The sequence below is a fragment of the Cololabis saira genome, chromosome 12 (genome assembly GCF_033807715.1).
Source record: "Cololabis saira isolate AMF1-May2022 chromosome 12, fColSai1.1, whole genome shotgun sequence".
In the NCBI taxonomy this organism is placed as follows: Eukaryota; Metazoa; Chordata; class Actinopteri; order Beloniformes; family Belonidae; genus Cololabis; species Cololabis saira.
Genome location: NC_084598.1, coordinates 15883853 through 16015408, shown reverse-complemented (window position 1 = coordinate 16015408; position 131556 = coordinate 15883853). Strand labels below are relative to the sequence as shown.

General features: G+C 45.0%; 7 protein-coding genes across 13 annotated transcripts; 4 read left to right on the top strand and 3 right to left on the bottom strand.

Annotated features, from left to right (window-relative positions):
* Positions 1 to 8076: 8076 nt before the first annotated feature.
* Positions 8077 to 26615, top strand: tfe3a (transcription factor binding to IGHM enhancer 3a). Its single transcript, XM_061735713.1, has 11 exons — positions 8077 to 8260; positions 12312 to 12410; positions 12551 to 12616; positions 12691 to 12847; positions 14702 to 14881; positions 16157 to 16243; positions 20072 to 20186; positions 21648 to 21704; positions 21963 to 22038; positions 22201 to 22348; positions 23316 to 26615. Exons 1-11 carry the CDS (start codon positions 8133 to 8135, stop codon positions 23664 to 23666), a joined length of 1464 nt encoding a protein of 487 aa, XP_061591697.1. The 5' UTR covers positions 8077 to 8132; the 3' UTR covers positions 23667 to 26615.
* Positions 26616 to 32554: 5939 nt separating this feature from the next.
* zgc:113363 (uncharacterized protein LOC791449 homolog) lies at positions 32555 to 44473 on the bottom strand. The gene is made up of 5 exons (XM_061735712.1): positions 44408 to 44473; positions 43200 to 43339; positions 42293 to 42415; positions 41848 to 42039; positions 32555 to 34161 (listed from the first exon to the last, which is right to left on the bottom strand). Exons 2-5 carry the CDS (start codon positions 43324 to 43326, stop codon positions 33887 to 33889), a joined length of 717 nt encoding a protein of 238 aa, XP_061591696.1. The 5' UTR covers positions 43327 to 43339; positions 44408 to 44473; the 3' UTR covers positions 32555 to 33886.
* A 4229-nt stretch (positions 44474 to 48702) lies between these two features.
* Positions 48703 to 61882, top strand: cxxc1a (CXXC finger protein 1a). 4 transcript variants are annotated; one of them, XR_009783830.1, is made up of 15 exons: positions 48703 to 48833; positions 50811 to 50941; positions 51028 to 51128; positions 51353 to 51489; positions 51641 to 51796; positions 52607 to 52789; positions 52862 to 52990; positions 53061 to 53278; positions 54013 to 54220; positions 54298 to 54408; positions 57828 to 57877; positions 58184 to 58280; positions 59829 to 59981; positions 60068 to 60659; positions 60716 to 61882. XR_009783830.1 is itself a non-coding variant. In XM_061735710.1 (15 exons), the coding sequence occupies exons 1-14, from the start codon at positions 48831 to 48833 to the stop codon at positions 60212 to 60214; spliced, it is 1824 nt and encodes a 607-aa protein (XP_061591694.1). In that variant the 5' UTR covers positions 48703 to 48830; the 3' UTR covers positions 60215 to 60216; positions 60248 to 61882. The 4 variants fall into 4 exon arrangements, 3 of the variants coding, with proteins under 3 accessions (XP_061591694.1, XP_061591692.1, XP_061591695.1); XM_061735710.1 differs by having other exon boundaries at positions 60068 to 60216; positions 60248 to 61882; XM_061735708.1 differs by having other exon boundaries at positions 60068 to 61882.
* Positions 61883 to 65476: 3594 nt separating this feature from the next.
* Positions 65477 to 83500, top strand: hdac6 (histone deacetylase 6). Of its 2 annotated transcripts, XM_061735706.1 has the most exons (29): positions 65477 to 65690; positions 66576 to 66662; positions 68057 to 68185; positions 69092 to 69177; positions 69677 to 69761; positions 69841 to 69881; positions 69983 to 70079; positions 71094 to 71191; positions 71379 to 71483; positions 71767 to 71835; positions 72501 to 72627; positions 72726 to 72791; positions 72869 to 72928; positions 76361 to 76450; positions 76606 to 76712; positions 77666 to 77733; positions 77827 to 77977; positions 78055 to 78183; positions 78255 to 78423; positions 78500 to 78705; positions 78781 to 78973; positions 80930 to 81079; positions 81148 to 81325; positions 81444 to 81565; positions 81640 to 81822; positions 81889 to 81993; positions 82103 to 82249; positions 82327 to 82455; positions 82812 to 83500. In XM_061735706.1, exons 2-29 carry the CDS (start codon positions 66591 to 66593, stop codon positions 82878 to 82880), a joined length of 3231 nt encoding a protein of 1076 aa, XP_061591690.1. In that variant the 5' UTR covers positions 65477 to 65690; positions 66576 to 66590; the 3' UTR covers positions 82881 to 83500. The 2 variants fall into 2 exon arrangements, with proteins under 2 accessions (XP_061591690.1, XP_061591691.1); XM_061735707.1 differs by lacking the exons at positions 65477 to 65690; positions 66576 to 66662 and adding an exon at positions 67326 to 67450.
* Positions 83501 to 83923: 423 nt separating this feature from the next.
* lhfpl4b (LHFPL tetraspan subfamily member 4b) lies at positions 83924 to 89978 on the top strand. 2 transcript variants are annotated; one of them, XM_061735705.1, is made up of 7 exons: positions 83924 to 84286; positions 85936 to 86156; positions 87231 to 87435; positions 87831 to 87910; positions 88826 to 88965; positions 89044 to 89125; positions 89211 to 89978. In XM_061735705.1, exons 2-6 carry the CDS (start codon positions 85938 to 85940, stop codon positions 89078 to 89080), a joined length of 681 nt encoding a protein of 226 aa, XP_061591689.1. In that variant the 5' UTR covers positions 83924 to 84286; positions 85936 to 85937; the 3' UTR covers positions 89081 to 89125; positions 89211 to 89978. The 2 variants fall into 2 exon arrangements, with proteins under 2 accessions (XP_061591689.1, XP_061591688.1); XM_061735704.1 differs by having other exon boundaries at positions 88818 to 88965.
* Positions 89979 to 97798: 7820 nt separating this feature from the next.
* Positions 97799 to 105816, bottom strand: pcsk1nl (proprotein convertase subtilisin/kexin type 1 inhibitor, like). The gene is made up of 5 exons (XM_061734799.1): positions 105713 to 105816; positions 100490 to 100745; positions 100161 to 100401; positions 100008 to 100085; positions 97799 to 99642 (listed from the first exon to the last, which is right to left on the bottom strand). Exons 1-5 carry the CDS (start codon positions 105764 to 105766, stop codon positions 99243 to 99245), a joined length of 1029 nt encoding a protein of 342 aa, XP_061590783.1. The 5' UTR covers positions 105767 to 105816; the 3' UTR covers positions 97799 to 99242.
* Positions 105817 to 106989: 1173 nt separating this feature from the next.
* On the bottom strand, positions 106990 to 125993 carry sypa (synaptophysin a). 2 transcript variants are annotated; one of them, XM_061735702.1, is made up of 8 exons: positions 125850 to 125993; positions 121333 to 121398; positions 117983 to 118107; positions 117626 to 117824; positions 116120 to 116311; positions 114813 to 115025; positions 111325 to 111393; positions 106990 to 108911 (listed from the first exon to the last, which is right to left on the bottom strand). In XM_061735702.1, exons 1-7 carry the CDS (start codon positions 125865 to 125867, stop codon positions 111340 to 111342), a joined length of 867 nt encoding a protein of 288 aa, XP_061591686.1. In that variant the 5' UTR covers positions 125868 to 125993; the 3' UTR covers positions 106990 to 108911; positions 111325 to 111339. The 2 variants fall into 2 exon arrangements, with proteins under 2 accessions (XP_061591686.1, XP_061591687.1); XM_061735703.1 differs by lacking the exon at positions 111325 to 111393.
* Positions 125994 to 131556: the final 5563 nt, after the last annotated feature.

Sequence of the window (131556 nt, the reverse complement as noted above, 5' to 3'; positions counted from 1 at the left end):
AGCCTCAAATTGTTGAAAATCTCTTTTAGCCACAGTGTATGTGATGGTGGTGTTGGTGATTTCCACCTCATTAGAATAAGACGTCTAGCCAATAATACATCCAATGAGTGCGGTGAACAACTTTACATTGGATCAACCCATGTCGGGCGCAGACAGAAGAGGTATGTACCCGTTTAAGAATATCCTCCCACAGCTCACCAGAAATCATCTCCCCCAAGTCGTCCTCCCAAAGAGCCTTCACAGAATCAATTTTTTTTTTTTTTTGGGGGGGGGGGGGGGGTGACATCAGTTGCTAAACCAGGAAGCAACAACACACATGGAGGCACACGTCGAGCACTGGAAATCTGCAACAAAAACCAAAAAAAAAAGAAAAGAAAACAGACACGAAACCGACAAGGGAACTGAGCCAAAACATGAGCAGCAACCGCCCCAAGTCTCGAGATCCAATCACAATCTGAGCTAAACTACCGCGATTAACTAATCCCAAAAGGTACAGAGCAGGCATGCAGGTGAACAAGCCTATGTATATGTCTATGTTCGTGTGTGTGTATGTATATGTCTGTGTAGCTGTGTGTGTGTGTGTGTGTGTGTGTGTGTGTGTGTGTGTCTGTGTGGCTGTGTGTGTGTGTGTGTGTGTGTGTGTGTGTGTGTGTGTGTGTGTGTCTGTGTGTGTGTGTAATAGTCCTGTCAAAGCTCCACCTGAAGTGTATCTATAGTGGGGGAGGGGGCAACGCCACCACCTGCGAGACCAGAGGCCGACAAGGAAGAACCCAGAACCCAGGCCACCAGCCACCCCACAGAGGGCGAGAAGAGGGTGGGAGGCAACCCACCGCCAGCGAGGCCCATCCCCCCCCAGCGGCAGCAGAGGGGACCCGCGGGCGGGGCCCCCACGACTACAGGAAGAGGCAGCCAGGGATCCCGCGGTGGCGGACCGCGACCCAGGCGAACCCCGGCCACCCGGTCCGGGCAGGACCCTCCGGTAGACCCACCAGCCGAATATTATTTCTCCTGGATCGCCCCTCTAGGTCCTCGCATCGGTCATCCAGGTGTTCGACTTGAGCCGTCAGCTTGTTAACTGTAGCCTCTAACTCCGTGATGCGGTCACTGTGATCTGTAGCAGCCAGCTCAAGCTCTTGCCTAGTTTGTCCGTGTTTCTGGACCTTTTCTTGCAGCGGTTCTATCGACTCTTTTAGCTCCTTTCGGACAGAGGAAATGTCGGAGCGGAGACTGGAAGATAAAGAGTCAATTTTCCCAAAGATGTCGTCTTTCAGGGAGTCCATCATAGTTTGCACGAGTTTTGCATTGAGCGTGCTATCAGCATCAGCCTCATCCACCTGCCGAGCAGCCGGGTCAGGAACAGTCGGGGCTTTACTGCGGCCCCCTCTCGATAGTTCGGATTTTTTGCCAGCGGAAGACATTTTGGTCTTTTGTCTAATAAAAGTTACATATAAAGAATCTTAGGCGTGTGTTCTATGTTTTCCAGCTATAAGTGACCAAAAAATGTGCAGGAGATTATCAAATTAAGTCACATCCTCAGGAGCAACAGGGAAATGCGTCTCACTCCCTCATCGCCAGCGTCCCCTCCCGCCGCTAGGTCCATCTTAGATGATACATCTCATCCATTACACGGGGAATTCCAGCATCTCCCTTCTGGCCGTAGGTTCAAAATGCCTTTGTGCAAGACTAAAAGGTATAAATGTAGTTTTGTCCCCTCAGCTATTAATGCCCTAAATAGGACATGATTTCCCATCCTCCATCTAGGTCTATTTATTTATTTATTTATTAATTTATTTATTAATTTATTAATTTATTAATTTATTTATTTATTTATTTATCTATTTATCTATTGTATTGCTTATTCAATATGGAGCATTTGTTTTGTTTGTACGTCAATGTTTTGTTTTGTTATTCTCCTATTTGTCTTGTGTCACTATCACTGTACTGTATGGTGTTGTTGTAAGCACTTTTTACCTGCAAACAAATCTATCTTCGGGTATCAATAAAGTTACCTTACTTACTTACCTTACAGATCAATGATCCAGGAACACGCTGTAATCGTTGTCTGTCGGGGCCCTTAAATTTCAATAGCATGCATTGACTTCAGTTGCTTCACCTGGAAAAGTGATGTTCAGTCTGCTTCATATAGCTGCTGCAGATATGCTCACAGCAGGAGACACAGTGCAGATCATAATCTTCCTGATGTAATCAAACTTCACAAACGCGGCACACCATAAAATATGTAACATTCCTACTTAATTTAATAAACTCATTGGGGCACCACCTTTGATTACAAAGGAAAAATAAATTGTATTTAGCAATCTCTCATCTGAAAGTAATTTCTAATTTGAATTGATCCGTCATGTTGTTTATTTGATGTATTTAAACCAATCCAGATCTATAGTACAGAATAAAGTAGTTGTACTTTAATCTAGTTTTAGGTAGTAAAGTTGTACTTTAATATAGCGGTAGGATATAAAAAATTGTATTTTAATCTATGGTTAGGTAGTACAGTCGTACTTTAATCTACTACTACTACTACTACTACTACTACTACTACTACTGCCATTTAGCAGACGCTTTTCTCCAAAGCGACATACATCTGAGACACACACACGCCATTTGTGGAGCAATTAGGGTTAAGGGCCTTGCTCAGGGGCCCAAGGCGGTTCGTCTTGGTTGAACCTGGGTCTTCCAGACCCAAGCCCACCTCTGTAGCCATAGACTACCACGCCCCCATAATCTAGCATTAGGTAATACAGTTGTACTTTAATCTAGCGGTAGTTGGTACAGTTGTACTTTAATCTAGTGTTAGGTAGTACAGTTGTGCTTTAATCTAGTTTTAGGTAGTAAAGTTGTACTTTAATATAGCGGGAGGTAGCAAAATTATATTTTAATCTATGGTTAGATAGTAAAGTTGTACTTTCTAGTACACTAATCTAGTGGTAGCTAGTACAGTTATACTTTAATCTAGTATTAGGTAATACAGTTGTACTTTAATCTAGCGGTAGGTGGTACAGTTGTAATTTAATCTAGTATTGGGAAATTCAGTTGTACTTTAATCTAGTGGTAGCTAGTACAGTTGTACTTTAATCTAGTATTACGTAATACAGTTGTACTTTAATCTAGTATTAGGTAATACAGTTGTATTTTAATCTAGCCATAGGTAGTACAGTTGTCCTGCTGAAGGAACCATCTACTGCTAAACATCATCATGCTGCTGAGGTTGGATATGCAAGATGGTCAACCAGTATTGATCAGTCCAGTGATTGATAAGGGTGCATGTTGCCAGCCACTTCCTGTTGTTATTCTGACCTGGCTGTGTTTCTGTGACGTCAGCGCGCCACTGACGTAACCATGTGTAATCCAAAACAACCCCCGCAGTTTTTCTGTCGCTCTCATTGGAGTAAACCATGGAGTAAACCTGACACTCTGAACCTAGCAGATTAGTGAGGAGAGGGCGACGTCAGCCGGGAATCCCCGCACCCCCTCCACTTTCCCGTAACAGCAGGAACAGTCAGAGGATGGACTCTGATCCGGTTTCTGAGCGGCAGCGCCGGCCGCTGATTGGCTGTCACCTTGCAGAGCGGCTCTGCTATTGGCTGGTGGCGAGAAAACAGGCTCCTCATTGGTTCAACAAGGATCAGTCCAGGCGCTTAAGCCCGCCCCCCGCTCGTATAGAAACAGAGCAGGTAGACGCTGAGATTTACTGCATTATTTTTTAATTTATCTGTTTATTTTCTTCATAAATTGTATTATAGAGAAGATTAATACATGTTGGATGTAACAAATATAAATAGTGAAATTCATTCATTTAATTTTAATTTCATTATAACTTCTTCCCTTAATTAATAGTATTAATTCAAAACAAACAAACAAAAAAAAACCCCACATCTATGTATTAATTCAATACATAGATGTGTTTTTGTTTGTTTGTTTGTTTTGAGGACACGTCGCTCACCACCTGGTATAGACTGGTAGAACCAGGACTGGGAGGACCAGGACCAGCCCCTACACCAGGGGTCTTCAAAGATTAGGCAGGGGGCCACATCTGCAAAAAGACTGTATGGAGAGGGCCACACTGTGTTCGCGCACAAAGCACGCAGGCGGAAAATTTGGGGGTTTTCAAAATGTATTTTGCACTAAAAGACGAAGATTTATGTATATAATACATTTGTGCTCATGAATGAGCAGGAGAATATATCTATCTAGTTTACATATGAATTATGTATTCATTGTCTCCAGATTTAGTCATTGTGAATGTTAAATATAATATTCAGATAAGGAAATATTATTTTAGATGCAAGTTCATTTTGAAACCATGCATTGTGCAAAACTTAATGAAGTTGATATTGGCCTACTTTTAATAAAACACGCCATAATGATAAAGCACCACTTTCCACCGAGATTTCATTATTTGAATATTATATTAAGCATTGAGCACAAGCATTTCAGTCCATAGTAGCCAGTTTGATGTTATAAATAAGGAACCAAAATATTAACCATAAGCTCCTTTATTTATGACACATCTGTTCTGGCTTAGAAATCCATCTGAAATGCAAAGTCCTCATTTAGAGATTAAAATGAAAAAAAATTCAGGGCAATCCTAGAAGCCTAATGATGTAAAGTCCTCTATAAACGGAGGCTAATAACAAATAATGTGACAAACATTATCACTGTGCAAAACTGGCAAAAAATCCGAAGTAGTAAAAACATCTCCAACAGAGATTAACATGTACAAACACTGTCCAATGAATCATTAACCAACTGAAAAGGCTACCAAGCATCTTAAACTTTTATTAATTAACAAAATGCGATGTAAACCATGTTAGTTTTGCTTACTTCGTCACTTCCGACCGCCGACCGGAAGTGACATTAAATGCAACGATATATAAAACGATTTAATATATATTAAAAACATTCATAACTAGGTATGAATTATGACCAGGGGCCACATAAAAACTCCTGGCGGGCCACAAGTAGCCCGCGGGCCACCAGTTGAATATCCCTGCCCTACACACTATGCTGAGCAACATAGCATGTAGTAGGTTAGTAGTCCAGATAGTAACTTTGAAGGGCCTAAAATGATCCAAGTTGATTCTGGAGACGGTCCTGCTGGTGTCGTCTCGTCCTGTTATGAGTATTCAGCCACTGGTGAAGATAGTCTGCCTGCTTTGCGGACCCTGAACCCTTCCACACCAACCCAGAACCGGTCTCAGCTGACTCTTAGCACAGCTCACTGCACAACACGCCAGCTTATCTTTGAACTCAGAATGATTGCCCCCCAGGTGTTTATTTACAGCTCAGACATCAGGTCCACCAGCGTCGCTACTGTTGCTCTAAAAACACGAGCACGAATCACGGGTAACTTTGTGGTTTTAGGTGATTTCACTGCAGGAAGTCCGCCGCATACTTGTCACTGAGCAGAAGTCTGGTATGAACTTTGTTCATACCAGACTTAAATATTGGTCATGTGTTAATTTAGCGGGTTGATCTGAGCGTCTCTTCTGCATCACCAAGGTCGTTTTACATCCGGGCCATCCCGGGCCACATCAGCATCAGCTGTCTTGTTCCTGTGGTTAATCAGATTACACGAATGACTGCAGTCCAAGAGCCATATAAGCATATAAACATATTATCACTTTTGCTTTTGTAGACGTGTAGCACACTTGACAGATAGATTTGCCTTCAGTCCACTGAAGAAACGCAGCGTTGTCTCTATCAGGCAGAACTGGGTTTTTGCTTCCCTTCTATGTTTACATGATCATTTGCATTTCCTCAGATCCAAAACCGAGCCACAAACCGTTGTATGAAACAGCTTAATTAATCAGATCTCCAGTGTGTGGACGCCATCGTGGCCTCGCTGTGCTGCGGACCGCGTCCTTGAGGTTCATGTATGTCTTCATGACCGTCTGGGATGAAATTAAAGTTGCGTTTCTCAGCCAGACCAACTGAAGTGGTGGAACGGATCTGGGCCAAAGACCTTTGGTTGTCTGGTTAAAAGGGTTTCAGGTCCAAAGTATGGACCTTTACAAAATGGAAAGCAGACCAAGTGATTGGTCTGCTTCTATTCTACATCTATGTATTAATTAAGGGAAGAAGTTATAATGAAATTATGGGAATTATGGCCTGGGAATGCCTCGGGCTCCCCTCGGAGGAGCTGGAGGAAGAGTCTGGGGTGAAGGAAGTCTGGGCATCCCTGCTGAGACTGCTGCCCCCGCGACCCGGGAACGGATAAGCGGTGGAAAATGGATGGATGGATGGATGAATGGATGAATGACTGGCACTATTTATATTTGTTACATTCACCATGTATTCTCTATAATAAATTTCATGAAAAAAAAACAGATTAAATTCAAAAATAATGCAGTAAATCTCAGCGTCTTGGTTGTACCTGCTCTGCAGCTGTCCTCGTCAACAAGGCCCCGGACCCCCCTCTCCCCCGTCTACCACAGACTGTCCACCCACCCCACTCTACCTTACATTAACGTAAAGACTCCACTGACCTTATGCGTCACATTAACGCACATCCTAGGTCACCTCTGTACAGACTCATTATCCCTCATTACCCATTACCCCCTTATTTTTTTTAACAACTTGTGCTTTTTATTATTTTACCTCTTTTTATCAATTTATTTCATTTCATTTGTTATTTAAGCATACTCTTAAATTAAATACTTTTTGAAAACCGCATGAAGTTATGATAAGCCCCTAATACAGGCATTGTGACGTACAATTGTCAAATTGGTTTGATTCACCACACGAATCGGCACAGATTACTTTTGTAATACTGTATTTGACCCGGTCTTTGTACGTTTTTACCGTATAGAAACGTAATTCTTGTTAGTTGTGAAACAGACATTGTGGCATAGAATTGTCAAATTGGTTTAATTCACTGTATGAATTGTTACAGATTACTTTTGTAATACTGTATTGGACCCGGTCTTTGTACGTTTTGACCGTATAGAAACGTAAGTCTTGCCATTTTAAGAATGTGATGTGTACCTGCTGTACTCTACTGCCCTTACTTTTAACAACTTGTGCTTTTTATTATTTTACCTCTTTCTTATCATTTTATTTCATTTTATTTGTTATTTATGTTTTAATTGTGTCTTGCCGCTTTTAATGTTGATGTAAAGCACTTTGAATTACCTTGTGTAGAATTGTGCTATACAAATAAACTTGCCTTTCCTTGATTTACTCCGGCACTTTAGAACCAACATGTTGTACATTTTTTCTTTTAATATTATTTGTTCTTCTGTATTGCACCAATCACCACAACAAATTCCTTGTGTGTGTTAAACTACTTGCTTGGCAATAAACTTATTTATGATTCTGAAAAGAAACCCCCCCCTACGGAAGAGTATAAGGGCCAGGCAGGAGAAAAATAAAAATAATATTTTAGAGGAGGAAGATTTTTTTTTTTCATTACCTATGCACTTCGAGAAAAAAGTTGAAATGTCGAGAAAAAAGTCGAAACGTCGAAATTAATGTTGAAGTACAATTTCGAGAAAATTTGACTTCATTCACAAAATTTCGACTTTTTTCTCGAAATTGTATTTCAACATTAATCTCGATATTTCGACTTTTTTCTCGACATTTCGACTTTTTCTCGAAATTGTATTTCAATATTATTCTCGACATTTTGACTTTTTTTTCGAAATTGTATTTCAACAATAATCTCGATATTTTGACTTTTTTCTTGACATTTCGACTTTTTTCTCGAAATTGTATTTCAACATTAATCTCGTTATTTTGACTTTTTTTCGACATTTCGACTTTTTTCTCGAAATTGTATTTCAATATTATTCTCGACATTTTGACTTTTTTCTCGAAATTGTATTTCAACAATAATCTCGATATTTTGACTTTTTTCTCAACATTTCGACTGTATTCTTGAAATTGTATTTCAACATTAATCTCGACATTTTGACTTTTTTCTCGAAGTGCACAATAAAAAAAAATCTTCCTCTCAAATATTTTTTCTCCTGCACGGCCCTGATACTCCTCCGTACCCCCTCTCTGATCTGGTTGTTGTATTTCTATGCTCCCTCTCCCCCGCTACTGCTGGTCTCGCGGTGGCTGCTGGGACGTCCTCTCTCCTCTCCGCTGCTTTCTGTCAGGACTCTCCAGAAATGTCAGCCGTCAGCGCAGACCAGCAGGTCCGGCCCGGAGCGGAGCCGGGGCCGCGGGGGGACGGGGCCCTGCAACCGCAGACCGTGTTCGTCATCCTGGACTCGGCGGAAACCCTCAACCTGGTCCGGTGAGGAAGAACGCCGGAATTATGGTCCTGCGTTAAATCGACGCAGAGCCTACGGCGTAGGTGTTACGCGGGACCATAGATCAGCATACTGCGTAGTGATGCGGGTCGCCGCGTAAGCTACGGCGTCGGCTCTGCGTTGGTGTAACGCGGAACCATATATCAGCCTTGACTCGCCGTTATTTCCGCTCAGAAATCAGTGCTGAATGCTTCGGTTTCAGTGGTTCCGACTTCACTACAGGACACGAACTACAGGGTTCAGTTCTGTTGGGTTCTTTTGCTGAAATCGTCTCATCACTTCACATAAACTCAGTAAACCACGTTTTACTTTGAGCGTTGCCGAGTTTCAGTGAGTTTTAAAGGTGTAACTTTTTGAATGGAGTGTGTAGGAAGTGCTGAGCTGGTTGTGCAGCTGAGGCTCATGTTTGGGAGCATGTTAGTGCTGAAGATGTTGTTGTTACTGTTTTACTTCTGACTCCATCTGCAATGAGTCATCCGGCAGTAATCCTGCTCATCTGCTCCGGGAAAAACAGCCGAGCCGGTCCAGGCTCGTCCCTCCTCCTCCTCCTCTCCCGCTATCTCACTATCTTACATTTGTCCACATTTTCATCAGCATTGGGATTCACATGCTGTCAGTGAAGAGAGGGTTTCAGCCCTTGCTACGGGGATATTTTTAGATTAATTTGTCAGTAATTAGCAGAAGCATGTAATTAAATCTGGTTTTAAATGAAGAATAAAAAATGTGAAATTCTAGCAGAAATAAGTATACAGGGCTGTCTCAGAAAATTAGAATATTGTGATAAAGTTCTTTATTTTCTGTAATGCAATTTAAAAAAAAAAAACAAAAATGTCATACATTCTGGACTCATTACAAATCAACTGAAATATTGCAAGCCTTTTATTATTCTAATATTGCTGATTATGGCTTACAGTTTAAGATTAAGATTCCCAGAATATTCTAATTTCTTTAGATAGGATATTTGAGTTTTCTTAAACTGTAAGCCATGATCAGCAATATTAAAATAATAAAAGGCTGGCAATATTTCAGTTGATTTGTAATGAATCCAGAATGTATGACATTTTTGTTTTTGTAATTGCATTACAGAAAATCACAATATTCTAATTTTCTGAGACCGTCCTGTAAATGCATAAGATAAACGGCAGGAATCTGGCTAATTGTTCCTCTTATAGAGCTCATGGATTCATGGATTCCTGTAACATCTCCCAATCTACTGGACCAGGACCGATGTTCCTGATGTGGATCAGGGATGTTCACGACCGATTTTAGACAGACCTTTAGTCGCACCTGTGTCACTGAGGTCTATGAAACTGGTTTTAGTTGATATAAATGTCTTAATTCCTTTGTAACAGAACAGTTCTGGGTTTGTTGGTATCAGTGAGCTATTCAGGATGTTTTGGTACCTCTGTGTGGAGCAGCTGCTGAACAAGGACGTATCTCAGGAAGGATAGTGGACCTGGATGATTGACACCTCTGTGGAACCTTAACAGCCAATAGGATCAATGGTGGTTCTCAAATCCACATCACTGCGGGGATTGTTCAATCAAAACGAAGGAGGAGTAAAATCAAGCTACAGTAACATAGTAGATCACAAAGTAGGTGTAGATAAGACGATATTTAGATGCGCCAAGACGGCGTTCAAGTGCAGTTTGGGAAGTTAAAGGGGGAGCACAGATACCGACAGAAGGTGTTCTTGGAAGAGGCTGGAGCTGGAAGGCCTGATAGGGGAGCATTACAGCAGTGGAGGCGGGATATAACCAGGACCTGTGCCAGGTATAACCAGGACCTGTAGCAGGTATAACCAGGACCTGTAGCAGGTATAACCAGGACCTGTAGCAGGTATAACCAGGACCTGTAGCAGATATAACCAGGACCTGTAGCAGGTATAACCAGGACCTGTGCCAGGTGTATATCAAGTCAGATTCAGTTTTTAAATGTTGTAGAGAGCATTGCGGCACGACCGGGACACCAAGGCAACATGGTCATAGAAAGATAACTGGTCATCAAACGTGACGCCCAGGTTCTGTGTAGCCTTTGTGGGAGTGACGGGTGTAGAGGCAGTTTTTCCACAGGAATCTGGTTCCTGGCAGTGAAACGCCAGAGATCAGACTGGTTTCGCTACTGGAGTAGTTTTTTTGTTGTTGTTCTTCTAGCTGAGTCTTTGTGTCAGAGTGGTCGTCTTTACAACGTTACAGTCTGGCGTCGTAGCTTTAAACCACCAACAGTTGGTACCCCATACTAGGACCTAATCTGGACACTGTGGACACCTCTATGGCTTTTCTTGGCACAGTTACGGCACTGGCAAATACTATGTGGGCCAGATGTGTCCCAAGTTCATGAACTCTGCCACATTTGGCATGTGTTGCGTGAGCCAGATGTGTCCCAGATTTCATACATAGGGCCACATCCGGTGGACATGTGGTTGAGTTTAGGCAGTGCCGGCATTCAAAGCTAAATATGCACTGAAGAGCGGCGTGGATACCGGCCGAGTTTGGGCCCAGCGTCTGCTGCTGCCTGGTAGCGTGAGACCCGGTCCCGGGACGGCTTTGTTAAGCTGGACGTGGTCTCACGGGAGTCGTCTTGTTCGTTCGGTGTGATACACCTGTGGTTCTGGAGGATCACCAGGAACAGCTTAATAAAGAGTTTCTGGTAGCGGGGGGTTTGGACACTGCAGGGGGGAAGAGCAGGACAACTCGAGTACCGGTATTATAACTTTAGAGCAATGTTTGGGGTTTTCCATGACTCCAGACTCCTCCTACGTCAGGTAACCTGTCGCATCCGTGACATAAGAAGTCGTGAGAGTCGACGGTTAAAAACACTCGACAGGTCCAGGCGTGCCCCCCCCCCCCTCTTCCTCTGAAAACAAACATGAATATGAAGAGCGTGGGAAGTGAACGCCAGAGTACAGCCAGACGGAGTCATCGGAGGAGGGGGGGTGATGGGGTTGAAGAACTGTTTATGTTCATTCCCGTCACATCAGATCCACATTCTTTGAAAACTTAAATAGGTCAGAACCCGCAGAGACGTCCAGACGTCCCCAGGTCCTTGGCTCCATGTAGTCTCAGACCAGCAGGAGACCAGGGTGCAGCTACATGTGGACCACAAGGACCAGGAAGTGACTCAGCAGAAAACCCCCCACACACTCATGTCTATCTCAGACGTTGTGAGGACAAGAGTTTCACACTGCATTCCTGGGACTTCAGACCGGGATCCAGCCAGGACCAGCCCCCCAGAGAGACGGGACCAAAGAAAATGTTAACTTTTTGCTAGAGCTTCCTGAAAATGTTCCTAGTGTCCTTGTTTTGCGTAAATAGTTCACTTTGTAAAAGAGGCCCCACTTTGTCGAAAACATTTTTCTTATCAAACTTTCCCATTTTCTAACCATGTGCTCACAAAAAAGTACATTACGTACATAAGTTATTTAGAAATATCTTCACTTTCTATGATTTTCCTGGTTTCTTGTGAATATCCATCAAAAGGAGGAGTTTATAGTTTACATCTTACGTGGGTCCCCGTACAGCATGACACACAAGAACATACACACCCGCAGAGGAAGTGGCGAGAGCTACCAGCTGCCAGAGGTTGTTGCTCTTCGTTCTTCTGCAACGTCAAACATGAGAACGAAACATTTTAATTGTTGGACTCGCAAGGCTGGCGGTGTTGTAGTCATGGAGTCTCGGCTGAGGGTGGTGTAGTTAGTACTCTTCAGTATTCAAGTACGGTTTGAAGCAGTTGCCAGGATTCCTATGCTGGGTGGACCGACGTAATTTAACAATAATAACAAGCTCGCTCTCTCTCCTGTTAAAAGTTAATGTAACTCGCCCAGCATGCTGCCCAGAACTAGTCATCACAAGATTCTCTACAAAATGTATATTTTCTGAACAAAACAGTACTTTAATGAGTTGAAGAAAACTCCTGAACCAGCAGGTGTGTCAGCTCCTTCTATTGCCCACTGGTTGTTTCTGTCCATCGGGTTGCAGGTCGGTCAGGTCGGTCCATCAGGTTGCTGATCGGTCATTCTTGTCTATGTTTCAGGGTGGAGTCTGGGATTGTTGCTGACATCGAAGTCGACAATTTGCTTCCTTCTGACTGCGACACCTACTACCAGATCAAGAGTCAGCCAATCGGCATCAGGTAACACACCTGAGTTACAGGTGAACCGGGACATGGTACTGAAGAATGCTGGGAACCTCCACAGCCCACACTTCCTCATACTCTCTTTTTACTGTCTCTCTCTCTCTATGTCTCTATGTGTCTCTTTGTGTCTCACACAGCTCTGCAGCACCAGCCTCCTCCCCGGCCTCCTCTTCACCCTCGCTGGCATCAGTCATGTCGTCCAGGTAACAGCCGTGGTGTTGTGTCTCTGTCCTCCCCAGAGACACCGAGGATAACTTGTCCTCCTCCTGTCCTGCAGGGTTCTGATGCGACAGGATCTGATGCGACAGCAGGCTCTGCAGGAGGAGCAGAAGGAGGCGCAGCAGCAGCAGCGCTCCATCTCTGACTCCTCCTCTCCCATCTCTGTGTCTGTGTCCTCCTGCTCACCCGCTCAGGTTCCTGTGGAAGTTCTGAAGGTACGAGGACTGAACCGTCAATTACAGTTCATCGGTAGACACTGGCGGAGAGGTGGAGGTTCCTCTTCCGCCTCCACCCTCCAGCTGTGCCCTCACCATGATCCCCTTGTCTTTGTCCTCGCCATCCACATCCAGGGACAAGTCTCACCTTTTCACCGAGGTGTTTCCAGCTACGTCAGAACCATAAATGTGGCTTTGGTGGTACATCAGATGTTCTGGGTTCTGCTATCCGTTCAGGCTACCTGCTCTTAGCCGGTCTTCCTCCTCGGACCACTAGTCACATTAACGACACCATGAAATGTGTTTTCGTTAGAATGTGAATGAATTTACCCTGTTAGGTCAGAGGTCAACACAGCGCCAGCCATTTGGTCCACTGGCGGCCAGTCAGGACCGACCCAACCTTTGGTGCCGGTCTCTGGGTCAGTAAAGGAACTTTGGCGACTACAGCAGAGAGTGCTGTCTGCGTCTGGACTGCAGTGACGGGCAGAACCGCACCGGCCATGCAGAGGTGTCAAGTAACGAAGTACAAATACTTCGTTACCTTACTTAAGCAGAAATTTTGGTTATCTATACTTCACTGGAGTAATTATTTTTCAGACGACTTTTTACTTTTACTCCTTACATTTTCACGCAATTATCTGTACTTTTTACTCCTTACATTTTAAAAACAGCCTTGTTACTCTGTCTCATTTCGGCCTTTAAAAAAAAACTATCCAGTTAAATTTGGTTGTGGTTGTGGCACAGATGTTCTTGTCCAGTTTTGTTCTTACATCCGTTGCCTCAGATTCCTGCAACTAAACTTGGATGTACATTCCAATAAAGGTTAAGATAAATGATAACATGCCTCTGAAGTTTGACTTTTTGCACCATTACAATACTTATAGGCAACTAGTCATCATATCTCCTGCTCTCTGAAACACATGTTAATGCTCAATAGTACACATATATGCTTCTTTAATATATTTGCATTATACTAAGATGCATTAATTTTCAATGGCTTTTTCCCCCTTACATTACTTTTACTTTTATACTTTAAGTAGTTTTGAAACCAGTACTTTTATACTTTTACTTGAGTAAAAAACTTGAGTTGATACTTCAACTTCTACAGGAGTATTTTTAAACTCTAGTATCTATACTTCTACCTGAGTAATGAATGTGAATACTTTTGACACCTCTGCGGCCATGAATGACGTTGACTCGGTCGTTACTGCATTTCCTGCGTGTGAAGGGTCAGGAGGTCGCTGGGTTTGCTCAGTGTTACGCCCAAAGCTTCAGAACTTTGACATGTCCAGAACACTCCAAGCGCCACAGAGGAGCAGAAGCGGGTCTCTGAATGCCGCCGTAGACACTTGTGAACTCCAGCAGGTTCTGTCTGACGGGGGGGGTCACCAGGTCCAGGTGTCGGTGTGACCCCCCCCCTCAGGGGTAAAACCCCAGAGCCCCACTAGACTGGACTCAAACACGGGGCTGTCGCTCTCCGTCTCCCCAGCCCGGTCAAAACACCTGGACACACCCCCTGTGACATCACCCGCAGTGCTTCTGAAGAGCCCCCCCCCCCCGTTCACCCCAAAGGGGGACAAACGGGCAGGAAGAAAAACCTGGTACTTGACTGGGACACGCCCACCTTACAGTCCCACGAGCTAGCGACTCATGCTAACCTGTGATGCTAACTGACAGTACTTTGACTTCGTCCAGAACGTCTATCCTTCCTTGTTTCTCTCGCATCGTGACGTGCGTTTTTGCTCCTGACATGTTTCTGTGCTGGTTAGCAGTTCTGGTCTGTGTAGATAAAGATGACCTTGTTACCTCGTCTTTCTCACTATCTGTCTAACACCTCCTGCATGTGTCCGACAGGTGCAAACTCACCTGGAGAACCCCACCAGGTATCACATCCAGCAGGCTCAGAGGCAGCAGGTGCGTCAGTACCTGTCCACCACAAAGACGTCCAATCAGATGCCGAATGTGCAGTCAAGCCCGTCCCCTGAGCCGCGCTCTGCTCGGGAACAGCCAATGGACAGCAGCCCCAAACAGGAGGTGAGAACAAACGCAGATGTGATGCACCTGTGCAGGTGTGACCCCCCCCCTTCTGACTTCATCATCACCTTGATAGTTTGCTAGAGAAAAAAAACAATCGAACTATGTTCCTTTTAATAAATTCTTTATTTTGTTCGAGAAAAACGAGGATTTTACCTTGTTTTGACCTGCAAGATTTTCAAAAGAAAGTTTAGAGATTTAGTTACATATAAAATCACAAATTTGAAAGTAAAGTTATGACTTAATGAAGTTCTTTTTGAGTTTAGAAGAGCAAAAGTGATACATTTGGACTTCAGGACTAGACATTTTAAAACACTTCTCAGATATTCTGCCCATCACACTGGCAGTTATGGGCTGGACCTGGTTCTGGGGAGCCCCCTAGTGGCTGCTGTGGCTCGGTACATCGGTTCAGCTCGAATGCTGAACTCTGGCAGGGAAGCGAGCATTCAGATGAGCTGGACTGAGAGCAGCTGAGGGCAGCAGATGGAGCTGAACCTCCTGCCTCTCGTCTGAGTCACATGACTCCATCATGGCTGATGGGACACGGATCAGAGCTGCTGTTTGTTCCTGTGCGAGTGCTAAGTCGGCTGTTCGTGGATCCTGAGTCAGTTTCCGGTTCGGTTACATGCAGGAGTCACTGTATGACCTGGTCAGGCTGCTGGCGCTGCACCCAGTCCCTGCTTCTTCCTTTAATCTGCACGTGTCTGCATCCAGAACCACTCCATCACTCGTCTCGGAGTCTCTGGACCAGTAGCTTCAGTGGTTTTCTACCCACAGTTCAGTTCAGCACTGCCCCTCTGCTGAGACTTCTTTTCATCCATCTGTTAACTTCCTCTTATTTCTGTTTATCACTTTCAGCCTGACTAACACAGAAACTGGTCTCAGCAGTCTCTTAGACCAGTTAACAGTGTGAGACGTGTTTAAAATAAGAAACCTGCTGTTAGATCTTCACATCGCAGATGTTAGGAGGTCAAGCGCTGTCGGTGGAGGATCTGCGGGTCTGGATCTGGTCCCTAGTGGTCGCTAGAGGAACTGCATATTTAATTTTTTTATTTAAAAAAAGGGATTTATTAATAAAAAAATAATAATTACAAACAACATCAATAAAGTATTAACGCTACAATAGAAGCTGTTTATCTTTTTCTTTTTTTTTTTTTCATTTCTACATTTATGCACCAAACAAATGTGATTTCTCGATCCCTAACGTTTCAGACCAGTACCTCCTGATCATAACTTGGTTCTTAGCTTGACGAGAGGTTCTGATTCTTCATTCAGATGGACGAGGCCGTCATCGATGACATCATCAGCCTGGAGTCAAGTCTGAATGACGAGTTTCTGACGCAACTGCAACTCGCCAACACGGTAATGAACACTGATGCAAAACACCCAGGTAACCCTGGGAACTAACACACTGACAACACCTGGGGCCTCATGTACAAAGAGTCAGTGGATTCTCAAATCCACGCTCGTTTCTTTGAACATCACAATCAGCGTGGATTTAAGCGCAGATGCAGGAGCACAACTCTCCGCCCTGTCTCCTCCCTCAAGTAGATATATTTGAATACGATAATGAGGATAACTATCCATTTAAAAACCGCTCATCCTAACAAGGAACTTGCAAAAGCAACTAAAACAAATTTAAAAAAACATCGGCTGTGAGCTGGAGACAGTCCTGTCAAAAGTTGAGGCCTGGAAAAATTATTTATTTGGGGGCATTTCTTCCGATTTAAGCTGCATTGCATTATGGGGATTGTATTATGATCGTAAGGGTTTGTGAATGTTTATGGGCAGCGTTAGTGCATCATTATACTCTCCTTTTCTTGTTTGTATTTTAAGAACCGATACCAGAACTTAAGTTGGTGGATGAAAAATGGATCCTCGTTCACCTTTATTGTCACACGTGTTATATACTGACGGATTAAGCCCAATGTACACGTTTATTGAGTCCTACAAGTGGATGTCCGCGATCACCACTATCATAAGTATAACAATGTGAACAATATAAACTTATATTTAAAACATGAAGCATCACGATCTGATTCCTCCGCTGCAGAAATAAAGGCAAGTTGTTCCAACGGGATTATCGAGGTGCAAACGTGAGAAATAAAGAGCAAAGTTGCTGTAACTCGAGTGTTGCATCCGCAGGAGGAGAGACCGGTCTAGATCCCGGTCCACCAATGGAGAAACACTTTCTGGAGTCCTGCAACACCTGCAGCTGACTAATATCAGACTCTGAAAGTCACGTAAACATTCAATAACAACTTTATTCATTCAACTTCATTCATTCATTGCTGAGTCACATCAGTTTGTACAGTTTTCTCCTTCAGAAACTACATCTTTATCTTGAGATTTTAGCTGTAAAATTGACGTTTTCTGATAAATAAGACTTCAGTCACTTAATATGAGGAACTTGTATTCTTGACGCGTCGGTGCAGATGAACCCAGAGGTGCCGCGGCGGCTTCAGATTCACACTTCTACACTTCTACACTTCCTCCTTTCTGTGGGCGGAGACTCAGCGGGGGGGTTTGGGGGCTGAAGCACTGGGAGTTTTCTTTCTTAAAGAGGCGTTTCCTCATTTTTCAACAGTCATCTGGACAGAAAGAGGAAGAGAAGCAGCTCTCTGTGTGTGTGTGTGTGTTAATATGAATGTGTGTTACTGCTAAATCAGAGAGGATGAGGATTGTGGTGTTACTGCCAGACCATGACAAGAGGAGATTTAAATCGGAGGTAAAAGCTGCAGTTTATCTTATTGTTGTAGTTGAGTTGGAGGAACGGTTGTTATGTTGAGTTTGTTTTTGTACGACTCAGCTGGAAGCTCCCGGCGCCGGCGCCACTGAACTTCCATGATCTGTGCTTCAGTGTGTTCAGAGGTGGTTGACAAGAGAGGAAGAAGAGCCAAATATCTGCATTCAGAGTATCATATGAGAAGCTTTAGTGTATATTTACTTTTAGGTGTGAGGTTGATCTGTTTCTGACAAGTGTCTCCGGTACCGGTCCCCGGTGACTGGGCTTGAACCACTTCTATCTTATTCCAAGATGCCATGACGCCTCTCAGGAATTGTGAACTCTGTTGCTGGATCAAACAAAATCCAAAAAAGGCATTAAAACAAAATAACGAGTTAGCAAACGTGTCAAAAGCTTCAAAATGTACCTTTTTTTTTAAAAGATGGCATGTACTGAGGTGCAGTTTTGGCAGCCGGGTCAGAACACCGAAGCCCACGCCTTCAGTGACCTGTACCAGCCACACCTCACTCATACCCCCCGCCCCGAGGGGGTGAGGTGGTGGGAGGGCAAACTCCCTGTGTAACGGTGCACAAACATCACGGTTCAGTTCATTTTCGGTACAGTCAGGGAACAAAACTAGCTATGTTTTATACATTTTCTTATTAAAAATGAAACCTTAAGAAATAAAAAAATATAAAAACGGGAATAAAAAATAGAATACTGCTTAAATCTATTACCATTAAATACAATATTCTCAAATTAAACAAAATACATAAAATGTGTTTAAAACCTGTGTTCTCAACAACTGAGTGGTCGCAGATCCTCCGCCATAAAAACACCACTGGCGTTAGTTGTAGCTTCAGCTGAACTGGATTACTGGGAAAAGCCTGTTTAGCTACGTTGACGCGGTGCTGGTTTGTTTCCTCGCAGCAGCGATATTTACATCCTTGTGGTGCCGTTTCAAATGTGTTATGACAGGGGTTTTTAATTCCGGTGTCCTGCATGTTTGAGATGCTACCCTGCTTCAGCACACCGTGATACAAGGAGCTGTGTCATCAACAGAGTTATCCAGACATTGATAACAAGCTCATGAGGACCATTCATTAGAATTAGGTGTGTTGATGCAAGGAGACATCTTAAACATGCAGGACAGTGGTCTTTGAGGGACAGGGTTGGGAAATCTGCCCATGACCTCCCCGGTAAAGGCTGGAGGTGGTGACTTTTAGACCCTCCTGTCCAAAAAGCCAATGGATGGATTATGCTTCTATGTTTAACTGTTGACTTACAGCCACCATAGCTCTGCTCCATCGCAGAGTTAAAACCTTGGTGACCAACCAGACATTCACGAGCAGACGTTCAGGGTTAAAACCTTTACACCAGGTAACAGATTAGGTGCATTTTGGCTGAAAGTCACTGCTGCTTTAAGTTTGAAACATGTTGGGATCGGGGCTGCAGCACTGATCACAGATGCAGCAGTTAAACCAGGAAGTGCAGGTCAGCTGAATTCGTTCTGAATCTGTTCATGCTGCAGCCCATCAGGGTGTTTGTACTTCTTCCTTTGAATGAAACCGCAACTGAAACAATCAGTGACCATATTTAGTGGCTCTGATTCGTAGCTGCAGATGTGCAAATTGCAGGAACGTGAGATAACACAGGTCGATTAAAAACTAAAGACTGGTTCCGCTTTGGTTCTAAGTTCTGTGTTTTTGATATGGAACAGAATCACTGTAGATGCTCAGCAATGTGATGATCTGAACAGGATGTAGCAGTGTACTCTTAGATGGGCTGCAGTGACTCACATGAGGAGGAGGAGCTACACTTCCTGGAAACTGTTCCTGCATCTGACATCCAGCTGAACTGAAGATGAGGAAGAGCTCTGATGGGAAAAGGACCCATCAAGACGTAGTGATTAATCAGATGTGTGTGGATGAATCTTCTGCATGGATGGATCTAGATTTACAAAAACAAGAATATCAAAAACAAAACTGAGTTGAAGCAGAATTCAAATAGCAGAATCAGGAATTCAGATCCGGTGACTGGACAACATCTGGTGTCCTGGTCAACCACATGTGTCAACAGAACTGAATCCAGGACCAGTAGAACTGAATCAAGGACCAGAAGAACTGAAACCTGGACTAGAGGAACTAAAACCAGGACTAGCAGAGCTAGACAGACAGCAGACACCAGGCATTAACCACCAAACGGTCATTAGATATTGTACCCCCACCATATTAAAAACACGGATCACTGATGTTGCTCTGGATCCACATGTTCTCTGACATGTTCTCTTTTGGTGTCTGATTTGCTGCCTCACAAAAGTAAAATCCCTCTCAGGGGCGTCTGGGCCCCCTGGTTTGATGTGTTCCATGGAAGACCTGGGCCTTGTGCCCACTTGTTAGCACATGTACTTGTGTGTAGGAGTTGACCGGCTCCTCTCATCCTGTCCTGTGATTGGTCCATTGCAGCTGCCGGTGTCGGGGAAGGTGCTGGACTTGTACGGAGGCAGCGGAGCGATGACCACCATTGCCGTTAGCAACAGCTGCCCGGCCGACCTGCATCCTGTCAAGCAGGAAGTTGGTGGTAAGTGACAAACACGTGACCCTGCACACGTGACCTGACAGGTGAGCCTCATCGTTGGTGGTTGACCATCAGGAATCAGATTCCAGTGGAAACTCCTCTAGATTCATGAAATTAGACGACTCAGGTCAACCTGGATCAGTTTTGAGCTCTCAGCTTCTACAAGCTGAACTATGGAGAAAACCCAAAGAGATTTTTCTTCATCGTGATGGGGTGATGACTGAAGTGATGCAGATTAGTGAACTCTCCGTTCATCCTGTTGGGTGTGAAGATCCAATACAGGTGTCAGTCCTACGGATCTGTCCAGCTGTTCTTCAGCTATGTCCTTTGTTAGAATAAAACCACCATCAGTCAGAAACCTGAACATCAAGGATGTTTTTTTTGGAAAACTCTACGGACTCTTTGATTTGTTTTCCTCAGTTCTAAAGCGTGAAATCAGAACCAGAAGTTGAGGATACGAGCTGGTGAACATACAGGAAGTGACCTCACAGACCTGGAATACACCTGCTCTGTGTTTCTGGTCACATGCCGGAGGCTTTGCTGTGATTTGGTGCTGCTGCTCTGCATCAAACAGCTAACAGAACCACACCTGTGTTCAAGACGTCCTGTAGAGCTCTCAGCTGATTGGCCTCTGATGTCAGAGCTCCTCCCCCCTCCATTTGTGCTGAAATCTGTTCTCCAGAGTCAGCATCCCAACTTCCTCTGAGTGGTCTCTCTCTCTCTTACACACAACTTCCTGTTCAGTCAACATTTTTGTCCAAACTGAACTCTCAGCAGATTTTCTGCTGAAACACAAGCAAAAGTTAAAATCCATAAAGTTCTTGGAGACAAAAATAAGCTGTTTGATCTTTCCTGGACCACCCTGAACCTGGTTCTTGACCACACTGAACCTTTTCTGATTCCCGCTCCAGTCCACGACTCAGTACAGAGCTGTTCATTTACAGTCATTTATTCACTGTGTGTGTGTGTGTGTGTGTGTGTGTGTGTGTGTGTGTGTGTGTGTGTGTGTGTGTGTGTGTGTGTGTGTGTGTGTGTGTGTGTGTGTGTGTGTGTGTGTGTGTGTGTGTGTGTGTGTGTGTGTGTGTGTGTGTGTGTGTGTGTGTGTGTGTGTGTGTGTGTGTGTGTGTATATATATATATATATATATATATATATATATATATATATATATATATATATATATATATATATATATATATGATTTTCAGCTCATCAATACTGGTGATTAGCAGCACCTGGGTGTAACTTGCTATCCTAAATCCTCTGGCAGCAGGAAGGAAGGACTTTGAAGACCCACATGATTAGTTATTGTATAAATCAATAGTGACATCAGTTCTGTGTTCATTTCTCGGTCCGAGGTTCAGGTTTAAACGGGATGTTGTAGTTAGTTTTCCTGAACATTTATTCAGTGTTTATTTGTACAACGTTTATTCAGTCTGGAGCAACGTTGTTGTTCTCTTGTAGAAGTGGAGACCAAAGCTCTGATGAAAGAGAGACAGAAGAAGGACAACCACAACCTCAGTGAGTACTGCTACACCACTGCTCCATCAGATGAAAATATGACTCGGGTAGACCCGCACAGACCCGTTACCGGGTTCCGAAGTGGCTCAGCTGGTTGTTCTTGTAATCAAACAAATTTCCAGCTGAATGAAACATCCATCACACGTCTGTTGCTCAGTTCAATGAAGCTGCTGTTAGTGGAGGCTGCCCTCTGCTGGCCAAGGACAGTAACTTCAGTGTTTACTATCATCACCTGGCTGATGTGACTCTTTTTTTCAGTTGAGAGGAGGCGGCGCTTCAACATCAATGACCGGATCAAAGAACTTGGAGCTCTCATCCCCAAATCCCCTGACCCGTGAGTACCACTACTAATACTACTGTTATAGTACAGTGAGTACTGCCACTGCCAGTATACTAGTACTATTATTACTACTAAGACTTACAAGACTGCTGTGAAATGATGCAGAACAGGTGTAGGTGTGTTTGTGCTAGTGAGTGGTGTCTGGTTGGTCGTCAGGGAATCAAGGTGGAACAAAGGAACAATCTTGAAAGCGTCGGTGGATTACATCCGGAGACTGCAGAAGGACCAGCAGCGAGCGCGAGACATGGAGGAGAGACAGAGGATGCTGGAGAGCACCAACCGGAACTTGCTGCTGCGCATACAGGTGAGACACAGATGGGTGAAACATCTTCAGGGGATAGATCTACAGGTGGGACACGCTAAAGGTCAAACATGGTATTATGGCCAACAGGAACTAGCACAGACGTTAAGACACCACTGTCAAGTTATGTGTTTTGTGACCACAACTCTGCCCAAACCTGAAAAACTGCTCGATCAATTGTAGAAGGAAGCAAAGGACAACTCAAATCTTCTTAATCCAAAGTTTTTTTTATTTCCTTGACGATGGGATTGATTTGATGGTTTAAATGGGGATAAACAAATAATGGGATGGGATACAGAAGAGTAGGTTGATAACCTTTAAGATAAACATAAGACATTAACTTCTCAATTTCTTAACTTAACAATTTATCAAATGATCAATATTATCTAAAACATAAGTAACATGTTTAACTACTTTCAATAGAAAGTATTTTGTTTAAGCTTAAATTAGCATAAACAAATTAAGTCAACTTAAATTGCATTGGACTTACTAAACTAGAAAACCAATTACATCCACATTCAAAAACTGGTTCTTTACTACAAGTTGCATCTTCAAATCAATCAGGAGTTGTTACCATGAGAGAGCTTACTCAGACCAAACCAAGCTTTTCATGTCATGCCTTTTAGTGCACAGGTGAACATGGTCCCAGTGAGTGCCTTTCCTGGGAGCGCCAGCACTTCTGTGTGTGGTCGCCCTCTGCTGGCTTGGAGTATGAATACTTGGTATTTGACATAACAACCACCTTTTTTTTCCCTAATTTTACCAAATTTTTCTTAGTGGTATTTATTTGATCAAATGGTTCTTGGTCTGGGTCTTCTCAGGACCTTCTTGGGTTTGCAAACCCTGGATGTTTGCTTAATGTCATCTTTTTTATGTACCTGCCCAGTGGTTGGTGAAGGGGAGGAGCCAGCAACAGCTCATTTGCAGATTCTCAGGTGTACATTTTCCTTGTTTCTGTTTTGTGTTGCAGGAGTTGGAGATCCAGGCCCGCCTCAACGGCCTGTCCTCCTCCTCACTCCCCCCATCTGGAGGGTCCCAGACTCTGCTGTCCCCCCCGCTGCCCCAGCCCTCCCCCTCCCCATCCTCTATGCTCACCCCCTCCCTGGGTCTGGATGCCCTGAGCTTTGTGGAGCTGGATGAGCCGCAGAGCGCCCCCTCCGTCTTTTCCCCAGACCTGATGTCTGATGTGGAGCTGACGGAGTTGGGGGGGCTGCTGATGGAGGAGGGCGGGCTGGGTCCGGGGTCCAACCCCCTGTTATACCGCGGAGCCTCAAAGACCAGCAGCCGGAGGAGCAGCTTCAGCATGGACGAAGACGTCTGATGGCACCACAGGCTGGGATCTGATTGGTCAGACCAGGAGGATCCTAATCCCCCAGACTGGGGGGGCGGTCATCTTTTATTTTAACAGAACAGTTTTGGATCCGTGATATAAACATAGTACAAAGGTAAAGCGGTGTAACCACTACTACTGCTTTCTTTTAGAGGACCAATTTGCTTCCTGTTAGAGTCCGGGGTCACCATGGTAACCAGTCTCTTTGACTGTGATCTGTCTATTGGAGGCATATTAAGTCTAATGTGTTCAAAGGTGTTACCATGGAAACTGGTTCATTCTTCTAAACTAGTAGAAATCATCTGATCGCAGCGGGCCTTTGTATCAGATAAATGACAGGCGATAACACAATGCTAAGAGGGAAAGACATCAGTGATGTAACCATTGTTGCACATCCATCTGGAGGTTATGAAACCGTTTCCACATCAGTTTTCTGTGGTCCATCTGAAAACATAGTATTGAGTTCATACATTTTTTACTTCTTCCTTTTCGAACATGTGAAGATTGCTGCTACTACCAAAAACATATTGTGTCTCTTGCATTCATTGTTTAAGTACGTTCAAGCATGTCCTTTCCTTTGCACGGCTGTCATGTTGGAAATTAAGACTGTTGAATTGAATTGAATTGAATTGAATTGAATTGAGAAGGATTCAGGACGCTGGAGCCGTGTAGCTGTCCCAGGTCTGAACCAGCACAACAAACTACAAGAACAATGGACAACAACGATGGCTATGAAATACTTAAAATGAATAACTGAGACAGGAAAGAGGAGGGGTGATGGGCACTGCTTAGTGGATCATGTTGGAGTCCCCCTGCAACAGACTACTTTAGTCTTGTCCTGTAGCTGCAGCTATGACTACTGGCCCTAACACACTAGCGTTTACACTAACTAGAGGCTTTACTAAACAGAAACGTTTTGAGTTTGTAAATCAGGTTATATTTGTGTATCTTGTCCTACGCACGTGTGAATTGTCCTGTGACTATTGAGACTGTTCTAGCTCCATACATGAGCTAAAACAGCAGTTATTTAAAAAACACTGGGATGTTCACTACTGAGGAGACTGACAACATTCTTGAAAGTGAAATGGTTTTATAATTCTTTTCAAGTTGATATGCAGCAAGAACTGCTTCTGTACGACCATTGTTGGGGTCTTTCCCTTTTGGCATTGTTTTTCTAAATTGTGACATACTATCCCATCAGATGATTTTTAGTTATGTTTTTACACCAAAACCCAGTATTTATAGGGCTGCTAACTTAAACTTTTATGATAACCTTATGGTTTTTTATTGGGGTGACCAACCTGCAGGTTGGGATAGGAACCTGGGACCACAGGAAGGAGGAGTTTGACGCTGTGCAGCTCCAATTGATGACTGAGACTGCTGTTTTCAGAAGCATCCTTATGTTAGTGTTTCCATGGTAACATTGAACCTTTGTCAGGCACTTTGCATTCCCTTGTTACCATGGTGGCCGCTGGGATTTGTTCAGCATTGTCAGCATTGAAACACCAGAAGCTGATTTGGCGTCGCTGCAGTTTTTTTCATACCTCCTGACATGGTTTGAGCGGTCCAGCTGGTCCGAGCACCTGAGCAGGTGTGCGTTCACCTGAGCCATCGTGTAAATATAAATCTGTACAGGAACAAATCTAGAATCAGAACGTGCTGGAAATAAACGCAGGGTTTTTTTATTGGGAAAAAGAGATTATGCTGAACAACCAATGCTTTTCTTCAGGTTTTAGTTTTTATTTGTGTCGTACTGTCGGCTGAACCGCTCAACGTCACAAATCTGACTCGCCACACACATAAATGTCTGGGTGGTCATTATGGAAACTGGTTTAAGACAGGACAGGCAGGTGATTAGACTTCTTTCTTGAATGTGAAGTCATACGTTGGTAAAAGGGATTGTAAATATTCCTGTATGGACGGTTGTCCTCTACCAGAGGTCTGGGGGCTTGAGAGTTCTGTGCAGTATTATTGCTGTTTCTACAACGGTGATCTTCTGGACTGAGATCTCTGATGTTGTTCGGATCTGCTGGAGACACTTGGACGATACGGCTCCATATCCTCCAACTACCACTGGGGGCACTGTTTCTTTCTGCTTCCACATCCATTCTCCATCTTCCTTCAACCCCTGATAGTTCTTCAGTTTCTCATGTACCTTCTTGTTCCTTTAGGCCATCATGTTTAAACCCTCAGGTGTAACAAGAACGTTCAGGTTACTGCACCACCCGCTGTCATGGATTTTAAAAGTCTTGAACAATCCGAAGAGTCAGAGATATTCAGAGGGGAAAAAAACATATATTCCGCTTGATAAAGTCTATCTGGCTGGATAAAAACTCCTTATTTATAGCTTAAAGTTGGGAGGACTGGTGCTGCCAGACTCTTAAAAGCTGCTACTTCAGCATGAGCGTGAAGCCTTGTTAAATGTTTTCTAACATCAGATGTTTCAAAGCTTCTACCATTTAGCTCTCAGGAGGAAGCTTGCTCTGAGTGTGAGGGTCTGGGTCTGGAGAAGTGGAGCGCTGATGGGCAAAACTGACCCCAACCTCCCCTTAGCTAACCCCAAACTCCCCTAAACTAACCCCAAAATCCCCTAAACTAACCCCAAACTTCCCTAAACTAACACTCTGGAGATGGAGCTCATGTGTTCCTGGTGTGTAGCGGAGCTCCGTGTTCTCCCCACTCTGCAGCCAGATCCTGGTCCGGGTTCTGCTGGTCTGAGGTCAGCTGGTCAGCTTCAGAACCACAAGCAGAACAGGAAGGCTGGTTATTATAGCAATGGTATCCACATGAATACTGGTTGTCAGGAATCGGGAACATTTTCTTCCAAAAGGGAATTCTGTTTTCATTGAAGTTTCATTGTCCTTTTGTGATCTCAGTTAACTTCTTGTTTGTTTTTGTCAACTTTCATGTTGTTCATTAAAACTTTTATGGAACATTAAACATTTGCTGATGTTCATTCTGTGCCGTTGTAGCAGCTGCCTTCAGCCTTTACAGAAGACAGAGGAAAAGTTACATTGAACATTCATTTGGTTTGTTTTATCTGAACTTTTTTTTCACCTAGATGGATGAATAGTTATAAATATAAAAGAATAACAAGAATCTTTATTATTGATTTAACAATACCTGTTCTGAAACTTTGGTGATTTGGCAAAAATAACATTTTACAACTGAACGCTTTTATTTTAAAAGGTCTGAATGAAGATTTACAGCATTATTTAAGTATGTTTGTTTAAATAGGTTTATTCTTCAAAATAAAATAAAAAAAATGCAGTCACTAAACATTTAGTGTTTTTTATCATATTTATTTTCTTAATTTCAAATAAACATAAACGGAACATAGTTGATAATAAGCAGCGTACTAAGGACAACAACGTTTAACGTGCTGAAGGTGTTTTCACATGGACATGGATTCTGTCTTTCAAACTTCAATTGGACTTCTTTTTTTTTTTTTATATTTTTTTTTTTATCCCTGTTTTTTTTTCTCATTTTTACCACCCTGTGCTCCTACCTAAGTGACAGTCCTGGGCATTGCCATCCTCTACCAACCCCGGGAGGGCCCTGCACTGAGCTCAGGTCTCCTCCTAAACCTGAGGAGTGAGCAGGCCGCATCTTTTCACCAGACAGGGTGGGGCTTCTCCGGCCGGACGTAGCGCGTGGAAGGATCACGTTATTCCGGCCAGATCCTCCTCACCCCATCTGGCGCCCCGGTTGGCCAGAGGGGGCAGTATAGCCCAGGACTGTGTGCATGTTTTTGTGAGGGTAGCTCACATTAGCTACCCAGGGGAACACGGGGAGAACATGCAAACTCCACACTAACACGCACTTCAGCATCCACAGCGTCCCCCAGCGGGAATCGAACCCAGGAACTGCTGCACTACCAGCTGCGCCACCGTGCCCCCTTCAATTGGACTTCTAAGCTCAGAAAACACACCTTCAGATCTGAACGAGTCATGTCAAAGTGGAAAAAGTGAAATCCAGTAAATGAGCTATGATGATTCTGAGCAGATAAAATTTGAATTAGATCCAAAAAGAAAATCAGAAAACTGTCTCTGCATCCATTCATCCATCCATCCATCCATCCATCCATGCATGCATCACTCCATCCATGCATGCATCACTCCATCCATTCATCCATCAATGCATGCATCCATGCATCCATCCCACCCTCCATCCATCCATGCATCCACCTACGCCAGATCCGCATCTGGTTTAGGACATGTGACAGCGATCCAGGTCTCATGTGAAAGAATCAGATCTGGGTGACTTTAGGCAGCAGTGTGGACGTAAAGAGTCCATCCTCCCTGCAGAGTAAACCACGGAGGATCCTGGATCTCCTAAACCTCTTTAAACATGTTATGATGGAAATACCAAGTAAAAAAAAAACTGTAAAACCTAAAGATTAAACAATCTAGATCTACTGGTTTTCCTGTATTTTATGTTGAATGTGATGGCTCCTGTTTCAGCAATATTTTAAAGCTGTTATTTGATAGATAAGGTGATCAACTCGTTACTTTTTTGTTGTCCAGCAGGTGGCGACCTCCTCAATCCCCCTGACTGCAGGGAGCATGGCGCACTGCTGTGTGAGAGAGCAGGCTTGTTTCTGGTGTAAACACTAGTGTGTGTGTGTGTGTGTGTGTGTGTGTGTGTGTGTGTGTGTGTGTGTGTGTGTGTGTGTGTGTGTGTGTGTGTGTGTGTGTGTGTGTGTGTGTGTGTTCTCTCGTGGTGTTTGATGTCAGCCGTCCCACGGTTGAAGGTCAGGTGGCGTTGTCTTCTCAGCGACTTCCTGTTTCCTGTTTGGAAGTCCTGCACACTGTTACCATAAACACGCACTTCCTGTCAATGCAGGATCCACTTCCTATTCCAGCCTCGCCCCTGACCTGCCAGTCTCACAGGGGCATGATGGGATACAATTCTGAACGTTCACTCTGCTGAGGTCCAGGAGGAACTCAAACTAAACTAAAACAAGGTTCTACAACACACCTGGAGGTTGTAATGTGTCCTCAGTTCTTTAACCAGTTGGGTTTTTGTCAAAAAAATGTCTGGCAACAATTGAAATGTCTGTGTGGAAATCTATCCATCCGGCATCAATAGAGACAGACTTTTGAGTTCATTAATGACATAAAACAGTATTTGATATCATAAAGTACCACATAAAAATCCTCATTTAGATCAGGCAAGATGGGCACCACCACCTTTCTACCGACTGCTAGGGTCTGGATCCAGACCTGCGGTTGACCCAAGGCGGCCCACTGATGTAGGCACTGATGCATCCAGTTATGGAGTTGGCGGCGTACTGCTGCAGGATCAAATCTGCAGCGCTCCAACGCTCACGGGAGCAGACGGGGAGAGAGTGTGCGCTTCAGAGAGTCTTTGTCTGTGCGGTCTGGAGAGCTGAAGACTGCTGACTGATCGTAAAACCTCTGCTGATGCTCATCAACCACAGAGACCTTGACAGAGCACCCTTTGAGATAGTCGGTGACTTCCTATTCGTCTCATGAAGTTTAATTGTGGAGTTTGTGTGTTCCAGGCCAGAACCTGATTGTGCCTGACACCCTCTCGCGGCACCTGCAGTCCAAAGTGGATGACAATGAACTACATGAAGACGTTCAAGCATGTGTGGATGCTGTCTCTCCTGTTTGAGAAGCAGGAGAGACACAAAGCCGTGTTTTGGACAAGAAATGTCTCCAAGCTTGCTGCAGACTATTTCAGAGGGAGAGGTAGTTTAAGTGAACAAATGCTAATGAGAGCAAACCAGACAGATTCCACTAACCGTAAGATCCAAGACGCCGCTGGAAAGGATCCACCATGGGCTGAATGGATGTCCAGAGACATATATAGATGCCATTTGGTGGCCAAAGATCAGCCAAGCAGTGAGGGATGAGGTGCTGCAAAGAACACAAGCCAGCACTGAGAACCGCTCACCACCACACCACTGGCTGAGCCCCCTTGTCAAAGACCTGCAGCTGACCTGTGTGAGTCTAAGGAAAAAACGTCTTAGTAGTTATGGACTAGTACTCCAGTGGATGGAGGTCCTGAGCCTCACGAGGACCACAGGTCGCAAGGTTCTGAGCATATTTACACGATTTGGGATTCCAGCAGAAATGATTACTGATAATGGCCTTTGGTCCATACGATCCTCAGGCTAACGGACTCGCCAAGCGTGCAGTTTGCACAGCCAAAAGCACCATGAAAGAGCCAGACCCTCAACTGGCTCTTCTGCTATAGGCACCATTACTATGGAACCAACTTCCAATCTGGGTTAAGGAGGCTGACACCACCTCCACCTTTAAAACTAAACTTAAAACCTTTCTGTTTAGTAAAGCCTATAGTTAGTGTTTAGTAAACCTCTAGCTGGTGTTGGTAAATCTCTAGGTAGTGTAAACTCTAGTGTGTTAGAGTCAGTAGTCATAGTTACAGCTATAGAACAAAACTATAATAGTTAGTCTCAAATATAGCTTCGCGGTAGATATGCTGCTATAGGCTTATGCTGCGGGGGGCACTGACATGATCCGCTGGGCGGTGCCTCTCACCCTTCTTCTCCTCTCCTCTTCCCTTCCTCTCTTCTCCATTTCCATTTTTATTTATTATAAATATCTCATAGCTATCATTTTTGTCCATCGCTCCTGTAGTTTCTTGTGCCGGCCCCCCTTTTTTCTCTTTTGTGCATGTTTGCAGGCCGGAGCCTCGAGAGCTGCGTTCTGGCCTGCGGTCCCCCACCCCTCTGGTCATCCCGCTGCTGCTTCCACCTGCCTGCTGTGCTGCTGACGTCCCCGACCCCCCCAGTCTGCCTTCGGCAGGAGGGTCCCCCCTTATGAGCCTGGTCCTGCTCAAGGTTTCTTCCCTCCTAAAGGGCCTTGCCTCTGTTTGGCTTAAGGCTTTTCTCCCACTAGGGGAGTTTTTACCTGCCATTGTTTATGTAATAATTGCTCGGGGTTCATGTTCTGGGTCTCTGGAAAGCGTCTAGACACAACATCTGTTGTATTAGACGCTATATAAATAAAATTGAATTGAAATTGAATTGAATTGGGTTACAGGGACCCACCACTGCACCAAATAAAGAGAGTCCAGCTAGACTCCTTATGGGATGGAGATTACGGACCACAGCCCCGAAGCTCAAGCTCCTGTTGGTGCCAGCTTGGGCAGTTTGTTGATTGCGAAGCAGAGCGACGCCAGTATTCACGAGACAGCAGAAACCCAACCAGTTCTTTTCCTGGCGAGCTGCACTACAGCTTTGGTAAATGATTTAAAGAATGATACCTTAAAGCTGGTCAAATCTGTTGTTCAGGACCTAAAGTTGTCAGGTTGTGAAGAGCAGAAAAGACCTGCTGCTTCTGGAGAACATGGAAAGGAAATCCTGACGCAGTCGGACAATGAAACCTCGACGAGCTCGTAAATAAAGCAGCTGCCGGTTTGCTGCGGAATGAGGTGGAATGGTCCACATCCATAAAAGCTGCTGGCTGATGACGCACCAGAAACCAAACTGGTCCCGGTCAGACCTGATTGGTCCTCTCTCTTCACTACACACCTCCATATGAATCAGCTGATTCACAAGACTGGAACTGACTTTTTGAAGGTATGATTGAGAAATATTTGAATATTTCACACAGAATCCATCATCACTAAACCTGCACTGGTTGTTGTTATACTGTAAAACCCCAAATAAAGGCCAGGGCGTTTATTTGCTTAAATCGCTCAAATCAACTGGCGTTTATTAGGGACCTGCCTTTATTAAATGTGTGTCGCGTCATCCAAAAAATGGGTGGATGAACGATGCACTGAACCCAGACTGGCTGCAACAAGTTGTGGAAAAAATGTACTTTGGGCCCAGACGTCTTGTGTGGGATGCGTACAGGTGCCGCATCAGCACCGCAACGAAGGGCAAGATCAAACAGGGCTACAACATGACGGCGGTCATTCCTGGAGGTCTGATACAACTCTCTCCCCATTACTCATATCATCTTCCGCGACACACGCTGGGGTCTGTCACGCTTGTCCAAGCTACCACTTTAACCTCTAGCCCTTCTCTCCCTCCACCATGCAACCTTGTGCACTTTCTGATTTCCATAGCTAACTCTTGGAGTTTGTTTTTTTTCCCACTTTCTCACCCTTTACACGGCAAATTCTCTGGCTGCTGCTTCTCCGCTCTTTGCTCTGCATGTCGAACTACATTTAACTTAAATTGAACATCCTACAGTATTTCTTGTGAGAAGCCGTGATGCTCTCCATGGTGCTGAATACGCATTGCGCCTTTCTCTGATACACAAGCTGGTCAGCTTCATAACACGTCATCAGTGAGGTCTCTAAAATTAAATGAATAGTCATACACTTTTCAATTTGTTTAAGGTTATTTGTTTGTGTTTAGGTTGACTATATTTGCATATAGTTGAATATTTTTTGGCAATCAGAAAAACAATGTTTGACCTGGCCTTTATTTGGGATGGGCGTTTACTATATAAAATATTCTGCTACACCCGGCTCTGGAGAACTTTACCACAGCTTGACCCACAGGCGAGAACGCCCTCAGACACGGCGGTTTAATTGCCACGCAGAACCACTCAGAACAGAGCGTTCATAACTCATACGTTACGGGATGTGTTTTTAGCTGTTTCATGCTTTTGTACATCAGGTGTGCTGTAATAAAGTTTGTAGGTGAAAATAGAAGAAATTCTGAGTTTTATCTGGACAACTTCAATGTTTGCTTACAGGAAAACATGCTAAACTACATTCTGCACCACAAAAATCAAAGTTCAAACTTTAGGCAGAGCCGGAACCCATCGGGCATTTGGACCGTACCACTGTAGCCATAGACATGGGATCAGAACATAGGCTAGCTGATGACGTTTCACAAGAACAGACGAAAACACACCCTCAGAGACGTTTCCACAACTTTATTAAAGCACATCCTCAGAGACGTTCCCACAACTTTATTAAAACATGTGTTGAGAAATGTTCCCACGACTTTATTAAAACATGTGTTGTGAAACATTCCCACGACTTTATCAAAACACGTACTCAGAAAAGTTCCCACAAATTTATTAAAACACGTCCTCAAAGACATTCCCACAACTTTATTAAAGCACATCCTCAGAGACTTTCCCACAACTTTATTAAAACATGTGGTGAGAAATGTTCCCACGACTTTATTGAAACAAGTGTTGAGAAACGTTCCCATGACTTTATTGAAACAAGTGTTGAGAAACGTTCCCATGACTTTATCAAAACACGTACTCAGAGACGTTCCCGCGACTTTTTTAAATAACATTTGTTGTGAAATGTTCCCACGACTTTATCAAAACACGTACTTAGAGACGTTCTCAGGAATTTTTTAAAAACACGTGTTGTGAAACGTTCCCACAACTTTATTAAAACATGTGGTGAGAAATGTTCCCACGACTTTATTGAAACAAGTGTTGAGAAACGTTCCCATGACTTTATTGAAACAAGTGTTGAGAAACGTTCCCATGACTTTATTGAAACAAGTGTTGAGAAACGTTCCCATGACTTTATTGAAACAAGTGTTGAGAAACGTTCCCATGACTTTATTGAAACAAGTGTTGAGAAACGTTCCCATGACTTTATTGAAACAAGTGTTGAGAAACGTTCCCATGACTTTATCAAAACACGTACTCAGAGACGTTCCTGCGACTTTTTTAAATAACATTTGTTGTGAAATGTTCCCACGACTTTATCAAAACACGTACTTAGAGACGTTCTCAGGACTTTTTTAAAAACACGTGTTGTGAAACGTTCCCACGACTTTATTAAAACACGTCCTCAGAGAAGTTCCCACAAATTTATTAAAACACATCTTCAAAGACATTCCCACAAGTTTATCAAAACACGTACTCAGAGATGTTCCCACGACTTTATTAAAACATATGTTGAGAAATGTTTCCAACTCTTTATTAAAACACGTCCTCAGAGACGTTCCCAGGACTTTTTAAAAAACGTGTCGAGAAACGTTCCCAAGTCTTTATTAAAAAAACACGTACTCAGAGACGTTCCCACGACTTTTTTAAAACAGGTGTTGAGAAATGTTCCGACGACTTTATCAAAACACGTCCTCAGACTTTTCATAAATAATCAGAATCTCTGGTGACTGCAGAACTCGTGTCTGAGAACTACCAGAACCGGACCAGACTGGGACGGTCCACAACAACCCTCTGTGTTCAGCTGTGACATCACTTGGTCGTCCTTCTCTGTTGGCCGCTTCATGAAGGAAAGCAGATGGAGCAGCATTCCAGACAGATCTCCATGCAGTCGGACGAGCAGCAGCAGTCCTCCAGAAGACCGCAGTCCAGCGCCGCCTGACAGGCCTCCTCCGTGCAGGCCGCCTCCCCCGCCGCCTCCACACAGCAGCAGCAGCCGTCCGAGGCCTCGCAGCAGCCGGTCACGCCCACTCCGCACGCCATGCACTCCCCCAGGGCCGAACACATGGACAGCATCTCGCAGAACAGACAGGCCAGCAGGCAGTGGACACAGCAGTCTGTGGAGACAGTCCAGACGTCAGGCAGGTGACCAAACAGCTGATTTTTGTCTGTTCAGACTAAATAAAGTTATGGAACGCTTTTTATCATCAACTTCATTTCTACTGTGATTCACATTTGTAATCATAAATCATATTTTACATTTCCAAACTGCAACACATTCCGACATCATGTTTGGGACAATTTAAAGGCAGGAAGGTGGAGAGAGAACAACCACCTGTGCCATCAGCAGGTGAATGTGTGATGAGACGGGTCCATGAAAGATACTCTGAAGAGCTCAACTTTGTGAACAAAGGTGTGAGAAAAAATGAAAGATTAGAAGGATTTCTCCGGAGCAGCTTATGATTAAACCATCCTGGGAATCTGGAGAATTTCAGATCAAGGGAGAAGGTCTGGGCTGGAGACCTGAGAACCCTCAGACGACACTGCATCAAGAACCTTGGAGAGCTGATAGAACCACCAAACTATGGTGACTTGAAATGATGCATCTGCACTCACAAGACACGTTACCCAGACCTGCGGTTCCTCTACAGACCACCAGGGCCGGGATCCAGACCTGCAGTTCATTAATCATCCCGGTTAATACTGTCCATAAAGACATAAGAGTCAAGGGGAAAGAGACAATCACTTCTTTCTTTTTGTAGGTTAAAAGTATGAACTTATTGTTAAAACGCCACTTTGGTTGTGTGAGCTGCACATGCTTCATTTTCACGTCAGCAAATGATAAAAACCTTTTTCTGTTGAAGAGTTTCTGGTATCAGATCCTGACTCTGGTGTATCTGTGAGATGCAGCTGCTCAGGAAGACCTCCAGGTCCTGGTTTGTGTTCAGGAGGTAACTGCTGATCTGGACTGTGGTGGAGCAGGACAGATCAAAGCTTTCACTTTTCGCTTCAGGAAGTTCTCCAGAAAGCAGCTTCTGTGTGATCTGATTATGTTTCCATCATCTGTCGGGCTGCTGCTCCGGTCCGGTCTGAGCGGCTGATACCGGCAGGACTGGGCGGGTCTGCGTGTGCTCTGCAGAGATAAGGCCTCCTCCTCCTGCAGAGGGATTTGCCTGATAAACAGATGGAGGTGGTTCGTGCTCATCTGTTTTTGTTCCCTTCCACGGGCTGAAGGTCTGATCATGGCGCCGGTGTGACCGTTTCCGGCAGACCGCCGCCTTTTCCGTTAGCATATAGCATCACTTTAGCCAGAACTGCTTTCTCCAAAGACCAGCGCTGCAAAAACACAGGCCGCCTTCACAACATGGCTCCACCCACTTCCAGACAAAAACCTCTATGTTGTTCTTTACAGAGAAAGTGATCACTCGGTTCTCTGATCCAGCCGACAACAACCACGCCTCCATCACCTTCCCAGACTAGACATCCACCTTCCAGTCATATCACAATGTTTGTTCATGAAGGCGTGGTCTTCTCTCCGTTGTACCAGCGTTCACTCCTGATAAAAGCATCCCTGTTTAAACTTAAACTTTATTTATTTGTATAGCGCCAAATCATACAATATAAAATGCAACACATGGTGCTTTACATGCAGAATAAAATAACAATAAAAAACACAATTTAAAACATTCCATACGACCCCACGCGTACACACACACACACTCACTCACACTCATATACATGTGCACACACTCACACGCCCACACCCACACACACACACACAATAAGTGGACTGGTGACATGGCTTAGCACTAACGATCCAGGTGAGGAAAACACTACCTATGGGTGGCCGTCCACACTGAGAAGCTCCACCGACCACGACCACCAGAAGCATCGCCACAGAGACCCCCCCAACCCGGACAGACCGGGGCAGACCCCACACAGAAGGTGGAGCCCCCCCCCAGCTACCCAGACCTGAGGGATCCCCATGACGACACCCCCATGGGCGGAGCAGACACACCTCCCAGTGTGAACGACCCCCCTGAGGAAACACTGGAGCTAAAAAGTAAAAGATTAAAAGAAAGTAAGAAATGCCTAAAAGTGTAAAATTTTAGAGAAATCTATATAAAACTTAAGATGAATAATAAATAACATAAAGTAAAAAGTCACTAAAATGGATTAAAGTTTTAGAGATGATAAAAGAGCTAAAGAAGTAGACACAATACATAGCTAAAAACACTAGGTAAATAAGATCAGATAAAAGCCAAACTAAAAAGGTGTGTCTTGAGCCTCCTTTTAAAAATATCAACATTCTCTGCGGCCCTGAGGTTCTCTGGCAGGCTGTTCCATAAAGAGGGGCCATAATGGCTGAATGCAGCCTCACCGTGGGTTTTGGTCGCGGTTCGGGGAATGGTTAAAAGGCCGGTGCCAGAGGACCTCAGGGTCCGTGAGGGTTGATACAGTAAAAGCAGATCAGATAAATAAGATGGCCCAAGACCGTTAAGACACTTAAAAACCAGTAAAAGAACCTTAAAATCAATCCTGAAACGGACGGGGAGCCAATGCAGCGATTTTAAAACAGGTGTAATGTGCTCCCGCCCTCTGGTCCTCGTCAGCACGCGAGCGGCTGAGTTCTGTAATAGCTGTAGGTTATTAATACTCTTTTTAGGAAGACCAGAGAGCAGGGCATTACAATAATCTAAACGACTAGAGATAAAAGCATGCATCAGCACCTCCGTACTAGCCTGAGAGAGAAACGGGCGGACTCTGGCTATGTTCTTAAGATGGTAAAAACCTATTTTCGTAATATTCTTTATGTGTGGAATAAAAGTGAGCTCAGAGTCAAAAATAACACCCAGGTTCTTTACACGTTGCGAAGGTTTAAAATCTTGTAGTTTTGGTAAAAGTTTCTCTCTCTGGCCTTCAGGACCAATAACTAAAACCTCTGTTTTGTCCTGGTTGAGCTGTAGGAAATTATCTGCCATCCATGACTTAATATCTAAAATACAGTTAAAAAGGGCATCAAGTGGCCCTGTGTCATCAGGAGACACGGCGATGTACAGCTGTGTGTCGTCAGCGTAACTGTGGAAGCTGATGCCGTGTCTCCTGATGACGTCCCCCAAGGGAAGCATGTAAAGGTTAAATAGAAGCGGACCTAAAATTGACCCTTGGGGGACCCCACACTTAATTTCATGCATTCTGGAGGAACATGTATCCAAACTTACAAAGAAAGATCGATCTGTGAGATAGGAGCGGAACCAGTTAAAAACAGCACCAGAGAGGCCCACCAGGTGCTTCAGTCTGTTTAATAAAATGTGATGGTCTACTGTATCGAAGGCGGCACTAAGATCCAGTAGAACCAAGACTGTCAGTTTGCGGTTATCTAAATTGCACCTGATGTCATTTAAAATCTTTAAAAGGGCTGTCTCGGTGCTGTGGTTCATCCTAAAGCCAGACTGAAATTTCTCTGAAATATTGTTTCTTATTAAAAAATAATTTACTTGGTTAAAAACCAGCTTTTCTAAAATCTTACTTAAAAAGGGTAAGTTGGATACAGGTCTGTAGTTATTAAAAATGCTGTGATCTAAATTACTCTTCTTCAGAAGGGGCTTCACCACCGCCATTTTAAAGGCGGCAGGGAAGACACCCGTCTGAAGAGAGTAATTTACTATATTTAAAATATGTTCCATTTTTAGGTCTTTTAGGTCGTGTTTGCAGCGGCAGCCAAAGAGGCTTTTGTCAACAGCTCTGCACCAGAAGCCTCACAATTCTGGCAAGCATAGAGACTTCAGGAGGCAGGGATAGCAGGCCCTGGACGCCGCAAAGACAACGAGACCAAGCCTCTGATGTCAGCGACAGGTCTCTGGACAGTGCTGTTGAAGCTCCTGTTCAGGATCCTGGCTGAAAAGTTAAATTCATCCTCCCTCAGTTATTCCATAAAATCAAACCAGCCTGGCAGTTGGTTGGGACACGCCCACTTTACATTCACTGGGATGGACTCGCCTCCCGAAGCTGAAACGAGGACTCCTGGAAACCAGCGTTTCCGATTCAGCAGTGGAAAGACCTGATCCAGCTGAGCTGCCACCGGAGTCAATGGCCAACGAGCTGAAGCCACGTGGGCATCGGTGCTCCAGCTGGCCCCAGTCAACCAGTTAAGCTACTGTCACCCGGGTCAAGCCCAGTATCAATACAGAGGAAACACATGAGGATCACTTGGTCGTCCTTCTCTGTTGGCCGCTTCATGAAGGAAAGCAGATGGAGCAGCATTCCAGACAGATCTCCATGCAGTCGGACGAGCAGCAGCAGTCCTCCAGAAGACCGCAGTCCAGCGCCGCCTGACAGGCCTCCTCCGTGCAGGCCGCCTCCCCCGCCGCCTCCCCCGCCGCCTCCACACAGCAGCAGCAGCTGTCCGAGGCCTCGCAGCAGCCGGTCACGCCCACTCCGCACGCCATACACTCCCCTAAACAGGGATGCTTTTATTAGGAGTGAACGCTGGTACAACGGAGAGAAGACCACGCCTTCATGAACAAACATTGTGATATGACTGGAAGGTGGATGTCTAGTCTGGGAAGGTGATGGAGGCGTGGTTGTTGTCGGCTGGATCAGAGAACCGAGCCATCACTGTCTCTGTAAAGAACAACAGAGAGGTTTTTGTCTGGAAGTGGGTGGAGCCATGTTGTGAAGGCAGCCTGTGTTTTTGCAGCGCTGGTCTTTGGAGAAAGCACTTCTGGCTAAAGTGATGCTATATGCTAACGGAAAAGGCAGCGGTCTGCCGGAAACGGTCACACCGGCGCCATGATCAGACCTTCAGCCCGTGGAAGGGAACAAAAACAGATGAGCACGAACCACCTCCATCTGTTTATCAGGCAAATCCCTCTGCAGGAGGAGAAGGCCTTATCTCGCCCACTTTACATTCACCGGGATGGACTCGCCTCCCGAAGCTGAAACAAGGACTCCTGGAAACCAGCGTTTCCAATTCAGCAGTGGAAAGACCTGACCCAGCTGCCACCAGAGTCAATGGCCAACGAGCTGAAGCCCCGTGGGCATCGGTGCTCCAGCTGGCCCCAGTCAACCAGTTAAGCTTCTGTCACCCGGGTCAAGCCCAGTATCAATACAGAGGAAACACATGAGGTTCCAGTAGAAGTGTACGGATGGGTTAAAGCAGGCTGGGTTTGGCGGTTCAGAGCAGCCCGGACCTGTTCGGGGCAGTCCAGGCGGGTGTTCCCGGGCAGTCCGAGGCAGTCTGGAGTGGTCTGCAGCAGTTTTGGGTGCTCTTGGGTGTTCTCAGACAGCCCGAGGCAGTTTTGGCTGGTCTTGGGCTATCTGGGGCGGTCCGGGGCAGTCCCGGGTGGTCCAAGACAGTCTGGGGCAGTCCAGGGCTGCGACCCACCACCTCAGTGTGCACTCATTCACGTTTGATAATTTTTTAGTTGGGATCCACTCGGGTTCTTTTCACTCCACTCCAAGCGCTGAACCAGAACCTACGTGACAATGATCAGTGCTCATGATCATTGGTCAATATCGGTGATGGCTGACGATTGTGTTTCCAGGACAACCACTCTGAAGTGAAGCAAGGAAGTATTAGGTTTAACAACTACATTTCCTAAATGTATTGTTTATCCAACTCTAACAAAAAATATAGTTAAAAATCGAGTTAGATTTACAAATTAATTGTACCCACAAATGTAGGTGAGAGAAGCTAAAAGTCATTTATCCACAACGCAGCGTTACTTTATGTGCCGGGCTTCATAATGTTTATGTGCTCCTTCACACCAAAAGACTAGTTTAACCTCCACAACATTCACCCTGACCAACATTTATGTCTGGAGGCAGCGGGGCTGGACAACACACCTTGACAGGATCTCTGGGAATGCATGGACCAGAACATTAATTATGCCCAAACATCATGTGGAGCCAATCAAATCAGTCTCTCCTCGTGGAGAGAATCTGTGGGCACACACAAGTCTCCAGCTGACTCGTTTCGTTTTCTCTGACTACACCACCTTGTTTGTTGTTTTGATTGGTTATAGCGCTAACCAACTGCGTGCGGCTGGGGCCCATGGATCAGGAGGCCCCTTGTATGGGGAGGCCCCATGGATCGTTTTCAGACTTACATCTTTTTCGATGTGGCTCTGATCTATCAGGCTAACTAAATGTATTGATTCATGTCAAACAGTTTTGGGTTTGTTTGTATCAGTGAGCTCTTCAGGGTGCTGTAGCGTCTCCATGTGGAGCAGCTGCTGAGCTGTATTTGTACAAGGACGTATCTCAGGAATGATGATGGATCTGGATTATTGACACCTACATGGAATCTTTAAAGGCAATAGGATCAATGACAGTTCACAAATCCACGTCACTGCAGAATTATCCGATCAGAATGAAGAAAAGACGGCTTGTTTCCAGATAAGCCAACTCTGGATGCCCACATGTGTGAGGTTGTACCGCGAACAGAAACTGAGAAACCAAAACGGACTCAGATTTGTCTCAAAGTCTCGTGATTCCATGAATCTTCAGTTGGAGAGTAGAAGCAAGGTTGTTTTGTGTTCTTGAACTGCTGGCTTGAGATTGTGGAGTCCCCTGTGGTCCCCTGAGTTCGTGGAGTGAAGGTTGACTTAACCCGGTGCTAGCTGGAATGTAAGCTATTAGCTGTGAACCCCTTACAGGCGGGTGTTTTTAGCATGTAGAATGTAGCAGACAGAAGTGCAAACTGAAATCTTGTTGTCACCTTCTTCACAGGCCAATTTCACAATTCAAATATTCAGCTAGAAAATGATCCAGTCCCAGAAACTGCAACATGGTACGAAACACAAAGTGTTACACTTTCCACATTCTGCTGAGCTCAGGAACATCAGACCAACAACGCTGCAGCGCCATTGACCTCTGCGGGGATACGAAGAGGGAAATTTAGCGTCTCCTAATGATGGAAAGTCCCAGAGAGATGGAAATGCTGCATCCCAGGTTGTTTAGATGCCGGCACTGTCCACAATCTTCCGAAAGAACTGAACTGTCAACGTTAATGGCTGATGCCCAGATAACTTCAACCCACAATGGACTGTTCTAAAAATTTCACTCTGGACAGTTTCTCCAACCGTGGACAGTTTCATGGTTTTGCTCAGCAACTGATGCTCAAACGAGGATCTAATCCAACCACAGTGGCATCACCACAACCTGTAAGCACATAAACTATCAACCCAAGGCAGAGTCGGTTAGCTTGTGACTAAATCAGTCGTGTTTGAACACAAAGTTATGTAAACACCCACTTGAGTTTCACCTGGTGATCAGCTTCACATCCTCCTCATAGCAGGATAACCTGGTTTTATACGTCAGACAACATATCGACTAGCATCCATAAAATCCGCAAATGTACAAGAGACGTAGAAAAGAGCGAGAGTTCGGCTTAAATAGCCGACATTGGTAATGAACTTGAAAATACTTGTGTGCTACTGTGAAACACTCCCTTAGATCTGCTCCTCTCCCTCATCAGAATAGACTCAAACATGTAAGGCTGAACACCAGATGCCTCCAGAGTTATCCACAGGTGGTTCATTGAGTGACGTTAGTCGGTGTTGACCTTGGACCTACCTACCTCAGAATCATAGATTTGCTGTCAACCAACCACTCAACTCTTTCACACTGACAACAACCAATCAGTGCGTAGACCATTTAATTATTATTGTGTGCACCGAATCAGCTTCTTCTGATTAGAGGACCATTCACGAGGACATGCCCAGTCTGTAGTGGGCAAGTGCACCTTACAGTCATTGTTAATAATCAGTGTTGGAAAACTGCAGATCTTATTGGCTTACCATCTCCAGCAACTTCCTTAATTTGGGCGGCATCTGTCTTGAAGGAGGCATGGCTTTTTGTGGAAGATAACCGCTTGTGATTGGTGCTCTGATGATGATGTCTGTTAGAAGTGGAGGATCGAGAAGGTGGAAGAGAAGGACATGTGGACTGTGGAGGGGTACAGACAGGAGCCTCTGATGAGCTGGTCTCATCTGGGAGACACAGAGATGACATCACACATGACATCAGAGGTGGCCTGAGAGACAGGAACATGTGTATAGTTTTGGAAAGTGGGAGGTGGGTTCTTGCGGCCCACTGCATCAGATGTTTTTCTAGATGTAGCAACACCACGTAGATCATTTTTGCATACCACTTAGTACATTTAGCTCTTTTTGCTAGATACGTATTTACTTGTTATATTGATTTAGAACTTACTAGTACATGCGGATGTTTAGAGACACTCACCTTTCTGTTTCCAGTGAGCTGGCAGAAGTCGAGAGACGTCGTTGGTAGAGGAGCTGTCCGTCAAAGACTCATCACTGTTGTCAGTGTCCTGCAGCCTATCAGACAGAGGGGGAGGAGCCTCCCCTGCAAAAAAACACAAATGTAATATTCAGAAGCCTTCCGGTGAGACCAGATCTTGATGAGGACTTCAGAGACCACCTGAAAGGTCCTGGACCAGACGAGCTATGAGCTCATCAAGTCTGCTTGGGTTGAGCTTGGGGTAGATTTGGCTGTCACATGAGTGACGCCAGGAATGATGATGATTGGTTATATTTAGATATGAGGAACAAAACAGAGGCACAATATGATAATGTTTGCTACTTGCTGAAGAAGAAGCAAAACACAGCTCATTTAATGTGCCCCAGTCATAAGAGTGATTACCTCTTTGATTACCGCCGGATCACCATGGACAACGTGTATCTAAACAGCTGGTTTCCAGGAAAATTTACTCATTGGTTTCTGAAGAGTGGCTTTGAAGCCCATTTTACACAGGGCAAACTTGTTGTCCCTTAGTCCCCTCAACTGTTGGTCCGAGATCAGCTGGCCCCAGAACTCTTGGGCTGTTGTTTATTGGGACAGTTGGTTACTGGAACAGTTGATTTCTGAGACAGTTGATTTCTGAGACAGTTGATTTCTGAGACAGTTGGTTACTGGGACAGTTGGTTTCTGAGACAGTTGGTTCCTGGGACAGTTGATTTCAGGGTTTGACAGGGTTAGGTGTCAGGGCATGACCAGGTCATGGTCTCTCTTTATCCAGTCTTGATATAACATTGTTTGTCTACAAATTATTTCATTTTACTTGATCATCTAATTTTCACCCATGAATCTAATCTCATTTAATGTCATACCAGCTGCGTTTATCTCTTACCTGTGCTGTGATGTGGAAGTGTCCCATTGGCTTTTGGCTGGTTCAAGATGCATTCTGATTGGTTGTAGTCCTTGTTAGTGCTGGCCTCTGTGTTGTCGGAGGCATTGTTGTGTGATGTTAAATCCATCCTGTCTGTGAACCTGCTGTTAACCAGAAAAGAACAACATCTCTGTGTAGATAACACCACAGTCGAATGAAAACTCCTGGAATTGGTAACTGCGCTGACTGCACGTCAGAGTTAATGACTCTGTCAGAGTTAATGGCTCCACGTCAGAGTTAACGACTCCACATCAGAATTAAAGACTCTACGTCAGAGTTAACTACTCCACGTCAGAATTAAAGACTTTACATCAGAGTTAACTACTCCACGTCAGAATTAAAGACTTTACATCAGAGTTAACTACTCCACGTCAGAATTAAAGACTCCGTCAGAGTTACCAACTCCGTCAAAGTTAACGACTCCAGGTCAGAGTTAACGACTCTACGTCAGAATTAAAGACTCCATGTCAGAATTAATGACTCCGTCAGAGTTAACAACTCTACGTCACAGTTAACTACTCCCCATCAGCGATAAATCCTGGTATTCATGAAACAACTCCTCATGAGGTGAGGTGAGGCTGTCAGTGGTTTCTTATCTGTTTGGATGTCAGAGTGGGGATTTAAAAACCATAAATTATGTTTAAACAGCTTCAGTTTGAGAGCAGATGTTCTTCAGGAGTCAATTGGAGCTGAGTGAATAGATCCTGGTGATCCTGGTGGAGATCATTGACCGTGTGAAGGTCATCAGGATCTTCAGTCAACATAAACAACCACACAGGCGTCTGATTCACATTCCAGCTTTTAACTTTCCTGATCATTTCACGCTTACACATCAGATCAGCCGGTTGTTCTGAAACATCACGGTTCTGAACTCGAAGCATGCCATTGTTGGATTGTTTCTTTGTTTGGGCTTTTTCCATCATGTTTCTGACCTGCATCAACATCTCGTACACGTATGTTCACGTCCATAAATCTGTCATGGAGAAGAACCCGGCTCAAAACGGCTCGCCTCACGGAAAGTTTGACTAAACTAGGTTCTAACGATGAAGCAGAACATTCTGGCATATTTCAAACTTTAAACTTCTTGTTAAATAAATCAGTTGAAAGATTTGTAAAAAATGAAGGATAGTTTTGTTTGAAGGTGTAAAAGCAGAAAGTTAGTTTCTTACCTGCAGCTTCTATGTTGTTTCTGTCTCCTGCGTTCACGTTTGTGAAGAACGCAGCCTGCTGCACTTCCTTCTCACCCATACACACACACACACACAAACACACACACACACGCACGCACGCACGCACGCACGCACGCACGCACGCACGCACGCACGCACGCACGCACGCACGCACGCACGCACGCACGCACGCACGCACGCACGCACGCACGCACGCACGCACACACACACACACACACACACACACACACACACACACACACACACACACACACACACACACACACACAGCGGCAGCGATGGCAGCCAACACCATCAGTTGAGATCAGAGTTGAACAAAGACATTATTTTTATATTTTATCCTGATTTTATCCGTTCAGTTTTATGTGCATCAGATCACAAAGACAGGCAACTTGTTTCTTATTGAAATGAGTCACACATCTGAAACCTGACCAAAAGCGTGAACCAATGACACATTGGCTGATGATTGATGTCTGCTCTCATTTTGGTCACTGTTTTTTTTTTTTTTAGATGCGTCTTTGGTGCAGAACCTTGTGGAGTTATGGGAATACTCTGGGATTGTTTCAGATGTTCCAGCTAATGTGCAGCAGGACGTTTGAAGGTCTTTGATTGTTCTGGGCTGCCATCTGCTGGACACATCCAGAACTGCAGGAGCCGGAAACCCCTGTCCAATCTTCCTCAGGAGAGCCGGGAAACCCTCGGGGACCTGCAGACTGTGGGGGGAGAGGAACTCCTCTTTAAACTGGAAACTCAAGATCCATCAGTCAGTGAAACTTAATTTGTATAGCACTGTTCTTACAACACAGAGTGCCTTCCAGGTGTCATGGTCCAGGTTTCTAGGAGTGGAGGCTTTTTTGTGATTATTTTTGGGTTCCTTTCCAGCTTTTTGTTTTATTCAAGGACTTTGCTTTATACTCCTCCATTTGGGTCCTCACCTACACAAAAGGTTGGCTGGGGAAGACTCACCCTTTTACTGTATTTTTAAAGGATCCAGTAAACATGGGGATTGCGCCCTCGTCCTGACTCATCTTGGTCTCTGTTTGTTACAGGGGCCCACCTCCTGTCAGGACTGGACGAGTGGTCCACCCCAGACCCTCCAGCGTAGCAATTCTCTGTGGAGGCCCTGGTGGCCACAGCCACTCTCTGCCTTCACCTCGTCCTAAACCAGACCGCTACCCACACTCCCGTTCTGGTCTCTGATCCTAATCTGGACTCTGATCCTGATCTGGGCTTAGATCCAGTTCCAGCTCCGGTCCTGGCCGGTGAACTGTCTTTGTGGTCCTTCCAGCCCTGAGGCCAATACTATTTATTAGTAAGTGGTGAGGAAAGCCGGCTCTGTCAGTCTCGATCCTGTGGAGGTGGCGATGCGTCACTGAGAGGCATCGCAGGTCTTTCCTCCCCGCTGCCATCAGACTCCACAACCAGGCCTGATCACAGTAGCAAACGGACAATAACAACAAGATGTGCAATATCTGTCTACCTCATAAACATCCTACCCGCTTTTTTTTTGCACTACTTTTTTTTGCACTACTTTTATTTTTATTCCAATGTATATACTGTTTATATTTGTAATTATATATATATTTTTTTACTTTTTTTACCCTTTCGCTGCATGTGTGTTGAGTGTACTGCTGCTGCACAAAGAGAATTTCCGCACTGAGGGAGGAATAAAGGACAATCTGATGTAATCTACTCTCATCAGTTTCAGGTTTTTTTTAAAATAATGATAAAAATGTACCACATATGTGTTCAAGTATTTAAATAAAGGAACATAATAAGTGTAGACGTTAAATGAATAAATAATATGCTAAAAAAAGGTTAAATCATAATTTTAATTTATAATAAAACTCACTTTTAAAAGCGTACACACACTGAGATCTGCTGGTAAACCACACCACCCATCAGTGGAGGTCACATGACTCCAGAAATCCTGATCAGCAGAGACCGGGTCCCCGCCACCTAGTTCCTGGTGGCCAACCTGAGAACCAGTCCAAGGCAAGGCAAGATTATTTATATAGCACAATTCAACACAAGGTAATTCAAAGTTCTTTACATCAACATTAAAAGCGGCAAGACATAATTAGACAGTACTTAACAAATAAAATGAAATAAAACTATGAGAAAAGAAGGTAAAATAATAAAAAGCACAAGTTGCTGAAAACTAAGGGCAGTAGAGTACCGCAGGTACACATCTCATTCGCGGTTTTCAGAAAGTATTTAATTTAAGAGTACGCTAAAATACCAAATAAATGAAATAAAATGATAAGAAAAGAGGTAAAATAATAAAAAGCACAAGCTGTTAAAAATAAGGGCAGTAGAGTACAGCAGGTAAGTATTTAATTTAAGAGTAGGCTTGAGTAAACAGTAATGTTTTTAACCCTGATAGGAGCTGACAGTTGGAGCAGACCTCAGGTCTACAGGAAGTTTGTTCCACCGGTGAGGAGCAGAATAACTGAACACTGCCTCACCTTGCTTGGTTCTGGTTCTTGGGAACCACAACAAACCAGATCCAGATGAACCTCAGGGGTCTGGGAGCTTCATAGGGAACTAACAGATCAAGCATGTATTTTGGTCCAAGACCATAGACCAGCAGTAAGATTTTAAACTCTGGAAGCCAGTGTAGTGATTTCATGACCGGTGTAATGTGGTCCAGTTTCCTGGTGTTTGTAAGGACTCTGGTGGCAGCGTTCTGGATCAGCTGCAGCTGCCTGATTGATTTCTTGTTAAGGCCTGTAAAGATGCCATTGCAATAATCCAACCTACTGGAAATGAATGCACGAATAAGTTTTTCCATGTCTTGTTTAGACAGAATCCCCTTAATTCTAGCAATGTTTTTTAGGTGGTAATAGGCAGATTTAGTGATAAACTTTAGATGGCTGTTGAAGTTCAGGTCTGAGTCAATAATTACACCAAGATTTCTGGCTTGATTTGTAGCTGTCAATGACATGGAGCCAAGGTGAGCGCTGATCTTTTCCCTTTCATTTTTAGGGCCAAAAATGATCACCTCTGTCTTTTCTGCATTTAGCTGGAGTATGTACTGATCCAGCTGCTTTTCACCCTGTAAAAGTTCCTGGGGGCCACTTTCGCAGGTCCGGTACTGGAGACCTGCCAACATAGCTGCAAAGAAAAGCGCTTCAAAGTCCCTCTTCAGGAAACATCTGGCTGACGTCACAGAAGGTTCGTTCAGGGGTCAGCAACCCGCGGCTCTAGAGCCGCATGCGGCTCTTTAGCACCACCCTAGTGGCTCCCTGGAGCTTTTTCAAAAATGTTTGACCTTTTTTTCTTCTTTTTTTTTGTTTATTCTTTTCTTTTTTTCTTCTTTTTTTCCTATTTTTCTCTTTTTTTCTTCCTTTTTCCTTTCCTTTTTAATCTCGACATTTCAACTTTTTTCTCTACGTTTCGACTTTTTTTCTCGAAATTGTACTTTAACATTAATCTCTTTTTTTTTTTTTTTTTTTTTTTTACACCTTGTCTGCACACATATTAATGATTGATACCATGACGGTAGAAACCAAAGGCATTATTGTGCATTATTACTATATTTAATATATATACATATATATATACGCGTACATATGCGTACACATACATAAATATACACATACAAACCCAGTGTTTTTTTTTTTTTGTATTTTTTTTGGGGGGGGGGGGTGGGGGGGGGGGGGGTGACGACATCCACTGCCAATCCAGGAAGCAGGAACACACGGAAACACACGTCAAGCACTGGAAATCTGCAACAAAAAAACCACAAACAAAGCACGAAACCGGCACGGAGCCGACCAAAACATGAAGGGCAATCGACCCAAATCTTGAGATCTGATCGCAGCTTTAACATTAATCTCAACATTTCAACTTTTTTCTCGAAATTTTGACTTTTTTCTCGACATTTCGACTTTTTTCTCGACATTAGACTTTTTTCTCAACATTTCGACTTTTTTCTCGACATTTCAACTTTTTCTCAACATTTCGACTTTTTTCTGGAGATTGTACTTCAACATTAATCTCGACATTTCAACCTTTTTCTCGACATTTGGACTTTTTTCTCGACATTTCGACTTTTTTCTCGACACTTGGCCTTTCGCCATTTGCCTTCATTAGGCTTATACAAGACTATTTTTTTTGCGGCTCCAGACATATTTGTTTTTTAGTGTTTTTGGTCCAATATGGCTCTTTCATCATTTTGGGTTCCGACCCCTGGTCCAGCTCTTCCCATCCAGATGTTTCCCCCCGGAAGTGGGGATGCTGGCGCGGGCGCTTGGGGGCGTCACCCCTGCTCGCCGCTGCTTGCTGCTTCATCCTGAGAGCTGTGGAAGAAGAAAACGATGGAGCGAAAACAAAGAGATTGCTGCCGTTTTTAGGGGACCGGAGGACGGCCGTTTCCCGCCGCGGACCCCGCCGTCTCATGGTAGGTCGCCTCAGTCCTCCGTCCGCGGAGACAAAAGCGGGGTTGCAGAAACAGCCGGATCTTAAATCCGCAGAAAAGTGAACGGAGTCTGGTCTCGCTGCGAGACCTCGAACCAGCGGACCAGCCCCCATGGTTGCAGCGGGGGAGAAACCGGCCCGGTCCGGTCACAACACTGGACCAGACCGGGTTCATGTGCAGGCAGGGGTGAGCTTGTTTCTGAACCCGTCCGGATCTTTCGGTCGTCGTTCTCGTCCTGGTACCGGAGCTTTTCATGGATCTGCTACCCGTTCCGATTACAGACTCAGTTCTAGGCTGATGTGAACTGGTCGGATATAAACTTGGGAAAGGTATAAACTAAGGAAAACGTATATCTACAGTACCAGAAGCTTTTCTAGCTGGGGAAACTGGACCAGATTCCCGTGATTTGTAAAACTCCAGCGTGTTGGAGGAGTTCAACCCCCTAAATCCTGTTAATTTCATAAAAAATACTTTATTATTCCCCGAAGAGAAATAAATGCTGCAGTTTTCAGTCTCTTCAGAGTCATTGTAGAGGTTTATTGCTGCGTACAGGAAAGATCTGTGAAGGATCTCCCGTAGAGGTCTGAAGGATCTACTTTAGAGGTCTCAAGGATCTATCGTAGAGGTCTGAAGGATCTACCGTAGAGGTCTGAAGGATCTCCCGTAGAGGTCTGGAGGATCTCCCGTAGAGGTCTGGAGGATCTACCGTAGAGGTCTGAAGGGTCTCCAGTAGAGGTCTGAAGGATCTACCGTAGAGGTCTGAAGGATCTCCCGTAGAGGTCTGGAGGATCTCCCGTAGAGGTCTGGAGGATCTCCTGTAGAGGTCTGAAGGATCTCCTGTAGAGGTCTGGAGGATCTCCCGTAGAGGTCTGGAGGATCTCCAGTAGAGGTCTGAAGTATCTCCTGTAGAGGTCTGAAGGATCTCCTGTAGAGGTCTGGAGGATCTCCCGTAGAGGTCTGGAGGATCTCCAGTAGAGGTCTGAAGTATCTCCTGTAGAGGTCTGAAGGATCTCCTGTAGAGGTCTGGAGGATCTTCTGTAGAGGTCTGAAGTATCTCCTGTAGAGGTCTGAAGGATCTCCCGTAGAGGTCTGGAGGATCTACTGGTCTGGAGGATCTACCGTAGAGGTCTGAAGGATCTCATGTAGAGGTCTGGAGGATCTACCGTAGAGGTCTGAAGGATCTACTGGTCTGAAGGATCTCCTGTAGAGGTCTGAAGGATCTACTGGTCTGAAGGATCTACCGTAGAGGTCTGAAGGATCTACTGGTCTGAAGGATCTCCTGTAGAGGTCTGGAGGATCTCCCGTAGAGGTCTGAAGGATCTCCTGTAGAGGTCTGAAGGATCTCCTGTAGAGGTCTGGAGGATCTCCCGTAGAGGTCTGAAGGATCTCCCGTAGAGGTCTGAAGGATCTCCTGTAGAGGTCTGGAGGATCTCCCGTAGAGGTCTGGAGGATCTACTGTAGAGGTCTGAAGGATCTCCCGTAGAGGTCTGAAGGATCTCCCGTAGAGGTCTGAAGGATCTCCTGTAGAGGTCTGGAGGATCTCCCGTAGAGGTCTGGAGGATCTACTGTAGAGGTCTGGAGGATCTACTGTAGAGGTCTGAAGGATCTCCTGTAGAGGTCTGGAGGATCTCCCGTAGAGGTCTGAAGGATCTCCTGTAGAGGTCTGGAGGATCTCCCGTAGAGGTCTGGAGGATCTACTGTAGAGGTCTGGAGGATCTACTGTAGAGGTCTGAAGGATCTCCTGTAGAGGTCTGGAGAGTCCCATGTAGAGGTCTGAAAATGAAGATCGTGGACAACCATGAACGTCCTCTTTACAACACACTGATTAGGCAATAGTCTTCAGATCTGCTGCAACGCAGACCTCTACAGGAGATCTTAAGAAGAAAATCTCCATGAATCGGAATCTGGCTTTGGTGTTGAAGTCCTCTAATTTTTGTTCACTGATTTGCTCTTCATCAGTCTGACGAGGCTACAGGACCTGCGTGCAGCCCAGAGGAAGAAGATGGAGGAGGAGGAGATGTTTCCATGGCGACCCCCAGTGCTCCAGTATACTGTATCTGCAGGAAACCAGACATCAACTGTTTCATGATGTAACAAGTTTTATTTAACTGTCAATGAACAACAAGCGAAGATGATGTCTCTTACCTGTCTGTCTTCTCCCCTCCCCGACCCACAGAGGGTGCGACAGCTGCACGGAGTGGTTTCATGGCAATTGTATTGGAGTGTCCGAGAAAGCGGCCAAAGCCATCAGAGTGTGGTACTGTCTGTCCTGCAGAGGTCAGTGTTAAACAGCACGTTTACGTCAAATCCCGTCGTCAAAAATGAGTTAACATGAATACAGCTGTTGATGTGTTAGCCATTAGCTTTGAGAGAGTGGTTTGAGCATGTTGTTCTAGTTTGGTAATCATTAGCTTTGAGCCGTGTGATGATCATTAGCTCTGTATTAGCTGTTAGCTGGTTGTTAGCCGAGTGGACGCTGTTGAGCTTTGTGTTGTCTGCAGACAAAGACCCGTCTCTGGAGATCAAATACCGCCAGAAGAAGACGAAAGAAAAGGATGACAGAGAGATGGAGCCAGAGAGAGATGGGGATGGCAGCTTCAGCGGCCAGCCGAAGGCTGACAGGAGGCGGGCCGCACAGGTAACCAGGAAACTGAGTTTTGGGGGGGGTTCAAAGTAACCAGGGAACTGGGGCTTTGAAGTTCCTCAAATGTGTTAACCTCAGTGTGTGTGTGTGTGTGTGTGTGTGTGTGTGTGTGTGTGTGTTTGTTTGTGTGTGGGTGCGTGCATAGATCAAGCGTTCGGCCCGGATGTGTGGTGAGTGTGATGCCTGTTTGAGGACGGAGGACTGCGCTCAGTGCGACTTCTGCAAGGACATGAAGAAGTTCGGAGGTCCAAACAAAATCCGTCAGAAGTGTCGTCAGCGGCAGTGCGAAGTCCGGGCTCGGGTAAGTGGTCCCGCTGATCCCAGGAATGTCCGTTGTCACTCAAATGATAAAAATGTTTCCACAGTGGTGGATGTGAGGTTTGTGAGGAGAACACTGATGGATAATAATAATAATACATTTTATTTAAAGGCGCCTTTCTTGGCAATCGTCGCCGTACAAACACATTAAAAAAATAAAAACATCAGAACACATTTAAAAACTTTCAGAAAACATTTAAAAATAAAGAAATAAAAAGAAACAACAGAAAGAGGCAGAAAAACGCTCTGTGTTGGTTTAACGCAGAACCATAAATCAAGCTTTAGGCGGCTTTCAGGCAGCATGTGACCCTAACCCGAGCATCACGTGTGACCGGCCACAGCTGGTGGCCTTAAACAGCGATGAGCTGCCGCCGTGAATCGGAACACTGACAGGACCTGAATGGAGACGTTTGGAAGGACTGGGTTTTAAGCTGGTTCCATGTAAGAAGAGCTAGACCTGCTGCTGTGTTTGAATCTCTTCTGAAACCCTCTTCTACTCGCTGGCTTTGAGGACAGCAAAGAGGAGAAAACGAGAAAAACACAGGAACTCGGGTTCATGACAACAGCAGTCTTTAATAGAGTTGGAGTGAGGAGAGGTGCATCATGGGAGGTCTCATAACAGTCTAGGTCTATAGCAGCATCACTGACAGATGTTTCAGGTTACCTGATTTGATCAAATAGGAAAGTTTAACATGGTCTGACATTTTAAATCAGTTACTGTTACCAGTTGCTATGGTGATGGGGTGGAGCAAACAGTGTGTGTGTTCATGATCTCAATGTTGTCTCCGAGAAGAAGATGCTGCGGGTTAGAGACGAAGAGATGAGCCGCAGCAGCAGCAGGGGGCGTGGCCTGTTGAGGAGGGGGGCGGGGCATCACACCGAGGATGAGGACGAGGACGAGGAAGAGGAGGAGGGGTTCAGTGAGAGCGAGCTGGAGCTGTACGAGCAGTACAAGGCGGCCGGATACGGAGACCTGGTGAGTGAGGGCTCCTGACCAATCAGATACCAGAGAGCACTTCCTGTCCTCTGATGCGTCCTCCTGTTGTAGTTGTGGCACAGTGAGGATGAGGAGGAGGAGGAGGATGACGACGACGACGAAGCTCAGTCGGACACGCTGCGGAAGAAGGCGGTGAAGGTGAAACACGTGAAAAGACGGGATAAGAAGCCAGAAAAGAAGGTAATGGCAGGTAAATCATGTGATCAGTGATGTCACAGATGACCTCATTTACATGGCTGTTCTCCCACAGAAGCCTGTGCCTGCTCCAAAAGTGGAGGCAAAGCCCCGCCGTCACAAGGTCAAGCAGCGACACAGGGAGCGCGTGCGGCATAGTGAGCGAGCAGGGGAGGGCGGGACTAAAGATGTGAGCGGAGCCATGAGGCAGTGTTTGGGTCCCGCTTGCACTGAACCGGCAAGAACCAACTCCAAATACTGCTCTGACGACTGTGGCATGAAGCTCGCCGCCAAGTAAGCGCAATGTCACCATGACGCCACCCAACATGGAGGCGTGGAGATGCATGCCTGAAGTTTACCACAATTGAAATATTTGTACGTGTTCTTTAAATTTAGAAACGATGATAATCTACTCGTAGTGGGTCAGATGGATACAATCTCAGGTGAATGGCGACGACATGTAGTTATAATAATAATAATGATTATTATTATTATTATTATATTAATATCCTGATATAGAACGATAATAATGATAATGATACTGGTAGTAATAATAATAATAATAATAATAATAATAATAATAATAATAATTAATAATTATTTATTATTATAATGGTAATAATAATGATGATGATGATGATAATGGTAACAACGGCAGGTAAAAACTCCCTTTTAAGATGGAAGAAACCTGGATCAGGACGATGATGGTTAAACGATCAGTTCATCGCTGGCGACGATCAGTTAATCGATGGTGATAATCAGTTAATCGATGGTGATAATCAGTTAATCGATGACGATCAGCAGTGAATTAGGGACTGCAATGGTTTTCTTTTCCTTTTGGCTCAATTTTTGTCAAAAAATGACCTGATGTTTAGAAACATTATTTGTTGTTTATTGAGGTTTTATTTGTTTAACACTAAAAATAACTGATCAGATTATTATTTTCCTTTGTTTTTAACATAAAAAGGCAGGTTTAAAAGACGAGGTACCTACTTTTTCAGATGACTGTGAACGCCTCTGTCTTGCAGTCGTATCTACGAGATCCTCCCTCAGAGGATCCAGCAGTGGCAGCAGAGCCCCTGTGTTGCCGAGGAGATGGGTCGGAGACAGCTGGAGCGAATCAGGAAGGAGCAGCAGGCTGCGAGGCTCCGCCTCACACTGATGGAGAAGCGTTTTCACGAGCTGGAGGGCATCATCGCCAATGCCAAACAGCAGCAGGTCCAGGAGCACGAGGAGGTCAGGGACACCCCAAAACCCTCAGTCTACCCCCGGGTTAGCGTTAGTTCTTGTCTCACCTGTTCGTCTTTCTGTAGGTCACTGAAGGTGAGGGCGATGACACCGACTTTCAGATCTTCTGCGTCTCCTGCAGTCACCCCATCAACCCAAAGGTGGCGCTGCGACACATGGAGCGATGCTATGCTAAGGTGAGTTTAAGCTCTTGAGTGGAGACGGCTGAACCAGCCTCCCGGCTGTAGGACCGGTGAGTGAAGGCTACTGTAGAGAAGAAATCAACCAGCTCCACCCGGGAGCAGCTGTGGGTGTTTCTTCAGGATCTAACTTGACTCTAGACTGTTTCGATCCTGTAGACCTCACTGAGCTGATCTCAGTCCTCAATCACGGGAAATCAGCCCTGTGTTTGTTAAACCCCATCCCGACTCGACTATTCAAAAATGTTCTCTCTCTTATTGGCACGACAATACTGGACCAGATCAGATCAGATGTTCCACAGGTTTGTAAAGTTGCAGTAATTAAACCTTTACTTAAAAAACCTTATCTTGACCCAGACATTTTAGCTAATTATAGACCAACTTCCAACCTTTCATTTGTTACTAAAATTCTTGAAAAGGTAGTTGCAAGCCAGTTATGTGACAGGGTTCAGGCTTCAGAATGCATCATAGCACAGAGACAGCACTGGTTCAAGTCACGAATGACCTTTCCTATGGCCCCAGATAAGGGATTACTGTCTAAACTGGTTCTACTGGACCTCAGTGCTGCTTTTGACACTGTAGATCAGCATTTTACTGCACAGGTTGAATCATGTTGTTGGGATTAAAGGAACAGCTCTACGTTGGTTTAAATCATATCTATCTGACAGGTTCCAGTTTGTTCATGTACATGAGGTTTCTTCTGCACAGTCAAGGGTCTGTTATGGTGTTCCGCAGGGTTCAGTGCTAGGGCCAATCTTGTTCAGTTTATACATGCAGCCATTGGGAAGTATAATCCAGAATCACAGCATACACTTTCTTTGCTATGCTGATGATACGCAGTTCTGTTTGTCTATGAAGCCGGATGAGACAGAACCGTTGGTTAAACTTCAGGCATGTCTTAGAGAGGTCCACTAACCTTTTACTCCTAAATTCCGATAAAACAGAGGCTATTATTTTTGGTCCCAAGCATTTTAGGAGGGGATTAGATGGTGTTGTGTTGACCTCCAGTGCTACTGTGTGAAACTTTTGAGTTATTTTCGATTGCAATAAAACAGCGTTTTATTGCAAAGATCAGGAACATCCTCTCCCAAAGTGATGCTGAAAAACTAATTCAGGCGTTTATATCTTCTAGACTAGATTACTGTAATGTATTATTAGCAGGATGTCCAAGTAATTCGCTGAATAGGCTCCAGCTGATCCAAAATGCAGCAGTGCGAGTGCTGACAGGAATCAGCAAGAGAAATCATGTCTCTCCAGTGTTAGCTTTGCTCCATTGGCTCCCCGTAAAACTCCAATTCATAGTTCTGTCACTGGTGTCCTAAACGTACACACTTCTGGTTTCTCCAAGACCTGATTGTTCCTAACAGAGCTCTCCGTTCTCAGAGTGCAGGTTTACTGATAGTTCCTAGAAGATGCAAATGTAGATCTGGAGGACGGGCGTTCTGCTATCAGGAACCGTTACTACGGAACTAACTTCCAGTTTGGGTTAAGGAGGCTGACACCACCTCCACTTTTAAAACCAAACTTAAAACGTTTCTGTTTAGTGAAGGCTATAGATAGTGTAAACAATAGTGTGTTAGGGCCAGTAGTCATAGCTGAAGCTACAGGACAAGACTAAAACAGTTTGTCTCACACATAGCTTCGTTGTAGATATGCTGCTATAGAACAACGCTGCAGGGGGACTCTAACATGATCCACTCAGCGGTGCCCCTAACCCCTCCTTCTCTCTCTCAGTTGTTAATTTTAAGTATCTCATAACCATGAGAACCAAACATGACCTCAGGGGAACAGCAATGTTTGACACATCAGCAATAAGAACAAATACAAAGGGCAGATGTATATCCGTTTTAGGAGTAAAACTGTGGAACTCATTAGATAACGACCTTAAACTAGCAAACTCAATAAAAGCATACAAGATATTATTCAAAGCAAAGGTAATGGACACATATATAGGAGCACAATAAGCAAACAAAGAAGAATGCACACATGCATGAGATAAAATGACAACTTAAATTGGTTTTGTCGGTTTCCTTAGCATCTTTTCACTTTCTGTTTTCAGAGCTATCATTATTATTATTATCATTATTATTACTATTACTATTATTACAGTTATTTAAGCTAGTATTATTATTATTATTATTATTATTACTATTATTTTTATTATTACTATTATTATTATTATCATCATTATCATTATTGTTATTATAATTATTATTATTACTATTATTATTATTTTGTGTAGCCTTCATTTGTTCTTTTTGTATATTCTATTCTATTAAAACGTGGGAAAGATAAGCTTTATGTTTCAAGCCCAGACCTTTTCGGTCAAGATAATCACAATGTTGACCAGGGAAAAACCTGTGTTATCTTGTTTGTTGATTTTTATGTTTGTGATTGACCAAAATAAATATTAACTAACTATGAACTAACCATCATTGTTCTTCATTGTTCTTGTAGTTTGTTGTGCTGGTCTGCCCCCTCCTTTTCTATTCTGTGCATGTTTGCAGGCCAGAGCTTCAGGAGCTGCATGCTGCCCTGCAGTTCCACCCTCTGATCATCCCACTGCTAGCTTCCACCTGTCTGTATGGATGTCTGGTAGATGCCTGCTGACATCATGACCTGCACTCCCACCACCTGACCACCTCAGTGTCTGCTGTCTACATCTGTTTGTATAGTCGTCCCCATAGTGGTCTGTGTCTCCCCTCCCTCTGTTCTTCATTCTCTCTTTCAGTTCTCTTTTTTCTCCCACCTAAAGGGAAGTTTTTCCTTGCCATTGTTTGGCTTAAGGTATTTCTCCCACTACAACTTACAACTTATGTTGTAATAGAAGCTAAACATCCGGGATGACCACGGGTTGACAGGTTGGCTCTGACCAGGCCACTTGTGCTTAGTGAGCTTAAACCAAGCCGAGCGGTTGGTTCTGATGATGAAATCCTCAGAACCAACTTTGTAACAGGAGGTCTAGCTCTGCAACTGGAACCGCTGGACCACCATGGGTCTCAGAGGATAATTTTAGGGCTGGAACCTGGACACAGATCGGTCAGCTCCATGACAATTCTAATGCTGGTGCCAAGTGTCCTAGTCCTGGTCTCAGGTCTGCTAGTACTGGTTTCAGCACTGTTGGTCCTGGTGTCAAGTCCCCTAGTCCTGGGGCCAGGTCTCCTTGTCCTGGTGTCAGGTCTCCTGGTCCTGGTGCACAGTTGGATAATTATATCAGGCGCTCTTTGATCGCAACACCAGCGCGACAGTGGATGTGACAGCCAGTTAGGACCTGCAATGCACGGCCGACAATCGTGTAGTATCTATGAGCCCTGTGGAGCTAAACCATTGAAGACACTTCCTGATGCTGGATGTCCTGGTGTTGTTGAAGAATAAATACACACACCTGTCTGTCTGTCTGTCTGTCCGTCTACCAGTACGAGAGTCAGACATCGTTCGGTTCCATGTATCCAACGCGCATAGAGGGGTAAGAGCACCTGTGTGATGTCATGTCTTGTGTCTCATTTCATGTCTCTGGTGTTTTGTTTTGTGTCTTACACCTCTCACGTCTCATTTCTTTCACGTCTGGTGTCTCGACTCGTGTCTCATTGTCTCATGTCTCTTTGTCTCATTGTGTGTCTCACGTGGTGTCTTGTTTCATGTCTCTTTGTCTCACGTCTCTGGTGTCTCATCGTGAACCTCACGTGGTATTTTGTGTCTCGTTTTTCTCATGTCTCACGTCTCTGGTGTCTTGTCCCATGTGTCTCATTCCTCTCACGTCTCTTTGTCTCAGGGCCACCCGGTTGTTCTGCGACGTCTACAATCCTCACAGTAAGACGTACTGTAAGCGGCTCCAGGTCTTGTGTCCAGAACATTCCAGAGATCCAAAGGTGAGTCGTCCCAGACTGGAAACTGGTCGTCAGGTTTTAAAGCTGCTACGTTCATCAGTTTCTGAGCACTTCTGATCACCTGAGGGGCGTAGAGAATATGAGATCTTGGGTAGAAAGCTGGTGACAGGCGGTACTTTGTTTCTTTCCTAAAGAGTTGTGCATACTGTAACTTTCTTGGGGTATGCTGCCCCTTGTGGTCAGATTCAGAGAAACTTTATTCATCCCCGAGGGGCAATTCAAGGACAACTAAGCAGCAATACAAGTACAGTAAATCCGCTCAGCTGCCGGCCAGTTGACAAAAACGAGCAGCGACCCGAAACCGGAACAAAGCATAGAAAGGATGACATTGGAGATGGGGGAGGGAGGAGGAAAAAAAAAGGCATCTTCACACTGTGTATAATTCACAGTGTGAAAGTGCAAAAAAACACCTCAGCACAGAAAGCAGCATAACAAATTTAACATCAACTTCACAAGACTTATAGCCAGGAAGGCGTTGAGAATGAGGGAGGTGTGGTTATCAGCAAGTGTGTGTGAGCAGTAAGTCCGTGAACTTCGCTCAGAGCTGCTCCTCAGCCAGTGTCCTTGATGTTATCAGGCGACTGAGTCAGTTCTGAAACAGGTCCGCGGATGATCCTGGGAGAGGGGAGGGGTTACTGGGGGCAGAGAAACTTGTTTACATTCCACCAGGGAGATTGTGACTGGAGCGGTCCGCCAAACTGCTCTGTCAAGGCCAGATTATAGAATCAACAATTATATTGCAAAGAACAGACAGACTCAGTCATTTGCCGTCTGCCTTCAGTCTCTGGTTCATCAATGGCGACTCCAAACCGATGAATTTGTGATCAATTCCCGCCAAGCCGAGCTTCCAACTTCTCCAAGGTCTTATCCATCTTGCCAATGAGCTCAAAGACCGCCGCCAGCCTGCGATTCTGTTCAAGAATCGCATCCAGCTTGCGGTTTTGCTCTCCCAACGTTAAAGTCTGAGTGTTGGTCGCTGTGCTTATTCCTTCAGCAACGTCGGGTAGCTCAGAAAGGGCCAGAACAGCATTCGACGACTTACGCGTTTGTCGGTAGACTAGGAATCCCCCCACTCCAATTAGAAGAAATCCTGCTATCATAAATCCAATTATGAAGGCATCTTCAACGTCCTCGACAGACAGGATCGCCAAACACAACGGCTTCCAATGTTTCCAGGAATCCATTGTGTATCCAGCAAAAAATGTCCAATCGGGGCAAGAGGACTCCCTTACCCCCTGACTTCTTCTAAAATTTGGTCAATTGTGCTGAGAGACCAGTTAATCAATTCCATGATTGTAGAATTTCGGAGGAGTGAAAAAGAGAGGCTCTGAGGACGAGACAGGACAAAAGCAGTAGCAGGGCAGATAAGAAGGGAGAGGAGCAGAAAAGCGTCCGCTTTCACCGAGAGCCGGAAGAGAAAAACCTAAGTGGTATTGTCACATAGAGTAGCTTCAATAATTAGAATTGGCTGCAGGCTCCCTGGTCTTGGTTCAGGACTCTGTGGTGACCTGTCCCCATTTGGTCCACTAGGTTCCTGCAGATGAGGTTTGTGGTTGTCCTCTGGTCAAAGATGTGTTCGAGCCAACTGGCGACTTCTGCCGGGTCCCTAAGAGGAAGTGTAACAAACATTACTGCTGGGAGAAGCTGCGGCGCGCTGAGGTCGACCTGGAGAGAGTCCGAGTGGTAACTGCTTCAATTAAACTTTATCCACTGTACCTGTAGACAACACCTGACTGTCTGGTCTGTCTGTCTGTCTGTCCGTCTGTCAGTGGTACAAGCTGGACGAGTTGTTCGAGCAGGAGCGGAACCTGAGGACCGCCATGACCAACCGAGCTGGATTACTGGCTCTGATGCTGCACCAGACCATCCAGCACGACCCCATCTCCACCGACCTGCGCTCTGCCAAGGACAGGTAGACCTGGGGACTCCCAGGACAAGGACAGATAGACCTGGGGACTCCCAGGACAAGGACAGGTAGACGGGGGGGACTCCCTCCAGGACAAGGACAGGTAGACCTGGGGACTCCCTCCAGGACAAGGACAGGTAGACGTGGGGACTCCCTCCAGGACAAGGACAGGTAGACATGGGGACTCCCTCCAGGACAAGGACAGGTAGACCTGGGGACTCCCTCCAGGACAAGGACAGGTAGACGTGGGGATTCCTTCCAGGACAAGGACAGGTAGACGTGGAGACTCCCTCCAGGACAAGTAGACTTGGAAACTACTTCTAGGACAAGGACAAGTAGACATTGAGACTCCTTCTAGGACAAGGAGAGGTAAATACTCCTTAGACAAGGACAGGTGGGACTCCTACCTGGAAAGAAACAAAGACAGGTGGGGACTCCTCCAGGGACAAGGACAGGTGGGGACTCCTCCAGGGACAAGGACAGGTGGGGACTCCTCCAGGGACAAGGACAGGTGGGGACTCCCTCCATGACTGCTGTTTGGAACAACCTTTCGTCCACTAAAGACCAAACCTAGAGGGGCGGTGCCTGAGGCTCCGCCCCCAGGTGGCCTGAGGCTCCGCCCCCAGGGTGACGCAGGAGTTTTATTGAACTTGTACTTGGGAGACAAAGATGAGTACATGCGTTTCTTGTTAGGAGGTATGGGGACAGGAACTTTGTGTTTTGTCTTCTGAAGATTTTACAACTTGATTTTAACTGAAAATGTTCTTCTCTGCGCCGGACTGCAGTTTTTATCAGGAATGTTTAGCAGCTTCCAGAAAAAGGTTCAGAAACAGAAATCTGAGACGTCATCGCTGGGAACAATCTGGTGCTAAACCCCGGTAACTATGACATCAGTGGTTCTGTGATCATGTGATGTTGAGATGCTCTTCTCCTGAACCTCTGACGGTCACATGTGGCTTTGCCAAAATGTTGTTGGTGCTGGATCTGATCTGGACTCTCCGTCCATCCGACTTCAGTCTTCTGAAGGACTTGGGCCCACTTACTTGTGTTTTCGTCCTCCAACTTTGATCTAGTCCTCATTTTCACGTCCATCCGTCTGGCGTCGGCTTCAACTGCGCAGACCAACATCCGACCATCTTCCGTCTAAGTTTGACTGATGTCGTTTGTCTAACCGTCCAACAATTTTGGACTGACCTCAGTCTTGTCTTCGTTCCCGTACAACTGATCGTCTGGCCATCTCTGGCTGGACTGTCGACTGTCAGCTGTTTTTATTGACTTGCACTCCAACATTCCAGTCTTCGGTCTGGTCCGGTACGGTCCGGCCAGTCAGAGACAATTCCGTTGCCTTGGAGAGACACAGCTGTGGTACCTGATGATGAAACACTACGAGTTGTGACATCACTTCCTTTTTCTCTTCACAGTAAGAGCGTGTTGCTGGTTCTCGATTTGGATCCGAACCAGTCGTTTTAAAAACTCTACAATGGTTCTTCCCTAACTGGGCGGGGCCTGTTGCCTGATTGGTTGCTGCTTGTGTGAATACTCCAACAGCCATCAAGCAGTCAGTCAGACTTATAAACTGTTTCTGATGATTACATCGTTTTTACTCCTGATCAGTTTGTGTTTTTATATCCAGTGTTATTGATCATGTTGCTGTTTTCCTCCTGTTGTCGACTTTTATCTGATGTTTCAATAAAGTTGAACCTGTTTTTTACGCTGGTGAGTTTTTTTGTTGTTGTTTTTTTAAAGATTTTTTGGGGCTCTAGCGGCTCTTTATTCAAGTTGCAGGCAGGAAGGGTGTAGAGAGAGAGAATGGGGACGACATGCAGCAAAGGTGCACAGGCCGGGATTCGAACCTGCGACCGCTGCAGGAGGATTGTAGCCTCAGAATATGAGCCGCTTGCTTAACTCACTGTGCCACCAAGCGGCTCATGCTGGTGAGTCTTTTTGAATGTGCAGTTTTTAACGGATTGAGCTGTGACTGCTCATGAAGCACCTGAAGAACCTGAGATGGATCAGCGTTCATGGACTCGTTTAATCAGGCTTCTGTCGACAGAGTGATTTCAAGAAATTAAATAAAGCATCCCAAACTTCCTGAGTTAAAGCTGAAGGTTGACACTAATCCCAGTTTGATAGTTTCATTACAAATCCCGTGCTCTTGTGCATGTCATGTGGCTGAATTTACCCGTTTCTAACGTCCAACAACTCCTCCTAGATCCATGGCGGAGCCCGGGGCTCCAGTCCAGTTCTTTGAGCAGGGTTTTGAGCAGAGACGAGTCCATCTGATTGGCTCCTTCAGTCCTGGATCCAGCGGTCCCAGTTCGTCTGTGAGACGAGTTCTTTAGGGCAGTGTGTCCCAACCCTGGTCCTCGAGTCCCCCCTGTCCTGCATGTTTTAGATGTCTCCTTGCAACAACACACCTGATTCTAATTAATGGTCCTCATTAGCTTGTCACTAGGGTCTGCACAACTCTCTTGATGACACAGGTACTTGTATCACGGTGTGCTGAAGATGGGTAGCATCTAAAACATGCATGACGGGGGGGGGGGCTCGAGGACCAGGGTTGGGAAACACTGCCTTAGGGGACCAGAACAGGCAGCAAGTAACACTATTACGCAATTTCTGGTAGAACCCATCTGCTGCTGTTAGTCGACCGCTGCATCACACCGATCCGGATGTCTTCTCCGTCTTCTGTGTCGTCTGCCGCACTCTCTCTTTCCTCTCCGTCTTCTCCATTGTCTGGCAAGGAGGGACATTTAGTCTTGGACAATCCTAGGCATTTTCAGCAGCCAAAATTGTGTGCATGTCAACCTTTGATGGTGCTCTCCAACCCGTCCCGTCGGGTCGCAGCTTGCCTCGCCCAGTACAACCCCAGTCCAACATCAACTGGGAGTCTCAGATTCTGACGTCAGAAAAGAGGGAGCAAAACCTGTGGCATTATTCATTGTGTTGTATACTTGTAAGAGTTCTGGTGAGTCCTGGTGAGTCCTGGTGCCACTGGGTTTGCTTCTCGGCCCCCAACATGCAAAGCGTGTTCAGTAGGGTCTGCCAACAACACACCCGGACTGGAACCAGGGCGAGTGTCCTACCACTCCTGGATGGGCTGGTGGTGTTGTGACTGCACCTGTTGGTGCTTGGAGACGGGACACGGAGGTAAGTAAAGAGTACCGGTATGTGTAGAGCACCTTTCCCAGATGGGGGACGTCACAACCTGCTTCACAAACGAATAAACACAACAAAAGTAAAATAAAACCTGGAGTAAAAAAGTACAATAATCGGTAATCAAAAACAGGAATCAACATGATGGTCTCCACCCTAACCCTCCCCACCCTAACCCTCTCCCCCTAACCCTCTTCACCTAAACCTCTCCACCCAACCCTCCCCACTTCAACCTCTCCACCTAACCCCTCCCCAACCTAACCTCTCCAACACAACTTTTACACCCTAACCCTCTCCACCCTAACTCTCCCCACCTAACCCTCCACAGAAGCTCTTCAGCACCGGGAACCTCAGATCGGCACGTCACAGCTTCCTGAGGAAGAGGAGGTTTGATCAGCAGGGAGGTGTTCTTGGTCCAGGTGAGGTCCTCCAACAAGTGTACAGCCAATTACCTGTAGCTGGAGATCACTTCCACTACCGTGTCTTCAATGTTCAAGTGACGGGTCTTCTTCACACCGAGGGTTGCTGCTTGCACAATCCCACCAGAAGCTCCACCTCCTCTCCTTCATGGGACTCGTTTAATAAAAAGAAACAGTTCAAGAATGAGAATTAAAGTCACATTTACTGCAGCTGTAGTAACAAAACATTTTTAAAAATCATAACAGTGCTACCCTGATGCCAACCCTGCATGCCCAAGATGTAGCCATAGCCCAGCTACGCTGGGTCATATGTTTTGGTCATGCGGGTCTCTGAACAGCTTCTGGACAAAGATCTCCGAGGCTATATCTCACATACGGGGTGTCAACATTGATCCTGATCATGTAATCGCTGTTTTTGGAACAACACCCCTCAGACGCACAATTTACTATCTTGCAGTTAAATGCCATAGCTTTTTTAACACTGATGGCTCGGAGGCTAATTCTTATGCAGTGGAGGTCAGCTGCACCGCCCTCATTTAAACACTGGCTTTCTATGATCCCACTAGAGAAGTTGGAATATAGTCGTAGTGGTCGTAAGGACAGATTTATTCAAGTCTGGACTCCCTTCATAGAATTCATTGAGAACATATCTCTTACTTGATACTATCCTAACATGCAACGTTATCAGCTGGATCTTCGCGCAAGATAGAGAGTGTCCCCGTCATACTTTCAATTCAAAATATAAGTCTATCAAGGTGTGTGTGAGTGCATATCTACATACAGATATTATTTTTTTGTTTTATTGTCCATTATATGATGAAGCCAGGAAGTTTTTATTTCAGAAAATGCAAGATTTGAAACCTGAGTTGTTTTGGCGTGAGGATGATGCTAAATTGGAATGTTTTTTTTAAAGAGGAGGTTTTCTCTATAGCTACCTTTATAAAGAGAGCCTGGAAACAAAGAAAGGACAAATTATATGAAAACTGAGAAAGGATCTGATCTGTAATGTATAAGTGGAATTTATAATTTTGTGTTTGTGTTTTTGTTTGTACGCAGCTGATGTTTGTTTGCTGTCGTAGTGTATCTGTGTCTTGTAAGCCCTTATAGGCAGGGCACCTTAGAGGTGTATTATGACACATAAATAAACAATTCATTCATTCATTCATTCATTCATTCATTCATTCATTCATTCATTCATTCATTCATTCATTCATTCATTCACTTATCGTTTCTGACCTTGTAAGGGGTGGGCGGGGTTTATTTGTTATTGAATGTTCATTCTTCTGTAACATGGAAAAAGCTATAAATAAAGTGTTTAAAAAAAAAATCACAACAGTGTGGCAGGATGAAGCACGACTCCAGAGGTTTGTTAACAAGCCTTTATTCCAGACAACGGAATCACCACTGACAGCTGACAGAGAAGACACGTTGCTAAGCAACCATAAATCTCCCCGTGACCACGCCCCCTTCCCTACAGTCCTGATGCGCGGTCCGTAATTGTGTCAGCCACAACAGAAAAGTAATTGTATGTAAAAGGAAATGATTCGTGGTTGGTTTTCTTTTAGTATGCATAATACGTTTTTTTTTAGCGATTTATTTATTTGTTTACATACGCTACGTCACTACGTCGCGCCGCCCTAGCTGGTGACGTCATCCAGGCGCGACAGCAGCCTCTGCTCTCAGAGGAAAACAAACGGGAGTGACGTCACGGGGCCCGGGTCCTGTTCGGGTGGGGTTCGTTTGCAGCTGACGGAGGAAACAACGAGGACTCTGTGAGTCCCAGAAACGGTTCCGTTATTAGGACTGCCTGAAGGCGGGGGGGGGGGCGGCTCCAGGCGGACCGCAGTCCGGTACCGGTACCGGTCCTGGTGGGCCAGTCTGGGATCCAGCTCCGGTTCTGCTGTGCTAAGGGTTTGTACATCTCTCTTTTACCTCCCTGGTCACCATTGTAACCTGAACCCATCAGCAGGTCTGGATCAGGTTCTGTTCAGTCTCAGTTCGTAAAATCCCCAAATTATTTTATAAAGATCAGAACTCTGATCCGGTCCGGATCAACCAGAACCAAAATGTCAAAAGTTACGAACATCCGTGTAGTTTTGGATGGATCTGAGGGACACTTCCCCGAACCACGGACCAAAACCGATCCCTCAGATGTTGGTTGTTGGTCCATGTTCCGGCTCCAACATCCAGATGTTGGTTGTTGGTCCATGTTCCGGCTCCAACATCCAGATGTTGGTTGTTGGTCCATGTTCCAGCTCCATCATCCAGATGTTGGTTGTCGGTCCATGTTCCGGCTCTATCATCCAGATGTTGGTTGTTGGTCCATGTTCCGGCTCTATCATCCAGATGTTGGTTGTTGGTCCATGTTCCAGCTCCACCATCCAGATGTTGGTTGTTGGTCCATGTTCCGGCTCCAACATCCAGATGTTGGTTGTTGGTCCATGTTCCGGCTCCAACATCCAGATGTTGGTTGTTGGTCCATGTTCCGGCTCTATCATCCAGTTGTTGGTCCATGTTCCGGCTCTATCATCCAGATGTTGGTTGTCGGTCCATGTTCCGGCTCTATCATCCAGATGTTGGTTGTTGGTCCATGTTCCAGCTCCATCATCCAGATGTTGGTTGTTGGTCCATGTTCCGGCTCCACCATCCAGATGTTGGTTGCCGGTCCCTGATTTCGGCCACCATCCAGATGTTGGCTGAGTGGCCACTCTGGAAACGAGGCTGTTTGACAGACTTGATCAGTACGAATGTGAACTAACATGGACCTGCTTCTAACTAGTCTGTGTTCTGGTCCAGGTGAATCCATCAGAGATGCCGTCTGACTCGGATCCTCCAGGACCTGGACTGAAGTCCGTCAGAAGATCTCCTCGTCTCTCGCCACAGGTCAGTCTCACACTGAGGAAAGAAATGCTTCACCTCTGGTTCCGTGGTCCCTGACAAGAACCGAACCAGCTCTAAGTTGGTTCATTGATTGACAGGTAGACTGATCACTCAGGCATCCACCATCAGCTGAGTACGTAATTGATTATCAGTCAGGCATATCTGGACAGTCCCGATATGACTGTGTAGCAGTAGCCCCTCTGACCACTGGAGGTCCCCAGATCCCCAGGGACGTCCTCGCAGTGACGCATCCGTTCAGCTGTTTTAATGACTAGTAGAACCATCCGCCCGAGCTGAACTTTGACAGTGTTGTGCAAGTTCATACTTCTCATGAACTAGTTCAAAGTTCAGTTCACATAGTATAAAAATGAATAGTTCACGTTCATAGTTCACCATTTTCACTTGGAACTAGTTCAAATTCAGTTCATTTGAAATTCAGTTCATTTCAATATTTAATGAGAATACGAATGAAACACCCCCCTATCCTAAAACTGTTCACTGTGTACAATCCTTTATTGTCCTAGTGGCTTTTCAACTTTAGTCAGAGGCTGTAAATCTTCAACAATGTAGTTCATTATCAATCTGTCTACCTGTTGCTGGGAGATCAAACCTCTGAAGGCTGCAGGGGGTGTGACTTGGGTCTTCTTTTTTTTTGATTATCAAGGACTTGCAGATATTTTCTCACACTGGACGGATGCTTTAACTCCACATGACGTTTCAAATGTGAAGTTGACGAGGCTGACGCTCTGACTTGTTTTCTTGGCGCAGGTGGACATAATTTGCACAGAAAGGTCAGATTTTTACCATCGGACTCTTTGGGAGACAATGTGTAAAATTCCTGCAGATAATGATAAGCGGATCATCATCTGACGGCTCGCTGATGGTGCGTCTCTCTCTTCACTGGTCATGTAAAGATGCACCGGGCTTGGGCCGCCGTTGCCGTGGAGCTGGTGCCCGTTCTTATGCTAGTGTGTGCGCTGCATTGTGGGTAATGTAGTGTGAAGTCATCGTCTCATCGAGTATTTTAAATGTGCGCTTCCCGCTGGTGAAATGTATTCCATAATAATTGGATCTAAACAGTGAAGCTGAAACTCACATAATCTGAACAGTTCAAATTCCAGTTCGTGATCTGCAGAATGAACAAGTTCACGTTCAAGTTCTTTATTTGCAATATATATTGCGTTCAGTTCAATGTTCTCACAGAAATGAACGTGTTCCATGAACGCATTCATTTGAACTCGTTCATGCACAACACTGAACTTTGATCTCTGGCCTCCGTCAGCTCTGCAGTGTGACGTCGAGGGCTGAATGCCAAGTTTCCTGATCTCTTCCCACTTTTTCTTGTCTTGGTCCTTTTCCATCGACAGCAGGTGTCTGACCCCTCTGTGTGTTTTCAGGGCAGCAGCAGCAAAGGAAACACGGAGAGGAGACAAGGAGGCAGTCTACAGGAGGCGAAGAGGAGAGGGAAGATGGAGAGGAGCAGAGAGGATCAGGAGGCGGAGCTGAGCGGCCGTCTGCAGCAGCTGGTGAGACCACAGCAGATTTAGAGACTAACTTGCACCACCGCCAGACAGGGTTTACCGGGTTGCGGGGTTTGGGTCCATCGGCCGCTGTGACAATGACGTAAAACTAATAAGGGGCCGGGAATTGATGTTTCCCCACGTAGGTAGAACCCATCCAGAGTCTGCTCGTGTTACCTGTCGGACCACACCGGTTCCTAAACAGTCATCAACATGGCAGTGGACACGTGCAGGTCTAGATGAGTCCTGAATGACAACCTGGACCTGAGATGGTTCTGTGGATAGGCCGAAGACAGCAAGGTAAAGACGGGGCCTGGATGGGTCTTCCAGATGGACACTGACCCTCAACAGACCTCCACATCAGCTGCAGATGAGTCCTGACCTCAGAGCTGGAGAAAACCGTGGTCAGAAAAGATCCACTGGACCTGGATCCACCGGTGCTGAAGGAGGAACGGACCACAGTAAGGCAGAGGGAAGGCTACCAAAACATCCTACGACAAACTCCACAGTGTCGCGTTAGAAATGGGCGGAGCAAACAGACCTGGAAGCCTACTGGAACACGCCCACTTGATGTCAGTCACAGAGTCACAGTCTCAGAACCGCCGTGCGGCACCTTAGCGCTGCTGCTCGTGCATGTGGAGGCGCCCTGAAGCCGATCCACACCGGAGGGTCGACAGGACGGAACAAGCTGCCGGATCTCGGATCTTCCTGGAGCAACTCACAGCCTGTCACGGCGTCTGTTACTAGAACAACAGAACAGAACTACGTTCTTTCGGGTCTTTATTCACGGGTCGGATCAGAAGTCTGTACAGCGCTACGAAGCTAAACTGAAGACTGCTAGCTATTGGCTGAGGAACTGCAGGCCCCCCTACTGACAGGTGTGTGTTTGTGTGTGTGTGTGTGTGCGTGCAGGATCTGTCCAGCAGGTCTGCCGCCAGTGGAACTGGTCTGGTTTACTCTGAAATCTTCACGCACCACCAGAACCTGTGGGAGTCCAGGTAAGATCTTCTGATGACGGCCTCGGCCCTCGCCCGTTAGTCAGTGTCCATCTCCAGTACCAGCTGATACTGCTGGACACCGGTCAGAGCCAGATCGACAAAGATCAGCTGATTCTGATCACCAGCTGGTCATGATCAGTGTGTGGAGACAAGGTTCCAATTTCTGGAAACGACTTGATGAGGACGTAGATTTCTCATCACTCTCAGATGGTCCTGGTCCCTGGTGGTCCTTCCTACTGGCCCTAACACACTAGAGTTACACTAACCAGAGGCTTTACTAAACACTAATGTTTGAAGTTTGGTTTTAAAGGTGGAGGTGGTGTCAGCCTCCTGAACTCAAACTGGAATCTGTCAGATAGATGTGATGTAAACCAACCTAGAGCTGTCCCTTTGATCCCAAACATACTCTAACCTGTGCAGTAAGATGCTGTGAGGTCCAGTAGAACCAGGATGGACACTAATCCCGTATCTGAGGCAGTGAGTTGTTGATGTTCTTCAGTCATCCAGAGAGTCCAGACAGAGTGAAGTCCATCATGGAGGAGCTGCAGAAGCAGGAGCTGCTGAGTCGCTGCGTCACTGTGGAGGTCAGTCCATCCGTCTGGATGTTTCTCCTAACGGACATCTTTCTGGGCTTAAACTGGCAGCTGTGTGTGTCTGTTTCAGGCCAGAAAAGCTACAGAAGAAGAACTTCTGCTGGTTCACACGTGAGTCCTACATTCAGTATCAGTCTCAGACAAACATCACTTCCTGTTTGTGCTGCAGCCTCACCGCCGCCACTGCTGGGTTGGTGCGTTTGTTCCTGCAGGAGACGTTACGTTGACCTGGTGAAGTCAACCGAGACGATGACCGAGGCCGAACTCCAGACTCTGTCCAACGGATACGACTCCATCTACCTGCATCCTGTGAGAACAATCACACACACACACACACACACACACACACACACACACGCACGCACGCGCACGCACACGCACACGCACACACACACACACAGCAACCGTCAGAGTCGTTGGTCCGGTGAAGCTGCAGTCTGTCTGCGGTGATCACTGACACAACGGGTCGGAGCGGATTTGGTCATATTGTTTAAACTGTGTTTTGTGATTAATAAGCACGGTTTTTAATTATTTTGCGTTGGATCGATGTAGCAAATAAAATCGTTCGGACCATCCAGCTCCTCAACCATCAGATACGTGTTTCACATGAGCAATTCAGGTTTACTCAGTTTACTGGATGAAATTCCTGATAAAATAAGTTTGTTAGTGCACAGCTCTGCTCATGTACGCATGTGAATGAGTGTACGTTTGTGTGTACATGAAAGTACAATCTGCATTGAGTGTTCTTGCTTCGGGAATCCCGGTCTGTGATTGGACGCTGCCTCGGCGTCGTTGCTGCTCATTTGCACATAAAGTTGAGATTTTTCAACTTCAAATTGACGCTCTGGACGCGCTGCTCCCGACGCCTCTCGACGCCTCTCGACGCGCTTTCATAGAAAATGAATGGCAGCCGGCTGCCTATGATGCCTGTGACGCTTTCAGTGTGAATCCAGGGTGGCATCATGTGAAAACAAATGAAAACAGGCTAGTTTTCCTCCCACTCTAAAAGACAGTTGCAGGTTCTTTGAATCTGAACCGAAGAACTGCTGATATTAACATCAACACAGTCGACTCAACTTCAACTCAACTGAAAGCATAGAAAAGCGGAACCATTGATCTGCAGACCATCTGAATCCATCACAGCAAACATTGTGGCCCTAAACCAGAGCTGTTTTTGAACCTGTGTGTGTGTGTGTGTGTGTGTGTGTGTGTGTGTGTGTGTGTGTGTGTGTGTGTGTGTGTGTGTGTGTGTGTGTGTGTGTGTGTGTGTGTGTGTGTGTGTGTGTGTGTGTGTGTGTGTGTGTGTGTGTGTGTGTGTGTCAGGAGACCTTCCAGGTGTGTTTGTCGGCGGTGGGCTCGGTCCTCCAGCTGGTCGATGAGGTTATGACGTCAAAACTCAGGAACGGCTTCGCTGTCGTCAGGTAAGGGCAGCTTCTTGTGATGCATTCAGGTGCAGCTCTGTTGTTATGAGCTCAGCAGAGGAGTGTTTGAACGAGTTTTAGCTGATAACGTTGGGAATAGAGAGAAAAAGAGTCAGATATGAGGTGACACCAGAGAGCGATCAGGGTTGATCATGTGACCTATCTCTCCCTCTTCATCTCCATCCAGACCTCCAGGTCACCACGCTCAGGCCGACGAGGCCAACGGTTTCTGCGTCTTCAACAACGTGGCGATCGCCGCTCGATACGCCCAGAGCAAACACGCCGCCAGCAGGTGGGTCAGCCTCCGCCGTGAACTAGAGCAGGTGTTAGTTTCTTTGTTTGAGAGCAGTCCACATACATATCTGACAGAACAACAAACTCAAACCACGATGAACCAGTGCTGCTGAATGGAGCTATTTACAGCATGTAACAAAAAATAAAATTAAAAAAAGGAATAAAGAATGAAAAAAGAGAAACAGAGTATTAGAGAAGAATAAAGGCTGTATCTGCGTACCTCTCACGGTTCAGATGATGGTGCTGCATGTGAATGTTTTCTATGTTTTTGTGTATTTCAGGGTTCTGATTGTGGACTGGGACGTCCATCACGGTCAGGGAATCCAGTACCTGTTCCAGGATGATCCCAGGTAACCCTAACCTGGATCAAGCTTTGTTTGGACAGTGGTGGAGGGTGTCTCTGGTACCAGAGGTTTGGGTTCAGCTGGTCCTGATGCTGGAGCATTTTTGTGTGTGTTTTTGTGTGTGTATGGGTGTGTGTGTGTGTTTCCTTCACCAGCCCTCTTGACAGTTCCCTGTTTTACTAATACTACTGTAATTTAGCAAACGCTTTTATCCAAAGCAACTTACATCTGAGAGAACACCACAATTGTTTTTTTTATTGATCCCTAAAGAATAAAAACTTCTGCCAAAGAGGACTAAGATCCCCGACGTTGGGACATGAAAGACGAGAGAAGACATTGATGAGTGCAGTTTGGGGATGTTAATGTGTTGTAGTGTGTGTGAATGAGTGTGTAACGTGTTGTGTCGGAGTAAAAGAAGACATTATAACGTAGGACAACCAGATATTTATGAACAGAGAGGGGGGGGGGGGGCTTTCCCTTTACACATGTTTAGTTTTGGTGTGACGTCTGTGGAGTGTTGTAGTGTGTGGAGTGTCTGTGGACATTCAGTAAAAAATTAAATGATAGATTTGCTATAAATTAAACTCACAGCATCATGAACTGGATCACTTTGTTTGTTCGTGTGTGTGTGTGTGTGTGTGTGTGTGTGTGTGTGTGTGTGTGTGTGTCAGGGTCCTGTACTTCAGCATTCACAGGTATGAACAGGCCTCCTTCTGGCCTCACCTGCCAGAATCAGACAGCAGTTTCGTTGGGAGCGGACGAGCTACAGGAAAGACCATCAACCTGCCCTGGAACAAGGTGAGTCCAGCAGTCCAGAACCAGAGCAATGGTCCAGAGAGGGTTAGGGTTAGAGCAGATGGGGAGTCATTCAGTCCTGATGTTTGTTTGTCCTTCAGACGGGCATGACCGACGCTGACTACATCACAGCCTTCCAGCAGGTGCTGCTGCCTGTGGCCTATGAGGTAACCCCCCCCCCCCCCACACACACACACACACAGTGGTTCATTGGAGTGATCTGACCCCCCGTTGTGTGTTTCAGTTTCAACCTGATCTAGTTCTGGTCTCTGCTGGATTCGACGCTGCAGCTGGAGACCCGAAGGTAAAACTGGGACAGCCTGAGTTAAGCAGTAGCTATGTGTGTACCAGATGTTCCAGGTGATTCATGGGTTCCACATGTTCCAGGTGATTTATGGGTTCCAGATGTTTTAGGTGATTCATGGGTTCCACATGTTTTAGATGATTTATGGGTTCCAGATGTTCCAGGTGATTTATGGGTTCCAGATGTTCCAGGTGATTTATGGGTTCCACATGTTTTAGATGATTTATGGGTTCCAGATGTTCCAGGTGATTTATGGGTTCAAGATGTTATAGGTAATGTATATGTTCCGGGTGATCTATGGGTTCCACATGTTCCAGGTGATCTATGGGCTCCAGATGTTTTAGGTGATGTATGGGTTCCAGATGTTTTAGGTGATTTTTGGGTTCCACATGTTCCAGGTGATCTATGGGCTCCAGATGTTTTTGGTGATTTATGGGTTCCAGATGTTTTTGGTGATTTATGGGTTCCAGATGTTTTAGGTGATTTATGAGTTCCACATGTTCCAGGTGATTCATGGGTTCCAGATGTTTAGGTGATTTATGGGTTCCAGATGTTTTAGGTGATTTATGGGTTCCAGATGTTTTTGGTGATTTATGGGTTCCAGATGTTTTAGGTGATTTATGAGTTCCACATGTTCCAGGTGATTCATGGGTTCCAGATGTTTAGGTGATTTATGGGTTCCACATGTTTTAGGTGATTTATGGGTTCCAGATGTTATAGGTGATTTATGGGTTCCAGATGTTTTAGGTGATTTATGGGTTCCAGATGTTATAGGTGATTTATGGGTTCCACATGTTTTTGGTGATTTATGGGTTCCAGATGTTCCAGGTGTCATGGATTTGTCATTGATTGTGTTCATAACCTTTATGGGAGGAATTTCTAGGCACAGTCGGATGGAAGAGGTCTGGTTTTGTGACCAAAGGATTTTTTCTTGCTTTTTGCCGACGGTGTGGTCCTTCTGGCTTTATGAGACCTCGAGCTTCAGCAGAACGCCTTGTCTGGGTAGGGGACGATGTTCTGCCTCAAATGGAGGAGTTCCAGTATCTATGGGTCAGCATGGCATCTGCAGTAATCTGGACTTCGTTGACAGACAGAGACAGCGTTGAGCCAAAAGGCCAAGTGATTTCTGTTCTTAGCCTCAGCTAGAGTCTAGAGCTGTGGGAAGTGACTGACAGAATAAGATCGTGGATACAAGTGGCTGAGATGAGTTTCCTCCGTAGGATGTTCATGATTTCCTTTAGAGATAGGATGAAAAGTTCAGTCATACAGGAGAGACTCTGCTAGAGGACTGAGTACCTGAGAGCGCTTAAGGACAGGGAGAGGCCCACAGCTCAGAAGAGTGGGAACCATGCGTGTCTTCAGGTTGATGTCCACCAGTCTTAAAGACACTGGACAAAAGTCGCTACAGTCGCTAAGTTGACAACACTGTTGTCAGGTTACCTCTAGGTTGAATGTTACACCTATGCATCGCCTGACATAGAATTGTAATTTTTAACAGTGAAACGTTATGATAGACAATAAATAAAGTAATTTAATGAAATACAGTCAGTCCGGAAAGTATTCAGAACGCTTCACTTTTCCCACATTCTTTCATGTTACAGCTCTATTGATAATAGGAATAAATTAATTTTTTTCTACACAAAATACCCCATAATGACAACAGGAAAGAAGTTTTGTTATGATTTTTGTAAATTTATAAAAAATAAAAAACTATAAATATCACCTGTGCATAAGTTTGCCATGAAGCTCAAAATTGAGCTCTGGTTCATTCTGTTTCCACTGATCTCTCTCAAGTTGTTTCTACAGCTTAATCGGAGTCCACCTGTGGTGAATTCAGTTGATTGGACTTGATTTGGAAAGACACACACCTGTCTATATAAGCTCTCACAGTTGGCAGTGCATGTTGCAACACAAACCAAACATGAAGTCTAAAGAATTGTCTTCAGACCTCCCAAACAGGATTGTTTCGAGGCAAAAATCTGGGGAAGGGTACAGAAAAATGTCTGCTGCTTTGAAGGTCCCAGTGAGCACTGTGGCCTGCATCATCCTTAAATGGAAGAAGTTTGGAACCACCAGGAATCTCCCTAGAGCTGGCTGCCCGCCTAAGCTGAGCAATCGGGGGAGAAGGGCCTTAGTCAGAGAGGTGACCAAGGACCCGACGGTCACTCTGTCAGAACTCCAGCGTTCCTCTGTGGAGAGAGGAGAAACTTCAAGAAGGACAACCATCTCTGCAGCAATCCACCAATCAGGCTTGTATGGTAGAGTGGCCAGGCGCAAGCCCCTCCTTACTAAAAAGCACATGGCAGCCCGACTGGAGTTTGCCAAAAGGCACCTGGAGGACTCTCAGACCATGAGAAAAAAAATCCTCTGGTCTGATGAGACAAAGATTGAACTATTTGGCATGAATTCCACGCGTGGTGTTTGGAGGAGACCAGGCACCGCTCATCACCTGGAGAACACCATCCCTACAGTGAAGCATGGTGGTGGCAGCATCATGCTGTGGGGGTGTTTTTCATCAGCAGGACCTGGGCGACTAGTCAGGATTGAGGGAAAGATGAATGCAGCCATGTACAGAGACATCTTGGATGAAAACCTGATCCAGAGTGCTGTTGACCTCAGACTAGGACGACGCTTCATCTTTCAGCAGGACAACGACCCAAAGCACACAGGCAAAATATCAAAGGAGTGGCTTCAGAACAACCATGTCAATGTCCTTGAGTGGCCCAGCCAGACCTGAATCCCATCAACATCTCTGGAGAGATCTGAAAATGGCTGTACACCGACGCTCCCCATCCAACCTGATGGAGCTTGAGAGGGTCTGTAAGGAAGAATGGGCAAAACTGCCCAAGAATAGGTGTGCCAAACTTGTAGCAACCTATTCAAAAAGACTTGAGGCTGTAATTGCTGCCAGAGGAGCTTCTACAAAGTATTAAGCAAACGTTATGAATACTTTATATGATTTCTTGTTATTTTTATTTTTAATAAATTTACAAAAGTCGCATCAAAACTTCTTTCATGTTGTCATTATGGGGTGTTTTGTGTAGAATTCTGAGAAAAAAAATGAATTTATTCCTATTATCAATAGAGCTGTAACATAAAAGAATGTGGGAAAAGTGAAGCGTTCTGAATACTTTCCGGACTGACTGTAAATGGGAGAAAAAATATTCCCATCAGATCCCAATGTTTTGGAATTCACATTAATTTACGTTGGCCCCGATTTCAGATCGCCATCATTACATCGTCACTTACAAATGTTACACATGTTACAGGTGTTACAGGTTTTACAGATGTTACATGTGTTGCAAATGTTACAGATGATACAGGTATTACTGCTATATGTGTTACAGATGTCACTGGCTGCTCAATAACTGTGTGTGTGTGTGTGTGTGTGTGTGTGTGTGTGTGTGTGTGTGTGTGTGTGTGTGTGTTCAGGGAGAGATGTGTGTGAATCCTCAGTGTTTCCACATTCTGACGCACATGTTGATGAGTTTAGCTGAAGGTCGACTTGTTCTCACTCTGGAGGTAAAATCACACACCTCACCTCACTGAACTTAAACAGGATCACTGCAGCCACTAACGTCGTGATGACGGACTTCATTTTTGAGTTGATTCTGTTTTTCAAATTAATTTTCTAATTCTAAATCATTGTTTGTGTGTGTGTGTGTGTGTGTGTGTAGGGAGGCTATAACCTGCAGGCGACAGCAGAGGGCTCTGCAGCCTGTGTCAGGGCTCTGCTGGGCGGAGCCTGTCCTCCTCTCAACACACCCACTGTGCCATGTGACAGGTGAGAATGTGAGAAGCCGCTAACGCGAGCCCATTTTAGAAACTGGGGTAACATCACTTTGCAAAATTACAAAAATATATCACTCCTGGAAATATTTACACACACACACACACACACACACACACACACACACACACGCAATGATAAATAAACTTCCTCATTATTCAACACCTTCCCTGGCTCCCCGTATCACCCCTCCTAACACAGCTACCAGGTTGGAGAGCCGCGCTACGAGGGTTTAGGTGTTTAGGTGGGCTTTATAGGGCTAAAGCTGAGCTTTTCTGCAGATACATGAGCTGCATGTCTGCAGAGAATTCTGTCATGATCTCCTTGTCATCCAGGACTCCCGTTAGGAGAGTTTCATGGCCACAGATTCAAAATGTCATCTCTGTCATCTCTTCATTTCGTGGAAAAAAGCACACATCATCAGCAGATTTCTCGTGAACTGTAGGAAAAGTATCTATTTGAGGACATTTAATTCATTCTTTATGCAGTTAGTGAACTCCAAACTTGAACGCTCTCAGGATGTTTCACTGGTGCTACGATACAGATGTGACTGCAGTGCTAACCTTTTCTTCAATTTTCCATATTTCTGTTTAAACTGGGGGCTTCTTGGTAGGAAATAACTTCAAGTCTGTTTCCTGTTTCAAACCAAACAAGAACAAGAGTGCCTAGACAGAACAAGAGTGCTGCACAAACCTGTGGTGGACCTGCACCAGGCCGGGGTCTAGAAATTCCCCTCCACAGCGTCAGAGACGCTTACAGGAGTTTTGAATATAAACTACTGAAGAGACAAATATGATGGATTTCACAATAAAAGTATCTGAAGCAGCAGCCGTTTACAGAAACCAACATGTGTATTAGTGCCAGTGCTGCAGCCGTGTTCTGTAACACCAGTGTTTCCAGCCTGGACTCCAGTTTGGTTGTTAACTGCTGACTGGTCCGTCTCCCAGCGCCCTGGAGTCCATCAGTCAGACCATCTCTGCTGTCTGTCCCCACTGGAGCCGCCTACAAGTGCTCGGTAACACACACACACACACACACACACACACACACACACACACACACACACACACACACACAGCCTTCCTGGAACATCCTGCTTCCTGTGCAGAGGGCGGTGCGTTGGCTGCAGGTGATGATGTCATCAGAGCAGCAAACAATGATGAGAGGAAAACAGAGGCTGAACCCGCCCCCTTCATCGCCATGACCACCGGTCTGGTGTACGATGAGCGGATGATGGATCACCTGAACCTGTGGGACAGGTGAGTGACCGCCTGCCCACTGGACTTCTGATGTAAACATGACGATGTTAACGCGGCCACGCCATGATGTCATGCAGGCACCACCCTGAACAGCCGCAGAGAATCTTCAAGATCTTCTCCAAACATCAGCAGCTGGGATTGGCCAATCGTTGCCAGCGGATACCGGCTCGTCTGGCGACAGAAGAAGACCTGGCCATGTGTCACAGGTGAGAAGGCGTTCCTGAGCAACTCACCTGTCCTCACGTTGTCTCAGAGGTAAGACCGTGTGTGTGTTCAGCGTGCAGCACATCAAACGGATGAAGGCGACGGCAACCATGAAGCCCAGAGACCTGAATCGAGTCGGAAACGACTTCAATTCCGTCTTCTTCAACAACCAGAGCTTCCAGAGCGCCCAGCTGGCTGCCGGAGGCGTCTTCAACGCTGTGGACAGGATCCTGAGTGGACAGGTAACCGGAGCCGTGGGGAGTATGATGGCGCTCTGGCTGCTGAAGCTTCACCTGCTGGTGTATGTTTCTCCTGCAGGTGAGGAACGGCGTGGCCATCGTCCGGCCGCCGGGTCATCACGCTGAGAGAGATGCCCCCTGCGGGTTCTGCCTCTTCAACACAGCGGCGCTCGCTGCTCGCCACGCCCAGAAAGTCTCCCAAGATCCTCGACTAAGGGTCCTGATTCTAGACTGGGATGTTCACCACGGCAACGGGACACAACACATGTTTGAAGACGATGACAGGTAAGGAAGAGAAGGAGAAGGAGGAGAGAGAGCAGAACCACAGTAGAAGAATCTGACCACAGCGTTTTTCTGCAGCGTCCTCTACATCTCCCTCCATCGCTATGACAACGGGACATTCTTCCCATCCTCAGAGGACGCTGCTCCTGACAGAGTGGGCGTGGCCAAAGGGGCAGGGTATAACGTGAATGTTGCCTGGAACAGAGGACGGATGGGCGACTCAGACTACCTCGCAGCTTTTCACCACGTTGTCATGCCGATTGCTACCGAGGTAACAACTAGCACCACAAGGGAAACTTCTTCTATTACCCCTTTTCCACCAAACCGGTTCCAGGGATGGTTCTGGGCCAGTGCTGAGTTTGGAACCGGCTTTCTGTTTCCACTGACAAAGAACTGGCTCCGGGCCAGAAAAAACGGTTCCAAGGTAGCACCAACTCTTTGCTGGGCTAGAGGAAAGAACCGCTTACGTGAGCGGAGAGGGCGGAGTTATTACGACCAGTGGAAATAGCAAGACTGCGATACGGAACCATTTTCAGTAGTACATCAAATAAACGACACGGCGGATCAATTCAAGGATAATTTATTACAAGTTCAAATAAAAAGACAGATAAATGCCCGGTTATCTATGTATATGCATATATGTACAAATGGAGGAGAACATGACTTAATAAGGTGATTATAGGATCTTTAGACTGACATTAGAGAAGAAAAGAGAGAAAGTGAAATTGAGATAGAGACCTTGACTAAAAATCTGATATCAAATATACATGTATATAAAAATGACTAAAATAAATCTGGCAACTAACCAAAAATGGTTGACTGGTTGAGCCGAAGCGGAAAAGAAAAGACAGCTAAAAAACCCAAAGGAACATTAAAAAGCTCAACTCTCTACTCTGACTGAGCACCCTAGTTTTGTCCCCAGGGGCGGTCATAGTCCATGGGGGGTCAAGTAGTCTCTTCAACCAGTCATGAACTGTTAAAATGTCAGAATGAACACCTTTCATCCAAATAAAACAAAATAAAGGAAAATAACCTTATAGATTTCAGCTTATCAACATGAGGTTGAGTTTTATATTTGGACCCTTTATATATACATAACATATTATTAAGGTTTTCATGCGTACTATATCTTAATGAATACCCATAATACATCTGGTTACATTGGTCCTGTGACTTAATAAAGGACCTGATATAATTTTAAAAGGCATGGCAAGAACAACAACAGCATAGTTCATCCATGGTGGTAAACTGGAGACATACACTTCAATTTTAAAGAATGGAAAATCACATTTAAGGTTTGTTAAGTTAATTCACACGTTCCAGTCTTAAAAGTTTCATCTCAGTGTTGTGAAAGGCCTGAGAGGATGTGAATGGTTCTGGTTTTTCTCAAAGTGATCATTTTTATGACTAGAATCCTTTGTTCCTTGTTTTGCCAGGCTATGATGGGCCTCCCCCGAATTCTTCTTTGGTTTGTTTATGGATAAGATGTGTATCTTTGTAGGGCGTCTGAGGGCCTTTCCTCCACAGGTACCTACTGAAAAAGGTCATGTGTATTTCACTCTCCTTGGTTTGGGAGAGTGTCCGTGACTCGAGGTGTCGTAAACCAGGCCTGGATAACTACATTCAAATAAGCGACGAATTAATATGGACTTTTTAGAGATATGGTCCCCGGAGGGTGCTACGTAGACCAAGTCCATATTAGAGCAGATTTGTTGTTGTTGCTTAAATTTTCGCACCAATGCAAACGTCACTGACGTTTGCAATGACGTGGCTCCCCTTAGCACCCCGAGCTATGGAAAATTAAACCGGTTCCCAAGTTGAACGAGTCGTGAACCAGCACCAGCACTGGCCCAGAATCAGCCCTGGAACTGGTTTGGTGGAAAAGGGGTATGTGACTAATCATCATTTAGGTCTAAAGTTAATAACCAATAAATGGGGAGCTTTTGTTTTTTTTTTTCAGTCCAGTTGGGTTTTAAAAATATAAAATACTGTGATTTCAGTTTGAAATTTAAATTAATCAAACATCCCTCTGATTGGTCAGATTGAGGCTTTTACTAGTTTGATTCCTCTGACTGAGGAATTACATGTAAACTCGACTTCTTGGTCATTTGACCTGATTGGTTGATTCGTCCCAGCCTTCCTTAGATTGGTCGGTTGGGCCTGGCCCCTCCTCTGATTTGTCCGTTTGTCCCAACCCTCCCCTCATTGGTCGGTCTGTTCTGTCCAGTTTAACCCCGGTCTTGTTCTGGTGTCGGCCGGCTTTGATGCAGCTCGGGGGGATCCGCTGGGTGGATATCAAGTGACTCCGGAGGGATACGCCCACCTCACTCACATGCTGATGTCACTGGCGGGGGGGCGGGTGCTCCTCATCCTGGAGGTGAGTACAGACGCCAAGGAGCTGGTTTTGAGGAAACTGGTGAAGTCATCTCAGGTGTGTCTCTGCAGGGTGGCTACAACCTGACCTCCATCTCTGACTCCATGACAATGTGCGCTAGCATGTTGCTCGGAGACCTTCCTCCGTCCTTGGCCACGCCCCTCCCGCCTCCTCATCACAGCGCCGTGGCGGCCATCAATGAGGTCATCCGACACCAGGCCCGCTATTGGAGGAGTCTGAGAATTCACAGTGAGTCCAGGATGGTTCTGCTGAATCACTAATGGACCTGGCACCATGTTCTGGTTCTGGTTTTCATCACACTAACTGGTTCTGGTTTGATTTTACCTGGATGTTTCTGCCTGTCCAGTTCCAGAGTCAGTGCGGATGCTCCTCCCGTCCCCAAAGCACCGTGGGAAACGGACTCCTAAAGGAAAAGACAGGAAATCGGACCAGAGTGGTACCGACAAACCACCAGTGGACATCTCCACGGTAACGGCCACACCAGAACATTCCACTAACTGCTGTTGTTGCCAACTGACCTCATGACCGTCTCGTCCAATCAGACGGAGTGCGGTCTGGAGCAGCTCACGCAGGGATTGGCCGGTCTGGACATCAGTCAGACTTCAGCTGCATCCACCCCGGTGGGCGGGGCCAGGCCAAAGCTCCGCCCACACCCTGAGCCAGTTGAAGGTGAAGTGAAGGTGGAGTCAGGAGACAGCCAATCAGCGGACAGCGAGCTCCCTAAGGTTAGTCAATGACCACATCTCTGTCATGTCCACATGTTTGACTCTGATGACATCTGTCTCTCACAGGCTGTTACCGTAGCAACAGCAGAGCCACCTGCATCCGGAGCGGGGGAGGTGCCGGAGACGGGGGGAGCGTGTGGTTGGTCGAAGACTCAGACGTCTCTGGAGTTGGTGGGTGAAGCTGGGAATGGGCAGATTCAAAACACACTTATGCTGGTATTGATCATTAATGGTGGTTGAAACCCAGAGAACAACTCACCTGTCGGTCTGCCGTCCTCAGACACCGATGTATGTGGTCGACCCTCTGTCCTGGTGTCCTCACCTCGACGCTGTCAAGCCCCTCCCCCCCTCAGGGGTAGACGTCTCACTGCCCTGCCAGGACTGCGGTTCAGATGCTGAGAACTGGATCTGTCTCAGCTGCTACCAGGTAAACAGCCTCACCTGTCCATCACAGACCTGATATATATATATATGCAGAGCCCCGTCTCACCCGTGTCATCGTAGGTGTTCTGCGGTCGCTACGTGAACGAACACATGGTGGTTCACGGTGTTGTGTCAGAACATCCGATGGTGCTGAGCTTCTCGGATCTCTCTGTGTGGTGCTACATGTGTGAGTCCTACGTGCACAACCAGGTGAGTCTTGGTGACGGGATGCTTTAACCAGCAGCTTTGATTCCACAGACATGTCCAGAAGTGTTTACTTGCTCTTTACAACAAGAAAACAATCTCCTCAAACTGAGCAGCTTGTAGATCCTCTGTCTCTGTGTTTTACCATTATTTTGGTAGTCCATTTTTTAATTCAATTTTAACTGTAAAGCATTTTGTGAAGTTTTAAAAGTTCTACATAATTAAAGATTGATTGATTGATTGATTGATTGATTGATTGATTGATTGATACTGCTTTTACTCAGAGACTACTGACTGTAGATCCTAACACAGACCGATCAGAACTTTGCAGATGTGCTGAACGTTCGTCTCTTGTTGTTCAGATTCTGTTTGAAGTAAAAAACGCGGCTCACTTCACCAAGTTCGGAGAAGAAATCCCTCCGTGGACCTGAGACGAGAACTGCTGCCTCTTCACTTCTGTCTTCCTTCACTGTCGTTAGACAGTTTGGTGCATTGCCATGGATACCAGCAGTAGTGGGTGACCTCACATTTGTGCCCTCCAAAAAAGTTATTTTATTTATAAGTAATTTTATACTTTTAGATGCAGATCACTCTGGATGCTTTTATTCTGAAAATTTCTCACAGAACCGGCAGAAACAAACAAGATGAAGAAATTGAAATGGGTGTGGTTGTCTGGAAATGTTTGTAATGTTTTAAAAAAAAGTCTCCGTCAGTTGAGAAATTGAAATAAAATCATTTGATCAGGAGGTCTGGCGCTGACCTCATCGATTAGTTTCATCTTCAAGTTAAAACAGGAAAACAGTTTCCTGTCGTCACCAAGAAAAGCCACTGCATCAATCTGCCATTTATAAGTTTCTGATTTCCTGTCAATAGAGCTGATTTATTGTTGATTGTGTTTAACCCTGCAGATATTGGTCAGGGGGTTGTATGTTTCAACGGTTCAACTGTTCATTTGTATTATTCTTATTCTTATTATTCCTTTGTTTATTATTGCACAAGATCAATAATCTGTTTAAAAAAGAATTGCCAGGGTTCAACTGAAATAAAAACTTCAGCTGTAACAAACGTGTTTCATTCAGTTTGTTTGTTTGAAATGTTCTGAAACTAGTTTGAAATGGTTTATAATCAGTTTAAATGGTATGAAACTAGTCAGAGTTTATCTGAAACCATTCTGAAACGGTGAAAGCAACGACACTAAAAATGTCTAAAGGACGCCTGCAGTAGTCTGAACCACACACGTCTGAAACTGGTGTCTCACTACCAGAAGCAGTACAAGTGGAGACCAGTCCGAGTCCTGTTGGCGGTGCAGATGTGGTTTTGTGGACCCGCAGGTTCCTGGTTTCTGTTTCGGGACTGAAGGGGTTAAACGCTGCTGCAGTTCCTCCGTCCTCCAGCAGGAGGCGCAGCTGCAACATCAGGACAGCTGTTGCCGCGGTGCCGCCGTCAGACCTCCATCTTCTCATCAGCGCGTTCATTCAGCCGTCCCGGACTAGGACACATCCTGCTCCTCTGCAGCCTCCTCTTTACCCTCCCCTGCATCCTTCTCTGCAGCCTCCTCTTCATTCTCTGCATCCTCATATTTACCCTCCCCTGTATCCTTCTCTGCATCCTTCTCTTCATCCTCTTTACCCTCCCCTGTATCCTTCTCTGCATCCTTCTCTTCATCCTCTTTACCCTCCCCTGCATCCTTCTCTGCATCCTTCTCTTCATCCTCTGCAGCCTCCTCTTTACCCTCCCCTGCATCCTCCCCTGCATCCTCCCCTCCATCCCCTCAACCACCCTTCTGGTCCGGCTCCTGCAGACGGACAGAGGACAGGTGTATCTCGTGCTGCTGCAGGTGGGTTCTTGTGTTCGTGTGCTCGTGCGTGTCGGTCAATCCCGTTGTTGATGGTGTGACGTCAGCCGGTCGGAGCTGCTGCTGGTGTTGCAGATGGTCGACGGTTCCGTGAGCGGCTTTTAAACGGCCGCTTCCGTCAGTCGTTTTTGGTGGGATGCGGATCCTTCAGGACGGAAGACCATGATATTTATAGATTTTACATTAAAATCGTATTTAGAACCATTTAGAAATCAGTTCCGCTTGGAAGAGTCCGGTTGAGGCTGGAAGGTTGCAGGTCCTGGCTGGAGGAGCCAGCGGCCAGAGACCAGCGGGTTTGAAGCCTCCAGTTAGGGTTGCCAACATCTTTCTTTTTTTTTTGTCTGCATACATATTCATGGTTAATACCAAGTTGGTGAAAACCTAAAGCATATGTATGCATTTTAATATATAATCAATTTAAAATATATAACATATATAATATTTTTTACACACACACACACACACACACACACACACACGTATATATATATATATATATATATATATATATATATATATATATATATATATATATATATATAAAGTATATTTTTAAAACAGAAAAATGCCCTGCTTAACTTCAAATTGTATAAATGAATATAAAACAATAGAAAGAAAGCAGAACATCCATTCTGTCTGTAGAAAACTTGTAAACATATTTGTGCCTCAAAGGCCATGACTGTAGGCTACAGTTGTAGTAAAACAGAAGAAAAAAAGTCAACAGCTCAATGCTTTTTTCCATTGGCATTTTATGACTATTTTTTGACTCTCACAGTAATACGGGACAAAGTGCGTCACTTTTCAGCTCCATACGGGACGCCTACTTTAGTTTATACGGGACGATTCCGTTTTTCAAGGGACGGGTGGCAACCCTGCCTCCAGTTAACCTTCACCTGGTGAAGCTAAGTTCTCCTGCTCAGCTCAACAATTCCAGACCAACCTAGACCTGGTTGTGGTCTCCAGTTTGGAGTTGGCCCCTGGTGGTCAGTACAGGAACTATAACGGCCCCCTGGACTGATGGTGGCTTTATAACCACATGTTCCCCCTTGATCTTACAGGGATGTCCAACAGGGTTTCCTAACCCGGGTCCTACGGGCCCTGCATGTTCCAGACGCTACCCGGTCCTACCGGTCCTTAACAGATGTGTCCAGACCTTGGTGACGAGTTGTTGACGACCGTTAATCAGAACCAGGTTTGCTGATGCTGAAACAGGAACGGGGGTCCTGAGGACCTGGGTTGGGAAACCCTGCTGCAGACCTTCTGGACCACCTCTGGGCAACGTGACCTGGTACCATACTGTATCTCTGTCCAGATGTTGTCATCTCACCGTGGTGTCCATCACCACCACATTCCTCCATGTTTGGCTTGAGGTTTTTCTCCCACTAGGGGAGTTTTTACCTGCCATTGTTTATGTTATGTTTATGTAATAATTGCTCGGGGGTCATGTTCTGGGTCTCTGGAAAGCGCCTAGAGACAACTTCTGTTGTAATAGATGCTATATAAATAAAATTGAATTGAATTGAATTGAATTCCTCGCACGCCACCAGCTCCCTGGTTCTGATCGTTTATCTTCTGGACGAGGTACTTGGTACCTCTTCTTTATTGTAAACGGGACATCTTCTCCGTTTCAGTGATGTCGGTGTCGCCTGGCCTCGCCGACCTCTCCCGTCTCTACCAGACGGAGTTCGTGCGGAGCGCCCGTGCCGTCGGTGTCCTCTGGGCTGTGTGCACGCTCTGCTTCGCCATCATCCAGGTGGTCATCCTGGTGCAGCCGTCCTGGGTCGGCACCACGTACACCAGGACGCAGCAGGCAGGGCCGTCGCTGCCCAGCGGCACCATGGGACTTTTTGAGGTGAGACAATGACCCTAAATTCTTGCCTTCCGATCCCAGCGGATCACAGTAAATGTAAAACCACAGAGCCAAGACACCAGTTCTACTGTGAACGTATGAGACCTCATACTTCTCCTCTTTTATCTACATTGAAGTCAACAGGGAAGATTCCTAGTTCCCATGAACACCTATCAATGGAGCGGACAATCCCGGTGCTTTTGTAATTAAATACGTGTTAATGTGTGTAAATACGCGTAAATACGTGTAAATATCCATAAACACGCGTAAATACGTGTAAATATGCCTAAATACAGGTTGGGCCTAAAAACGTGTAAATACGCCTAAACACATGTAAACATAAATATTTGTAAATACGCCTAAATGTGTGTTAATATGTCTAAATACATGTACATGTAAGTATGCATAAATACATGTAAACGTGTGTAAATACGCGTAAATAATTGTTAATACGCCTAAATACGTGTAAACGTGTGTTAAGACGTGGAAATAAGTGTAAACACCTGTAAACCTGTGTAAATACATTTAAATATCCGTAAATACGTGTAAACTTGTATAAATACGTGTAAACCCGTAAATACGTGTGAATACGTCTAAACGTGTAAATACGCGTAAATACATGTAGTAGTAGAAACACTTATAAATACGTGTAAACGTGTGTGAATAGGCCTAAATATTTTTAAATGTGTTACTACGCCTAAATAAGTGTAAACACATGTAAATACGCGTAACTATGTGTAAATACGCCTAAATACATGTAAATAACTGTAAACACGTGTAAATGTGTGTAAATACATCTAAACGTGTGCAAATACGTTTAAACGTGTGTAAATACATGTAAATATGTGTAAACACATGTAAATACGTGTAAACGTGTATAAATACGTGTAAATGTGTAAATCCACCTTAAAACGTGTAAATACGTATAAATATTCCTTGATATGTGTAAACACGTGTAACTGTGTTAATACGTCTAAATACATCTAAAACATGTAAACGTGTATAAATACATGTAAATATATATAAATACGTGTAAACACGTGTAAAAACACTAACTGTACCTGTGTGTGTGGACAGGTGTGTTTGGAGTCGGACTGGCCTGTCCCCGACTGTCGTGGCGGTCTGTCCAGTCTGTCCCCGCTGCCGTGTTTCCAGTCAGTGGCGGTGTTGGTCTGCGTTTCTCTGTGGGCGGTGTGGACCAGCGTCTTCTGTTTGTGTCTCTTCCGGTTCTGTAGCGCCGCAACGGTCTACAAGATCTGTGCCTGGTTGCAGCTGACCGCAGGTGGGTCACTGGTTCTACTGGTTCTTTTTTAAAGATTTTTTTGCAGCTTTCGTAGCCTTTATTCAAGGTGTAGCCAGGAATGGGGTAGAGAGAGAGAATGGGTCGACATGCAGCAAAGGGGCGCAGGCTGAGACTCAAACCTGTAACCACTGCAGCACTGTAGCCTCAGTACATGGGCTGCTTGCTTTAACTCTAACCACTCAGTGGCCCCGTTCTACTGGTTCTACTGGTACTACTGGGGTTCTGTTAGTGGTTCCAGTCAGAGCTTTTGCTAGACTATGATGCTAAGCTTTGTCGTCTCCTCCGTTGTCTCCTCCGTTGTCTCCTCCGTTGTCTCCTGTCTGGTCTCCTCTGACATCTGCTCTGCTGTCTCCCCTCATCTCCTTTGCCAACAGGTTTCTGTCTCGCCCTGGCGTGTCTTCTGTTCCCGGACTCGTGGGAGAGTCCAGAGATGAGAGCTCTGTGCGGAGACTCGGTGAGGAGGATGCATTTTTAAACATTTCAGCCTCTTTTCAATCATCGTTCTCTCTTTAATTCTAACCCGGTTGTCCTCCAGCTGGTTGACGTCCAGCCACTAACCCGGTTGTCCTTCAGTCACTATCATGGTTGTCCTGCAGCCACTAACCCAGTTGTCCTCTAACCACTGTCATGGTTGTCCTCCAGGCACTAAACTGGTTGATTTTTCTTGGTAGTTTCTTGGTAGATAAAGTTCTTTATTTTCTGTAATGCAATTAAAAAAATGTCATACATTCTGGATTCATTACAAATCAACTGAAATATTGCAAGCCTTTTATTATTTTAATATTGCTGATTATGGTTTACAGTTTAAGATTAAGATTCCCAGAATATTCAATTTTTTTTAGATAGGATATTTTAGTTTTCTTAAACTGTAAGCCATGATCAGCAATATTAAAATAATAAAAGGCTTGCAATATTTCAGTTGATTTGTAATGAATCCAGAATGTATGACATTTTTGTTTTTGTAATTGCATTACAGAAAATCACAATATTCTAATTTTCTGAGACAGTACTGTATGTCCTGAGGTCTGGAAGTGGTCCCCTTCACAGCGGTGAGGAGATCATCCGGACATGTCTCACATTTATTCTGATTATATATGGAAAAACAAAAGAAGACAACAGTTAGTGGCACAAATGATGAATGGACATGTCCCTAACCGTCCAGCTGAAGCTCTGTCTGTTAGTTGTCAGTGAGCAGTCCAGTTATTCAGCTTGGAAGGTCCTGGAATGGTCCTGATATGGTTCTGGATCTGGACCCTGGAGGTCGGCACAGGACCTTTTGCGTATCGGAGCTAGCGTTAGCGTGTGGAGCGTTTAGCGGTAAATGATGTGTAATCTGATTACTTAACTGGGTCGTCCTCCAGGTGAGCAGCTTCTCTCCAGGAAACTGCTCTGTCCACTGGGCCTACATCCTGGCCATCCTTGGAGTTCTGGACTATGCCATCTTGGCCACTCTGGCGTTCGTTCTGGCCAACAGACAGGACGCGCTGTTGCCGCCAGACACCCAGGACGGTGAGGATGAGGAGGACGAAGGTTAACATTGTAAAATGGTCCCTGCATCATTCTGAGACTGTCCTTGTGTTTGTGCAGTGACCGCAGGTCTGCTGATGACCGCCTGAGTCTCTAGGTGAAATGTCTCCAGGTGAGACGTATCCAGGTGAGACGTCTCCAGGTGAGTCTCTTCTTCTTCGTCGTTCTGTCTCTTGAAGCTTCAGATGTTTCTGTCCTGCTGACTCTTCTTCTGCGTCACTCCTCAGGGACGTGGTCTGCAGTTCTTCGGTCTCCTGGTCTCTCCATCATCATCATCACTGAGAAACATTTAAAGACTAAGAAACGCCATCATATTTCAGCTTTTCCAGTAATGGTAGTAAGCTTTCATGGTCAGTGTCTGCATCAGCTGAAACCACAACACGAGTCTGTGTCCAGGATTCGGTCTCCTTCTGGTTAGAGTCCTTATTTTCAGTCTGTCTTTGTCTCCATGAAAGAAAAATGAAGGCTGCGAAGATGGAGAGGATGAAGGTGACTGAGGTTCACACCCGTGGGCAGTCCTGTTTTACATCATGACCCCAGCTGGACTTGGACTACAGTTTTTAGTTGTTACTCTTTGTAGAACATCTGTACTCAGATCCCTGCCGCTTTAAAACGCAGACATCACGGCAATGGAGAGAATCGTCACGTTTTCACCCAGAAGCTCCTCGAAACGTGGAACGTAGCAGGTTCTGGGGGACTGCGGGGAAGGGCTTCCCGGCCAGGGCTGATGGGTAATGAATTTGTCTGGGGTAGAGAGGTCCAGTTAACGCTAGTACTTGTGTTTGGTATCAGGTAGCAGGTCAGCTTGTTTTTAGCCTTCTGAGTTCCCTTTTCAGACCCTGACGTATCAGTGACTGTGTTACCATGGTAACGCCGCAGAGCAGCATGGGTAGCGGCTGTAGGAGGAATTACAGCACACGCTCATGCTGACGATGTCCACATCCACGTCCACGTGTCCTCATGGGTATAATCTAATAAAGTTGTCATCATAACAACGATTCAATTCAGTTCACTTGTATTTATATAGCGTCTATTACAACAGAAGTTGTCTCTAGGTGCTTTCCAGAGAACCAGAACATGAGCACTGAGCAATTATTACATAAACATAACATAAAAAATGGCAGGTAAAAACTCCCCTAGTGGGAGAAAAACCTTATGCCAAATAGTGGCAAGGAAAAACTCCCCTTTAGGGGGGAAGATGCTTCAGGGATTGAACCTGGGTCCTTCAGACCCAAGCCCACCTCTTTAACCTTTAGACTTCTACTACCCCAGCCCTGAAGTAAACTGTGGCCCCTGGTCCGAAACTATGTCCAGAGGGAGTCCATGAAACCGGAGAAGATGGATTGCCAGGAGTTCCATAATTTCTCTGGACATATGCAATTTAGAGAGAGCAATAATATAAGCCATTTTAGAGAAACAATCCACTATTGTCAAGATCACCTTCTTACCTTTGGAGGGACGAGGGACGAAGGCCGAATGCGAAGTCCATAGAGATATGAGACCAGGGTCTTTGTAGAATAGACAAGGGGTGCAGGTACCCTGCCGGATACTGGCTAGGCATCGTGGACTGAGCACATGCCGGGCTGGCCAAGACAAAAGCTACTGACATCGGGACAGTGGGAGGGTCAACAAAACCGCTCCTCCACCAAGTACAAGGAATGAGCTTTTCCAGAGCGGCAGGCTAGATGAGATGAATGACAAAGGATCAGGGACTTTAGAGCGGAGGTTAGGTTGCACTGACAAACATCCTTCCGGACGATGCCCGTTGTACCTCCTCTTCGACCTGTACTTGACTGAGTCGTAATCTCACCAAAACAGGAAGAACGAAGTCCTCCATCTCTGATGAATCTTGCCCTGGGGGAACTATTTGTCGCAACAGAGTATTGGGTTTCTGACTCTGTGGGCCTGGGCGATAAATCAGGGAGAAAGCAAAATGTTTAGCTGACATCAGATACTACAAGGTTTTGTCAGCCGTCCACACGATGGTTGGGTAGCTCCCTCCAGCCAGTGTCGCCATTCCTCCAGGGCTATTTACCACCAACAGTTCTTGATCCGTGATATAATTTTCTTCCGTTGGGGTCAGCAACCTATAAAAGAATGCAAAGGGGTACGTCTTATCATCATTGGTGTATCGTCATGACAAGACAGCCCCTACCCCTGAAGCTGAGGTGTCCAGCTCGACTATGAACTGCTGCTGTGGGTCCGGCATTTGAAGGATCAGGGCTGAGGTGAATTGTGTCTTCAGACCAATGAAGGCTGTCTCGGCAGCTTCTGTCCACTGGAAAGGCCTTTTAATGTTAGTCAATTGGTGCAGAGGTGCCAAGATGAAGCTGTAGTTTCTCTTGAACCTGCTTCAGAAATTGGCAAACCCTAAAAAACGTTTTAACTGCTTCTGTTCGGAGTTTTGGCTCTCAGCCATTCCTGAAACCTTTAATGGATCCATCTCAGTGGCCAGCTGAGAAGACGAACCCTAAGAAGGAGACCATGGAACTGTGAAACTCACATTTCTCATCTTTGAAAAATAAGCGGTTCCGGTGTAAATTAAACACTGCTCGGAGTTGGGATACATGTTGTCTCAAACTATGAGAAAAGATCAGGATATCGTCCAGATAAACAAACACAAACTTATTAAGCATCTCCCGTAATACAAGGAAAGGATTAAGAATAAAAGGATTAAGGATAGCTCATCTTAATATATGCAGTCTTAAACATAAAGTTCATGAGGTGTCATCCTTATTAGAAGATGAAAATTTACACATACTTGCTATTTCAGAAACTCACTTAGATCAATCAGTAGATGTAAGTGAAATTGCTGTTTCACGATATAATGTTTTTAGAAATGATAGAAACAGCTATGGTGGTGGCGTGGCAATATACATCCAGAACCATATACCTGTTAAGATAAGAGAAGATCTTTTAAATTCAGCTATTGAGGCTCTTTGGATTCAAATACACTTACCTCACACCAAACCATTTCTTATAGGGTGTTGCTATAGACCACCTAGTGCAAATGTTCAGTACTTGGAGGATATATGTTACATGTTGCAAAAAGTCACAGACTGTGATAAAGAGATGTATTTATTAGGGGATTTAAATATAGACTGGCTCTTGGCAAAGTGTTCATTGAAACGGAAACTGAGTGATATTGCAAAGGTGTGTCATTTATCTCAGATGATGACAGTACCTACTAGGGTGTTTATTAACTGTGCAGGACAGAAATCAGCAACTTGTATTGACCACATTTTCACCAATGCAAAAGAAAAGTGCTCTAAAGCTGTATCAGTTCCAGTGGTTTCAGTGACCACAATTTGGTGGCTGTTGCCAGGAAAGTGAAGGTGCCAAAAGCTGGACCTAAAATTCTTGTCAAAAGGTCTTTTAAATTTTTTTGTGAGAATGATTTTATTAGGGACATTAATAAGCTGCAATGGAAAAATGTATGTACAATTGATGATGTTGATGAAGCACTTGAACTCTTTACAAATATGTTTTTAGAAGTAGCTGATAAACATGCTCCCATTAGGAAATTCACTGTAAGGAATAAAAAAGCAGCTTGGATTGATGATGAACTGAAAGCATTGATGACCCAGAGGGATGAAATGAAATCTGTGTCAATTAAATCAGGTGATGTAGATGATTGGAAGTCATATTGTGCACTAAGAAACCAAGTAACAAGAATTAATAGGAAAAAGAAAAGCATGTTTTATCAAAAGAGGATAAATGAAAGTAAAAATGATGGAAAGAAACTGTGGAAAACATTAAATGAGCTAATGCGAAGATCAGGGGACAACACTCCCTCCTTTGTAGAAGCAGAGGGTTCATTCATAACTAAGCCTCTCCATATTGCTAACTACTTTAATGACTTTTTTGTTAGGAAGATAGAGAATTTAAAAAGCGAGACGACATCATTGCATAACAACTTTTCAATTCAATTGATTAACAACAAAATCATGAGAGATAAGGATTGTGAGTTTGTCTTTCAAACTATACAGGTGGATAAAGTAAAAACATCTCTCAGTAATATAAATGGCGAAAAACCATCAGGATTAGATAACCTGGATGGGAAACTCTTGGGTATGGTTTCTGGCTCTATTGCACTGCCCATATGCCACATATTCAATCTAAGTTTACTGAAAGGTGTTTGTCCACGGGCATGGAAAGCTGCAAAAGTCATACCACTACCCAAAAACAAGAAGGACATGTTTTCAGGCGCTAATAGCCGTCCTATCAGCATTCTTCCAGTGCTAAGCAAGCTCATGGAGAGAATTGTGTTTGACCAGATTTCATCTTATTTTTCTATTAACAAACTAAACTCTGAGTTTCAACATGCTTACAAAAAAGATCACTCCACGAGTACTGCCTTAATGCAGATGACCGATCAGTGGATGAGCGAGATAGACAAGAAAAGGATTGTGGGTGCTGTTCTTCTTGATTTTAGTGCGGCATTTGACTTAATTGATCACAAAATGCTCTTAAGGAAACTGGCTGCTTATGGTTTTAATAAGGGGACTCTTAATTGGATGCGGAGCTATCTATCAAATAGAACACAAACTGTCTACTTTAATGGTAGTTGTTCTGCAGTAAAGGCAGTACTGTGTGGAGTCCCACAGGGAAGTTGTTTGGGTCCATTGCTCTATTCTATTTTTACCAACGATATGCCACTTGTCCTGAGTAAAGCTAATATAGCCATGTTTGCCGATGACTCTACAGTGTATATGTCATCAAACAAGATGGATGAGCTGAATGTGTTGCTGGAAAATGACCTGAAATCAATTTTGGCATGGGTAACCGAAAACAAATTGATTTTAAATATAGTAAAAACTAAATGCATTGTTTTTGGCTCAAACCATGCTTTAAAAAGCCAAAACCAATTAAAAATATCCATGAACGGCAGGTGTATAGAACAGGTCACTGAAGCGAAACTTCTTGGAATACATCTTGATGAACATCTGTCATGGCAGAATCACATAGACAAGTTAACAGGCAAAATGGGGAAAGGTATATCCATGATTAGAAGATACTCCTCTTTATTAACACCATTTACACTCCGACAGGTTATTCAAACTTTGGTATTATCACACCTTGACTACTGCTCAGCTATCTGGTCAAGTGCAGCGAAAAAAAATATAAACAAACTTCAGATAGTGCAGAACAGAGCAGCTCGCCTTGCACTCGGGTGTTCTTTGAGAAAGGCTGTTGACCAAATGCATAGTGATCTTGCTTGGATGAAAGTAGAGGACAGATTAACAAACAATTTACTAACATTATTCAGGAATATAACTGTATCGAAACAACCAAACTGCCTGTACTCAAAAATAACCTTTTCCCAAAACAGACATGAGCACAGGACAAGACAAGTTAGCTGGGGTCATATTTCTATTCCATTACCAAGATCAAATGCAATGAAAAGAACTTGTATGTACAGGGCCATCTCACACTGGAACAGGTTGCCATTTACCATAACTAAAGCAACAAGCAGAGACAGTTTCAAAAAGCAACTAAAAAGGTTATTTTTGGGTACAGACACAAACAATGGTTAATATATATGTTTGATATACATTTTGTAATATACATTTCGTGATTTATTGTGTGGAAAATACAGCTCAATGTAGTTGCAGGTTGTGATGAGTACCACTACAATGATGTAGCTGATGTAATGATGTGGGTGGGATGAGGGGGGGGGGGTTAATGGAGTGATGTAATTGTAATTACTTATGTATTTAGTTAAGTATATATATGTATAATTGTGCTGTTATATGAATGCATTTTAATTTTAATGGACCCCAGGAAGACTAGTTGGCGTTTTGCGTCCGCTAATGGGGATCCAAAATAAAAAACAAAACAAAACAAATGTGTCATTAATCATTGCCTAGAAAACTGCTGGTGCATTGGTTGACCCAAAGGGCATTACCAAATACCTATAATGTCACGTGGAAATATTGAATGCTGTTTTCCATTCGTCTCCCTCCTGAATACGCACCACATGGAACACATTCCGGAGATCCAGTTTAGAGGAAACAGTGGCTTGTTGCAGTTGATCCAGTGTTGTGGATATCGGGGGCAACATGATACTTGTTTTTCCCCGGAATGTTGTTCAAGGCCCGGTAGTCGATGCAGGGGCGTACAAATGAGGAAGTGTTTCCAAACTTTTGGTCTGTACTGTATGTGCAACCCGTTTCTCCAATAATGTGACAAACACCCCCCCCCCCCCCCCCCCCCCCCCCGGGCAGCCAAGACTTGACTTAAGGCTAAATTATTCTGTAATGGAACATTACGCAGGGCCTTCTGTTCAACTGAGAAAGCATGGATAACCTCAGGTCAATTCTGTGACATGTTCAAGAACCAGAGCTACATCCAGACGATGAGCAAATTTAACCGTACCCCACCAGAGAACGAGACCCCCAAAGAATTTCGCCCCCATGGAAATACGATGAGTGTGGCTGGAAAGGTCATGCTTAGAAACTCGAGTGCTGGAATACAATTTTGGATAATTAGTGTTATGGTACGACCACTTATCATAAATGCCCACGTGTGGAAGAAGTTTTGCTAGATAGCAGGTACTACACCATCCCTGAGGCAAAACCTGGTAACATGGCTGCCACAAACCCACACATGACGGTTTAAACAACCGTATCCATATGAAATGGGAAACAAACCTGCAGATTATTAGTAACCCCCCCCATTCTTCAATGGGGTCAACAACGCAGATTTATTCAACTATGACATGTAGATCTCCCTAGTCCTATGGAAACATTTGTCATCCCATTCTATTGAAAGGCTCACATGTGGATGTGAACCCTTAAAACACTTATGGCCCTTTTGCAATAGTACCTAATCAGCCCGAGACGGCTCGTCGCGGCTCCACCCGTTTTGTCCCCGTTTGTTTTTCCACACTCCCCGCTTCCTGATTCAAAAGTCTGACGGCCCCGCCCCCGACCAATCAGTGGCGTTGAGGGTGGTGACGGCCCGGCCCCCCGACCAATCAGTGGCACGGAGGGTGGTGAAGTCAGAAATAGTCCGGTTAGAACCTCGCCAGAATGGTTACAGAAAAAGTATCTGCTTGGAGCGGCTCTACCCGCCTCAGCCCTTAGTGCAAAAGCGCAAGATGGGGCCGTGGTGGGTAGTTGCGAGCTGAGTAGATACTAGTGCAAAAGGGCCATTACACCTACCCGGAGGAAGGTCCTGGTGAACATCTGCACAGTCACTCACGAGCTGTATAGGCTACACCTATTCCTGGGAAGGAGTCAGTGCAACAGACAAAGCACAAATATGCATCAACCAGTACAAATACTGGGTTGTTAACTTCTCACTAGAAAAAACTACACACTACCAACGTTGTTCATATTCATTCATCAGTTCTGTGTGCATGGTGATTCTGTGTAACACAAGGCCGTCCAAAGTTTGCTCCAACACTGGTTCATCTAACCGGACCAATGGTAAGTCTAACTGTGTAGCCAGCTGGAGATCCAGAAATTCTATATCTGCCCCTGAGTCGATGAAAACCGGTAATATCCGTCTTTGGGAAGGTGTTACTATTTCCAGACTAAAATCTGGATGGGATATGGGAAAGCTATAATCCAAGCGACCAGAATACCAGCCAGTTCAAAAACCAGTTCATACCAATTGAAATAGTGGAAGTATTGTTGTTTGTCCAAACATCTTGGAGTTATTTTGATCAGGATTTGTGGTTTAAACCATATATTAATCAGGTTTGTAAAACAGCGTTTTTCCCATCTCCGTTATGTCACAAACATTAGGAACATCCTCTCCAAAACATCCAAAACTAATTCAGGCGTTTGTAACTTCTAGGATAGTTTACTGTAATGTGTTATTAGCAGGATGTCCAAGTAATTCTCTGAATATCCTTCAGCTGATCCAAAATGCAGCAGCGCGAGCTTCCTGCTCTACCCGGCTGGTCCTCAGCAGGTGAGTCCCTCCTTATGATCCAGGACCTGATCCAGGTTTCTTCCTTCCTACAGGGGAGTTTTTACCTGCCGTTGTTTATGTAATAATTGCTCAGGGGTCATGTCTCTGGAAAGCACCTGAGGACAAATAGCTATAAATAAAATATTATAAATAAAACTGAATTGAATTGAAAAGACAAGTGTTCATGAAAGCAGTAGCTAATTCTCCAGCTGTGGCGGCAGTGATGATGCGACGGTGAAGATCCTGTGTGTGACCGTGGTTATGTGTGGGGGCCTTAACTAATGGTACCAGGTCAAAAGAGACCAAAAGCAACCACGCATATGTGAATATTAAACTGTCTATAAATAAGTAAACTGTCATATTTGGCATCAATCCAGACAGCAACTCTGGAAACTGAACTAAAACCCTTACTGGATTTGGGTGGACGGCAGACAGGACAGGATATGTAAAGTACATCAAACACACTGTAGACTTTAGATGGAAGTAAGTTGAACTGACGTTATGTTTGTGGAAGCCAGACCACCGCTGCGACTGGACACTGGTGGTGTATTCAGGGGAAGGGGCCGGAGGGAGGAGCTGGAGGGAGGGCAGGGTTGGTGCTTGGGTGTACCATATTAAGCAGGGGTCTTCAGTTCTGTCCTTGAGGGCCGGCTGAAGCAGTTTAACTGCTCCTATAGTGCTTGTTTCTCAGAATTATATGGTCAAGTTTTAAAATGTGAGATTGTTGTTTATTTTTGTCTGATGGTAATTGAATCATCCAGCGATTGTTCATTCACTTTTTAACACAGTTCATTCATTAGATTATTTAACTTTGAAAGAGTTTATGTGGAGTTTTGGTCTCAACTTTTTAAAGGTTCCAGGTAAAACACAGACAGGAATTGAAATCAACATGTTTCACAGACAGAAATCACTTTATTTCTTAGTGTGACATAAAGTATGATCACAGATAGACTAGCCACAAGCTGGAGTACACAAACACAAGTGGACGCGACCAATAACAGAGCTGATGAGCTGTCGCCACGGTTACAGAACCTGTCCATCACACATCCTTCCAAAAAGGTTAGATTCACTGAGAAACCTCAAATAATGCAGCCATTTCAGGAGAGTGGGCGGAGTTAACTACAAGAACCCTGAAATCAGCCAATAAGAGTTTCAGAACAAAAGACTTGTTTATCTTTAACCCCTTCTCAAAAAGGACTATGTCTAAGACTCCTGCTCTGATGAAAGATGGCAGGATTCTGACTAAATGTCTCTCTTTTAGAGCTCATACGTGTCTGGACTCATGGATTTAAACCTCAACCCTCTAGAAGACCGTCCCGGAACATCTCCCCATCTACTGGACCAGGACCGATATTCCAAATGTGGATCTGGAATGTTTACGACCGATGTTAGACGGATCTTTGAGACCTTTAGTCGCACCTGTGTCACTTAGGTCTACGAAACTGCTATTATTTGATATAAATGTAATTAAACAGTTCTGGGTTTGTTGGTATCAGTGAGCTCTTCAGGGTGTTCTGGCGCCTCCATGTGGAGCAACTGCTGAACAACGACGTATCTCAGGAAGGATAGTGGACCTGGATGATTGACACCTCTGTGGAACCCTAACAGCCAATAGGATCAATGACGGTTCTAGAAACCACGTCACTGTGGGGATTGCCCAATCTGAACAAAGAAAGGATTTAGGGTTTCGTCTGCATTTCTCTAAATATGCCTCCTGGCGTAAGGTTCTACCCCTGACAGAACCCTGGTCTTCCAGGCGTTATTTAAGGTCACGATCTACTACGTCTGAGGTGGTTGATGGTGGGCAGCTGGTGTTTGTCGCTCTGCTCTTCTGGGACATGCTGCATTCCTGTGTCTTAGCGACGTGTCCGTTCAGCGTCGTGGTTGGTGTTTGGATGGAACCGGCCCTCAGAGGCTGAGCTTCCTCTTCTCCGTCTGGCGTGTTGCACCTGGATGTTGGATCGTGATTTAAGAAACACCTGGAGAGATCGTTGGGAAGAGGTCAAAGAAACGCTTTTACAGACCAGCACACTTTAGATTGTGAATGGCTGAAGTGGCTGCTGAGGCTCAAGGGTAATGCAGTGCTTAAACAAAGAAAATTGATCATTTTGGAGAAGCGTTTTCATTTGCTCAAGGATTCTTCCTCATTTCAGCTTGAAACGACTGATCAGTTTTCACAAAAGCAGCAAAACAAAAAATAAAACCTGAAACACAACAAATGGCCTCCTGAACCTCTCTCCTTCTTTTCGCCTAACATATTTCCCTCCTCTCCTATCATCCTCCTAATTTCCTCTCCTTCTTCTCTCCTCCTCTCCTTTCCTCTTCTCCTTTTCCTCTCACTCCCTCATGTACTGGACAATCTGATCGATCAATATCTGGGGGTCGTAGTTCAGCGCGGCCCGCCTGCGGCGGCGACGACTCCCATGATCCATTTCCTCTACGTCAGCGACTGCGGTGTCGATACGTTTCATCCTCTGCAACCCAGTGACTTGGGTGCGGAGCCTCTCCTCATGCTCCTCCTCCTCATCCCCGAGCCTTTTCACTCTGAGGAGGGGCGGGTCGTTGCTAGGAGATGGAGGAGCCATGTCATCAAGAGAACGGCGGGCTCTCCTGTGGGCGGAGCTAAGGGGCTCAGCTGCTTTGACTGACAGGTCTCTCCTTGCGCGGCGACCGGAGGAGACTCCCACCGGGGCATCGTTGGGGCCAATGCTGGACAGTATCCTAGCAACCATCCGCCTGCAGAGAACAAACACAGTTATGTTGAGAATGAGGTGGTGGGTGGGGCTGAGCATCTTAGGACTCACCTTATTGGCTAAATAAAAAGTCATCCAAATACATAAATATCCTTAAGATTAAAAAAGAATAAATTGAACAAAGAACATATGTGACTTCATGGTAAAAATATTGATTTAAGCCAATAAAATTTCCTTCCTATTGATTTAAATTATTTTCAAAAAATGACCCACTGTCCAGCACGAGGGGGGGGGGCTGTTTTGCAGCTGCAGGACCTCGGCAGGACCTGGACTTCTGACTTCTGACCCCGCCCCCAGTACAGGCTATGTTGTGATTACCTTTATGATGTTGACACATGTGTGTCTCACCTGAGTGTGTCCCTCTCGCTCTGTCCAGATGTCTCTTGTCCTCTCTGTGGCAGACTCTGGACCAGCTGAGGCTCCATCCTGTCAGTGACATGACTCCTTTTAACATTTTTCCTGTTTAAGAAACACCTGAGGGGGCGAGGCCAGTCACATCACCTGTTCAATAGTGTCTGAGCCAGCTGAGGCTCCATGCGGCGCCACCAGTCTGCAGGGGGCCTCCCCATGTTTATGCCCCGCGCTGTATCATCGTAATCTGGGAGGGAGGGGTCTTGGAAGTCCCCTGGAGGCCCCTGATCGTCTTCCTCGTCCTCCTCCTCCACCACCTCCATATCTCCTGGACCCACCAATCCTGCTCTCTCAGCTTCACTCAGGAGGCGGAGCAGAGCAGCCATGTAGGCTGTGGACACACGATTGGTAGACAACCATTTTAATATGTCACGTTTTGAAAAATTGTGATCATTTGACAAAAATCAAATCCCTCCTACCTGCCCTCTGATCCTCCTCCTGCTCCCTTCTCTGGTCTCTCTCCACCAATTGCTGGAGGGCCTGGTCCAATCCTCTTCCATTCCAGCTATCTGATTGGTAGTACAGATCGTTGGCCCCGCCTACAGACCGCTGAATAGGGTATGACATCATCTGGTCTTCATAAGGCAAAAGGTCCTGAAGGTCTCTGCGCTGGCGTCCGCCCCTGCCCAACGAAGCATCTTGGCCACGGGCCCTGCTTCGAGCTGCAGGAAGAGACTGAACCAGGGAGTCATGGTGTTAAAGGATATGTGACACAGCACCACCTTCCCTGCCTGTGGCCACCAATAGTACTGCGACTAAAGGCACTCCAGTTATCTTTGAGGAATTTAAACTTGTTTGTTCTTTAGTTTGAGATTCAAAATGTGTAGGCTATATGACAAGTTTCGCCATAGTATTTGTATTGACTTGATTATGGTTTGGGTTAAATTATGGTTATAGTTGATGATAATTTGTTTAGATCATGGTTTATGGCTCCTGTCAACAAACATGGAGGAATGAAAAGAAGACTGTATAAGAACAACTGGACACATCCCCTATGATGTCATCCATATGTCAACTCTTTCTCTTCATACGGGGCGGCGGAGTGTCGCAAATGGGCAGAAAGAGCAAGCCTTGAAGCTGGCTTGAACACGCCCACCTTACATCAGTCACAGGTAACCATTTTAGCTTGGCTGACTGCAGCTCGCTGGGTAGCTTTTATTGCATTTACAGTGCTGTGATGCTGTACGGTGTGACTGGGTCCAGTGAACATACATGTGGATGAGTTATGTTAAGAACCGAGGCCCACAAAGACCGGTTCCCAATGGACTGAAAAACAGCGATGAAGGATCTTACCTCAACTGCACTCACTAAACACAACCCACACCACCTCTAGGTGTTACCACACCTGTTTAATACCAAACACAGTTACTAACACAAAAATTAACGACATTGCTAAAACCAATACAAACCACAACAACCATCACACCAACCCAAACCCCTAAAAAACAGTAGTGGAAGTGGATTAAAACACTGCAGACACTCCCAAAAGACCTTATTGGTAAATAAAAAAAAACTGAGAACGACTCAATATTAACAGGAAAATACCTTCCTCCTAAATTTTGACCCTAACTCCAACCCTTAACCCCTAACACCTCAACCTAACCCTAACCGTAACCCCCCCAATGATTTTATATCTCAATCCTTAACCTCCTAACCCTAATCCCCTGACCTACCCAACCCTAGCCTTAACCCAACCCCTAACCCTACTGCTGCTAATGTTGCGCTGCTAACATTGCGCTGCTAACCTTGCCCTGCTAATGTTGCGCTGCTGATGATGCGCTGCTAATGTTGTACTTCTAACGATGTGCTATTAAAGATGTGTTGCTAACAATGCGATGCTTGCGCTGACATTAAGTTTAGTTGTTGCCCCGCCTGTTGATGTTTCTCGTGTTTGAAGGAAACCCATGTCACTGCCGTTCTATTCAGTTTTGTTCAGTTCTATTCTGTGAAAATGGTCAAATTTCCCCTCAGAGGCTCCATGAGGATTGATTAATGCAGTTTCCTCCTGCTGCAGCAGCTTTCATTTCCTGCCGAGGGCCTTCTGAGTTATTCAGGAACACTAACTGTGATTTATGATGACCATATCTGCGACTGCAGCGAAGCAGAAGGGGTTGTATCTGTCGGCCTGTGATGAAGAGGAGGGGGAATGGGTCGTTGGAGGCGCATCGCTCTGACTCACTGTCAGGTTTTCTGCAGACGTTGGTGCTGGTATGATTCAGTAAAGAGTCTGTCCATGTTTCTGGAGGCGCTGGAGATAAAATACGACATTTGGAAACGTGGTCCATGTCTGCACCGACACGCTGAGGGAGCCTGCTTTGTACAGAGCGAAGAAGGTTTCTGATTCCTGGCAACACATTTTTAGGGTGGGGCTCACGTTTGTTCTAACATCTGACCAAAATAAGACAACAACGTGCCAGTGTAGCATCTCTGTGGTCCAGGACCACTCAAGTTGCTTTTTCAAGGTAGGCACCTTTATCTCATCACATTACTTCTTCCCACCGAGGCTCACCTGACTTTGACTAAAATGAGAAGGCCTCAGTTCAAAAACCTTCAAAGTCCGATAATGTCCCCAGCCTTCTCATCAGTGTCCTAGACATAATAAAGGGTGGAGAGCAAATGAGATCAGGAAAGTTATGTTGTTATCTCCTTACTGGATCCAAACTGGGTTTGAGAGCCTTGTGGTCATCAGAGGAACTGCCAGTTCGGATCTGGACCCTGGTGGCCAGCACAGAAACCGCCAGTCTGGATCCGGATCCTGGTGGTCAGCAGAATAACCGCCTGTCTGGATCTGGACCAGGATGGTCAGCAGAGGAAATGCCAGTCTAGATCTTGACCCTGGTAGTCAGTAGAGTAATCGCTGGTCTGGATCCGGACCCTGGTGCCCAGTAGTCCTAAAGTCTTGGGGTCTCTTGGTGAATGTGATGACTCAACTCCTCACCCATCACAACCAGACAGCTTCTGTCTTATCTACAACTTTCATTGAAGATGGACTGAGATTTCTTATACTTGTGCTGATCCAGCCACTTCGGTCTTCATCACTTCCACAAATAATTGGTAAAACATGCAATTCCTCTTCTGACCACCAGGGTCCAGATCCAAACCTGCAGTTTTCTTACTGACCACCAGAATATATGAGCAGCGAGTCACTTGCTAAACCACGTTTCCTTGGGGACAGAGCGGCCTCTCAGATGGTAGGCCACACAGTGGCACACAGAGTTCGACGGGTCTCCAATGTCTGTGCTCTTCACACACACGCGCTCTGCGCCCTCATTCCAGCTAAACTGTACGATGTGAACTGCTTCACTGAATCATTCTGGGGTCCGTTTCACGAAGCCGGTTCAGTAGGAACAGAGGAGTATGTTGAACCTGAACTCAAAGAGACGTTACTTAACCCCGACCAAAAGGGTTCAGTTGAGACGGTTTCAGTAGAGCGAGGTGACTCATCCTCGGAGTCTGTTACCATGGTAACCGACTCAGTTGAATTCATCTACACGTTCAATTGCTCTTCAGCAGCCATGCAGCATTTTGTCTGAATACGTGTTCATAGTTGCTAAGTTATGGTACTAATATGTTCACTTCTTGTGACCTGAAACAGCAAGGTCACTTCAGCTTACTCTGCCTTTCCATGGTGAATCCCGGTATCAGAGCTCCATCGGCAACTAAACTTAAAGTAGTTAAGTTTGTGGAGCGGACCGCTGGTGTGCGTTTGGCTGCTGTTTGACTGAAGCCAGCGTGTCCATATTACTCATTTCAGTTTATTTAAGCAAGAGGAAACTAAATCAGCAGCTTGTGTGTTTGTAAAATAGATCTGTATTGTTGTGAGATAGAACAAGCTAACCAAGGCTAGCATAGCTAACTTGTGGAGGTTGAGATGCGGAAGCCGCGTGCCACCAGGCTGGTTTGTCTATTTTTGTTGACGTGTAAGCTCCAGAGCTCAGGTCCAAACCCTGACAGGTTCACATCTTCCCTATCAAATATAATGAATGCACAATTACTTGTTAAGCTAACGGCTTGTGAAATGGCGCTGTTGTTTCTAATGTCGCAGAATAAGAAAGTTGACATATTTCCTTCAATATTATATTTCCTTAAATATTAGAGTCATTCAACTCTAATGATGATTAGGGGAAGGAATGGTAACAGATAACAAATCAGCCAATCAGAAGCCTCGCAGCATGCATCATGTTTGTAGTCTAAAGCAAACAGGTGCAATTAGACCTGCTGGGAGTTTCTAACGTGATTAATGAAGTGTGTGTGTGTGTGTGTGTGTGTGTGTGTGTGTGTGTGTGTGTGTGTGTGTGTGTGTGTGTGTGTGTGTGTGTGTGTGTGTGTGTGTGTGTGTGTGTGTGTGTGTGTGTGTGTGTGTGTGTAGTACAGATGTTTTTGTGTGTGTGTGTTCTGTCATGACAAACAAATGAATCAGCGTTGGATACATGCAGGAGCAATAAAGTTCACTGTTTATCGTCTTATCTCACTGACAGCTGAACTGGTCTGCCTTGTTGATCCTCACAAGTACTGAACAGCAGATACACACACACACACACACACACACACACACACACACACACACACACACACACACACACACACACACACACACACACACAAACTCGGACACGCACACAGACACACACACATGCACACACTCACACAGGTTTGCACAGCTATCTTTATTGGCATATTGTCTTGACTGCCGTAGGTGGTTCCTAACCCCAACCCTTAGCGCTAACCAGTACCAGTTTATACTTTAATTTGATTTCATTGATCTCAAGGTTGTGAAAACAAATGTTATCATAGGAACTGGGCTTTGGTCCCCACAAGGTCCTCTGGTCTTCACAAGGTCCTGTGGTTCCAGCAAGGATAAGTGATAAACAAGTACCCACAAAGTAATAAAGATGAGCACCTGCACACACCCAGCAGTGTGTCAGGAGACCTGCTGCATCCTGTGTAACATGCTGCGTTGTTGCTGTGGGTAACTGTCTCCTGTCGCTATGGTGACAGGAGATGAAATGAAATGTTCCCTCTGTGTTTCCACACACACACACACACACACACACACACACACACACACACACACACACACACACACACACGCACACGCACGCGCGCGCACGCACACACACACACACACACACACACACACACACACACACACACACACACACACACACACACACACACACACACACACCAGGACCTTGTTCTGATTGTTCTGGTTTAGTCCTGGTTCTGATCTGAACCTGGCTCTGAACATGACCAACAGATGAGAAGCTGGTTCAGGTTTGGGTGAAACACAGGCAGAGCCTCGACCATACTGGGTAAACAACAATTCAGCTTGGTCCTTACAAAGATGCCTAACATGACTCAAATACACATCCTGCTCACATCAACACCAACCGACAATTACATGAAAAACAGGACACAGACACACAGACACACACACACATTGGTGTGTGTGTGTCTGTGTGTGTGTGCGCGTGGATGATGTAACTGAGGTGGCAGGTAGGAGATAAACAGCAAAGACATGGTTCTGGATCAGGATCAGGTTTCTGTGACAATGCCACAACAGATGGATGGATGGATGCACAGATGGAAAGATGGACGGACGGACGGATGAATGAATGGACGGCAAGATACATTCTTACCTGAGTGGTGTGGATCAGAGCGGCGCTGAGCAGCAGGAGGCAGAGAGACGCCATGCTGCAGATGGACACACAGACACACTGAAGCAGCCAGAGGACGCTCCTCTGAAGGGGGAAGGGGAGAGTGGGAGGAGCGATGACGTGGGGCATGAGGGGGAGGAGCAATTGGATGGATGGATGGATGGATGGATGGATGGATGGATGGATGGATGGATGGATGGATGGATGGATGGATGGATAGATAGATAGATAGATAGATAGATAGATAGATAGATAGATAGATAGATAGATAGATAGATAGATAGATAGATAGATAGATAGATAGATAGATAGATAGATAGATAGATAGATAGATAGATAGATAGATAGATAGATAGATAGATAGATAGATAGATAGATAGATAGATAGATAGATAGATGGATGGATCTTATATAGCTTATATGTTGTTTGTCATAGGTGTGAATAGAGGACTGTTGGGGGGCGGGGGGGCATTAGTCTCCCGTCGGGTCTCTTCCTTGTCAGGTTGTGCCCCCCCTCCTCCACTCTTGGTGCAATTGAGGTAAATCCTTGTATTCACCTTGCACACACACATTTACACAGACATACACACCTGCTCACTCACTCACCAGATATTGAGGGACACTAGTCTCCTAAGGAGATACAGCTGGCTGTTTCCTCTCCTCTCAGAGTCTCCGGGTTTCCAAAGCAGTCTGTTTGTCATCTCACTGAACTCCCAAATATTTGTAGCTAAAATGGCTAGCTTTACCTAACTGATGTGAGGACGGTGTAATAAAGTAATAAAGGTCCTGTTGCCAAACAGAGCTGTAAAACAGTGTTTCCCAACCCTGGTCCAGCAGGGTAGCATCTAAAACATGCAGGACAGGGCCCCCCCCAGGATCGGGTTGGGAAACAGGGCCCTAATGCCCTCTGCTATATCCAGGGGTGCACACAAGCCGGTACTCGAGGGCCAGTCATCTGATGGTTTTAGAGGGTTCCTTACATTATCACACCTGATTGTAATGACTGGTTGTCATCAGCGTGTCATCACGGTCTGCACAACTGCGCTGGTGACACCGCCGTGGCTACCAGGGTTGTGTTGGAGCAGGGAAACATGTCAAACCTGCAAACTCGAGCACCTCTTTGCCCACGTTGGGATGAACACATCCTGCCTGGGACTGTAAGTCATCAGTTTCTCTCTCTCTCTTTTCTTTGTTCCATTCATCTGGTGACTGATTGATCATCCACCAGTCTGGGTAAGAAACAGACTCAGACGGAGACGAGATTCTCATTTATTGAAATTTTCCACTGAATACACGCAGCAGGGGGCATCTCCATAGCAACAAGTCACGCACATCATCATCATCATCATCACTGTCAAAACCGTCACCATGGTTACTGATGGTGGATACAATATCATCTCACAGGAAGTTACATCACAAAGGCTGAGAGGAGCATCACAAAGAATGACGAGAAAATGAGAAAACAAAAAGGCAGGGTGGAAACGAGGCATAGAAACAGAGGATGATGGAGAAAGAGAGGAATAAAAACACAGTGAGTGATAACGAGGTAATGACCGCACTCACACACTCACGCACACACACACGCACACACTTTTACAGGAAACAGGAAGTAGACTCACACTGATCGTCAGGTACTGTATTACACGAGCAGAAAACACATCACCATGCGGAGGAAGATACCGACGCCAAAAACAGTTTCACTGTCTAGAAAAACAACTGAGAAAGAGGAAGAGGAAGGAAGAGGAAGATGCATTTAGGCTTTTCAGAATCAGCACTTTCCGGGAGAACGTGTGATTGGCTGAGAGTAAAAACAGCTACTCTTAAGTCTGCAAACCAAACATCCGTCTGAAGATTATAACTCCAGACTCTAGGCGGTCGGTGGGCGGGAGGTCATGGTTCAGATGGTGAACAGACAAACTGGAAGCTCCTTCATATCATCTTTTTTAGTGGTGAATATCCTTACCTGAGGCTTTCCCACCAGGTGTGCTGGAGACACTGTAGTGGCGCCTAATCAAGCATCTCTGGATGATCAACAGTTCTGAGTCTTAGTTCTCAATCCTTCCACATGTGGAAATAATCTTGAATTTCTACCGATAAATCACATTGAATGTTCCGCTTTTAAGTGTTAGTTTGTGTAAATGTGCACATGGGATCAGTTAGCATTAGCTGCTAATGTCATTTTTTTTTCAACATAACAGAACTTTCAACATTCATTAAAAAAATAGGTCCTGTTAGAGGTCAGATTTCTTTCTGGGTAACTTTCTCCACTGAAATATGAAGTCAGGTGGGCAGTGCCTGATCAGGCTACGGGAGCTGACCAATCAGAGCAGGGCACCAGGGTTCTCAGGATTCTGTGTAAACTCAAAGGATTAAATGTATTATTTAAAATGTCATAATTATTATTATTATTATTATTGTGGGTGAAGCAGTGTCGCAAGTTTGAACCGTAATAACCCTTCAGACGGACGTTTGTCCAGCGGGACGTCACAGACAGCAGAACAGAGCTCATTTATATAACCGAAAGGACCAGGAACCAGTTTGGGTCCGGTTTCCACCGTGAAGCTGTACTCTAAACCGGATCGGCTGCGAGTCCATGATGACATCACTTCCTGTGGGGATATTTACATGCAGCAAGACAAACGGCGGGGAGGTGATGCCGTCGGATGCGCCGGTCATCGGTTTCGATCCTGTTTGTTGGTGTGGCTCTGATTGGGGTCGGATTGGAGAGCGCAGTGTGAGCAGCTTCGTGACTACCTGGCGAGTGTGTGGGTGTAAGAGCGGGGCTTAGAACGAAGGGCGGGGCAGATTCTTGGGTTCAATAGGAAACAAGAAGAAACAGTTGAGTCTATATAATATATCTGTTCAGTGATATCTACACAACACAAACATACATTCGCTCCACGGATCACGACTTTAATGTGAATATCTCTGACCAACGTCTCTGGCGTCTAACCAACGCCGTTACTGATGTTGTTGTTTGGTGGTTCGTTTAAGTTGTGCATTTCTTTTCAAAATTCTCTTTTGTTGTCATTTTTACACATAAATTCACTATCGTGAACATTTAAGACCCTCCCACCCCCTCCCTCTCCCTCCCACACTACCCATTTAGATTGCAGGAGACAGGAGTGTTGCATTGTGGGTAGGTTGCAGGCGACCCACTGCTGGTTCACTCCGAGGCTTCCTGTAAAAGACAGAGAACAGGAGAACATTTAGACGCCACCTGCTGGGAAAGTCTACACCAGGATCCTATGTTTCGGCCCTCGAGGAGCGGAATAGAGGATCCTGGTCTACATCGAACAGTCAGTCAGACACATGAGCTGATAAACACAAATACGTGACATCACACATTTACCGTTACGTACAAGCCGGTACTCTAATCCTGACATTTCTCTGTATAAACACGCTTGTGGGTCTTTTCCCGTCTGACTTCATCAGCGTCTCTTGTGGTTGTGGAGGAATTCTGGTCAGTTTTTCAGCATTCCTGCACGTTCTCAGCTCAATCAAGCCGTTCTGCCACAGGTTTGGGTCTGGACTTTGACCCGGTCTTTCCAGAACCTCGATTATTTTATTCTTTATCGTTCCGATGAAGATCCGTTGAGGTGTTTGGGATTATTTCTTGTCACATGACACAATTTCAGTCTCTAGGAGACTCTGGTCCTCAGAGGAGTTCATTGTTCAATCAGTGACTGACAGGTGTCCAGGTCCTTCATCCTTCCACCACCGTGCTTGACAGTGGGTATGAAGCAGGGGTGGTCAATGCTGGTCCTGGATAACCCCTGTCTTGCATGTCTCTGATGTTATCCTGCTACAACACACCTGAACCTAATCCTCATCAGCATGTAATAAATGCTTTATAAATAAAACTGGACAGAATTATATAAAAACATGGTTCTGTACATCCAAGCAGCTCTAACGACTTTCTTTAATGTTAAAGTATCCCTTTTCATTTAATTGAGGGAATATTTGATTACTGTTGGAAGTGTTGTCTAGCTCTTGAGATGTTACATCCAGATATTTGGACGACAGCAGGGTCGTCTTTCGCGGCGAGTTTGTGTTATTTTAAAATTTAGTTATTTTGTGTTTCGTTAAGACCAAACATCTCCACGTTGGTCTCATTTGTCCAGAAGACATTGTCCCAGAAGTCTGCTGGTTTGGTCTAATGCAGGTTTGCAGGCCTCAGTCCTGCTTCCACACTCTTCTTAGACTGAAGAGGTTTTCTCCTGGAAACTCCTCCATACAACCATCCTGGTCCGGTCTCCTTCTGTTGTGGACTTTAACATCTAACATCAACATACACCTCCAGGTGGTTTCGGTTTTAACTCCAGGTGGTTTTGGTTTTAGTTCCAGGTGGTTTTGGCTTTAGTTCCAGATGGTTTTTGTTTTAGTTCCAGGTGGTTTTGGTTTTAACTCCAGATGGTTTTGGTTTTAGTTCCAGGTGGTTTTGGTTTTAGTTTCAGATGTTTTTTTTATTTTAGCTCCAGATGGTTTTGGTTCTAGTTCCAGATAGTTTTGGTTTTAACTCCAGATGGTTTTGGTTTCAGCTCCAGATGTTTAAAAAAAAAAACTGCAGTTGGTTTTAAAATGGCTTTAAACCCGTTCCAAATTGACGTACCTTCTTAAATACTAGGGAGGCATTAAGGGGTACTTAGGGTTGTTCATGTGATATCGTTTTCTTATTTTTATCGTAATTCTTTTTAAATAAACAATAATGATCAGATTATTTTATTTTGTTTTTCTACACACAAAAATGTAATCGGATTCATAGCAGGGGTACTCAACAGCTCCGCTCACAGAGAAAGACGCCTGGTTCTTCCACCACAACGTGGGTTGAAATCAGTAGCTAGATTCTTCTCCTCCATTGTTCCCTGATGGTGAAATGTCCTACCAAACTCTGTCCGATCTGCAGGGTCTGTATCTACTTTTAAGAAGAAGCTAAATACTCAGTTCTATAAGGAGTATTTCTGCATCTAGTTAACTTCTCTGCTCATCAGGATGAGTTAAGAGATTTGCCCAGCTCTTTGCATGACTCAGCACGGAGAAAGCTGCATGCACTTATGACAAGGTGATCGTATGATGGTGAATTTAAGACAGAGTTTTGCTGAATAAAGTTCTCTCCAGCATGTCCTGAGTCTTCGCCGTGGTCTCCTCCCGGTGGGACATGCCTGGAACACCTCTCTAGGAAAGGCGTCCAAGAGGCATCTGATACAGATGCCCAAGCTACCTCAGCTGACTTCTCTCCATGTGAATAAAGGACTGTTGTGTTGGGTGGGAGGGGAACAAAAAAAAAGAAAAAACTGAAGAAGAAAAAAAAACAAAAAAAAACCCCCTTAGCATTAGCATGGCAGCACGTGTGTCCAACTGGACTCAGTCAACAGCTGGTCAACAGTCCGACCAGCACCTATCCATGCTGGTCCCTCCTATGTAGTGGTAGTAGTAGTTCTAGTAGTAGTACTAACGTTAGCAGATTACTGGAGTTATTTTCCCTCTAAATTCTGAGGCGAACAATAAAACACAGGATACAAAAGCAAGGATTCAAATTTTCTGATGTACATGTTTTCTAAACTCTATTTGAACTGTTTCCTCCATGGACATACCTGCTTCCTGTCAGCTCACATCTGATTGGAAAAGGAGGTTGGTGCCCCCTGCTGGCCGTACTCTGCATCCTGATGAAGACAGAAACAACGGTGCTCAGGAACGTGCAGGAGTGCAACGCTACTCTTGAAACCATCTGTCAGTCCAGAGATCACATTCAGACTCTGATCTCAGTCACCTGGGACACAGAACTGCACAGAGCTGTCACATCTCCATCCAACCATTCTCATCCGCTTATCCGGAACCGGGTCGGGGCGCCAGCAGGCTAAGCATAGATGCAGCAGACCTCCCTTACCCCAGACACTTCCTCCAGCTCTTCCGAGGGGAGTCTGAGGTGTTCCCAGGCCAGCCGAGAGACATAGTCTCTCCAGCGTGTCCTGGGTCTGCCCCGGGGTCTCCTCCCGGAGGGACATGCCTGGAACACCTCCCTAGGGAGGCGTCCAGGAGGCATCAAGATGCCCAAGCCACCTCAGCTGACTCCTCTCAATGTGAAGGAGCAGCGGCTCGACTCCGAGCTCCTCCCGAGTGACAGAACTCCTCACCCTATCTCTAAGGGAGCGTCCAGCCACCCTGCGGAGGAAACTCATCTCGGCCGCTTGTATCCGTGATCTTGTCCTTTCGGTCACTACCCAAAGTTCATGACCATAGGTGAGGGTAGGTGCGTAGATTGACCAGTAAATCGAGAGCTTTGCCTTCTGACTCAGCTCCTTCTTCACCACGACGGTCCGGTACATCGACCGCATAACTGCGGACGCTGCACCGATCCGTCTGTCAAGCTCACGCTCCAGCTTTCCCTCACTTGTGCACAAGACCCAGAGATACTTAAACTCCTCCACTTGACGCAGGACCTCTCCACCTACCTGGAGAGGGCACGCCACCATTTCTTGGTGGGGAACCATGGCCTCAGATTTGGAGGTGTTGATTCTCATCCCCGCCACTTCTAACTCAACTGCAAACCACCCCAGTACATGCTGAAGGTCCTGGCTTGATGAAGCCAACAGGACAAAATCATCTGCAAAATGCAGAAATTAAATCCTGTCTTTCTCAAACTGGACCTCCTCCAACCCCTGGCTACACCTAGAAAATCACAAAACCGATGACAAATGGCAGCTCTGCCGGAGTCCAACATGCACTGGGAACAGGTTTGACTTACTGCCGGCAAAGCTAACCAAACTCCTGCTCTGGTCGTACAGAGCCCGAACAGCCCTTACCCTTCTTTAATTATATTGTGATGTTTTTGAGCTATGATAAAAGGATTCTCTAAATGACTATTTTACAAACATGCTTATAATTTTCCATCCAGTAAATGAAGAAGATTAACTTTCTTGTGAAACTGTTGAGACTTCAAGTTCCTCAGCTGATGAAGAAAACATCCTGCGGATTGTCAGAAATAAAAACGATGCAAGATAAAGTGGTGGTCAGTCTGCTGATGTGATCCAGCATGTCTTAGATGCTACCCTGCCTCAGCACATCGTACAGGTGACTGCGTCATCAACAGAGTTGTACAGACCCTGATGACCAGCTGCTAACCACTGTTAATTTGAATCAGGTGCGTTGAAGCAAGGAAACATCTAAATCCTGCAGGACGGACCAGAGTTGGGAAACACTGTCTTCCTTCTGGCTCTCGGTGAAGACGAGCGCCTTTTCTTTGTGTGTCTGTCTATACCAGGGGTAGGCAATCCTGGTCCTCGAGTGCCACAGTCTTGCATGTCTTAGATATTTCCCGGCTTCCACACACGTGATTCTAATTAACGGTCCTCATTAGCTTGTCATCAAGGTCTGGACAACTCTGTTGGTGACAGCTACTTGTATCACGGTGTGCTGAAACAGGGTAGCATCTAAAACATGCAGGACAGTGGCCCTCGAGGACCAGGGTTCCTACCCCTGGTCTATACTGTCGGTCAAGGATGGTGAAGATGTCTACATAATTGGATTTCTGATAACATGATTTCTGCTTCTTAGAGTTGGTAGTTACCTGGCATATCAACAAATTTGAAAAAACGTTGGCAGCTGTTCTGGCCCTTTCAAGGCTGCCTGGCTCGTGTGATGGATATATCTGCTATCAACACTCAACACTGTGTGAAAAAAAAATCGCCATCTGGATGCGATTCTTCAACAGAATCGCAGGCTAGCTGCGATTTTCATACTCATCGGCATGATGGAAAATACCTTGGAGAAGTTGCAAGCTCAGCTTGGCGGAAATTGACATGAAAATTTGGCTGTTTGGAGTCGTCAAGGAGATGAACCAGAATGTCTTTAGAGGCAGATTGAAAATTACTGGAGTTCAATTCAATTACGATCAAGGAAAATGGCTGAGGAAATGGGGCATAGGCAGCCTGTGCCAGGAACTCCCCCCTTCCCCCCACCCACATCCCCCTCCACATATGCTAATCCTGAGTTTTTTTTCATTATGATGTCTGAGTATGTTGCATTTTTTGTGCTGGGTTGTTTTTTGGATCTTCACGCTGTGTTTTCACAGAGTGTAAAGATGTTTTTTCTCCATCCTCTTCCCTAGCATCATCCTTTCTCAGCTAATGAAAGGGCAGCACCAACCCACAGCTGCAGCCTCGGGCACCTGTCAACCCGTGTCTTATATTGCTTGTTTGTTTTTTCTTAGTTCTCTTTGGATGGGCTAGACTGGAATGAAATTTGTTGTGTCTCAACGCTGGCTCAATGACAAATAAACAATCTTCTTGAATCTTGAATCTTAAGGCACATGTATCAGACTCCAGTCCTTGATGTCCGTTGTCCTAAATGTTTTAGATGTTTTCCGGCTTTAACACAACCATGACAAACAGTGTCACCAACAGACTTGTGTAGACCGTGATGACAAACTGATGATGACCATTCATTTGAATCTGTTGTGTTAAAACAGGAAAAAATCTTAAATGTACAGGACATCTGCCTTTGAGGACTGGAATTGAAGACCTCTGGATTGGAGGACCTGCAGGTCTGGACCCAGACCCTGGCTGTTGGTAGAGGAGCATTCACTTTTCCTTCTTCCTGTCCGGCATCAATCCAGAAGTTTGAATGTCGGGTAATTTTTCATCGAGCCCTTTGTCAAAATGTCCATTTACAGTAGAAATAAACAAAGCGTCAGTGGTGAACTTTAGTTCTGAGGTGTGAGTGACCTAACAGAGCATAATCATTATTCTGTTACAGATCATACAACCAGTGGTTGGTATCACAGAGGGTTTGTCCAGTTCTTGCACATTCCGTGGTCTGGCCTTGATTCTGGTTGGAGTTCCTGGAGCTGGTTTCGGTGTTTTGAAGGCACCTCCTTGTTACCAGACTTCTTTTTGACCTGGATCAAAAATTGTCAGGGTGCTGCCTGCTGTTTGGTGTTTGAAGTATATGGAGTTCCCAGGGTTTTGAAAGTCCAAAAGGTCTTTCTAAAGTCAGGATTTTATTGATTTCAGATGGGAATCTGATCACAGTGTTGTGCTGGGACGGTTTATTAATCTGGTTTCAGTTACTTGCAGTGGCTAACCTGGTTGTATCCTTGCTGGTTGTAGTCTGGTTGGTAGCCCCCCTGGCTACTGGCGTAGGGGTCTTGCTCATATGCCCCCTGCTGGCCATAGGCGTCAGGAGCAGGTTTCCCTTCAGGAGGTGGCTGACGCATGAAGGGAGCGATGATTCCTGTCTCCTTGAAAACGAACCAGAGGTTTCCCACCCACAGGATCAGGTTAATGAACCCAAATGCCTGGAAGAAGAGAGCAGGAAGGTTAGAAGCTGGTTCTCTGCTGAAATACAGAAACAAAACTTCACCCAGTTGACTTGAGACACCTGGAGAGTGCTAAAACTGTTCTGATTGGCCACTGGCTTTTACAAACAGGAAGACACTCATTGATGCTGCTACCTGTTGACCAGTTCTTGGCTGACTGCTCATGTTCTAACAGCCCTGACCCCAGAACCCTTCTAGATAACAGCTAGCAGCCTAGCGTATATTACAACAGAAGTTGTCTCTAGGCACTTTATAGAGACCTAGAACGTGACCCCAGAGCAATTATAACATAAACATACAGAGGGGAACCCTCTTGCCCAGACGGGACGTTTGCTGCTGGATACACGGTGGACTCCTAACAGTGTGTCTGTCCATACTGTTGGTCGAAGTTGTTGAAGATGCACACATAATTGGATTTCTGATAACACGATTTTTGCTTTTTTTGAGTTGGCGGTTACCTGGTATATCGCCAAATTTGAAAAACGTCGGCAGCTATTCTGACCCTTTCAAGGCTGCCTGGCGTGTGTGATGTAATATGTTGTGCTATCAACATTTAGACTCAGAGTGAACAAAATTGCCATCTGGATGCGATTCTCAAACAGAATCGCAGGCTAGCTGCAGTTTTCAAACTCATTGGCAGGATGGAAAAGACCTTGGAGAAGTTGCAAGCACAGCTTGACCGAAATTGACCACAAATTCGGCTGTTTGGAGTTGCCATGGAGATGTACCAGAGAGCCTTTAAGGCAGATGGAAAATTACTGGAGTCGTCCTGACCCAAAACAATTGTTGCTATCTGAATTGGCTATCCTGTTGGCCATCTTGGCAGGCTGGCTTATCTCAATCTCCCCTGGATGTTATGCTAACAAGATGCTCTGCCCCAACTACCCCTTCCCATTGCACCTGTGGAACTCAATCAGAACTTATACAAAGCCGGCTGATAACATGCCATTGCTCAATCCCTTCGGTGTTCTCTTGGACGGGCTGTACTGGAAAATCAATTTCCCTTCATGGATTAACAAAATATCTTGAAGTGAATGTGAATTGAACTCAGAGGAGGTGCACCTGATCCTTACCACAGAGGTGTTGAGTCCAGACATGACTGGGTCGTGGACCTCGCGGCACTCGTTTCCCTTTTCCTGGCAGGCGTTGATCTGGGTGATGACCCCATCCGGGTTGGTGGCTGTCTTCACATCGGACAGACCTTTGGCCCACGCTGCTGAACTCACCAGCCACATGAAGGCAAACACGGCAGTCACTCCCAGGTCCTGGAAGAGCCAGCAGGACGAGCTGAGAAGGTTCCTGCCCTCAGCTTACAGCTGGTTACAACCTTTTTTTATTTCAAGTTTCTGACAAGGAGCCTGTTATTGAGTTTCTTACATCACCATCGTCAATGTATTCATGAAGCAATTTTGGCAGAAACAAGTATCCCCTAACTGCTTTTATTCAAGAATATTATTGCTGCTGCTGCTGCTGCTGATCACCATCAATCATGAAATGATCCCCATCACTAATGAACTGATCACTGATGAACTGATCATCATCACTGGTGAACATAATCATAACTTATGAACTGTTCATCATTGATGAACTGATCACCATCACTGATAAACTGATCATCGTCATTGATGAACTGATCATCGTCATTGATGAACTGATCATCGTTACTGATGAACTGATAACATCACTGATAAACTGATCATTAGGAGGTCTGCAGACCTCTATAAATGAATTGTTTCAGCAATTTGCTGAGCTGGAGCATTCAAATGCATGTTACCACATTCCCAAGTGGGAAAGACATAGGCAATTGTCTCAGAGAAGTTGGTTGCACCTCAAGTAGGCAAGGATTGAAAACCAATTCAAAACTATCTGGAGTTCAGCATTCTACAGTGAAAAAGATTATTCATAAGTAGAAAACATTCAGGCCAGCAGTCAATCCTAGCAGATTTACCCCAAGATCAGACCATGTAATGCTCAGAAAAATACCAAAAAAGGAGAAAGCGAGCAATCTGTCTATCATCTTCCTTTTATACAGGTTCAAGTCACAGGAGCATCATCTATTCAGAGAGGTATGAACCTGCCTCTCTCCAGCCAACTACTTCAAACCTTCCAAGACAATCCTGAGTCGCTCCCAGAGCAGCTGAAAGACAAAATCTCCAGAGTGTGTCCGGACCTGCCTCAGGGAGTCTCCATGGTTGGACATGCCTGAAACACATCTCCAGAGAGGTCCCCTAGGAAGCATCCTGACCGGATGAACCACTTCACTGGGTTCCTCTAGGTGTGAAAACCAATTTTGACAGCCAGTTTTGAGAGTCAGCATGGCAAAGTCCACCTCTTTGACTTCTCCCCAAAACACAGTGCACATGATATGGCCCCTCCTGTAGCTGGTGGACACAGGAAGGTGAACTAGGTCCTGGCCAATGAACCCATTTCCCAAACCGAGTTCCATTGCATTGTATTATTTCAGTTTTACTCAGATCAGGTATTCGATACTTTACCCAACAACACTCAGGATACTAACATTCAGGTGAGAGAGACTGCTCCCAGAAGTCAGCTGGGGGCGTTCACATGACAGTACTTACAACCAGTGGGCCCTTGTTGTTCTCCTTGTACTTTTCGAAGAAGAAGACGTAGATGCTGAGAGCCGCTGTGGAGTAAAGGAAGGCAAAGACTCCGATAGTGACGAAGAATTCGGCGGAGGAAGAGTAGTCACCCACAAGGAAGACTGTTTGCTTGCTCTCCTCTTTACAGGTGGGGGCCCTGAAGTACTCCTGGTGGAGTCTGATGGAGGAAAGCAAAAATTAGGAAGTTGAAGACACAAACATGATCATTCAAACCTCACGTAGGCGCTTCAGTCTTCAAACCAACCACAGACCTGAAGGTCAGATCAGGTTTTCCCTAATGCTCAAAAGACAAAAGGTTTCCATGGTAATACTCACCTAAATGGGTACTCAAAATCCACATCTATACTCAGATCGCTCTCTGTCCGGTTCTTACACTCCACTGCGATCCGGAACATCCCAGAATAGCTCCCGCATGTGGAGAAGGCGAAGATAGCGAAGAACTGGAAGAAAGTGGAGAGAAGGTGTTGGTTACACAGCAAAATTCATGATTCCCGTTCAGTCAGCCGGATCTAACAAAGAAGACTTCAAACGCTCCATCAATGATAACCGGCTTGAGTTCTGGTGGCTGGGCTCTGACCACAGACTGTGGAAGCAGAACGAGCAAACCTGGAACATGCACACCTCAGCTAAGGTACCTCAAGCTAGCTATTCTAACGTGGGTTGGCACACGCTAAACTGTGATACTAATTCATGTTCCCCAAATGTCATTTCAAGTGATGCTACGAAAATGGTAACAACTGCTGCTGGAGCTGAAATTAAAGGTATAGTCAGTAATGTTGGAGAGCTAGCAAGATTTGAAAGTGGCACCTCCTCTAAGCCCCGCCCCCTCCTCCCCCTCCCGTCAGCGCTCCGTCCAAAGCCACGCCCCCACAAACTTTGGGGAACTCGCATTTGCAGGAGTCAACAGGGCAGAGGAGAGCAAGTTTTCCAGGACATTTTGGACAGCACATTTTCATGTTTATTTATTGTTATTTATATTTTGTCATATTTGAATAAAAAATAGAAAACGATAAATGCCTTTCCCATACTATTTCAGCATAAACAAGCTATTACATTTCTCACCTTCTTACATGCTAAATGAATAATGACAACGAATGTGGTATAACACTTTGTTTTATTTAAAAAAATACAAAATTGAACAATCATAAATACTATTTCTACACGTGTCTATAGTTTTGCCACCTCTGGGTGTCAAACAATCTGTATTTACACAAGAAAAGCCGTGTCCAGGGACAGCTGACAGATCAGGCTTTGCATGAGGTGTCATTGTGAGCTGTGGCCATCTAGTCCTTGGGCAGTGATTTACCTTTAGGGGAATATCACAATTAGACATCTGACAACAATTACTGCATTTCAAAGACACAAAGAATGACAACACTTCAACTATGTTTCCATTTCACACAGTAACAAACATTCATGACAGTTTTCCAAGTGATTTATCCTTGGCTTTGTTTAGATAACTACAGGTGCATCTAAAAAAATTTGAATATCATGGAAAAGTTCAATATTTTTGTAAGATATTTTAGAAAGTACAGAAAACAAAAATATATAAATATTTTCATGGTGTCTGAAAAAAAAAAAAAAAAAAAAAAAAAAAAAAAAAATATATATATATATATATATATATATATATATATATATATATATATATATATATATATATATATATATATATATATATACTTTATTTATTTTTAATTTCCTGAAATATCTTGAAGACTGTACTGTACATATACATTCATAAATGAATGGATTTGAACAAAATCAAGGTCTGTAAGAAAGTCATAACCACAGAGGTATGCAAGGTATCATATGACATAATACATACCTGGTATACAATCTGATGTTGTCGTCCGATGCTGAAAACATCACTGTTGGAATTATCTTGCTTCTGGTACTTTACTGGCTTTGACATTTTCTTCTTCTCACAAACATTCAGATGTTTCAATCAAATAAAAAGTCAACAGTAAAAAGGGCTTGCTAGTTAGCTGCTACTGGCTTTTCCGACAAGGGAAAGTCTAGCGGAAGTCAGGAGACCTGTTTTCCGGTTTGGTCACGTGACGCTCTGCATAACGCCTATTCAATTCAATATTCAATTCAATTTTATTTATATAGCGTCTATTACAACAGAAGTTGTCTCTAGGATCTTTCCAGAGACCCAGACAATGACCCCCGAGCAATTATTACATAAACATAACATAAACAGTGGCGAGAAAACCTCCCCTTTAGGAGAGAAAAAACCTTGAGTAGGACCTGGATCATAAGTGGGGACCCTCCTGCTGAAGACCAGCTGGGCAGAGCAGGAAAGAGAAAACAGACAGAAAGAATGAGGAACAGAAGTAGAGGAAGACTGAACCAGGACGGTTTGTCTGGAAGATTTTCCAGGAGGAAACCTCTTCTGTCTAAGAACAACATAGAAGCTGGACTGAGGTCCATAAACCAGCAGACTTCTGGAAACATGTCCACTGGACACATGAGACCAACGTGGACATGTTTGGTCTTCATGTCCAGAACCATGTTTGGAGGAAACCATTAGAACCACCCACTAGTGGAGGGATGCTGGTCTGGACCTGGACACCTGTCAGTCCCTGAGTGGACCATGAATTCCTCTGTAGATCAGAGTCTTCTAGAGACACATGTGAGGACATCTGTCTGACTGATCAATATTGGCTGAAACGGCGTCATGTGACAGGAAATGATCCCCAAAACAGGAAAACAGATTCTTGAATGAGCTGGTCAGAGTCCAGACCTGAACCTGGTTGAGATGCTGTGGTGGGACCTCCATGAACTGAAGCAACACTGGAAAGAGGAATGGACCGGAACTCCTCCTCAGCCATGCGAGAATTTTATCTTAGGGTGCATTCACACCAGGATGGTCTGGGCAATTTGGTTCGATTGGAGTAGGAATGCTGTAAAATGTCACACGTTTATTTTGTTGGCTTCATCCTCACACTACGCTTTTAAAATTGGACCACCGTATAGCCCGAAATGAGCACTGACCAGGAAGAATAGTTCATGAGGAAGAAGAAAACCCGGCTCATCGACCGAAAAACAGAACTTGATCCCTATCCATCTTAATTGACATACGGTGGGAGTGTTCCTGTTGGCTTCCCAGGTAACAAATGTTCCATGCACTATGAGGAAAAAGTAGAGTCGAGGCGAGTCGAGTCAAAAACTGTTTAATGGTGATTATGTGATTTCTTGCTTGTGTTGTTCTCTCAGATTTAAGTCGCTTTGGATAAGAATGTCTGCTAAATGAGAGTAGTAGTAGTAAAATGGGGCATTGTTACCGCTCAATTTTTATGAAATGTATATTATACAGTTATTCCAGCTGGATAGATCATTTGGAAGAAAAATGTGAATGAAACCTTTCAGAGTTGATGTGGCAAGTGTGCTTTAACCTTTTACACCTGGAAAAACTCATCGCATCATCTTCTACAATAGCAGACTGTAATCATTCTAATTAAATATTGATAAAATGAGAAAAATCTGTAAATTCAAACATAAGTAGAAGTTTAACCAGACAGATTGTTTTGTAGTTTCTTTGGAAGTTAACAAATAAAATGTTTCAGTTTTCCAAAAGATGCCAATGTTCTGGAAAACTGCTGAGGACACAGAGCCTGTGCTCTGTGGGTGTGGCGCAGGTGTGATGCTAGAGAACTCACCCATTGTAGGACCTTGATGAAACCCAGAGGAAGCTTGATCACCCTGAACTGACCCTGGGCCACCAGCTGCAGACAGACACCACAAATCAGTTATTCAGGAAAACACGCTGATAAAATTACAACCGAGTTAACAGAATAATAAGAATTCTGATTTAGAGTGTGACCGGACTAACCCAAATAAAAAATAAATATAAAATAACGAGCTTTTAATAAAATAATATAATCACTCTATAACCACAGTTAGTCCTGGAGTATACCTGGGTTAATGCATACTCATGTTCGTTTGTGTAACCAGCTGTGCTGTGAACGTTTCTTAGTCGACATGGTCAGTGCGTGTGATACCAGAGGCCTCCACTTGGGGGCTGAAAATATGACTGGTGTTATAACGTTATGGAAATATCAACCGCTACTACTTTCAACTTGAACCCACGCAGAAATAAGAGAAGTTCCACTTCTACTTTGTAAAAACTTAACAGCAGAAAAGAACACCAACCATCTAACTTGTGGGTGGAGTTTCATGTGGAACAAAGACTGTTTCAGTTCTTTGACTGCTAAACCGACTCCGAAGTTGATAGACCTCTGTGTTAAAATGTCCAACTTAAGAGCATAAATAAACACATTTTAATAAATGTATTCTATTATGATTCTGATGTCTAATATGTTTGAGTGACAGTCGGCTCAGCCAATGGCTAGCCGTTATCACTTCCTTATCTGTAATCGTCATGATACCCAACTTACTGAACCAACAAGCGGTTTATGTTAACCCAGCGTCAGCGAGACACAACAAGAACCAGGATATTCTGCTGTAGCATCTGCTAGCAGCTCTGCTTGCTGGGTATTTACAGTCGGCTTAAAAGGTGGTTAGATTTCAAAGCCGTGACAATAGTATGGGGGAATTGTGATGCACCTCATAAAGTAAGGTTCTATGAACCTCAGATTATGTATAGAGGTGTGATTTACTAATCGGTCCGACCTTGATGACACGCCGATGACATTAATTAAGATTAGTTGTGTTGATACAGGGAGAGACCTTAGACATGCAGGACTGCAGCCCTCGAGGACCAGGGCTCCACACCACTGCCTTAAAGGAAGTTCTGGAAATAAATCAAGGCGAGGTTTTTATTCGATGATGAAGAGTTGGGAACAGGAAGTACGCCAAAACCGGGGCACGGTGGCGCAGCTGGTAGTGCAGCCGTCTCACAGCAAGAAGGTCCTGGGTTAAATTCCCGCTGGGGACGCTGTGGGCGCTGAGTGCGTGTTAAGTTTCCCCATGACTTCAGTGGTTGGTAAAAGGGCCTTTCTGTGTGGAGTTTGCATGTTCTCCCAGTGTTCGCTTGGGCTGCTAATGTGAGCTACCCTCACAAAAACATGCAACAGTCCTGGGCTATACTGCCCCCTCTGACCAGCCAGGGCGCCAGATGGGGTGGGGAGGATCTGGCCGGAATAACGTGATCCTTCCATGCGCTACGTCCGGCCAAAGAAGCCCCACCCTGTCTGGTAAAAAAAAGCGGCCTGTTCACTCTTCAGGATAAGAAGGAGACCTGAGCTCAGTGCAGAGGGGAGCAATGCCCAGGACTGACTTAGGTAGGAGCACTGGGTGATAAAATGGGGAAAAAAATCGTGATAAAAACATTAAAAAAAAAAAAGTACACCACAACGTCAACGTGAACCTGCTGAGTCAGCACACATCCAGAAAAGCCTTGTAAAACTGACATCACATTTATTCACCGCAATAAATCCAGGATATACTCAATGTTTGTGTTTGAAACTCAGACATACAGAACCGTCTGATCAAGCTCTTAGATGGATCTGGAATGATTGATTGAAATGAACTGACACGTTGACGTGCACGGTCATCCCAACAGCCTCCCCAAAAAACTACAATCTATCATGTGACACAAAGGGACCAGTCCTGTGCAGGAACGCCACATGATGCCACATGACCTGATGTCCAGGAGCTGACGTCCAGACCTGCAGTTCCTCCACCGACCACTAGGGTCTGGATCCGGACCTCAGTTCCTCTACCTAGTGAACATGTGGTTATAGATATCGTGGTAGTAAAGGTCTGTGGAGGAGCCGTACCCATGAATTCACTGGCTGGAAGTCCTCAACCGACCCCTAGGGTCCAGATCCAGATCTGCGGTTCTTGTACTGACCACTAGGGTCCGGATCCAGACCTGCGGTTCCTCTACCGACCACTAGGGTCTTGGGCGCGTCCATGTTGTTTGAGACGCCAATGGGAACACACCCACCACATGTCAATCAAAGTCAGCTGTGGCTACCAGCTTCCAGAGTACAGCAGTGTTCTTGACCCCCCTTTAGCCGAGGCTACATGAAAACAAATGGCTGGTTCTGAACACGTGTCGGTCTCAATCGTTCGACTTCACCTCCAGTGACCTTCACTCTGGAGTGATAACCATATAACTTCCAGCCAGCGGAGCACCTGTCCCAGAAAACTAACCATCCCTCGGGAGGTCACATGGTTCCAGTCTGGGATGGAGGTCAGTGGAGCTCCACGGCACACGCCTCCTGCAGGTCAGAACTGCCACTCTGGCTGAAGCACACACACACCAGGTTCAACAGAAACCTGTAGTGGGTGTGACAGGACACTGCAGCTGAGGTCAGCGGTAGGAGAAGCCACAGGCACTACCAACAGAGCAACAGAGCACCAGAGTAACGGAGGTCATGTGACTTCATTATGTTACGCAGAGGTTTAACACCTGAGCTTAGGTTGCCAGTTGTGTCCCCTCATCCCTCTCTGGCAAAAAGAGTCCGGTACTCCCCACATCACAACCACCAGTACCGAGCTAGCTGTGGGGGCGGCCTTTATGCAACCCATACATGTTAGAGCCGTGATTCAAAACAATCAAGAGAATGGTTAGCTGTAAATCAAACATTTTTACTGGAACAGACGCTCTAGATCAGGGCTGCCCACAGTCGGGCCAGAGGGCTGCAGTCCTGCATGTTTTAGATGTGGCCTTGCATCAGCACGGTCGTCATCAGCTCCTCGTTCAGGTCTGCACAGGTCCGATAATGACACAGTCTGTATGACGTGTGCTGAAGCAGATAAAACGTGCAGGACTGCGGCCCTTGAGGACCGACTGTGGGCATCCCTGCTCGAGAAGTCTCTAGCTGTCAAGCTGCAGCTACGCCTACGTCACACGATTCCTGCAGTTCTTCTGTCTCAGTTGTCCCCTGGACGTTAAAGTCCAATCAGAGGAACCAGTCGTGATATTAAAGGGGACCTATTATGGCATCTAATACCTATTTTAAACAGGCCTTGAATTTCTTAAAAACAGGCTTTTGATTGTTTTTGCTAAATAAATTAGAAATTCAGCCTCTGAGCAATGTCTTTATCTTCCCATTCTCTAACCGCATTATCTATGCAGGATTCTGAGTGGGCGGGGCTATGATAATGAGGCACTGTGCTGATTGGCTGCCTGAATGATGCGATACACCGCTACGAAAAAAGCTCCGGCTGGTAGAGTTAGTTGTGGGCGTGGTTTCACGCATTGGAGGCCAACCTATGTAAATCGCGCCCTTTGTTACGTAACGACGGGAGCAGAATCTGAACAGCTCCTAGAAGCCATATCACACTGGACGGCTCATCCGGGCGGCTGTACAGACACTGCAGCATTTGGTTGCTTTCTCCTTCTCTGAGTTGGCACGCTGAGGGGAGACCACTTTATATATGTTAAAGCAAGAGAAAACGTGTTTTTCATAATAGGTCCCTTTTAAAGAGGAACATCCTCAGGTGGCTGTCGGAGCAGGTGGTCCTGACCCCACGTGTTTGAAGGCCCTACTCTCGTTTCGTGAGGAATGAAACGTGTTCTGCAGGTTGTTCTCCGATAGGTAGGTGTGCCGGAGCAGCTGGTCCTCAGTGACGTCTGCAGGAGTGACAGCGTCAGTCTGAGCTTCAACAGACCAGACAGCCCTGATGGTTTCCAGTTCCAACTGCCGGGTTGTGCTGGTCCTCATGTCCCCGTCTTACAGCTGTTACTGAAGAGGAGGAGCAGGACCCGAAGCACAGACACAAGCCAGAACCAGGGCGCTTCGACCCACAAAAACATGTCTAAGATCAGCAGAGGATGTTCCCCTCCTCTTCCTCCACTGACTGCCATTTTACAACCAGACACGATCACACACACACACACACACGCCCACACACAAACACACACATACACAAAACAGGCTGTATGATGAATTCAGGTCCAGTGGATCTGGTTCCTGCAGGCCGCGCGAAGGGCGCAAAGACCCATCAACCCAACCCCGGCCCACACAAACACAGCGATGCGGTTTCTGATGGAGGTTCGGGGGAATAATCCCACCCATCCGTCGTTACCGGTCCCTCCTACGGCCCCCCTCAACGCCCCACCGCCGGGATGCGGGCCGACGCAGGGATGATGCTCCGCCGGTGGAAAAACACGCACGCACCCGAGCACGCAGACAGACAGACGCGAACACGAACCAAAGGGCTGGAAGCTGCGGAGAAAACACGACATTAAAGATGTGTGTACCTGGTTTACCACGTCCATCCTTCAGTCCTGCCGCCGACGAGAGGAGATGGAGGAGAGATGATGGAGGGAGGCAGGAGGGATGAGGAAGGGGAGGAGGGAGGGAGGTGACAGAGGGGAGGGGGGAGAGACAGGAGGGAGGGGAGACATGTTGGAGGGATGGAGGGATGGAGGGATGGAGGGATGACACAAACAAACAGATGCACAGTTAGGTGGTAATGACGTCACTAAACGTTTATGTTTATTTCATCTTTAATAAGATAAAAGGTGAAATGCGGGGGTGGGGGATGGGGGATTACTCATCATAGGCAGAGGAGGTGGTGACGTATGGAGATGAGGAGAATGGTTTGTAGATCATGTGACCCTGGAAGTGACGCAAACAGGATACATATTGTACTGTACACACACACACACACACACACACACACACACACACACACACACACACACACACACACACACACACACACACACACACACACACACACACACACACACACACACACACACACACACACACACATTGATTGGAAGAAAACAAACTTTACCTTTCAGATTCTGTGTCACAAATAAAATGAGAGAAGTTCATTCCAAAATTGTACATGGAATTTATCCTGTTAACTCAATAATATCAAAATTTGTAGATATTGACAGTATGTGTTCTTTTTGTGGACAGCAAGAGGAGACTGTTGTTTTATTTGTTTTATGAATGTACCAAAAATATGAGGTAGCGTCATATATATTTAATTTTGTGCATAGAAATTATACCTTCTCTCTGAAAGATATAGTTACTTTTTATCAAAGTGATGGCCTGAAGAATATTGACTATGTCACTAACTTTGTACTTGTGATGGGGAAATTCCATATTCATAAACAAAAAATTGCCAAATCATCCCCCAACATTCATCTTTTTCTCTTTGAGATTGAAAGCCTTATCACACCATAAAGAATAATGTAAATAAATGTAAATCTATACTTGTACACCTCAACAATGTTAAAGATGGAAACCCCTGAATGTTAAACTAATGTAACTCCTCTCTGTATTATTATTTTTTTTTATTTATTCATCTTGATTTAATTTGTTCTCCATTAGATTAGGTTGATATTAAGTTACTAATTGCATTGATATATGAATGTACTTCCATGATGTACAGTCTTTGCTGATTCCAACTTCCCTGTATGTTAATTTTGATGCATTAAAAACACACACACACACACACACACACACACACACACACACATATATATATATATATATATATATGGAAAAGTGTTTGCCCGCTTCCTGATTTCTTACTTTTTTGCATGTTTGTCGCACTTAAATGTTTCAGATCATCAAACACATTTAAATATTAGACAAAAATAACACAAATAAACACAAAATGCAGTTTTTAAATGGTTTTTATGTTTTTTTTAACGGTTTTTATTATTAAGGGGAAAGAAAAATCCAAACCTATATAGCCCTGTGTGAAAAAGTGATTGCCCCCTAAACCTAATAACTAGTTGGGCCACCCTTAGCAGCAACAACTGCAATCAAGCGTTTGCCAATACTGGCAATGAGTCTTTTACAGCGCTGTGGAGGAGTTTTGGCCCACTCATCTTTGCAGAATTGTTGTAATTCAGCCACATTGGAGGGTTTTCGTCTTTTTAAGGTCATGCCACAGCATCTCAATCAGATTCAGGTCGGGACTTTGACTAGGCCACTCCAAGTCTTCATTTTGCTTTTCTGAAGCCATTCAGAGGTTGCTGGTGTGTTTTGGATCATTGTCCTGCTGCAGAACCCAAGTTGCTTCAGCTTGAGGTCACGAACCGATGGCCGGACATTCTCCTTCAGGATTTTTTTGGTAGAAAGCAGAATTCCTGGTTCCATTTACCACAGCAAGTCTTCCAGGTCCTGAAGCAGCAAAACAGTCCCAGACCATCACACTACCACCACCATGTTTTACTGTTGGTATGATGTTCCCTTTCTGAAATGCCATTGTTACTTTTACGCCAGATGTAATGAGACATACTGTACACCTTCCAAAAAGTTCAAATTTTGTCTCGTCAGTCCACAGAGTATTTCTTCAAAAGTCTTGGGGATCATCAAGATGTTTTCTGGCAAAACTGAGAAGAGCCTTTATGTTCTTTTTACTCTGCAGTGGTTTTGGTCTTGGAACTCTGCCATGCAGGCCATTTCTGCCCAGTCTCTTTTTTATCGTGGAGTCATGAACAATGACCTTAATTGAGGCAAGTGAGGCCTGCAGGTCTTTGGATGTTGTTCTGTGGTCTTTTGTGACTCTTGGATAAGTCATCGCTGCGCTCTTGGGGTAATTTTGGTCGGCCGGCTTCCTGGGAAGGTTCACCAGTGTTCCATGTTTTCTCCATTTGTGAATAATGGCTCTCACTGTGGTTCGCTGGAGTCACAAAGCTTTAGAAACAGCTTTGTAACCTTTTCTGGACTGATAGATCTCAAATAATTTGTTTCTCATTTGTTCCTGAATTTCTTTGGATCGCAGCATGATGTCTAGCTTTTGCGGATCTTTTGGCCTACTTCACTTCTTCTTCTTCTTCTTCTTCTTTTGTGTTTCCGGTAGTTTCGACGCATCCAGGCGTATTACTGCCCTCCTCTGGTAGATTGGGCCTGAGTTAGTTCACAATGGTCTCTTATATCCTCAAGTAAAGCCCAGTGGCATGCAGAAAACGTATGACTGCCCTTGGTATCAGTTGGTGGTCCTCATGTTGGCCGAGTAGTAGCCTACTACTTCACTTTGTCAGGCAGGTCCTATTTAAGTGATTTCTTGATTGAGAACAGGTGTGGCAGTAATCAGGCCTGGGTGTGGCTAGAGAAATTGAACTCAGCTTTCCAAAGATGTGAGAAACCACAGTTAATTTATGTTTTAACAGGGAGGGACAATCACTTTTTCACACAGGGATCAATAATAAAAATTCTGTTATCTTTGTCTAATATTAAAATTTGTTTGATGATCTGAAACATTTAAGTGCGACAAACATGCAAAAAAATAAGTAATCCGGAAGGGGACAAACATTTTTTCACACAAATGTATATATATATATATATATATATATATATATATATATATATATATATATATATATATATATATATATATATATATATATATATTTCCTGCAAACGGAAACAAGAACTATGAAGAAATGAAATCAACATTTCCATGATGAAGACCAGTCCACTTTTACCTGAAGGAATATTGATTCACATTTCATGACTCCACACAGCAGAAACTTGAAGTTTATTTGTGTAGCACATTTCATCCATCCATGACCCTGTACAGCAGGGGGGGGGAACCCTCATCCTCGAGACCCCCTGTCCTGCATGTTTCAGATGTCAGACCATCAACACACCTGATTCTAATTCATGGTCATCTTGTCCTCCAGGTCTGTTGGTGACAGTCATTTATCACATGCAGGACTGCGGCCCTCAAGGACCTGGGTTTATGACCACTGGTCTAGTCTACAACACTTTCTACATTACACATGTTGACATCATCAGAGGTCAAATGGCCACATTCAAAACCACCACTGATACGCAGACCACATTTCCCTGCGATCCAAATATTTGAACTAGCTGATCACATGGACTTCAAGAGTATAGCTGCCGACCTCCAGCGTGAGGCTCCACTCTCGGGCTCCAGTGTCAGGACCTGAATCCACGGGTTACGTTTGTAAATTGCAGAATATTAATACGGAGTTGGCTAAAGGTTGACTGACGATCAGGTTATCTGACAATCTCTTATGTGCAAGAAACTTCATAATAAAATTGTATACAATAGATTAATATTAATAATCCAATATCGCGATACACTTTGTCACCTCCATGACATTGTGATGTTTTTGTATCGCGAAATTTCGTGGCACGATATATTGTTACACCCCTAATATATATACATATTTTGTTACTTACTGTTGTCCCAACTGTAGTTAGTTGGCGGAAGTAAATCTTCTTCTCCTCCTTTTCTTTTTTAGTCGCAATATAATAATAATAATAATAATAATAATAATAATAATAATAATAATAATAATAATAAGCTTTATTTGTATAGCACCTTTCCAAACACAGTTACAAGGTGCTTTTACAAAGCAGAATTAAAAGGCAGAATCCAATAAAATGACAAAAATATAAAAACATAAGAACATAGAAATACAATAAAACATTAGAAAATAATAACATTGGATATTATAGAGTACATTATTAGATGTTAAGTAAAAGCACATTTAAAAAAGTATGTTTTTAAAAGAGATTTAAAAATGGACAGAGATGTGGCTCGCCTGATCTCCTCCGGCAGGTCATTCCAGAGCGACGGGGCCCTGATAGCAAAGGCCTGACGCCCTTAGTTTTTAGTCGAGATCTTGGAATCTCTAATAGGGACCCGCCGGAGGATCTCAGGCTACACCTTGGCTCGTATGGGACTAAGCAGTCTTTGATGTACTCAGGGGAAAGTCCCATCCGGGCCTTAAAAGTGAAAAAAAAGCAATATAGTTATACGCTGAAGTCCTTTAAGAGACGCACAAAACGTTTATTATTTCTGGCCCTGACACTGGAGGCAGCGTGAGAGTGGAGCCTGCAAGCTGGATGTCTGCAGCCAGACCCCTCTCGACTTGATGACTGAGATGAACAAAATGCCAGTGAAGAGGTGGGCTGAAGGCTGGAGGGAGTGAAAGATGTATTCATCCCAACTATTAGAGAAGTACGAGCAAAATAAGGCTGGTCTGAAACTGTATAAAGGTTTAGGAGAGCTTCACTGTGGATGGTTGCAGGAATGATAAAAAAGGTTTGTGCTCATAATTCAATATTTCATTTATGAACTTGTTTTTCCACATCTGTAATGAAATGAGTAAAACTATTTCATTTCATTAAACCGTCACTGAGGTGGTTTGTGGAGGTGTTCCTTTGTTGGGGTTGTGTGCAGCTCTGATGTCAGCCACCTGGGGGCAGCAGTGTCCCGCTCTTCTTCTGATGCTGAGAGGAAGTGTTGAAACCTGCCTGCTTCTCTGAAAACTGAAAATATGAAGTCAGGATTGTGATAGATCTGTATCATAATTGTAGATGCTCCTCCAATTCTGCGAACCCTGAAAGCTGAAAAGAAAGGCAGCAGACACAACTTCAAGGGTCACTGCTAACAGTGATCGCCATGACAGCCAGATGTTTCTCCATCTAAATGATTTTTTCTTTAAAAAGAAAGACATTTAAATTCATGTGGGGAGGCCAGATCTTTCTACCTACAAAAATCTGAAAAGATTGTTTTTCTGCAGTAATTCAACATAAAATGTAAGCTGAGAAAGTCCCTGAACCTGTAGAAATGCCCAAAACCGCTACTGAGTGGGCCTGGTTGATTTATTTTCTAATTCTGATGATTTTACTGTTAAAGAAGCTCACAAAGTCTTCACTACTGAGAGCTGCAGGAGTGTACGACTCAACAGAGTTGTGACTCTTTGTCAGACTGGCTACAGTGCTGAATACAAAACGTGGGTTATTTTTATTATCCTTTATCCACATAGAATAATAAGCTGTTCCAGCTTTACAAAGGGCTTTTACATTTTTTTTTACTACACAATTATATATATATATATATATTTGTATATACTATTAGACTATCTTTCCATTCACGATAGGAGTCTACTGAACTACAAGAGTACCACTTCCTTTCCATTTACACACTTTTTGTTTCAACATGCAGATATGTGAATT

What these genes read in the sequence shown, in the direction of transcription:
- cxxc1a (XM_061735710.1), top strand. An exon ending in TGGAGCGATGCTATGCTAAG is followed by an intron (nt 54,409 to 57,827) that starts GTGAGTTTAAGC and finishes TCCGTCTACCAG; the next exon opens with TACGAGAGTCAGACATCGTT. An exon ending in TATCCAACGCGCATAGAGGG is followed by an intron (nt 57,878 to 58,183) that starts GTAAGAGCACCT and finishes TCTTTGTCTCAG; the next exon opens with GGCCACCCGGTTGTTCTGCG.
- lhfpl4b (XM_061735705.1), top strand. Translation starts at nt 85,938, where the DNA reads ATGTCGGTGTCGCCTGGCCTCGCCGACCTCTCCCGTCTCTACCAGACG. An exon ending in GAGCTCTGTGCGGAGACTCG is followed by an intron (nt 87,911 to 88,825) that starts GTGAGGAGGATG and finishes CCAGGTGAGCAG; the next exon opens with CTTCTCTCCAGGAAACTGCT. An exon ending in GCCGCCAGACACCCAGGACG is followed by an intron (nt 88,966 to 89,043) that starts GTGAGGATGAGG and finishes GTGTTTGTGCAG; the next exon opens with TGACCGCAGGTCTGCTGATG.
- tfe3a (XM_061735713.1), top strand. Translation starts at nt 8,133, where the DNA reads ATGTCAGCCGTCAGCGCAGACCAGCAGGTCCGGCCCGGAGCGGAGCCG. An exon ending in TGTCAAGCAGGAAGTTGGTG is followed by an intron (nt 20,187 to 21,647) that starts GTAAGTGACAAA and finishes GTTCTCTTGTAG; the next exon opens with AAGTGGAGACCAAAGCTCTG. An exon ending in ATCCCCAAATCCCCTGACCC is followed by an intron (nt 22,039 to 22,200) that starts GTGAGTACCACT and finishes GTTGGTCGTCAG; the next exon opens with GGAATCAAGGTGGAACAAAG.
- pcsk1nl (XM_061734799.1), bottom strand. Translation starts at nt 105,766, where the DNA reads ATGGCGTCTCTCTGCCTCCTGCTGCTCAGCGCCGCTCTGATCCACACC. An exon ending in CTCTGATCCACACCACTCAG is followed by an intron (nt 100,746 to 105,712) that starts GTAAGAATGTAT and finishes TCCCTGGTTCAG; the next exon opens with TCTCTTCCTGCAGCTCGAAG. An exon ending in AGCGAGAGGGACACACTCAG is followed by an intron (nt 99,643 to 100,007) that starts GTGAGACACACA and finishes TGTTCTCTGCAG; the next exon opens with GCGGATGGTTGCTAGGATAC.
- hdac6 (XM_061735706.1), top strand. Translation starts at nt 66,591, where the DNA reads ATGCCGTCTGACTCGGATCCTCCAGGACCTGGACTGAAGTCCGTCAGA. An exon ending in ACTCCATCTACCTGCATCCT is followed by an intron (nt 70,080 to 71,093) that starts GTGAGAACAATC and finishes TGTGTGTGTCAG; the next exon opens with GAGACCTTCCAGGTGTGTTT. An exon ending in CTGCAGCTGGAGACCCGAAG is followed by an intron (nt 72,929 to 76,360) that starts GTAAAACTGGGA and finishes GTGTGTGTTCAG; the next exon opens with GGAGAGATGTGTGTGAATCC.
- sypa (XM_061735702.1), bottom strand. An exon ending in TCATCAAGGTCCTACAATGG is followed by an intron (nt 118,108 to 121,332) that starts GTGAGTTCTCTA and finishes ACTTTCTTCCAG; the next exon opens with TTCTTCGCTATCTTCGCCTT. An exon ending in CTGGACTCAACACCTCTGTG is followed by an intron (nt 115,026 to 116,119) that starts GTAAGGATCAGG and finishes CTCTTCTTCCAG; the next exon opens with GCATTTGGGTTCATTAACCT.
- zgc:113363 (XM_061735712.1), bottom strand. Translation starts at nt 43,326, where the DNA reads ATGGATTTAACATCACACAACAATGCCTCCGACAACACAGAGGCCAGC. An exon ending in ACTTCCACATCACAGCACAG is followed by an intron (nt 42,416 to 43,199) that starts GTAAGAGATAAA and finishes GTTTTTTTGCAG; the next exon opens with GGGAGGCTCCTCCCCCTCTG. An exon ending in AGCTCACTGGAAACAGAAAG is followed by an intron (nt 42,040 to 42,292) that starts GTGAGTGTCTCT and finishes TGTGTCTCCCAG; the next exon opens with ATGAGACCAGCTCATCAGAG.